Genomic DNA, 144,179 nt, shown 5'->3' with positions numbered 1-144,179 from the left:
CTTTAATCCAAACCATATGATAATCACAGCAAAGATGATGATCACTCAGCCTATCATCTCTGCACCAGTTTCGGAAGAGCTACATTTCTGTTGTTACTTTGTTGTAATGTTCCTGTACTCCTACACGTATTGTTATCTGTGTTGATGTTTAATTCAGAATATCACGTCCAGTTCTGGATAAACTTATCAACCTGTATACCCTGCAACTAAACAGTGCAGATTCAAAATTATTTCCCTAGATCATATTTGAACTTATTCTGTCCTTTTTATATTGTCGATCGATAATCCATCTCCTAAATGTATTTTTCCTTGCTCTACATTATATTTCAATCTGTTCGTCAATGGGAATGTCAAATTCTGGTGATTTAGGATTACGATTGAACTCCGTGTCCACTGACTCTATTCCGTCAATATAATATTCATTCTGTCCCTGGCTCATTAATCCATAGGTTTTAATGAACAATTTCATTGTACATATCTCGTTTCGTTTTAGATTCAAGTAAAGAAAAGTAAATTTACTGTTTCAATCCAATAAAATGCAATGTTTGTCAAATCATTTTTAAAAGTTCGGTGTAGTACTTGGTGCGTTGAAGATTCAAATTTGTCTTTTTAGAGCAATGCCAGGAACGTCCAGAAAAAAACAATGCTTAATCTCGTTGTTCAGGGCAAAAATGCCCAGTGAAAATCAATTGCTTGGCGGTGTTCTAGTTCAGCCGACATCAGCACAGTGACAATATCTTCATCGTGCATTTCTGGGGGGCAGGGGGAAAATGGTTACAGCATTGTACAAGGATAACCCAACAAAATCATCCAGCCTGCGACATTAAATCATCCATCATTCAACTTTAACACTGGCTTCGTTAGAACAATTGGTGTTGGGAAGAAAGACCGATAGACAATGATGACACCATGCAAACAAGTCCAGTTATTATTGGGAATTGAAAGTGTTGTATTGAAAGCCATAAACTAGAGCTGTTTGTTCAGTGACTGTGCTTGATGTCAATGTCCCTGGATTCTAAATATGCCACTGGAGGCTTTCCCTCTCTAATTAATAAGTGGTTCTTTCAATGCATTATCCCATTGTAGCAGCAGATGCATCACCTCCATCAATAACAGGGATCAGAATCTGCAGAGACATGGAGAGGACAGTTCAGTATCTAAGAACAATAGACTTGAAAGTTCAAACTATGATTCAGAATCTAAGAGCAATAGACTGGAATGATCCAGCAATGGACAGGAGTTTATTCTTGAGTCTTTTCTATGCTTCCTGGAATTGGGAATAACTGCCATATCGGATATTAGGTGTACTGATGATAATTCAGGCCAAAACCATTTTGGCTATTGTTGGCCTACCAGGTAAGACTTACTATGTCTGTTCTTTTATCAATTTCATAAACCAAATGTAAAATAAACAATTCTGAAACAAACGTCTTTAGTTTCAAACACAATCTAAATTCATGTTCCACGAATTTCACATCCGAGAACAGAACTGCTCATAACCTCGATGGATTTTGTTTTCTTATTATTCTCTCCATTACAAAAGTTGTTCACTGCCAGTTCCACCATATCCACAGCGTCCAACTCAGTCTTGATTTCAGCAAGTCATTCGACAAGGTTCCCCGGGGAAGACTGGCTAGCATCGTTAGGTCGCGGGGTATACAAGGAGAACAAGATATTTGGAATTAAAACTGGTTAGACGGTCGAAGAAATAGTGGAGTATTGGAGAATTGTTTTTCCAATGGAGGTCTATGACCAGTGGAGTGTCACAAGGATCGGTTCTGGGTCCACTACATCTTGTCATTCATATAAGTGATTTGCATGTTAAGTAAAAGTTTAGTTAGTAAGTTTTCAGATTATATCAAAATTGGAGGTGTGGTGGACAGAAAAAAAAATATGTCAGATTACAACGGGATCTGGATAAGATGAACCAACGGGCTAAGGTGTGGCAGATGGAGTTTAGTTTCAATAATTGCGAGGTGTTGCATTTTGGAAAAGCAAGTCCAGACAGGAACTATTCAATTAATGGTACGTTCCTCGGGAGTGTTGTTGAATAAGGAGACCATGCAGTGCAGGTTCATGGTTCCATGAAAGTAGAGTCGCAGAACGATAGGAAAGAAGGCTTTTGGTATGCTTTCCTTTATTGGTAAGGACATCGAGTATAGGAATTGGTTGGTAATGTTGGAGAGGTACAGGACTTACCTAGGCCACTTTTGAAATATTGCGTGCAATTCTGGTCTCCTTCCTATTGGAAGGGTATTCTGAAACTCGAAAGATTTCAGAAAATACTTTCAAGGATGTTGCAATGATGGAAGGATTTCATTCAAAGGGAGATGTTGAATAGGCTGGATATGTTTTTCAGGGTACTCGGAGCCTCAGTTGTTATCATATAAAGGTTTATAAAACCATGAGTGGCATGGATAAGATAAGTAGACAAAGTATTTTCCTTGGGATGGGGAGTCCAGAACTTGAGAGATTAGGTTTGAGGTGAGGTGGCAAAGGTATAGAACGGTGGTGCATGTATAGAATGAGCTGCCAGAGGAAGTGGTGGAGGCTGGTACAATTGCACATTGAGAAGGCATTTGCTTGGTTATATAATAGTTAGTGTTTCGAGGGAGATGGGCCAACTGCTGGCAAGCGGTACTAGATTAGGTTGGGATATCTGGTCGGCATGGATGAATTGGACTGAAGGGCCTGTTTCATGCTGCACATCTCTATGAATCTCTGTCTCAATGCCTTTTTTCAGTGCTATTGCTGAAGAAACCATTGTGTACGACGTCATAAAGTTCCGACTTTACGATTCCCACTCACTACCAGCCACTGTTATATTGACAAGTATTTCCATCACAATTTTTTTTCTTGCTTCTAAAGTAACTTCGTAAAAGTTACACTATGTCAGAGTAGTACAGTTGCTAAATGGTTAATTCAAAGGTATAGGTTATTATACTAAAGTGACTCTTTAAAATCTTACTACAGCTATTGATAAAACTTAAATTCAAATTATAGGAAATATCATAAATGCAAATTTAACTCATAGCAATCATCAGACCACCAGCAGTTGTCTAAAAACCGATCTGTTTCACTGATGTACTGTCCTGAAAAATCGAACGTATTATCTGGTCTGGACAAAATTTCACTTTAAATCCATAACAATGTGCTTGCCTCTCTCGTGCCTTTTGGATTGGCCTCACAGTCAAGGGCAAAAAGCGTTGGTTATTAAATGATGCCGTTGGTAGAGATGTCATGATCCCATGTAATAACAAAATTAATGTTTACAGCAAACAAAGAATGACACAAGAGACCTGAACCTGAAAGAAATAGTAAGTTCTGGTGCAACCAAGCAGGTTTGGCAGGCTCTCGTGAGAAAAGTACCGTTTGCAGATTAAGTCCATTGAATGTACATCGGAAATTAAAACAGCTGGCAAATAGTGCGAGTGATTATGGTGATAGGGGCGACCATTTTGAACGAGAGGAATGAGTTAAGTCGATGAAGAAAAAAGAGAAAGATAGATAGAAAAAGAAGCAAACCAGGGGATTGTTGATCATCAGCTTGGAGGGAAAAAACATGTGTGGCTAGTCCAATACATTTTTCACCTTTTCTCACATCCCTGAATATCATGCCTGTGTATATTCGAGATCCTGTATGAAATGAGTCGTGTCCCCTCTGTCTCTCTTCCCTGAGTGTGGTCATCTTCTTTTATTCATTAATGGGATGTGGGTGGCCCTGGGTGGACCAGCATTTATTTCCCTTTTCTCGTTGCACTTGAGAAGGTGTTGGTGAGCTGCCTTGTTGAACGACTGCATTCGAAGTGCTATACATTGCCAGGGCCTCGATACATCCATTTATTATGACACATCATAGCGACTGAAATAACTGAGTTGCTTGTCACTTTCAATGGGCAATGGCGAGTCAACTACATTTCTGTCGGTCTTGAGTCATATGTAGTCCAGACCAGGTGATGATGGCACGTGCCCTTCCGTGAAGGACATTAGTGAGCCCAGTCGTACTTTTTATTTAACTGAGAATTCATGATTATTTCATAGTTTCATAACATTCTTAATTCCAAATGTTCCATTGAATTGAAATGCCATCATCTGCCGTGGTGAGGTTTTAATCCAGCGTCCAGATCTTGGATCCGTGGATTAATAGCCTCAAAGCAATATGTACAACATCGTCTCCCCAGCATTTCCAATCTTCTCCATCGACATTAGTGGTGTTACTGTTATCGTGACTGTGTGTCAAAAAAATTGTGGCGTTACACTGTCAACTAGTTATATTGAGAGCGTTACTGTTAATATTTGAGGTCACTAGGACTGTGCAGAGATGAAACGGTTGCTCAGCCAGGAAAAGCAACTGAAGAGAGGAAGACATTTTCAACAGTGACTGTATGTACCATGTATACAGGGATTTGACTTGCTCCTCTCATTGGTAAGCCAGTGATGTTGTGTGGATTTTTTTTTCTCGCGGTTGAGTTGTCAGTTTCTGCATTCCAACAAGGCACCTCAGAGTCTGGTGACCCCACTTTGCATAACGTGTAGGGACTGCATTTACTGTGTATCTGGGTCTGCTACATGGCTCACAAATGTAGCAGAGGCTGCATAGAAGGGGGCTGTGCAAACTGTGAGAAACAGGGATACTGCACTATCTGCTGCAGGATGTTCGGGAATATTTTCCTGGACTAGTGTACTTTTTCTAATTTCAATGTGTGAATCCACTTTGATGCAACAATGAGAATGTCACCGAAGTGTGTCACCTCGTTGAACATAACCTGCACTCTCACACCAGGGACAGGACTGTGATGACACTGGCCATGTCGTTAACTTTTATAAATCTAGAACATTCCGGGCAGGAGTGACTCACTCACCTATCATGATCCTGAGTTCCGTCCCCTGACGTAATCACGAGGTGTCAGAGGCAATCTCTTTCTGACGTGGTGTATACATTGTTTCTGTCTCCATAGAGAAAGGAACAGGAAATCTGCCCGAAATATTAGAGAACAGGACGACCCGTGAAAATGATGGTGGGAGGGCAGGCAATTAGAGTAATTAAACAGAAATTATTTGAAAACCTCCATGTATTGAAGGTTTATACGTTGCTGCACCAGATAAGTGATGAATCTCAAGGATTAGCAGAGAGGGCTGGTGAAATGGGCTGGCTGGAGAACTCTTGTAGGAGCAAGTGCAGACATGATGGGTCAAGAGTCTGTGCAGTCAACCCCATGGTTCTATGAGCCACATTCCTGAGTATTGAGCGAGGGCAAAGTTCTAACAAGTTTTTTCCGTTCTGGACGGGATCCTGCGGACTGGAAAGCAGCTAATGTGACCACACATAATGGGCAGGATGTACAGGGATAACAGAACACGATATAGTGGAAAGCTTCATGTCAGCTCTCAGGAAGTTATTAGTATTTTGGAAGTAAGGTGAGAACAAGACACTTGGAGAATAATGATGTGATTTTTCAAATCAGAAGAGATTCAGGAAAGGGGAATTATCTTTTGTAAATCTGCTGACGGATGTTGGTTGTGACATCAAAAAATGGTAACCAGTTGGAATCGGATTTTCAGAACACATTTCATGTTGTTGCACACAAGTGAGTGAAGAAAGTTAGAGCTCGTGTGTAATGGTTGATGATACTAATGGACTGAGAATTGGATAATGGGGAGAACACAGAGAGAAGGTTCCTGCTTTGTACTAAATAACATTGCTTATAAGGTATCACATGTATCAGTGCTTGGAACACAGCCATTCACAAGGCAACGAAGTCAGTTGAATGTGGCAAATATATGCCATTCTTCTCAAATTTATTTATTAGAAGGTGAGAGGTTAAGAAGTGATATTGGCAGAAAGGAACCCGGATGTCCTGTGTCATGTGTCACAACAGAATTCATACAGGTCATCATTAATTCTTAATTGCGAAATGGTTCAAGTACAGTCGAAAAAAGAAACATCACCTTGACATTGTAGAATGTTGTTGAAGCAGCATTTGCCGCATGTTGTTTTTTTCAGATTTTCTCTCCTTTATGACGAATGATCTCCTTGCCGCAAGACAGTGAAAAGGAGAGTGTGAAGGAAATGAATGTTTAACATGTGGCACCATGAGAGTTTAAGAGGTGATGGCACTGTATCATGAGGATTATGGACTCATAGTTATCACATTCAAGAAAAAAAAGCATTACGTGAAAAAATGCATTTGTTTTGTTGAAGAGATGTGATTCCCAAAACTTCACTTACCTGTATAGGGCCTCCATGTTGTTTGAGGGAGGGGATCAGCTTCTGAATGAACTCTGACCTTCTCAACTTGCAGTTGGTGTGTGATCCTTCACTCTTCGCAAATCTGCCAGCAGCCACAATGCCTTACGCAGAAAGAATTAGCCATTCCCACTGGCTTGCAAATTCCACAGGAATACCAGTCCTTCTTCTTCGAGAGGGAAGATGTCTCCTTCAGACTTGTCACACACCATTGACTTTTCCTGCTCACTGTCAAAAACAATGTTAAAGTAACACGTGTGTACCGTTAACAATGGAGCCAGGAAGAACAACGTGGAGCAGTCTATCTGTACAGACTCTGTTTCGCTGGTGTGTCATGTGGAGCATCCATTACATTCGCCCATTGCTGTGTACGTGGCTTGACGGGCAGAATGGCCACTTCCTGATTCCATGGAAGAGACTCAATAACTTGGTTGGTCGACGCCTGGTTGCTGTTTCGCAGCTGGATGTGCTGACTGAGCTCTTTGCCTCCCTATGTCATGACAGGAGGGACTGAATGGGCTGTCCTTCTTATCGAAACGTTTTGATGGGCTGAATGGCTTCTTCATTGCAGTGAAACGATTTTGAGCTGTTAGGTGAACAATTTTTCTGGTGTTAAGGTGCAGAGTATAACTTTAATGCTGCATGAATGTTACGGATATTCTAATAGCACAATCTTAAACATATAACAAAGATCATAGAAAAGTACAGCACAGAACAGTCTTTTTGGCCCATGATGTTGTGCCGATGTTTAATCCGAATGTAAAATACAATAACTGAACCAACTCACCGGTCAATTCACTGCCGACCATTTGCCTATCCACCAGTCGCTTTAATGTCCCTAATGACTCTGCTTCCACCACCACCGCTAGCAACGCATTCCATACATTCACATCTCTGCATATAGAACCGACTTCTGACGTCTCCTCTCTGCCTGTCTCTTAATATGTATGACTTCTCATGGCAGTCAATCCAGCCTTGGCGAAAAGCCTCTGGCTATTCACTCTATTCATGCTTCTCATTACCTTGAATACCTCGATCAGGTCACCTCTATTCCTCTCACTCTACAGCGAGAGAAGTCCGATCTTAGTCAATCTCTCTTCGTACGACAAGCCCTCTAGTCTCGGCAGCATCCTGGTAAATCTTCCTGGCACCGTCCTCAAAGCCTTCGTATCTTTCCTAAAATAGAGCAACCTGAACTGGACACGATATTAGAAGTGTAGAGTCACCAGGGTCTTGTAGAAGTGCAGCAACACCTCACGTCTCTTTAACTCGATCCCACTGTTAATGGAAGTCAAAGTATCACATTCTTTCTTCACAATCCTGTCCACTTGACTGGCAACTTTAATGGATCTATTCACTTTAACACTAAGATCCCTCTGTTCCTCCGCACTGACAAGAATCCTGCCTTTAATCTGATATTCAGCATTCAGGTTCGACCTTCCAAAATGCATCAATTCGCATTTATCCAGGTTGAACTCCAGTTGCCATTTCTCAGCCCAGCTCTGCATCCTGTCTGTGTTTCGATGCAGCATGCAACAGCCCTCGATACGATCAACGGCACCTCTAACCTTTGTGTCATCGGCAAATTTACTAACACATCCCTCAATCTCCTCATCCAAGTCATGAATAAAAACTGCACAGAGCAGAGGCCCAAAAAAAGAGCCTTCCTTGACATCACTCACTACTAACCTTCAGGCAGAATACTTTCCATCCACAACCACACTTTGCCTTCTGTCAGCCAATCAATTCCGACTCTAGACAGCCTGTATCGCATACCTCCTCACATTATGAACGAGCCCACCATTGAAAACCTTAACAAATGTCTTGCTGAAGTCCATGTACAACGCATCCACTGCTTGAACTTCGTCGATCTGACTCATCACCTCCTCAAAGAACTTAATAAGATTTTTGAGGCATGACCTTCCCCTGCCAAAGCCATGCTGACTGCCTTTAATCACTCTCTATCTTTTCCAAGTATTCATAAATCATATCCCTCAGAGTTCTTTCCAAAATATTGCTGACCGCAGACGTAAGACTTACTGGTCTGCAGTTGCAAGAAATTTCCCTACTTCGGGAACAAGAATGGCCTCCTCTATTCCTCTGGTACGACTCCCGTGCAGAGTAACGAATCAAACATCTTCGCAGCGGCTTTGCAATCTCCTTTCTCGCTTGCCGGAGCAAACTGGGATAAATCTGGCCTGACCCTGTGGACTTATCAATCTTAACGTTTGCCAAATTTCTAGCATATCAACTTCATCAATCTTGATCTGGCCAAGCCTTTTTTCCAGCTCCTCAAAGTTCTCATTCACAACAAAGCCCCTTTTCTTCATGATAACCGAAGCAAAAAGAAATCTCATTTTGGGATTGCCCTATCTGATCAGACTCAAAGCACATGTTCCAAATCTATCCCTTACTGGCCCTACCTTCTCCGTGTCGTGGTCCAGATCTTGCTGCACTTGGACACTGATGGCATCAGGAGCTGAGTGGCAACACATCGTTCTGGACATCATATAATGTTCAGCGACCATCCCCACTTCTAAACAAATGGTATGGGCAAGGCATTAATGAAGCAGCTGAAGATTTCTGTGTTGAGGAAACTATCCTGGCAATCTGCAAAGCGATGTCCCGAGACTGAGAGATTTGAGTTCCTTTAATCACAAAAACTGACTTTCCAGGAACAGAACACTGGAACAGGACCAGTGCGGACTTTCAACTGATTGCATTAAGTACAATTATATTCGGGTTTCTTGATACAATGTTCAGTCAAATATAGCCTTTATAGAAAGGCAATTAAGTCTTAAGTTGTGCTCATAACGTTTGTTCATGTCAACAGTTCATGGTGTATGCGTGGAGAGTGTTCCCTTCTAACAGAGGGGTTGGAGCCTCTCTATTCCAGATAGATAAGTAGATTGATCACTGAGCTGGATGCAAGGGGCTTAAAGGTTTCTTGACTCATCAGAGCGTTCAGGGGTACAAAGAATTGGCCAGGAAAGAGGAGTTGCGGCCTAGAACAGATAAGCTATGATTTATTGATGGGGAAAGCAGAGTTGAGGGGCTCAATGATGTATACTCCTGTTTCTTATGGTCTTTTGTTCTGGAACTGGAAAGTTAGTGGTTGTAATCGTACTGGAATTCTTGTTATAGAATGTTGCTCTTAGGGAGTCCAGAGGATTTTGTGAGGAGAATCTTTGCAGTACGGAGGTATCATTCACAGTTAATCTGGGTTTCCAACATGACCAATAAATTGAGGCACGGCAAATTCTGTAAAAAGAGGGGAGAGGACTGCTTCACATTGGCAACCACATTCCCATCCGAAATGTATTTTGCAAACCAGCTCAAACCATATGAAAAAGCTCTTCAGGGCCTGAATTTTCACCTCTGTTTCTGCACATGAGGTATCCAAATCAAGTGGCCTCTATCTCTGTGGCAGATATGAGTTGCCGAATGGTACATTGGGATACTGGACTGAGTGGGTCACTAGACCCTTTGCCCCTGCTGCATTCGACAATAAGATTTTATTTGATCTGATTGTAATTTGAGCTAACAGCGCCAGAGTCCCGGGTTCAATTAACGCCTCAGGCAACTGTCTGTGTGGAGTTTGCACCTTCTCCCCGTGTCTGCGTGGGTTTCCTCTGGGTGCTCCGGTTTTCCTCCACAGTTCCAAGATATAATGGTTAGATGAGTTGGCCATGCTAAATTGCCTGTATTGTTAGGTGAAGGGGTAAATGTAGGGGAACGGGTCTGGATGTGTTGCTCTTCGGAGGGATGGTGTGGACGTGTTGGGCCGAAGGGCCTGTTTCCACACTTCCAGTCGTCTAATCTAATCTAATCATCGATGGATTTACAATTTATCGAAAATACAATGAGATAGTTGCCTTGTTTGGTAAAAAGAAAATTAAAACTCTGGCACTGAACGTCTTCGGCTCAGGTGATATGGCGTCTGTGTACATGGAGTTGAGGAACCACAAAGGCAAAAAAAATGCAAGTTATGTGCAGGCCTCAGCTCAGTGGTCAGGACCAGGAGGGCAAGATATACAAGGAAACAGATCGAACATGTCAGAACGACAAGGTCACGGTGATCATGGGGGACTTCCATTTGTAGGTGGACTGGATGAATCATGTCTAGATGGGAGTGCTGCTGCAAAAGCACAGCAAGTCAGGCAGCATCCGAGGAACAAGAAAATCGACGTTTCTGGCAAAAGTGTGATTTTCCTGCCCCTCGGATGCTGCCTTACCTGCTGTGCTTTTCCAGCGCCACTCTTATCTGGACTCTGGTCTCCAGTATCTGCAGTCCTCCCTTTCAACTGGGTGAATAATGTTGCAGGCGGATCCAAAGAAAAGAAATTCATGGAGTGTTTACAGCATGACTTTTTGGAACAGATTGTGATGGTGCCCATAAGGGAGCAGGCTATTCTGGACCAAGTGCTATGCAATGAGTCAGACTTCATAAAAGATCAGAAAGTAAGGGAGTACTGCGGAGGCAGCGATCATAATATGGTAGAGTTCAGTCTGCAGTTTGAATGAGAAAAGGCAAAATCGGAAGTAAATGTGTTACAGTTAAACGAGGGCAATTACAGGTGCATGAGAGTGGAACTGACGGAAATCGACTGGGAACAGAGCCTAACGAGGAAGACAGTACAGCAAACATGGCAGAAGATTCTTTGTCTAATTGAGGACACAATACAGGTGTTCATCCCAAAGAAAATAAGGATTATCGAGGGTCGGCGTTGAAGACAGCCATGGCTGAGAAAGGAAGTCAGGAAATGTATCAAAGAAAAATAGAGAGCCTACAAAGTGGACAAGAACACTGGGCAATCAGCAGATTGGGAATACTACAAAAACAAACAAAGGATAACAAAGAGGCAGACAAGGAAGGAGATGATCAAATATGAAGAGAGGCTAGCCGGTAACATTAACAATCATAGTAAAGTTTATTTCAATACAGAAGAAACAAACGAGAGGCAAAAGTAAACATTGGGCCACTCCAAATGGATGCAGGAAGGCTACTGCTGGGACATAAGGAAATAGCTGAAGAACTTAATACGTTGCATCAGCATTCACAGAGGACGTTATGAGTAATGTTCCAACAATTGAAGGGAGTTGTAGGCAGAGCGCAGTATGGTCGCCATTATAAAATAGAAAATACGAGAAAAGCTGAATGGTCTAATAAAAATCTCCTGTACACGATGGCTACATCCTAGAGTTCTGAGGGAAGTGGCTGATGAATTAGTGGAGACTTTTGTTGTGATCGTTCAACAATCACTTGAGGCAGGGAAAGTCCCAGATAATTAGAAAAGCGCTGTTGTGACCCCCTTACTAGGTTGGATGAGGGAAAGTCAGTGGAGGTTATCTATGTAGACTTTGAAAATGCCATTGATAAAATGCCGCACGGGAAAGCGCTGACTAAAGTGAGGGCCGAGGGTGTTCGAGATGAGGTCCTGGCATGGTTTGAGGATGGACTCTCTGGCAGATGCCAGAGAGTTGTGATTAAATAGCTCTTTTTCGTATTGGCAATCGGTAATATATGATGCCCGCAGGGTTCAGTGTTCGGGCTGCAGCTGTTCACCTTAAATATAAATATCTGGATGAAGTGACAGGCGGCATTCTGGCGAAGCTTGACGATGACACGAATTTAGATGGACTGGCAGGTAGTATTGAAGAAGTGGGGAGGCTGCAGAAAGATTTAGAAAGTTCAGGAGAGTCGTCCAGGAAATAGCTGATGAAATTCAATGTGAGTAATTGAGAGGTATTGCACTTTGGCAAAATTAAACACAGGCATGGACTATTTTATAAACGGTGAGAAAATTCATAAAGCCGAAGAACAAAGGGAATTGGGAATGCAAGTCCAGGATTCTCTCAAGGTTCACTTGCACGTTGAGTCTTTAATTAAGAAAGCGAATACCTTGTTGTCATTTACCTCAAGAGGATTGCGATATAAAATAACGATGTGCTTCTGAGACGTTATAAACCTCTAGTGAGTTTCCAGTTGGAATAGTCTGTCCATTCCTATGTCCTACGCCTCAGAAAGGGCATACTGGCAGTGGAGCGTGTCCAGCGGAGATTCACACGGATGATCCCTGGAATGGTTGGCCGAACATGTGATGAACGGTTGAGGATCCTGGGATTGTATTCATTAGAGTTCAGAAGGTTTAGGGGATATTTAATACCAACGGACAAGATAACGCTTGGCTTAAAAAGGATGGACACTAGGAAGTTGTTTCCGTTAGGAGGGTAGCTTTGGACCCGGAGGCACAGCCTCAGAATTAAAGGATGTCACTTTAGAATGGAAAGGAAGAGACAATTCTTCAGCCAGAGAGTGGTGGTCCTATGGTATTCATGGACACCGAGCGCAGTTGAGGCCGGGATGCTAAATATTTTCAAGGCGGAGATAGATAAATTCTTGACCGCATGAGGAATTAAGGGCTGCGGTGAGAGTGCATGTAAGTGGAGTTGAAATGTCCATCAGCAAAGATTAGTTAACGGAGTGGACTCGATGTTCTGAATGCCCTTACTTCCACTCCAATTATTCATGAAATAATTGTTAAACGCATGACACAAAGAAAAGCAGATTGTGCTCAATGCTGTTCTGCCTCTGACGGTATTATGCCCAGATAAACTGCTTGCGATGGGATTGCCTTCTGGTATTTGGCTGAATTCCCGTTGCTTCAGACAGTGGAGAGATTCTAATGAATCCTCAACAGGAATCCTCCAAGGGTGATCAAGATGACTGAGAGGTTTTCAGGTCTTGCATGTTGCATCGTGGAGGACTAATGAAAGAGAAGGAGCAATAGGCTGTTATTTCTCAGACAGATTTCGTTTTCTCAATCCCTAAGCTTTAAGAACCGTTATGTTATCCGATCACCAAACTGGAACTTGTGAGGTCGCTTCGAACATTCTCTGGGCTGTATGACCACATCCACGTTCCCTACTCTACGTAGGAGCGATTTGTACTTTGAAGATACGTTCATATCATTTTTTAGCAATACATATCTTCATAATATTAGTGTTAAAATGAATACATTATTTTCTTAAAGTTAAATCCTTACTGTTAGCCTCCAATAAAAGTGGTAACATCAATCAGCTTCATATCTGACGTACTCTCTTTTATATCTAACATGGTTTAATTATGAACATCTCTGATTTTCAGGCCGGAAGCGTTATGACATTGTAGAGGGTCCTAAAATCACGAACGGCCTGGATACAGTGTGTAGCCATTTTTTTCTAGCGTGAGGCAGTCCAAAGCTAGAGGGCAGTGTGGAAATATTTAAAGGGGTACTGAGGAGTATCTTTATTCACCCAGATGGTGCTGCAGATAAAAAATGAGTTTCCACAGGAAGTGTTGTAGGCTGATAATATTACAACAATTAAAAGGCAGCTGGATGAGCATATGAATAGGAAAGATTTAAAGGGATATGGGCCACATGCTGGTAAATGGGACTGGATCAAAATAGGGTCTCTGTTCATGAAGGACGAGTGGATTGAAGAGTCCGTTTACATATTGTTTGACTCTGTTTTCTGTAAGACCTTCAATTCATAAATAAGTAAAGTGAAGCATATTTGAAATGTTTCCGAAGCAAACGAATATTTTTCAATTTCGCGAATCATAACTATACCCAATACTTCAGATGTGATCTGAGAAATACCATGTACGCATGCAGTAAAACATACTTATGACTATACTTATAACCTTTGCAGGAAACAATATTATTCCAATACATTCAAATCACTTGTTGCAACTGCAGATTAACTTGTATGCGATTCGGGTGCCTGAATACACAAATCCATCTGTTCCACTCATGTCTGTAGTATCTCTCGTTTTATGTAATTCACTGTTATTTTATCCTTCCATCATAGTACAAACCTGCTGTAACCCACATTGTGCCACTTCTGCTGAAGGTTTGTATTCTAAACTCCCCTGTCTATATCTCAATGCAATCTCTCCACATCTTCGTGAATGAAGAAATTGAGCTCCAATCCTATCAGTCCCCTTATCCAAATCATTTATATGCATTGTAAAAGTGATGATCTCACACTGATCGGTGATGCACTCCAACCTGAAAATAACTAACTCTCCCTGATATCCATTTCCTATTAGCTGGTCAGGGCTCTTTTGTTGCTGTCGACGCATATAAATGTTGGATAACCTCCTTCTGTGCTGTGTAATTACACAGAGAGGTGAATACCTCATTCTCTTTCTGCCTAACTCCTGAGGGGGCAGAATGGTCTATTCTCATCTCTTCGTAATGATCCTGAATAGCTGAATGGGATCTTCCTCTAAATCTGTAACTGCTTCGTGCTCAGCGGTTGGAGAACAACTCATGGGATGGGAGCAGTAGTCGCTCATCGAACCTGCTACACCATTCAGAAAGCTTATAGCTTATTCGATTTGGCTGAAGTTCGCTTTCATCTCTGTTCCCAGTAATCGTGGTTCCGGTTGTTCTACGGACAAACCCATCTTTACTGTTGTTTCGGGACAGGAAACGCACAGATCTCACAAACCTAATGAGAAAGGAACATTCCTTCTCAGTATGAAATGGGAAAGCCGTTATTCTCTAAAATGTATTCTCCTCAAATCAAAAACCACTCTTTTGTGGCACAAGGCCATAATAATTAGGAGAAAATACAGACCATTCAGCCTCTCGAACTGTCCACATTTCCATTAACCCACGACAATCAAATACTTATCCAATTCTGCCTCCACTGAACACACAGCAAGACAACTACAGATACGATAACTTCGCAAGGGTCAAAGACATTGTCGTAGAATTAGGATATTAGGCCCATCGAGACTGCAGTGTCGTTTGATAAAGGCTGAAAAGCTTCTGAACGCTATTCGCCTGCCTTCGCCAATTCACCATTGATCGCTTATTAATGAAAAACATATCTACTTCTGCCTTTAATGCATGATTTTGTCTGTTTCTGAGTGTGAGTTTGTGCTTGTGTTTGTGTTTGCATGTAAGTGTCAATTTCTGTGTGTATTCCTCTGTGTTTATGTGTTGTGTGCATTTGTGCGCTTATCTTTATTTCTTTCAATCTCTCTCTGCATCTCTGTTGTTTTGCGCGCAAGATCACTGAAATTGGGGTCATACCTCTTCTCTGTCCCTCTGTCCTTGTTGTCATAAGACGTATACAGTGCCACCCTCTGCTAGTCTCCTCGTATCACTGCCAAAGTGGTAGATTTCTTTTTAAAAGACATCAAATACTGTGACATATTACACGACTGTTTGCCTGTGGAGGCACAGTGCAGTTTTGTCTCATACGGACCGAAGGTGCTCCTGGCACATTCCCACAACCATTGGATCTCTTTCTAGACATTTCAAACTTTTCTCAAATGTGTAAGAGTGCATTAGAAGCGTTGCAAGATAAAGAATGTGACAGAACATTTTCTCATCCTCCTGCAAAATCGTTCACTCGGAGTTGCGCGGATATATCTGCCGTGCAGACACCCTATAATTTGTACACTCAGTATCAGGAATAATGATCAAAGACAAGTCACTTCCACTTTACAAAGGGAGCCCAGAGATTTAACTAGATCAATATTTTGCACTCTGAGGGAACCTCAATACAATTGCAATCGTCTCCAAACCAGCAGTGTGTGTGTGCGTGTGTGTGTGTGTGTTTTGATATGTTGCTGTCAGTTTGGGCGGTGATGTGAGTTGTTGCTCTCCCTCCCCCCCCCCATTCCAGACATAATCCCTCATTATTGTTCCTGCCTGCCACTTTCTCTGCAATAGTCGGTGGTGTCCAGCAGAGGGGGTCATTGTACTCTTTAAACACCACAGAGCCTGCCAGATCCAAGGCACACGCAGGTAGACAGAAAGAATGTAGACATCAGAGACATTCAGATATACTCAGAGACATAGACACATATAGACACAGGTAAATATACACGCACAGATAGACCTAGACAACTATATGCATAAAAACAGAGAAAAGTATTGATGCACAGATGCACACAGAGACAGATACAGGCACCGTGATACAACAGATAAATAGACACACAAGTTCACACATGCACATGTAAATAGATACCAATACAGATACACAGATAAGCGACTGACATTTTGTGCAGACATGATGAAACTTCAATACTTAATTCTATCTATCGTGATGTTCTAAATATTCCCCTTGCTCTGTCTGTTGCCTGTCAGTATATTTTTTCTGTTTCTCTGTGACGAGTGTGTGATTATTTCAGTTGTTCCTATGTACTGTGACTCCATGGCAATTCCAATTCTTTCAGATGGATTCAAAACTGGAAGAAATATGAAGTGCCCAAGAACAGTGTGGAACCCAAACAGAACAGTGATAGGGTGGTGTATCTTTTGTTTATGGCAGATGAGAATCAATCGAGAGAAGTAAGACTTGATGCACTTTGGTAGGATGAACATTGAAACAGAAAAACTGTACAATTATAAAAGGGGTTCAGGAGCAGAGAGCTCTGTTTCTATATGAGCACAGATGAGCAAAGATATCAGCACAAATCTGGAGAGTAGTAAATGTCACAGATTAGCTTCAGTATTCAAAGTTTGGGAGAAGATTTGTAGGTCGGGTGCTCGTTGCTGTGGTCCTGTTCGCCGAGCTGGGAATTTGTCTTGCAAACGTTTCGTCCCCTGCCTAGGTGACATCCTCAGTGTTTGGGAGCCTCCTGTGAAGCGCTTCTGTGCTGTTTCCTCCGGCATTTATAGTGGCCTCTCTCTGCCGCTTCTGATTGTCAGTTCGAGCTGTCCACTGTAGTGTCCGGGATATTGAGTTCAGGTCGATGTGTTTGTTGATAGAGCCTGTGGATGAGTGCCATGCCTCTAGGAATTCCCTGGCTGTTCTCTGTTTGGCTTGCCCTATAATGGTAGTGTTGTCCCAGTTCATGTTGCTTGTCGTCTGTGTGTGTGGCTACTAAGGATAGCTGGTCGTGTCGTTTCGTGGCTAGTTGGTGTTCGTGTATACGGATCGTTAACTGTCTTCCTGTTTGTCCGATGTAGTGTTTTCTGCAGTCCTTGCATGGGATTTTGTACACTACATTAGTTTTGCTCATGTTGGGTATCGGGTCCTTTGTTCTGGTGAGTTGTTATCTCAGCGTGGCTGTTGGTTTGTGTTCTGTTATGAGTCCTAGTGGTCGCAGTAGTCTGGCTGTCAGTTCAGAAATGCTCCTGATGTATGGTAGTGTGGCTAGTCCTTTGGGTTGCGGCATGTCCTCGTTCCGTTGTCTCTCCCTTAGGCATCTATTGATGAAATTGAGAGGGTATCCATTTTTGGCGAATACTTTGTATAGGTGTTCCTGTTCCTCTTTAAGTAGTTCTGGTGTGCTGCAGTTTGTTGTGGCCCTTTTGAATAGTGTCCTAATGCAAGTTCGTTTGTGTGTGTTGGGGTGGTTGCTTTCATAGTTTAGGACGTGGTCTGTGTGTGTCGCTTTCCTGTAAACCTTTGTGGTGAATTCTGCATTCGGTGTTCTCTGTACCATCACGTCTAGGAATGGGAGTTGATTGTCCTTTTCTTCCTCTCCAGTGAATCGGATTCCTGTGAGTGTGGCGTTGATGATCTGGTGTGTGTTCTCTATTTCTGTGTTTTTAATTATTACAAAGGTGTCATCCACGTATCTGACCCAGAGTTTGGGTTGAATTTGTGGTAAGACTGTATGTTCTAACATTTGCATTACTGCTTCTGCTATGTGTCCAGAGATCGGTGAGCCCATGGGTGTTCCGTTGATTTGTTCGTATATTTGGTTGTTGAATGTGAAGTGTGTTGTGAGGCACAAGTCCAGTAGTTTAAGTATGCCGTCTTTGTTGATAAGTTCAACGTCCTGTTGTCTGTTTTGTCTGTCCAGTAGGTCGGCTATTGTTTATTTGGCTAGTGTTTTGTCGATGGAGGTGAACAGTGCCGTTACATCGAATGAGACCATCGTTTCTTCCTTGTTTATGTGTATATTTCTGATGAAGTCCAAGAATTCCTGTGTCGATTGTATAGATTGTCTGGATCCGCTGATCAGGTGTTTCAGTTTCTGCTGTAGTTCTTTGGCTAGTTTGTGTGATGGTGTCCCTGGTAGTGATACTATGGGTCTGAGTGGGATGTCTGGTTTGTGCACTTTGGGTAGTCCATAGAATCTGGGGGTGTTGTTGCTTTCAGGATTCATTCTTTGTAGGTCAGACCTATTATATGTCCGTTTTTTTGTACATTCCTCAGTGTATTGTTTATCCTGTTAATGAGCTTTGGGTTGGCGTCAAACTCCCTCTTTTGGTAGGTGTTGGTATCTGCAAGTAGTTGTTATGCTTTTTGCATGTACTCTGCTTTTTCCAGAATGACCGTCATTCTGCCTTTGTCTGCTGGTCGTATAATTATGTTCTTATCGTTTCTTAGTGATTACAGTGCTTCCCTCTCCTTGGTGTTGAGGTTATGTGTTTGTTTTTTTCTTGTTATCAGTGGTACGATACTTTGTCTCACAGTTTGTTGTGTCTCTTCTGTCAGACCATTGTTCCTGAGAGTGCATTCTAGTGCTGCTAGGCAGTCTGCTGTCTTGGCGTCCTTGTGGTTGTAGTTGAGTCCCTTGGCCAGTATTGTTCTTTCCGTGTCTGAAACCTGAAAGCAACAACGCCCCCAGATTCTATGGACTACCCAAAGTGCACAAACCAGACATCCCACTCAGACCCATAGTATCACTACCAGGGACACCATCACACAAACTGGCCAAAGAACTACAACAGAAACTGAAACATCTGATCAGCGGATCCAGACAATCTCTTCAATCGACACAGGAATTCTTGGACATCATCATAAATATACACATAGACAAGGAAGAAACTTTGGTCTCATTCGATGTAACGGCACTGTTCACCTCCATCGACAAAACACTAGCCAAATAAACAATAGCCGACCTACTGGACAGACATAACAGACAACAGGACGTTGAACTTATCAACAAAGACGGCATACTTAAACTACTGGACTTGTGCCTCACAACACACTTCACATTCAACAACCAAATATACGAACAAATCAACGGAACACACATGGGCTCACCGATCTCTGGACACATAGCAGAAGCAGTAATGCAAAGGTTAGAACATACAGTCTTACCACAAATTCAACCAAAACTCTGGGTCAGATACGTGGATGACACCTTTGTAATAATTAAAAACACAGAAATAGAAAACACACACCAGATCATCAACGCCACACTCACAGGAATCCGATTCACTGGAGAGGAAGAAAAGAACAACCAAATCCCATTCCTAGACGTGATGGTACAGAGAACACCGAACGGAGAATTCACCACAAAGGTTTACAGGAAAGGGACACACACAGACCATGTCCTAAACTATGAAAGCAACCACCCCAACACACACAAACGAAGTTGCATTCGGACACTATTCAAAAGGGCCACAACACACTGCAGCACACCAGAACTACTTAAAGAGGAACAGGAACACCTATACAAAGTATTCGCCAAAAATGGATACCCTCTCAATTTCATCAATAGATGCCTAAGGGAGAGACAACGGAACGAGGACATGCCGCAACCCAAAGGACTAGCCGCACTACCATACATCAGGAGCATTTCTGAACTGACAGCCAGACTACTGCGACCACTAGGACTCATAACAGAACACAAACCAAAAGCCACGCTGAGATAACAACTCACCAGAACAAAGGACCCGATACCCAACATGAGCAAAACTAATGTAGTGTACAAAATCCCATGCAAGGACTGCACAAAACACTATATCGGACAATCAGGAAGACAGTTAACGATCCGTATACACGAACACCAACTAGCCACGAAACGACACGACCAGCTATCCTTAGTAACCACACACACAGACGACAAGCAACATGAATTCGATTGGGACAACACTACCATTATAGGGCAAGCCAAACAGAGAACAGACAGGGAATTCCTAGAGGCATGGCACTCATCCACAGACTCTATCAACAAACACATATACCTGGACCCAATATCCCGGACACTACAGCGGACAGTTCAAACTGACAACCGGAAGCGGCAGAAACAGGCCACTACAAATGCCCGAAGAAACAGCAGAGGAGCGCTTCACAGGAGGCTCCCAAGGACTGAGTATGTCACCTAGACAGGGGCCATAACGTTTGCAAGACAAATTCCCAGTTCGGCGAACAGAACCACAACAAACTAATGCTTCCATATTATACTGACGACTTGGAGAAACGAATGGAATGAACCGTGATCATTTGAGGCGGTATAAAATTAATTGTAAAGATGGTTGACGGAGGAATACATGTCAACAGAAAACATACATGGTCAATGAAATGTCAGCAAATGGAACTTTTGAATTGGTGCATTTTGTAAGGGACAACACAAAAAAGGAAACCACCTGCGGAATACTGCAGAGTAAATCGAATTAATGTACAGATTTCAGGTCACACGGACAGCCAAGACACAGATGCATCAAGTAATTGAAAACCGAAAGGAATTGTTTGCTCTATTTCAACCAGCTTGGCTAACAGGACTACGATGCTGGAATACTGTGAACGGTTCTGAAGCCCTTCAGGGTAATACCGTTTATCTTATCGTTGGCAGCAGTTGAGAGAGTGTTCATTGATCTAATCCCTCGTAAACACAGATTGCCTTCTGAGCAAAGGATACAGCTGCTGGCACTACCCATTGTAATTCACAAAAAATGTGGAATAATTTCACTGAAGCAATCAGTATTATTCAGGTTTGATCGTATAAATGTTGAGAGGATGCTTCCCCACATCTAAGAATCTCGACTCAAAGGACGGAGTCTCAAATAAATTTAGGTCACTTTAGACGTGACAAAGAGGAAAATGTTTTCTCAGAGGATTGGGTACATTTGAAAGACTATGCCATGCAGGGTTCGGGTACTCGCCCCCTGGTGCTAATGTTGGTGTTATGTCAAAAGCTTATTGACCAATAGAGGAACAAATGGTTATTGGTACAAATAAAACTAAAGTCTGGAAGCGAAGAACGTCGGCCAGCCATAATCGTACTGAATGGAGCATGCTGGAGGAAATCAATGACTTAAAGCTTTACTCATTTCTTATGGTAATGTGGCTTTATAGAAATAAAAATTGAGAGAAAGCAGCGGAGGCACCAAAATCTCAACGGTCTCCTTCTGTCCTGGAGAAAACTCAGGAAAGGACCCTCACTGATAATCACGTCACGAAGTAATGCTGCCCCTTAAAATGACAAACACACTGAAAATAATGCAGAGACTAAAATTGGTTATGATAATGAAATTAAGATGAGCCTGAGATGAACACAGAAGTTGAACACTGTAGTTATCTCGAAGTGTGCACAGTTCCGGACATGTTGTGTAGGCCACGTCTGCATCATTGCATACAGAGCTGGAATTCACATTATGAGAAATATGTGTTTTTTTACTGGAGTTTGTACAAAGAATATTTGCCAGAATGTTGCTGGGGGCTGGAGAGTTTCTGTTGTGAAGAGATTTCGACAGACTGGTCTCGTTGTCCTCAATGCAGAAGAAATTGAGACAGGGAAATGAAAGTGATGTATAAAATAAATTCTGTGGGGTTAGAGACAGTAGATAAGAAGAAAGTTTTCCCCTTGATGCAGGGAGCAGTCACAGGGGCTTAAATCTTCGATCGCGGCAGAAGGCTTAGAGGATGCCAGAGGAAAAGGCTTTTCATCAAATGGATTGTTGGAAAATGGGAGTCACTAACTCTACAGGTGACACGACCATTTTTGCCTTATTGTCCGAAAGCAAATTGATATGGTGAAGATTTTTTTTCTCTAATATGTTATATATTTCTATGATCAGTGGCTGCCAGTTATCTGCGTCTTCTGTGTGACATGAATGTTAAAAGGTGTTGTTGAATGTTCTCAATGGAGGTTGGCTGATTTATGTTGCAGAATGGTGCCATGCAGAGCATGCGTTCACTTATCGAAAAACGTTTTTCGTTTACATAAACGATTTGGACGAAACATAAAATGTGTGGTAATATTAGTTCGGCGGACGAGTCAAAAGTCGCTGTTATGTTGACCAGTGAAAAAGGATTTGTCAGTTTTAAAATGGATCTGTACCAAATGTAGAATGATCCGAGGAGTCGCAGATGGAATTCAATTTGGGTCATTGCGAGGAATTGCGTTTTGTAAAACAAACATCGTTAGAACATGTATAATTAATGGTAGATCCAGAACTGAGTTGGTAGAACAGTGAGATTCCGGGTTTCAGTTGCATAATTCATTCAAATTTGCGTCACAGATAAACACGTGGCTAAAAAAAAACATTTAACATGCTTGTCTTCATGGTTCTGTCCACTAAGCAAAGGATTAGGGACAACATGTCGAGGGTGTAATGGACGTTGTGAAGCGTCTTCTGGATGTATTTGTGGTGTTCTGGTCGCACTGCTTCTGGAAGAACATTATTAAATGGAAGAGGATTCAGAAAAGATTCACCATGATGTTGACGGGACTGGAAGTTGTTAGTTATAAAATTTGGTCTGGATTGCATAGGAATTATCTTACTGTATCGTGGAAGAATGATGGGTGACCCTATCGAGGTTTGTAAAATTAGAGGGTCATGGATTAGGTGAACAGCAGGGCTTTGCTTATCCTAATTTTGGAAAAAGCAAAATTGTGGGATACATTTTTAAGGTGAGGCGAGAAAATTTCACAAAGAGAAAGAGGGTAAAATCTTTTGCATGAAGAGTGGCTTGCATGTTGTACAAATTGCGAGAGGAATTTGTGGATCTAAGTGCTGCTGCAGCAGTTAAAGAAAAACGTTTGGAAAATTACATAAACAAGAAATATTTGGAGGGAAATCAAATAAAAGTTACTGTGAAATCTCTGCAGGTCTGGCCGCATCTATGGACACAAATCAGAGTTAATGGTGGCGTCGAGTGACCGTCTTACGAGACAGACAGAAACAGACGAATGACGGGGAGAAATAACGAGAAAGAAGACTGTTTTAATTTGAGACAGGAAAAATCAAAAGTGATCGAGGGGAATCTGCTCAATGTGGGGTAAGGAAGTGAGGAATAGAAGCAAAGGGAGACAAAAGGGTGTTTGTGGAATGTGGTGTGACAGACAGACAACACTCACTCACACAGAGAGAGGCAGGCAGGCAGACAGTAATAGAGACACATGGAGGCATAGACAGAGAGATCGAGAGAGAGAGAAGCGGTCAGAGACTTCATGGGGACAGATGGGGAGAAAGACAGAGAGACAGACAGAGAGAGTGATATATGCAGAGAGAAAACAGAGAGAGATAGGTAGGGAGAGGCACAAACAAATAGAGCGAGACAGTTACAGAGACAGATATACAGTAAAATAGAGGGGCAGGTAGAGACAGATGAACTGTGATAGAGGAAGAAACAGAGAGAGAGAGCCAGAGTAAGTGATGCGCAGAGAGACTTACTCACAGAGAGATACAGAAAGCGACAGATATGACAGCAGATAAAAATAGAAGTAATAGACGGGCAGCAGTGGACTGAGTTTAAGAGACTGAAATACCCCATAACGAGTTAGAAGTTTTTTATTCCCTGCCTATGCTCAAAACAATTCTGTGGTGTGAAACGTCCTTCAGGATTGGATCGTTGAGGTACTGACGTGAATCCTACAGGTTATATAGAGCAGATCAGACAGAAGCAGGGTCTTGTATAAAACTTATCTGTTCTCGTGATGTCGTTTGCTAAAAACAGCTTAGATTATTACCTGTTCAAGATTAAATGTAAGTTCAGATCCACTAGAATGTGCTTGGCTGTATACGTCCTTGGGGAATGTTCAGAGTAAAGGTCAATTGCTGATGGTCAACAAATGCTGTCCTTGTCAACAATGACAATATCCCATTTAATGACAACATTAAATATTAAAACAATCAATGAAAAAATTCTGGAGGTCTGAAAAAATAAAACGGAAAATGCTCGTGAAACTGCACCGTTATGGAAACCTCTATTGAGAGTTAGCATTGCAAATCTCCTGACCATACATCGGTACTGAAAGCAGATGGAAAACAGTATGATTGATTTTGGTCTCAGGAATGTCTGTTTTGAAGGGAAGAAGGAGTGAGTTCAACAGGTCGAGAGAAAGAGAAAACCAGTATTGTCGATGATTATCTGAGGTAGGAATGGAATATGATGTAAATGTCTTTCTTTTTCTTGTCCCCATAATCCTATGCAACATCCCTATGTAGGTTACATCCCGTTCTTTGATTAAATTGAGTTATGACCCTGCTATCTCTCTTCCGTGATTGTCCTAATCATGTCTACTCAATAATACAGTATGCGTGTTGCTACTTGGGGCGGGGGGGATTTATTTTTCTTTCCAAGATTCGTTTGTGAAGTTGTCGTCGCATTGCCTTCTTGAAATACTGCAGTCCATGTGTTGTACATTTCCGGTCTCTGCGTCCATCCAGATCTTTTTTTTATCATTTGAAGGGATTCAAATAGCGGAGAGGCTGGCTTGCCCATTCCTAATGTCAACAGGATTGGGCCTGGGTCTGTAATGCAAAGACCAGACCAGGTGAAGATGACGGAGTTGCTTCCGTGAAGGACACTAGTGAGCCAGACAGGTTCTTGCTAACAATCGACAAGCACTTCATAAAATCCAAAATTCCAGATAATTTATTAACTTCAAATTCCACCATCTGCCGTGGCAGGGTTCGCATCTCGGGTCTGGCCCCTCTGTCACTGGATACAGTTTTAGTCATAAAGTTGCGAGATCATTGTCTTCCCAGCATCTCCAACAATTGTGCACTGCACAAGGATACAGTTGCATTTTTACAAACACGTTGTACATGCCAGGTAATTGGAAAAGCATATGTAGTAATAAAACTAATAGTTTTCAACCCTATTCCTGCATTTGAGGACCGTTTTCCAAGAGTCTTAATTGACTGTTTAGGATTTCGATCTAAACCTAAAAGTTGATAAAAGTTTTTTTTTGAAAATAATGGGAGTGTCTACGAGATTTCCAAAGGGTGTTACACTTCACAATATCACAGCCAAAAAGATTGGCGAAGAGTTACTCAAATTGGTGTTTTAAAAACTTAACTCGAGCGTCAATGACCTCCAATTTTACACGACAGGAACAGCAGGAGCTATGACCAGGTGGCTACCAGTAAGATAAATTACTGCTTTTCAAAACTTACTTTGTGAATCGGTGGAGCGTACACTGAGCAGGAGCAGCCACAGGACTCCTGAGAAAGTGAGGCAATATACTTGTGTGGATGCGTTATCCGAAACACTACTTATTTAGTGACCCCCATGCATTCTGTTCCACACACCAAAAATATGTTCTGTGCGCCAGAATGGTAATGTTCGTAGATGTCGTTTTCCAATAATATCTTCGGGAATTTAGAACAGAGAAAATTGCATTTCGGGCATTTTATTCCTCCTCCAGTAGAATGTGGGAAGTAGGGGTTACCACTAATGTCCCTTCTTTCTTTTTCTGCAGGAAGTGCGCGCAAAACCAGCTCCTCAGCAATTAGGTTAAGGAACTGGAGCTGGAGGGCAATGAATTTCGGATCATTCAGTCGGCTGAAGGGATAATCATGACGTGTTATAGGAAGGTAGTCACACCTCAGTTCCAGGAAAAAAGGAGATGGGTTACAGTAAGGTGACGGAAAGGGGACCAGTAGGCAGTTCAGGGATCTCCTGTGGCCATTCCCCTCAGTAACAAGTACAGCGTTTTAGATACTGTTGGGCAGGGGACGACAGACCATGGGTAAGCCACAGCGTATAGGTTTCTGGCACAGAGTCTATCTCTCTTATTCAGAAGAGAAGGGGAGAGGCAGCTGGTATTAGACATTGGGGATGCCATAGTGTGGGGGAAAGATTGGAGTTTCATGGGAACGAACGAGACTGAGTGTTAATATGTTGACTCCAAGGTGCGAGAGTTTGTGATGTCACGAATCGTGTTTTTGGGAACATTAAGGGGGAGGGGGAGCAGACCAAAGCCGTGATCCACATACGTACCAACAAAATAGTTAGGTAAAAGGATCAAGGTTTCATGCATAATGCAGGGAGCTACAATGGAAACATACAGTTAGAACAAACAGAGTTGTTATCTTTGGTTTGTTACCCATGCCACGTGCAAGCAAAGCAAGGAAAAGGGAGCGAGACGAGTTGAATGCGTGTCTGCAGTGATGGTGCAGGAGGGAGGGATTCGGATATCTGGAAATTTGGGGCTACATCTGGGGGAGGTGGGACCTCTAGAAACAGCACCTGAACCAGAGGTGTACCAATATCATGTGGCGGGAGGGAGCGAGTGGAATTAGCTAATCCACTTCGAGGTGGTCTAACTTTCATTCAGCAGTGGGATGGGAAACCAATGTGCACAGCAGGTTGCGAATAGTGAGATCATAAATTAGGATTCAAGGTCGCAAGAGTATATCAGTTGGCAGGAAGCTGTCTTGAAGTGTGTCAACTTCAAAACCAGGAGCATTTGGAATTTGGTTGGTGAAATTGTGGCATCCTTTGGATTCTGGATATTCGATGTAGTGGCCATTTCGGAGACATGGATAGAGCAAGGACAGAAATGGGTGTTGTGGGATCCAGGGGAGATATTCAGTAGAAAAGGGAAGGTGGTCAAAGAGGGTGAGGTATGGCATTGTTAGTCAAGGATAGTGTTACGGTGGCAGAAAGGATGCTTGATGAGGTGTCGACTACTTAGCTGATGTCATAAACAGGAAAAGAGAGGTTACCCTGTTGGGAATTTGTACAGGCTTCTGGAAAGTTCCAGAGATGTAGAGAAAAGGATTGAAAGGATGATTGTGGATAGGAACAAATATAAAAGGGTAGTTGTTATTGTGGAATATAAGTTCTCAAAATTTGTCCAGAAACGCAATAATTCGAGCCCGGCAGATGGGTCAGTTATTTTTCCAATGAGAACAGGAAGGTTTTTGACACATTATGCAGGTACATTAACAAAAGGAGAGGGCCACATTGGATTTGGTACTAGGTGATGAATCAAGTTCAGCTGATAGATTTGGAGGTAGGTGAGCACTTTCATAACAGTGATCACAAGTCTGTCAGGTTCTGTTTAGCGATGGAAAGAGATAGACTTATAGGGACGGAGGGCAAGAGTTCCAGCTGGGAAAAGGCAATTATGATGCGACTAGGCATGAGTTAGAATGCATAGCGGATGGGAAGGAAACTGCAGGGAAATTGGGTGCAATTGAAATGCAGAGCATATTCAAGGAAAAGCGACTGCGTGTTGTTGGTATGCATGTATCTGTCAGGCAGGGGGAAGTGTTGGAATGAGGGAGCCATGTTTAATCAAGAAGCTGACTCTCTTCTCAAGACGGAAAAGAAAGCCAATGTTGAGATGAGACGAGAAGGTTCAGTTTGGGCGCTTGACATTTACAGGTTTGCAAGGGAGGATCTAAAGGGAAAGCTAAGAAGAGCCAGGAGGTGACATGAAAAGTCTTTGGCAGTTGGGATCAAGGAAAACGCTAAATCTTTTCATAGGAATGCCAAGACCAAGACAATGACTACAGCAAGATTAGGGCTGGTCAGGAGCAGTAGTGGGAAGTTGTGCGTGGAGTGCGAGGAGGTGGGAGAAACGCTAAGTAGATGTTTTCCCACAGTATTCACAATGCAAAATGATAACATTGTCGAGGAGAACATTGAGATACAGGCTATCAGACGAGATGGGATTGTGGAGCATCGGAAGAGGTATTAGCAATTATCAAAACTGGGGAAAAGATTTGGACCACTTGGACGACAGGGATTTATTTTAGGATCGCAATTCGGGCTTACACCAATGGGGACGTTCAGTCTGAAAGAAAAATGTTTATCATTTTACTTCCTGTGATCTCGGATGATTTCATCCTGTAATGGTCAATGTTACTGTAGTTCACACAGTTAACACACAGTTATCGCTGTGGCATTTTGGAGTAACGTTCCGTGCATCTTCATCCCTTTGTGCTGGAATTGCGCTTCATGCTGCAGCTCCTCAGTTGCTGCACAAGCACCGCGATATATACCGTGACCCAGACTAGGTGGGGAGTGAGGCCAAGTGGCGGACAGAGAGAGAATGGATATTGAGGAAGCGATAGAGAGAGAGGAATTGGAAGGTGGGGTGGAGAGAGTAAGTTGGGGTTGGGAGACGGAGATAAATTGGAGGAGGCGAGGCAGAGTGGGGCGCAGGGAGAGAGAGAGGAAAAGGGAGTCGATATAGAAACAGAGTGAGTGGGTGGTGTGAGAGAGAGTGGGGTTCGAGTTAGAAATCGTGTGTGGAGGGAGAGGCAGCAAGGTGGGAAGGGAGAGAGAATGGGGGTGAGGGACAGAGAACCAGTTGGAGGGGTGGAGTGGTGGGAAGAGAGGGAGAGGGAAAGAGAGGAGAGAGTGAGGGAGCACAGATACAAAGGGGTAGGGGTGAGAGTACGAAACAGAGGGAAGAAAGAGTGGGGGAGAGAGGAGCACAGACGGACAGACAGAGTGGATTAGAGAGACAGCGAGAGGGTGGAAAGAGCAGAGAGAGAGAGATAATGAACTATTATTATGGAGAGGGGTGAGAAAGGGAGAGAGAGTGTGGGGGAGAGAGAGAGCATGGGAGGGAGAGAGACTGGGTGGTAGAGAGAGGATCAGAGTTGGAGGGGGCAGAGAGACAGAGAAAGTGGCGAGGGACAGAGACACAGATACAGACAGAAAGAGAGCGAGAGAGGGGTAGAGAGACAGAAGATGACAGTAGAAGACATAACAAGAGAGAGGTGGAGGGGGAGTAGAGAGAATGAGGTGGGGAGGGGTTCGAAGAGTCGGACAAAGAAAATGGGATGAGAGATGGAGATTGAGAGAGAGATTGAGAGAAAGGGGTTGGAAGGTCGGTTAGAGAGAGTAAGAGAGAGCGTTGGGAGACGGAGAGAGAATGGAGGGTAGAGGCAGAATGGGGCGGAGGGAGAGGGAAAAAACGTGTTATGGCAGACAGAGTATCGAGGAAAGAGAGAGGGCGTTGGAAAGAGGGAGAGAGACAGTGAGTGCGACAGAGAGAGCGAGAGGGGGTCATAAAGAGAGAGTTGAACGGGGGAGAGAGAGAAATCGATAGAGATGGTATGGGAGAGATTGCATGGAGAGAGTGCAGGGGAGATAGTGGAAAAGTGGGAAGAGAGAGAACGGAGGATAACTTGAGAGCGAGAGAGAGTGAAACATATGTTTGACAGAATGGGAGGGGGACTGAGAGAGTGTAAGGGTCGGAGAGAGTGCGGGTGGATAGAGAGAGTGAGCAAGGGGTTGGGGAGAGTGTGTGGAGCGTGAGCGAGGGAGGAGAGACAGAATTGAATGGTAGCGGAAGATAGAGAGAGTCAGGGAGGGTAAGGTGTCAGAGAGACAGAGAACCTGTAAGAAGGAGGGATAGAGAGTGAGACAGAGATGGGGAGAGAAAGATCAAGAGAAAAAGAGTAGAAGAGACACAAACAGGCAAGGGGTGAGGCAGCGAGAGAGTGGGAGGTGAGAGAGAGATGGCAGGGAGAGATAAGGAGAGTGGGGAGTGGGGAGAGAGAGTTGGGGAAGAGAGAGGGAGTGGTGGAGAGAGATATTGGGAGGAAGACAGAGGGAGAGAGTGGGCGCGTTTGCGGAGAGACAGAATGGGAGCGGGTACGAGAAAGAGCGAAAGAGTGGGAGGGATTAAACAGAGAGAGTGGATGGGGAGCAGAGAGAGTGGAAGGAGGTTAAAGAGAGAGGGTGGGGGTGTGGAGAGAGAGAGAGAGAGAGAAGGAACTGGAGGGGAGAGAGATGGCGAGAGCGTGTGAGAGAGACACACAGAAAACATGGGAGGGCGAGAGGGCGAGAGAGTGTAGATGGGACAAGGAAGAGGGGTAGGGGGCAAACGGTGTCTGGGAGAGTGGGAGGGGGAGAGCAAGACAGATTAGGAGGACATAGAGGAGGGAATGGGAGTGTGGAAGAGACAGTAAGGTCAGACAGAGCGAGAAAGGGGGGGGAGCGTGTAGAGGGCGTGGCAGTTGAGGAGAGAGAGTGAGCGGGAGAAAATGAGAGAGGATGTGGGGAGAGAGGGGAGCGTACACAGAGTGTGGGAGTGGAGGAGAGAGAGTGGGAGAGGGAGAGCGGGAGAGAGAGGAGGGAGAGAGTGGGAAGAGAAGAGGGTGATAGAGAGACAGAGAGAGAGCAGTTGAGCGTGGAGGTGGAGACAAAGAGAAGTTGGAAAAGGGAGAGGTTTCAAAAGAAGGAGATGGGATGGAGAGAGCGAGAGAGAAGGAAGTGGGAGAGACAGAGAGCGAGTGGGATTGGGAGAGGGAGCGCCAGCGTGTGAGAGGTTTAATGTGAAAGACAGAGCGTGGTGTTAGAGACATAGAGAGAGTGGAAGGGCTGTAGAGGGAGAGAGAGCGGGGGAGATTGGAGGTGGGTAGAAAGAGATAAAGTGGGAAGGGGCAAAGAGAAAAAGAGAGAGTATATGGTGTGGTGGATAGAGGAACAGAGAGTGCCTGGGGGAGAGGGAGAGACTAGTTTGGTATGTGTGAGCGAGAGTAGGAGGTTGGGGAGGAAGACCGCGGTGAGTGGAGAGAAAACGGGAGAGTGGGAGAGGAGAGAGAATGAGGGAGCGACAGGCGGGGGGATTGAGAGTGGGAGTGGAAGGCATAGACAGAGTGAGACAGAGAGGGAGAGGGGAGAGAGGGATTGGGAGCCGGGGAGACGGAGAATGAGGAGGAGGAGAGGTGAGAGAGAGAGGGGGAGGGTAAGAGTAGAGAGACAGAGAGAGTGTGGAAGCGGGGAGAGAGCTAGGGAGAAAGTGTGTAGGGACAGCGTGAAGGAGAGAACTACTGGGGCGAGATAGAGAGAGTGGGAACCGTGGAGATGGAGAGAAATGGAGACAGTGGGAGGACAGAATGGGAACGAGCGAGCGAGAACGAGCTTGGGGGAAGTGAGACGCTGTTGCAGAGACAGATTGAGCGGAGAGATATAGAGAGTGTTGGAGAAGAGAGATTGGAAGGGGAGAGAAAGAAAGTGGACGTAGCAGAGATATTGGGGGTGGAAGATAAGAGTGGATGGGCGGAAATGAGTGAGGGGGAGAGAGTGTGTGTGCGTGGGGAGAGAGGGAGTCGGAGTGGGAGTGTGGGGGTGGAGAAGATGGGATATGGAAGGGAAGATTAAGGGGGAGAGAGAGACAGGGAGCGGAAAGGGGGAGATAGGGAAAGAGAGAGCGAGAGAGGGCACTCGGGGAAACAGAGAGAAAAACAGTGGAACACGTGGAGATGTTGACGGATGGAGAGAGTGGGAAGGCACAAAGGGAGCAAGGGAGGAGAGATGGACTGCGGAAGAATGACAGAGAGAGTCGGAGAGAGAAATAGAGAGATTGGAAGGGAGAGAGATTGGCAGGGTGAGAGAACGAATTGGGCGAGAAATTGTGTGGGAGAGTGGGAAGGGGCAAAGAGAAAGAGAGAGTATATGGTGTGGTGGATAGAGGAACAGAGAGTGCCTGGGGCAGAGGGAGAGACTAGTTTTGTATGTGTGAACGAGAGTAGGAGGTTGGGGAGGGAGACCGCGGTGAGTGGAGAGGAAACGGGAGAGTGGGAGAGGAGAGAGAATGAGGGAGCGACAGGCGGGGGATTGAGAGTGGGAGTGCAAGGCAAAGACAGAGTGAGACAGAGATGGAGAGGGGAGAGCGGGATTGGGAGCCGGAGAGACCGAGAATGAGGAGGAGGAGAGAGAGAGGAAGAGTGTGAGGGGCTACAGAAAGAGAATGTGTCAGCAGGGAAGTTGAGAGAAAGAGTGGGCGTGAAATCGAGAGAGATGTGGGAGGAGTACATGCAGCGAGAAAGAGTAAAGAAGAGAGGGAGAAAGTGGGGCATCAGGGGAGAAAGGCAGACAGTGGGAGGGCGGAGAGAATGTGAGAGAGGGAGAGAGGGTGCAGTGGTGGAAGATAGAGAGTGCGAGGAGAGGGGGGGAAAGATCGCGAGACGCCAGAGAGGAAGACAGATAGAGTTTGGGGAGACAGGGTGAGAGAGAGATGGCAGTGGGTCAGCGACAAGTGATAATAGGAGGGAGAAATGAAAGAGAGTATGAGATAGAGAGATGAGTGGGAGTGGTGAGCGGAAAGATCCAGGCAGAGACTGGAGGGGGGGAGAGAGAATGGGAGAGGGAGAGAGTGGGGGAGAGAATGTGATAGGAAAGAGAGGGGGAGAATGGGCACAGAGAGAGAAGAAGGGGACAAGCTGTGCAGGGGAGATAGATAGTGGGATGGGGTAGAGTGCGATGTGGACTTCGAGAGATGGGGAAGACAGAGGGAGGAGGAGAGTGAGGGGAGCGGGTGGGAGAGAGGGAGAAAGTGGGAGGAGCGAGAGAGAGACGGCACGAGGAGGAGAGAGAAACAGTGTGAGGGGAGGATGGAGAGTGGGATGGGGAGAAAGAGAATGGGAAGGGACGAGAAAGCGACTGGGATGCGGAGATAAAGGAGAGAGTGAGATGCGTGAATGAGGGTTTGAGAGAGAAGCTGAAGTGAGATTAATGTTGAGGGAGAGGCAAGAGAGATGTATGAGCAGAAGAGAAAGAAATTGGGTGGTGATAGAAAATTTAAAAAGCAAAGAGTGGTAGGGAGGGAGAGGGAATATTGGGAGGGTACAGTGAGAGAGTGGGACAGATAAAGAGAGGAATGGGCGGCGGGAGAGAGAGATGTGCAGTAGGATTGTGTGCGAGAGTCTGGGAGGGGGACAGACAGATAGACTGAGGGGAGAGACAGTGTGGGATGGAGAAAGAGAGTGGGATGGGTGAAAGAGAGTGTGACAATGGACAGAGAGAGAGAAAACAGTGGTCGGGAGAAAGAGAGAAAGTTTTGGAGCATGTACAGAGAGAGAGAGTGTGAGTGGAGTAGAGAGCGAGAGACAGTGGGAGCGGTGCACAGAAAAGTGGGAGAAGCATTGAGTGCGAGAGCACTTGAGAGGGTGGAAAAATTGGAAGTGAGAGAGAATGGAAGTGCAGGGGAGAGAGAGTGTGAGGGGATGAGAGAGTGGGAGGCGGGGGTGGCAGAAAGGAGCAGAGGGAAGAGAGATAGGGGAGGAGGGAGCGAGACTGAGTGAGCAGAGAGACGGGTTAGAGTGAGAGAGGGGAGAAAGACAGAGTGGAGAGGGAGGGAGTTGAGGTGAGAGAGAGTTTGGGGGCAGAGAGTGAGAGAGAGGAATGAGGACAGATAGTGTGGGTCATGTGGCTGGAGAAAGAGAGAGCGAGAGGGTAGGATTGGTCAGAGAGATGTGGAGTAGAAAGAGGGAGTGGGTGTCATGCGGGACGAGAGAGTGGTGTGGGCTGAGCATGGATTGGGAGATATAGACAGAGAAAGAAGGGGTGGGAGGGTACCGACAGGGAGAACATGGGATTGGTGGCGGGAGGAAAGTGGGACGGCTGCAGAGAGCAAGAGACAGCGTGGCAATAGAGAATGCGGGAGACAGAGAGTGTGGCATTGGGAGAGAGTTAGATGGGGAGGGAGAGAAATACAGATGGGGAGCGAGACTGGAATGGACCGAGGAAGAGCGTGGATAAGTGAAAGAGAGTGGCCGGACGAAGAGAGAGTGGGATGTGGAGAGACACAGTTAAGTGGAATGAAGAGAGCGAGAGAGATTGAGGGGAAAGGGCGAGTTGGGAGGGAGAGAGAGACAGGTTGGGAGGGCAGGAGAGAAAGTGGGAGAGGGAGGGATGAGAGAACATTGGAGGAGAAAAGGGAAAGGGAATGAAGGAGTGAGAGAGTGAGCGAGGAGAGTGCGTGTGAGGAGGATATTGGTAGAGTGAGATGAAGGAGGGTGTGAGAGTGGAATGAGAGAGGGATTGAGAAATGGGGAGAGAACGAATGCATGGGAGGGTATACAGAGAGAGAGCTTAATTGGGGTTGAGAAGGAGAGACTGTGTGCACGGTGTAGAGAGTACTCGGAGGGATGCAGAGAGGATAAAAAGTAAGCGAGGACCGGAGAGAGTGGGCCAGCAATTGAGCAAGACAGAGTGGGCGAGGGAGCAAAACAGGGAGGGGAAATTGAGAGTGTGGAACAGAGAGAGAGAGTGGGAGGGCGGAATAGAGTGTGGTGAAGAAGAGTTTGAAGGGTGAGAGAGGGGAGGGAAGAGAGAGATCTTGGTGAGACAGAGCGAATGGGGATGAGAGGATGCTGATTCGGAGACACAGCTACAGAAAGAGGGCAATGGGACAGAGACAGAGCGCGTGAGGGAGACAGGGAGAGAGAGAGAGAGACGGGGAAAGTAGATGGAGTATTTGACATTGTGCATCTGTTGCACAAACACAAATGTCAACTACTATGTGAGATCGTGGGCAGAGAGACTGGGAGGCGGTACTGAGAGAGTCCGGAGTGGGATGGGGAGACAGTGCGGGAGGCAGAAATAGAGAGAGGACGTGAGGCAGAGTGAGGAAGAAAGGATTGAGAAAGAGTGGTGGTTTTGAGAGAAAGAGAGAGTGGGAGTGGCGAGAGGAAGAGAGTGGGAGTCAGGGAGAGAAGGAGGGTTGGTGAACAGAGAGTTGCGGGAGGTAACGACAGAGAGAGACTGGGAGTGGGGTAGTGAGGAAAAGTGGGAGTGAGGTTGAACAAGAGAGGTGGTAGGAGAGTAAAGAGCGAGAGATAGCCGGAGGTTAGAGAACGTGTGGTGAGACCAACAGTTGTAGGTTATTCAGAGTGGCTGGAGAGAGAGATTGGGAGGTTGGGAGAGAGATAGAGAGTGGGGGAAGACGGAAGATGAGGGAGAGAAAAGCGGCGGGGGTGAGCGAGCAAGGTGAGAGAGACAGTGGGGTAAAGACAGAATGGGAAGGGTCAGAGGGAGCAAGAGAGAGAAGGGAGTGGGAGAGAGAAAGAGTCATCTGTGAGAGAGAGAGAGACAGAAAAAGTTTGAGTGGAGCGAGAATGGAGAGAGAGTGTAGAGGAGAAACAGTGGGAGAGGGGAGTTGGCGAGAGTGACAGTTAGCTATCGAGCGGGAAGGGGAGAGAGAGGACGTCGTGTGAATAGGATGGTTGACAGGGACGGTGGGGTTAGAGAGACAGAGTGGTGGAGAGTTGGAGAGACTGCTGGTGACGAGATAGTGGGTGTGGAGAGGGAGTGGGAGTTGGGCAAGGAGAGAAGGACAGCGTAGTAATGAGTTGAGAAAGAGGTAGAGACAGAGGAGATGGGTTAGAGAGTAAGTGCTGGAGAGGGAGACAGAGAGTGGGGGTTGAGAGAGAGTGGATGTGAAGGAGAGAGGGTGGGGAGAAAGAGGGCGGCGAGAAAGAGTGGAAGTGGATGGAGAAAGACAGAGATTGAGGGGACAGAGAGTGACGCATTGTGAAGGGGAAAGAGTGTGGGGAAGAGAAAAGGTGAGAGGATGGGGAGAGGGTGTCGTGGTTGGACGAGGGAGAGACATTGAGGCAGTGTTGGAGGGAAGTGAGAGAGGGGACAGGAGAGAGAGGGAGGGAAGAGAGAGAAGAGGGGCGAAGAGAGACTGGGGGACTGATAGACAGACAGAGAGGAGTGAGAGAGAAGGAGGGAGAGAGTGTGGTGCTGCGAGATTGGGGAAGAGACAGAGAGAGTGGGAGCTAGAGATAGATTGAGAGGAGGAGGGCGAGAGTTGGAGGGAGAGAGAGTGGGAGGGCGTAGAGAGAGAGTGTGTGGGAGTGGGGTAGATAGAGAGGGGGAAAGAGAGGCTGTGTTTGGAGATAGAGTCAGAGGGTCGCAGACAGAGATGAAGATAATGGGAAGGGGAGATATAGACAGAGTGGGTGGGGCTAAAGAGAATAAGGGAATGAGAAAGATCGGAACAGAGACAGAGAGAGGATGAGGCAGAAAAGAGAGACAACGTCAGGGGGTGCAGAGAGATTCACGGAGGGTCATAGAGAGTGTGGGGAGCATGGAGAAGGAAAGAGCAATTGACAGAGAGGAAGGGACGGATGTGAGAGAGCGGTGGGTGGAGACAAAGAGCGCAAGAGAGTACTGGTGCGGAGACAGCGAGTGTGAAATGAGGAGAGCGAGAGAGAGGAAGGGGCAGGTGGGAAAGTGCACGACAGTGGCAGGGGCACGGACAGAGAGAGAGAGAGAGACTGGAATTGGCGTAGAGGGGGAGAGAGAGTCATAGTAGAATCAAGAGTGATGGGATGGTTGTAGAGAACGAAAGACAGTGGTTGCAGAGAGTGGGAGGTGGAGAGGCAAGTGTGTGGTGATACAAAGAGTGGCAGGAAAGAGTTGGAAGGCGGGAGAAAGACAGATAATGGGAATTGGAGACAGAGAGGGAGAGGACATAGAGAGTGGAAGGGGACAGAGAGAGAGGGAAGGGAGAAAGGAACCGAGAGTGAGATGGGAGTGGGAGAGACAGAGAGACAGAGAGAGGTTGCAGGTATGGGGAGAGACACGGAGAAACTGCAAGGGTAGAGATAGGTAGCTGGGCGGAGATAGTTGGAGGGGGAGAAAGTGGGTTCGGTGACAGAGAGGACAAGTGGGAGGGGTAGAGAGAAAGATTGCGGGAGTGGTGTAGAGAGAGACAGAGTGGCGGTGGTAAAGAAAAAGAGACAGAGAGATTGGAAATGGGTTATAGAGAGAATGCCAGAGAGGAAAGTGAGAGCGAATTCGAAGGGATTTATCGAGAGAGTGGGAGGGTAAGGATAGGGTGATTGTGGAGAGAGATCGAGAGACATTAGTGAAGTGAGAGAACGTGTGTTTGGGACAAAGATCGTGTTTCTGGGGGGCAGAGAGTGCGAGAGAGAGAGGGAGGAGGAGAAAGAAAATGTGGCGGACGAGAGAAAGAGTGGGAGCATGGGAGTGGAGGCAGTGGTGGTTGGAGGAAACAGAGTGCGAGAGAGGTTACTGGGTGAAAATACAGGGAGAGTGGGAGTGCGGGGAGTGAGATTCTTGGACTGAGAGAGACATCGAGAGAGAGTGGCAGGAGAGAGTGAGTGGGAGGGAGAGAGAGGGGAGGTAGTGGAGACAGATGGATAGTGGGATAGGAGGGAAATAGAGAGAAAGAGGAGGGCGTAGGGAGGGAATGAGGTGGAGAGACAGTGGGGGCATTGAGAGATAGTGCGAGAGAGAGTGAAGTGGCAGAAAGATAGAGTGGAAGAGAGAGAGGGAGATGAGAGGTGGAGACAATCACTGAGAGAGTGTAAGTGTACAGTGAAGAGAGAGGGAGGAGAAGAGGGTGGTAGAGGGGAGAGAGGAAGAGTTGCAGGGGAGAGATAGAGAGAGGGAGGAAGGAAAGAAATAGCGAGAATGACTTTAGGGAGGAGAACGAAAGCGAAAGATGGGTAAGTAAGAGCGCGTGGGAGAGGGGAACTCAAGCGAGAATTGGAGGGATATGAGACAGCGAGAGAGAGCGTGGAAGGGGGAGATCGAGAGAGTGGAAGGGTGAGAGAGCGTGGGTGGGAGAGAGGGAGTAGGTGAGAGAGAGAGGTTTAATGGGAGGTCGTTAGAGAGAAAGTGTGGGTGAGAGAGCGAGTGAGTTTCAGAGAGAGTGTGGATGTGAAGCGAGTGAGGGAGTGTTAGAGAGGGAGGAAGGGTGAGCGTGTGACAGATGTACAGAGAGACAGAATGGGAGGAGGCAAGAGAAAGAGAGTCAGTAGGAGTGTTTGGAGAGACATCGAGAAAAGTGGTGCAGAGAGAGCGCGCAGCGATGCAGAGAGTTGGGGAGTGAAGACAGAGTTGGAGGACAGGAGAAAGAGAGAGTGGGGACAGGGAGTGGCGCGCGAGAGAGAGACTCATGTTGGGAGCAGAGGAGAAAAAGAGTTAGAGGGAGGAGAAAGTGAGTGATGGTGAGAGAGGGAGAGTGGAGGGTGGGGAGAGAGTGGGAGGGAGAAAAGTGCGTGGGGGAAGATTGAGAGAGTGGGGGCTTGAGCGAGTGGGAATAAAGAGAGGGTGAGGGAGAAGAGAGTGTGGGGGAGAGAGACTCGGGGTAGAGGGACAGTGGGAGTATTTAGAAACAGCAAGAAAAGAGAGGGTAGGAGAGGACAGATGGTGGCAGAGCATAGACAGCGAGGAAGAGATGGGGAGGGGCATAGACTGAGACAGAGTGGGAGGTTTAAGTGAAAGAGAGAGTGAGATGGAGCAGGCAGATAGTGAGAGAATGATTTTGCAGATAGAGAGAATGAGACGGGATAGAGAGAGTCACGGAGGGAAAAGTTGGAGAGAAGGGATTTGCAGAAAGAACGAGAGGGCGTGAGACCGAGGAAAGGGTGAGATAAAGTAGTTGGTGTAGAGAGAAAGAACGAAAGAGTGTGTGACTCAGTGAGACAGAGAGAGGAGTTAAGGACAGCGTGAAAGAAAGAGCGGCTTGTGAAGAGAGCATGGCGGGGTAAAGACAGAGAGAGGTGGGATGGTTACAGAGGATGAGTGATAATGGGTGGGTAGGTTGTGTAGGTTGGAGGTAGTTGGACTGGGAGAAAGAGTGTGCCTGGAGACAGAGAGAAAGGGAAGGCGGGAGTGAAACAGAGAATGGTTGGAGAGAGAGGGAATGAGAGACAGAGAGAGTGAGTTGACATTGAGGGAGCTGAGACAGATTTGGAGGGGAGAAATAGAATGATGAGTGAGGAGAGGGTGCAAGAAGAGGGGAGTGTGAGATTCAGAGTGAGAAATAGTCGGGTGAGAGAGATGGAGTGGGAGAAAGTGCGAGGGGATAAAATGGGGAGAGAGTGGGAGTGGGCAAACAAGTGTGGGAGAGCGGAGATAGAGAGAGTGGAAGGAGAGATAGAATTTGGGCGGCAGAGAGAGTGGGAAAGGTAACAGACAGGAATATTTGAGGGGTAGAGAGGCAGTGGGGTGAAGAGAGAGCGGGTGTTGGGAGAATGCGAGGCACGTGGAGAGAGAGGGAGAGAGTGAGAAGGGGTAGGTAGAGTGTAGAATAGAGATAGAGAGTATGAGATGGTAGAGAGAGTGTTCCAGAGAGGGAGAAAAAGAAAGTGGGAAGGAAAGGAGCTCGTGTAAGTGTGTGAGAAAGAGAGGGAGGGTGCGACAAGAGAGTGCGGTGAGCGGACAGAGAGAGTAAGATAGACTTAGGGGGAGATGAGTGTGTGCAAGTGCAAAGAACAAGAGATTGTTTGAGGGGACAGAGAGCGCGACAGTGTGTCAGAGGGAGAGAGACTGTATAGGTGTAGAGAGAGTGGTCGAATGGGAAGAGACAGAGGTGTTTGGAATGAGAGAGCTAGAGCGACAAGACCCTAGTTTAAATCCCATTTTGGCACACTTACACCTTCTCCCTGGCTATCTGGGTTTCCTCTGGGTGCCTCGGTTTCCTTTCGCACAAAAAACACTTGCAGGTTCAGTGAACTGATCATGTTAAATTGTGTACAGGGATGTGTCGCTTAGTTGTATTTATCCGAGGGAAATATAGAGTAGGAGCGGAATGGTTCTGGGTGAGTTCATCATTGGATGGTCTTGTTGGGCTGAAGGCCCTGTCTTCATATTCAACGAAACTTCAACGGATTTTGCTGACTATTCAATATACAATTCTTTTTCCTATAACTTCTTTTATTAAACGATGTGGATGTAAAGAGATTAGTGAATTGAAGAACTTTATAAATATAAATCGAACTCCATTTCACTGCTACACAATTCTATCCTGGCGCTAACTGATGAGCAAAATGCAACCTCAGAATCCACGGCCTGGAAAATGCAAGCAGAGCTACGACAGGAAAGGAATCAGCTCGATAAGCCTGAGAAATGAGCTTGAAAGTGGTAATCTCTTGTACATTTAGAAAGATCCTAATTTCACACTGGACCAAAATTTAGCGATAAATGGAATTCCGTGAAGGCATCATGTGCTCAGTCGGTTTGCACTTTCTCTGAAGAAGCGCATCATGAAAGGTACAATGCTGCAGTCAGTGATTGTAGTATTAAAGTGTTTCATTTACAGAAATGTTTCATTACAATATATAATTTAAAATTGAACGACACTGTGTTAAGGTAACCATTACTTCTGTTTTGATTTTTACCGAGATTTGTGACATTTCGCCCGAGACATGTTTTTCGCATAAGTTTCATTATTTTAATTCCATAGTTTTGTATAACATGGTGTTCCACAGGAACTCAGCTGCCATCTTATAAAAACTAACTGTAATGATGGCTGATCCTCTACCCAAAAGCCATAGCTTGCATTGTTTCCATTACTTTTGTGTCCAGAAATCCTTACATTCGATGCCTTGGTTATTATTGCTTCATCTGTGAGAGAATTCCGAGGTTCGCCAGTGTCTGAGTGCCGACGTTTATTCTCATCTCAATGCCTTTACCTAATACTGTTACTGCTTGTTTTAGAAGTACAAGCCCGGGGAATTATCATCCTTGCTTCCAATGTGTCTCAATCTTTGACAGTTTGTCCCTGAGATCTTCAGTCAATTTCCTAAAGCTTGCAGAATATGACCCCAAACCTGGTCCCACGACAAGCTTGTCAGCCCAGAGATCAGTCTGGTCTTTCTTTGCTGCAATCCATCAATGTCAGGTTTGTGCCTTATTATCAAAGGAAATTAGAACTGCACTCATTCCTCCACAATGTTGGCGATTAGGTCTCACCAAGACCCTGTACAGCTGCACTAAGCGACCCTTACTCCTATACAGAAATTGCCTTGAAATTTTGGTCAACACGCCATTTATCTTCCGAACTGCTTTCTGCTCATTCCATGTTACTTTCAATGACTGATGAAAAATGAGAGCCAATACATTATGAACTCTACCATTATCCACTTGGTGGGGTCGATGCACACTGCGAAGCAGGCCAATGCCATTCCCAATATTGAAAGCTGATATTAGAACTGTTAAGAAATTGTCGGTGCTTTGTAGCTTTAACGAGTTTAAAGACTAGCAACGTTTAGCAAGGACACCGGTATAAGAAAACGTAAAATGTCGCATATGTTGGAACAGCAACCAGTTGGTAAGTTGCTATGAGCCAAAAAAAAATCAAATTCAAATTCAGCCAATCATTTTACATTAAACCCCAGGTACCAACGCGCAATCATGTTTGCTTTTATTATTTTGACAATATTAAAAACAACGAAATAACCCGATGGTTCAGCGTAAAACTATCGCACATTTTGAAAAGTTAGCCAGATTGTCAAAGAGCAGCAAATCTCCAACTAGCCCAGACTGCCAGCATAACTGCTATGAAGAGAGCAATCTTTATCTATCAAAGACCTGTGATGCAGAATCCCTAAGAAGCAGAAAAGAAAACAAACAGATCTACAGAGAAAAGTCGGCAAAGCTCCTGGTTTTGACACATTACATTTTATGTAAATTGAAATTGGGATTTTTTTTATCGGACAAGTAATGTGGAGTCGAGTTAAAAGACAGGCTTAAGAGGAAGGAGTTATAAATAGTTGTTAGTTAAAATTCTGCATTAGACTTGAACATAAAGTTAATAATTTTTACTTTAAGTAGTGACGTTTGGGATACTTCTTTGCCTGTCGAACTTTAACAGATGATATCACTGGATTTCAAAGTTTGGTAGAAGATTTGAAGCTCGGGTGCTCGTTGTTGTGGTTGTGTTCGCCGAGCTGGGAATTTGTCTTGCAAACGTTTCGTCCCCTGTCTAGGTGACATCCTCAGTGCTTGGGAGCCTCCTGTGAAGCGCTTCTGTGCTGTTTCCTCCGGCATTTATAGTGGCCTGTCTCTGCCGCTTCCGGTTGTCAGTTCGAGCTGTCCACTGCAGTGGCCGGGAAATTGGGTCCAGATCGATGTGTTTGTTGATAGAGTCTGTGGATGAGTGCCATGCCTCTAGGAATTCCTTGGCTGTTCTCTGTTTGGCTTGCCCTATAATGGTAGTGTTGTCCCAGTCGAATTCATGTTGCTTGTCGTCTGTGAGTGTGGCTACTAAGGATAGCTGGTCGTGTTGTTTCGTGGCTAGTTCGTGTTCGTGTACGCATAGTTAGCTGTCTTCCTGATTGTCTGATGGAGTGTTTTGTGCAGTCCTTGCATGGGATTTTGTACACTACATTGGTTTTGCTCATGTTGGGTATCGGGTCCTTTGTTCTGGTGAGTTGTTGACTGAGTGTGGCTGTTGGTTTGTGTGCTGTTATGAGTCCTAGTGGTCGCAGTAGCCTGGCTGTCAGTTCAGAAATGCTCGTTCTGTATGGTAGTGTGGCTCGTCTTTTGGGTTGCGGCATGTCCTCTTTCCGTTGTCTCTCATGGGAACACCCATGGTCTCAACGATCTCTGGACTCATAGCAGAAGCAGTAATGCAAAGGTTAGAACAAACAGTCTGACAACAAATTCAACCCAAACTCTGGGTCAGATACGTAGATGTCACCTCTGTAATAATTAAAAACACAGAAATAGAGAACACACACCAGATCATCAACGCCACACTCACAGGAATCCGATTCACTAGAGAGGAAGAAAAGGACAACCAACTCCCATTCCTAGGCGTGACGGTACAGAGAACACCGAACGGAGAATTCACCACAAAGGTTTACAGGAAAGCCACACAGACAGACGAAGACCTAAACTATGAAAGCAACCACCCTAACACACACAAACGAAGTTTCATCAGGACACTATTCAAAAGGGCCACAACACACTGCAGCACAGCAGAACTACAAAAAGAGGAAGAGGAACACCTATACAAGGTATTCGCCAAAAACGGATACCCTCGCAATTTCATCAACAGATGCTTAAGTGAGAGACAACGGAATGAGGACATGCCGCAAACCAAAGGACTAGCCATACTACCATACATCAGGAGCATTTCTGAACTGACAGCCAGACTACTGCGACCACTAGGACTCATAACAGCACACAAACCAACAGCCACGCTCAGGCAACAACTCACCAGAACGAAGGACCCGATAGCCAGCACAAGCAAAACTAATGTAGTGTGCAAAGTCCCATGCAAGGACGACAGAAAACACTCCATCAGACAATCAGGAAGACAGCTCACGATCCGTATACACGAACACCAACTAGCCACGAAAGGACACGACCAGCTATCCTTCGTAGCCACACACACAGACGACCAGCAACATGAATTCGACTGGGACAACACTACTATTATAGGGCAAGCCAAACAGAGAACAGCCAGGGAATGCCTAGAGGCATGGCACTCATCCACAGACTCTAACAAGAAACACATCGACCTGGACCCAATATACCGGCCACTGCAGTGGACAGCTTGAACTGACAACCGGAAGCGGCAGAGACAGGCCACAATAAATGCCGGAGGAAACAGCACAGAAGCGCTTCACAGGAGGCTCCCAAGCACTGAGGATGTCACCTAGACAGGGGACGAAACGTTTGCAAGACAAATTCCCAGTTCGGCGAACAGAACCACAACAATATCACTGGATGAATTTTATCTGTGTTTAATTTAGTTTAATTTAAATCTAGTTTAATTTAGCAAAGGGGTTTACCCTGTGCTGTAACAGTTTAGGGGGTCGTAGACAGAATTTGAACAGTTTAGGTCATGGATTCGTGATTTGAACACGTTTAAAAAATCCAGTCAGCGAATTGGATAGATTTGAATACATTTGTGGTCCTAAAAAGCCCAGTTGATTGAAACATTAACATTTTAGTGTCTTGATCATTAAATAAAACATGGGCGATACAATTGATGTGATTTCAGTGATTAAATGTGGTTAATTAAATGAGAAGTGAGAGGAATGGCTCTAAAATTGCTAAAGAGCTTCTGCGATATTAAGATGATTATGAACTTTGCCAAGTTAGTGTACAACGAAAGAAAAAGGCCGTCCTTTTAAAATTATAAGAAGCAGTTTGATTTGCGTTAAACTAATGACAAATGTAAAGCTAACATTGTAAAGGAATTACTCAACCATTTACATGAGTCAGAGTAACAGATCAGTGCAGTAGATGTAGAGAAAAGATAAATAGCAACTGACGAAAATTGAGGTCGAAGATAAACAAACGGAGAGACAAAGAGAAAGTGAGAGAGAAGAAAGAGGAAGAGGGAGAGAGAAGAAACAGGAAGAAGAGAGAGGAAAAAGAGAGAAAAATTGAGCAAAGAGAGAGAGACGAAAGGGAGACAGAGAGGGAGAGAGAGGATTTGAATTTGAAAAGTTGCGACTCAGTCAGCAAAGACAAGTTAACAGGATGGAGATTAAAAGAGAAGGTATTGATTTTTAAATATATGTCAAAACTTTATCATGATGTAATGCGAAATATGTTGAAGCCTTCTTTATTTCAATATAAAAATTGGCTAGGCAGATGTCGTGGTTCGAGGAATAATGGGTATTCCAGAATAATGTTTTCGGCAGAGTAAGTCAGGCATTTGCCGCATTGTCAGATGAGGGGTCTAGACATTATGAAGAGGTAAAACAGGCTATTTTAAGTGCTTATGCATTGGTATCTGTGGAAGCCGTTCTCTTGGCTATGGCTTCCCTCCTGGTTAAGGAACCCTGTTGTTGAAGGACCCCTCCCCCAACAGATCAAAAGCATTTGGTATGTAGCCTTGGGTGGCTGTCTCGCACATAGCTTAGTTCCTGTCCAACTGTGATAATTTTCTGGTCTGTGCAGCTTATTTGCTCAAAGGCGCCTCCTCTTGTCAATTAGCGTCTCTCTCTCAACGTCACATTAAGGAAATCTGTCCAGCATTTGTCATGGACCATTTGGTAATAGCATGTTAGGTGATAACTTTCACTGCTGTTTACTTGCAGAACGTGCAGCATCTTTTCGGGATGACCTTGACAGCTGACCCCTGATTCGCTACCTCCTCGGACCATCCTGACCCTTTATAGTTAATGGTCAATCTGTGTCTCAGTCTTGTCTTCTTTTCTATATAATCTTGTAACTTTGTGCTGTACTTCAGAATCCAACCGAGCCACATTTAAGGCCGAGGATATATCCATGATGAGTCTTGTAATAAACGGGCTAATGCTCAAGTTCTGCCTCTCAAGATTTTCTTGAACAATTGGTACAGCTGGCATGGGCCCCGTCATTACGGGGTCTTGTGCAGAAATGAATTAGTGCTTTCAACAGTTTAAATTTGCGTAAGTGTAAATGGGAGTGATGCATGGGGCGAATTAAAATTGCAGATATCGGTTAAGTACATTATCCTAACCTGTGCTGAACACTACTAACTTTTGGTGATCTTGAGAATTGGCTATAGCGCCACAGTTTTGTCTTTGTTTGTGCCCTCTTTGTTTGCCTAAAGGTAACGTTTCTGTGCATACGACTAGGCAGGTGACAATTGGATCAAACCATTCTACATGTAAGATCAAAACAGCGGTAACGGGGTCAAGGCAATCTTGTTCTGCTGTGTAGGCCGAACTCCGTACTTTTGTCCCCACGGAAGCGACACTGAAACGCCATGGTAGACAACTAAATGCAACACCTAAGTTAGGCGCTTACATTGGATAACGTGAAGATTACAGATGCTGGAGATTCGAGTCGAAAGTGTGGTAATGGAAAAGCAGATCAGTTCTGGCAGCATCCGATGAGCTGCGGAGTCGCCATTTTGGGCAAATTCTTTTTCCTTGTTGTATTTATGAATGTGGCTGAGGGCCATCAGCCCATACATTTGCAATCAAAATCAGCGTTCAGCGAACACTTTCAAAAACATCCCACGGGACTGGCACCCTGTTCCCCTAAATATCCCAAAATTACCGTCCCAAACTGGATTGTTGCTGTTGTCACTTCCCAAAAGACTAGGAAAGCTGGCCAGAGACAGAATGCTGTTTAAAAAGCTGTTACAGTTCTCGCTACCTCTCCACATTTTATGAGTGCAAGTACTCAACAGGGCTCTAGTGTCTGGACTCCAAGTGTTGGTAAAAGAATCTCACGATTCACAGAGATTGGCAATAAAGAACTTGCTTGTCTAGAATTATGACTGGTGAAAGCCCATTTAACAGTCATTGGACCGACTTTGAGGTTTGTGTCATGCTTCAATACGCCCCGGTAAGCTCTTGTGCCTAACAAGTTTAATTGGCTTGTACAAATATGCATTATTTATAGTTGCTTGCCTCAGAATGTCCAGACTTTCCTGAGTTGAACCAATGGGACACAGAGGGCGACTACTACATTCTCCATTGTATTTTCCTCTTCGTCATCAACTACTGTAGAAGCACGCACACCGAGGCTTGAAAACATTATTAGAATTGGAACTCCCTAATTTTGACTTTTCGGGAATGTGAATTTTTCATGACACGAAGATTCACCAGAATCTAAAAAAATCTGAAATAGAAAAATTGTTGCCAGGAAGAGAGAGAGACCCTCTCAGCCTCGAAACTCTGACGCTGGCAGAACAATGACCTTTTTGTGGTCTTTTATTGATGCACATTTGCTTGTTGTTGATTGAATTTTTCTGTTTTGTTTCCTGGCGTTCGAGGTCCAGTAGTGTTGTTCTCCTAGACTATGATGGCAAGACTATCAATTGTTAACTCGCCTTTTTTAAATTTTCATGAAATTCAAAATGGCGGGAGATGACATTACAATCTTTAAACAAAAAATTCTCATCAGATTTTACAATATTTGACACAAGTGTAAACCAGCTCGCAACTCTCACATAACTTCTGCTTCAGACAAAGATGGATTTCACCCCTGTTATCACCGGGTGTTGGACTTCATGAAAGATTGAGTGAAGTCAGTTAAAGTTGTACCTCTGTAACCCTTTGATTCGCGTGCAGAATGATTCTATACCGGTTTGGAAATAGGTGTCTGTTTATTACTTTTAAAAAGACTATCTAATCATAACATTGAGGGCAATAATCTCAGACTTTAATGTTTGATCATTCAGTAGAGGAATTGCAGTGAACATCACAAAAATAATATTTAAAAAATTGCAAAACTGGAAGTATGAAGATGGATGTCAATATCCCAAACCAGCGGTAGAGTTTTCAGAAAATGATTCGAGCAGAATTAATTTTTAGACTGCTGCATCTCATTTGTGCATACGTAGTGTCAGTCGTAACTTTATTCGATGTCAATTTCCCTTCCTCATTAAAAACTCAAGTATCAGTTCAACATGATTTTCTGAGGAAGAAATCATATGACAAAAGTTAAGATAGTATTGTTGATATCAGTGTCTTTTGATCACGTTTTCATTTGTGAATACGAAGCATTATGATACTGTGTGAGTAGACATGACTTTATTGATGCAGCTACAGTCATTTGACACCCTATGACACACTGACTGAGCAATGACTGATCAGAACCGCTTAAGGAACTAAATCTGGGATTCACATTGAGAGTCTGCAACCGGTTATTTATAATGGATTTCAGAATTGGGAACAGTGCACATTTTATATTATGCAATTGGGTCTGGAATGAGTGAATTTCACTTTCATATTGAAGTCTAAAGGCAAAACTATTACTAAATAGGAACAAAACCTATAATCTAATAAGCTGCGTGTGATATGCACTGAATAGAACAATCCTGATACAATTTCATGACTGCAGTTTTACGCACACTTGAATCATTTTAGCGATTTTAAAATCTGTTTGTTCTTATTAATTAATAGGGAAATGTTTCAGTCACGTGTTCAGTTTCCATCTTGCGTGAACAAGATTGGCAAGATTGAATAGTTTATGCACTATCATGCATTTTCAGTCATCTGTGTTATTGCCTCATAATTAGTTGAAAGCATGACAACATTGACTAATATTTACCTCAACCATCCCATACGAAAAATTGAGTACTGCACATCCAATTGGCAATGGAAGTAAGCGATGTAATAGAAAGTATAAAAAATGGTATTGAAGCAAAAGCGCTGTAAAAGAACCTAAGTACTAATCGGGATCCTGAGCTTATGTCTGACATACTACACTATTTCAGGATGGGGATGACACTGATATGGATGGGGGAAAGGGCTGTTATTCAAGGACAGCCAGTGAGACCCTAATACCTCATGATAGTCTCCAGCACACAACAGACAATAGGCAATATGTGCAGCAGTGGGCTATTCGGCCCTACGAGCCAGCACCACCATTCATTATGATTGTCGTGGAAATTAAATCGACTTGACTCAATTATTAGCAAGAGCCAAGAAATGAGCTTTTTTTTAAATTCTGCGGAATTGATTCCATTACACTAAAGTAGATGCCTCAATGTAAGGAGTACTGAGCATTGTTTTGATGCTATACTTATACCATTTCTTATCACGCTCTCAATAGCAAAGATTGGGAGAATTCAAGTTGCTATTGTCTCATCCCCTGGTCTTAGACACATTAGTTCTTCAGCTTTTTCTGTGTTCAACTGTTGCAAGTTCGTGTTGGATTTGGACAGAATTCAACCAGTGATAAGCTGACTGCAGGCGTTAGAAAAGCAGAAAAGGATTCTCTTTCAAATTTCACAATAATTAAATAATTTTCCATTCCATTTTCCATTTTTTTGTTACTTTATGACATCAAGGACAACTAGAGCAACAACAAACAAAAATACAGAGCCAGAGTAGCTATACCTCAAACAATGTTAAGGAAATACCAGACCTTTCCTCAGACAACACCGAGTTTGTGGTAGTATCGTTACTTGCTCTGGTGTGCCCTGTACACAGCCCATGTTCACACGTCACACTCGTCAACGCTATGGTAGGGTGGGGTCCATGCAATGCCTCAGCCCGTATGAATAGTCCTACCAGGGTGCTTGCTAAAATTTTGAGCTGGGGCAGACCCATATTCGTATGATGCTTCGAATCACTACTTGCACTTAATTGGTTCCGGTGCTGTCTGATGTCTACTCAGGCCCAGCTACACACTTGCAATATCTGGCGTGTGTCCATGTGGCTCTTTCTGCGATCATAACTGCTGTCTGTGTTGCACGGATCACTTAAAATGGTCCAAGCAAACTCTTCACCTTCCAGTTATTCCTCCTGACGTCTTTCACCACTACCCACTCTCCAGGTGCGAGATCAAGCAGCTTCACTCCTGTTGGTTGTTGAAGTGCTGCTTTCACTTGGTTCTATTCCTTGTGGGCTTCTTACATCCATCTTAGCCTTCCCCTGTCAGTCACCCAGTGGATCATGCCCCAGAACCAACTGAGGCTGTCTGTGTTGGCACTGTCTCGCCCATCAGTCCATTGCTCCGCAAACAAAGCATTCACCAGATCTACCCCTGCCCACGCCGCGAACTTCACGTCTGCCTCTCTCTCTTCCTGCAGCCCGTCCCTCCAATGGCTGGGTGACCATCTGCATGATCTTTATGTGTTTGCTGTTCCATCTTTAGCTTCCGTTTATCCTTTACTTGGGTAAGCATGTATCGCGTGTTGTTCTATCAAATTCAGCTTTCCCGTGTCCTAGGTAATACATGTCTCTTTTATATGTTTTTGCTTTTTTGTCTCTCATTCCATTGATGAAGCTGTTACTCAGGTGTGCCTCATAAAATATGGTTTCTGACGCAATTATGTTGTCAGGTGGTCTCAGTCCACTATGGGCATTATGGACTTCAGTGAGGCACGTAAGTTACTGGGACACGGTCTCACCTTCCCGTTGTTTACACATTGTAATTTTGATCATGTCCATTCGCACTGGGAATGCCTGTCTACAGGTGGTTGTCAGTGCTGCAACTAAAAGCATTGAAGTCTCCGTTCTGCTCCGCTTGTGTGTCGGCTACCCTGCCATGAACGTTTGCATTCGGCTGGGTATACTTCATTTTCGTGACATTGGCACCTCCCTTTCGTCCCAGAAGACATCTCATCTCATGTGACGTGGGACGGAACTCAGTACAGAACTTTGTCACTTCTTCGGTGAACTTATTACCTCGAACCTCGTGTGAATCAGGCAACTTTCTTTGCTCTTGCAAATAATTGAGTCAGGTCAATTTAATTTCCACCGCAATGATCATGGCTGATCATCCACAATCAGTATCCTGCTTTAGTCTTATCCACACGACCTTTGATTCCACACCTCCGTTTCTGTGAAGATGAAGGGTTCAGCATTGGTAACCGTCTTCATAGCCGACGTCATAAAAGTAAGTGGCCTGAGTAATCCATAACCGGGGCTGTCTCCAAAAGCAGATCAATGTTAATGAAACAAGCCCCTGACTGCAAGGAGAACAAGTCCAATTGCTCAATATATTCAAAAGACAATACAGATTATAATGCCACTCCTCGGGCCCGTCTGTAGTTATGACAATATGAAGGCTTGATTCTCTGGCAATGACAACCAGGCGTACCACTCAATGCCATCATTAGAACGAGTTTTACAACAACCTGCAAATATTCGTGATGAACTGAAATGCAGTCTCAAACCTTTGGTGTCAGGACGTCAATACTGCAATATGTTGCCTGGTAAGGAATTTTTATCAGGCAATCAACTTTTCAATTTCCAAGCTGACTCACCTTCGTTTAATGTGATGCTTTTGCGATGTATTCCTTCTGGTGTCACCGACATGTTCCAGACAAATGAGATGAACTAGTCTAACAATTCCATACACAATTCCAGTAAACAGTGATTTTCTACTGGGATGTCCAGAATGAGACCAAACCACGATCGAGGTTGCAAGCAAAACCGAAGAGGTCCAACAACCTAGCGATCCCTATGGCCATTAGCCAACCCCGAAAAAGTTGATTGAAACCAACATACCAACTGGGGGCGCAAATTATCTCAGATGCTCACACAACAACCACTACTGAGCAGCCCATTCCCGAGGGGACACTGGAAAATTTAACAGGCAGACCCTTACTTTAACTAGAAATGTAGCTACTAAGGAGAGAAGTGTCTTTGCAGCTGCCTTGGAGGTAATGTTAGGTTTGACATGTTGCATTCGAGCAAAAGGATGACTCTCGTTGTGCTTTTGGTGGAGGCACGATTACGAAGAATATTTAATCCTCACAGGGACAGGGTAAGGACGGAAATGCCTGATCTGGGTAAGGCACAGCAATCAGAGCGGTAAGACTAGGCTGAAGAACACAAGCTATGGACTCCAATCGGGTACTCCCTCGGTACTCAAACCAAGATATGGATGCCCAAAGCGGGAAAAGTTTGTGTTCCTTCGTTGCTTCTGCCTGTTTTAGCTGATTATGTGCAAAGTTGTACACACTTGGGCAAATCCACTCCCTTGCCTGGTGGTCCTTTTTACTTTTCTCTAACTTGTTTTCTCTACATTGGTACAAATATCGTCTAATTATAGTAGTTGAACTGAGTCAATGAATCCTCCCAACGACTGACACGACTACCACAACACTGGTAGAAAAGTGGGAAATATCTGCATACGTAAACTAATAGTCTTTAATGTTTATAGTCACAGGCACACTAAGTCTAAGAATGGGGACCGCCGAAAATCGGACCCTATGTGGGAATGCCAGGATCTTGTTCGAAAAATCACCCGCACAGCAGTCAAAATTCAAGGAAGACTCGAGTGGACGCAAAAACATCGATGCAAGAGAGCACTGCCTCAGTTGGAACCCAGCTCCCGGTGGGACTTGTGGAGTTGCTTGGGCTCGTCGCTCAGATCTTTGGCCAGTGCCCTTCGACAAGTGCTCATTGTCCTTGTTTTCTGTGTTCTTCGTGCGATCCTTGTTAGTTTCATTAAGCAGTGTTGTGCGTGCTTTGTCTCACTTCTTGTCTCCATCTCATAATTAGCCCAACTGGTCACGGTTCCCCTTCACTGGAATAGGCCCTGAGCCCCAGATCCCAGCCTTAACAGCGCTGACACCTCAGATTCGTGGGACTACCTGTCTGATTTAGAACCTCCACGTCTAGACAAGTCCCTTGGCTCTCGCTACTTTCACGCTTTTGCTGAAGATCCTGACCTGCTTTTTAGATGGTAAAAAGAAAATGGACGATTGTGGAAGCCATTTTCTTGGATGTTATTTCCGTCCTGTTTCAGAAACCATTTGGCTTAAGTGCCCCTCACGTCAGCAGAAGAAAACCCTTGGTATATGAGCTGTGCCTGTCTCAAAACTCCCGCACGTTGCTCTCATTATGATGCAACGCCAGTTTATAGTTTATCTGTTCAAGACGCCATTGTTTGCCTGCTCCTTGTTTCCTCACTCTGATGTATTGCGAGAACATATAGCTTAGTTGCTGAAACATACTTAGCTCTGTCATTTCGTTTACGATATATTGCTCATATATGTTTCTGCTCTACTTAAGACTTCTGTCCTACATTTGTTGCAAGTCCCTGCAACAAACATGACGTGATAAAGTTCACTCCAGTCCACTTGTGGAATGTGTCATATCAATTACGGCTGACTCTGAGAGATGTCATCTGACTCAGTACCAAACTGATATCATGTAATTAACCGTCAGCCTATGTCTGAGCTCATGCCTGGTTTTCTATCTATTCCTGCAACGTTCTGTTGTAATTCGGAGTTCTGCTGAGCCGTACTTTGGACAGTGCTCTCCCCATTTCGTAATAAACTCTTAATGCTCAAGGGCTGTCTCTGAAGGATTTGTTCAACAAGTACATAATTCAAATCACATTTTCTTGCTGTGCGTACTGGCGAATCGATTTGATCAAACTGTGACGTGCCCTACCAAATGGAAAATGCCGAAGTTGTGACCACATTTTCCCTTTCTTGAAACGCTTAACATGTGTATTCGAAGTGACAGGTGGCTTACGTTATCAACAGAGTGAAACTTCATTACATGTCTTGGAATTAAGATAAAAAAAATCCAAATTCCAATCCATAACTGAGACTTTCATTGGCTCACCAAAGGTTATACCTGTCTAATTTGTTGCAGTCAATGCGTTCAGTCCATCAGTGATCACTCCTCCCTGTCTTTGATAAATCGCACTATTTTGATGCTAAACTGTCCTCAGTGTCTTCTTCTTTGATTCTGCATCTGCTTAGCATGTACTTGTGTTGCGGCTGTCTATGTGTGGACATTTGCTACGATGATGACTAATGCTGCATTTGCATTTGCTGAATGTGTCGGTCTCTGCTTTTCTAAGTGGTTCTGTGTGTATGAGCTGAAAATATGTTGCTGGAAAAGCGCAGCAGGTCAGGCAGCATCCAAGGAGCAGGGAAATCGACGGTTCGGCCATAAGCCCTTCTTCAGAACTCTTTGTGTATGTTTTGTTGCATATTGATATCTGAATTTATAGATGGGTCACTGTTTGTACGTCTGTGCTATTGTAACCTTGCTTGTGAGAGTACGTATGTGTTTTACATTTGTAGATGTTGCATTCTTCGCATGTATTAGTGCTCAGTGTGTGACTGTGTGATATTCTTTCTGTATTTATATATGTCGGTGAGTGTGCCAATTATTGCATTGAGAAAAAGTTGATACATACGTCTGTCCTTATCTTCATTTCCACCTATTCATATCCATGTATGTTTGTTCACACACGCCTGTGTATATACTTGAAAGTCCGCATTTATTAATTTGCCAATATTTGTGTTTAATTCTTTTCATTTTTTTTTCTGTGTGAGAGAACTTGTTTCTACCAATTTCATCGGTATCACAATCGCGATGGGTTGGCCAGGACTCCTTCCCTCTGTTTTTCTCTGCTTCTGCACGTGTATTTGTTATTGTACATGTGTCTTTATGTCTGTGTCGATGTGCACAACGACATCTGCGTCCTTTTGGATGTTTTCGTACCTATGTGCCTTTTGTTCCGTACATGTATGTATATCACTGTAAGACTGTGAGGCTTTGCAATGTTTGTAGTCAGTGCTGGATTGACTGTGTGATTGTCTGCTGGTGCCTGAGTATCTGCAGGTCACTATCGATGCTTATCTGTGGAATGAAAAGAATATGTGCATTTATCTGTACGCTAAGATGCACGAAAGCACGCATGCAAAAATGTCTGCATTTTAGTGCATTTTTCCTTGTGTTTGTGGGTTCCAATGAGAGAGAAGTAGACACCCGAAATAAGTGACCATGTCTCCCTCTGTATTTGCAACACCGTCAAATTTCAACATTTCGCTATCCTCAAATGTATGGCAACGTATCCGAACTGGACTTTAAAATCTCCAACCTCAGTCTCTGCGAATAGTCAATTCAAGGCAATTGTGTAAACTGTAAGCAAAATACTTCGAAAATTAAGTCAAAACAAACAGCAAATTCAGCTGCGCAAAGCTCAAAACAATGTCAATGTAATGAACCAAAAAGGCTTTATTTTCAGCATAATACGTGCAAGGCTGGAGGATACACAATCACAGTGAAGGGATAAGTCAAATAAAGATAAACACGAATCAGACCCTATTACTTGGCAGATTTCCATGATGCGTCATTCTGCAGGCATAGATAATTACTTCCAGATTGTTTTTATGATGGTATGTATTATAATTCACCTAGTAAAGAGGACATAACTCAGATATCGTCATTTTCTATTCTTTGAAACTGTAAGAGCCTTCCGGGGGATATTAGGCAGAAAGCTTTCAAAGCTGCATGCTGTAATGACAACAAAGAATTGTTCTTCTGAAAAGCAGCTGTCCAAAGTCCATTGAGCAGTCTGTCGACAGACTAAGAGAACAATGATCGTCGCTATGAGATTCCTCGTACCATTCATCGTGTGCCATCTCCTTTAATATGAGGTTTTGTCCGGACTTTACTCGAACCAATTCCTGTGTAGGATCGTTCGATCAGTTGAACCTCAAACATGAACTCTCGAATATACAAAAGCCTGTTTGTTATCACTTGTGTTTTCATTGTAACACTTGCACGTGGTTTAAAACTCAACTTTAGCTTATAGTTTAGAGTTATTAGCTGCAAACATAAACCGATTTTGCAAAATCAGATTAACGAAAAAAAAATCGACTAGGTCTCCGTAAACATAGTTCATCACATGCTTCATTCTGCATGGCTCTCCTGGCCTGTGAGAGGATGTATGTGCTTGTGTATGTGTTTTTGGGTGCTGCGAGTTTCCGTTTTCTGTCTACAAATTTTAGGGTGATTGTTTGTGTATGTTGATGTTTGGGTTTACATGGATCTTCATGTTGTTCTCTTTATACGTATGAATCTGGTCTGTCTCAGTGCGTGATGCATGGTGTGTAAGTTTGTGCATGAACCAGTGTCTCCGTATCTGCCACTGTCTGCCCCCATGGTGGACAAGCAGGATGATGGATGAAAGACAGACAGCATTAGGAGGTGGACAGTTTATCTTCTCGGGTGTAGCCCGCTTTCTGGACTGGCGGTCGGTGTAACGGGCGCTGGGTTTAAAGGGGGTGGGCGGACAGGGTGGCGAGGTGGGGGTGGGTGAGCACAGGTAGATGGTACAGCCTGTTTGGTAGATAGGAGAAATGATCAATTTGATGGCGAGAAGAAAGGACCGATGAGACGAATGGAAGGGGAAGGGGAGAGTCTATGATTGGTGTTGGGTTATGGGAAAGGACGTTATTTGAAATTAAAGCACTCAGCTTTGAGAACTCTGAGCTGCATGCTGCCTCAGTGGAAGATGAGGTGTTGTTCCACCAATTTACAATGCCATTCGCTGTGGCAATAGACCACGCCAAAGCTGGCCATGTTGGAAAAGGAGTCGGAAGAAGAACTAAAAAGAGCGAAGACTGGCTGATCAGGTCGGCCCCTGCAGGTCTGGCTGAGACATTTGATGAAACTGTCCTTTGGTTTATATTTGGTCTGCCCGACAAAGAGAAGACCACATCGGGAGGACTTGATGAAGTAAATTAGGTTAGGTAAGAGGCAGGTGAACCTCTGTCTCATCTGGAAGGATTTTATGAGGCCCTCGATGAAGGTAATGGGCGTGATGTGCCTGTCTGTCGATGCCATACTATCTGTGGTAGAGGATGTGATGGTTCATACACACGTTCCTGGTAAAATATGACAACTCGGAAGCAATCTGGATGGTGGAAAAGACATGCAATTGGACTGTACATGCGGGGCAAATGGTGGATGATAAATGAGATTCGAGGTTTACAAAGCAACTTAAAGCGTCAGAGGAATTGTGCATTTATTGTGGAAAAACTCCTTCTACCAAAGCATAATGAATCTGTTTAATTCGATAGACCAAACAACAGTGGACGCAGTGACAATTAGCAAATTTAAGGATGAGTTACACGGCTTTTTACTCGGTAACGGGTTGAAGTAATATAGAGAGAAGGCAGGAAAATAAGGGTGATGAGCAAATCCGCCATCACGGAATGGATCCTTTCTGCTCCTATTGCTTATGAAGTTATGAACTTATGATAGAAGACATGAAAGAAGAGAAAAAAATATCGAATGAAGGCATCTTCAAATTAACTTTTCTTTTCTATAAGGGAGAATAAACAAGGAAAACGCATACATATTAACATTTCCTCTCGTTGGAGACCAATCTCGCTAAGACTACAAAATTAAATGTTGGCAGTTAGAAATCTACGACTTTCATAACCATTTTGCTTTTACACTTGCCTCAGATTTGTGTACAGATCTGTTCTTTGGTTTCTCCCGAGTTGCTATCGAATTCTGTAATACATTCCGTGCAATGTGGTAGCTTTTTCTAGATTTTTTGGCATTTACCCACATGACATCATTTGTGGATATTTCTCAGATCCATCCCTTTGTTTCGCAGTCATAAATTCTCTGATTAGCTTGACATCACCTCATCAGTTATTTTATGACAAATTCTCACGGCCTTTATTCTAACTGAAAGTCTAAGCAAACAGTTTGAAATAATTGAGTCGAAATTTTGCAACTCGTGTTTTAAAGGTAAGTGGAATATTCAAAGGCAGGTGGGGAGCATCTGAAAGCAGTTCTGCCAAGTATCAAGCAGACAAAAGTTATTTACACAAATTAAAATTGTGCAGACAATTCTGAATCGTAGATTAACGATAAAGTGGAAGCAAGCTATTCGGCCCAACAAGGCCACATTCACCTTCCAAATAGCATCACGTTCACTCTCAACTCCATACCACATTCCTGAAAACCTGCATTTCAGTGACTATTGAACCTCACCTACAAACCCCTGAAACCTATCGGCAATTTAGCATAGCTAATTCAACTAGTTTGCAGCTATTTAGACTGTAGGAGGGAACTGGAACATCCATTCAATCGATTTAACTCTCTACCTGGTGAACGCATAGTGCAACTGCAAATTGCAAATTCAAAACTGGCTATTGAGGAGCCCAAAATCATTAGCGAATGTCGACATTCCGGAAGTAAACAGGGATAAATCTTGAAAGACTTTATTACAGGATCACATAGAATACTGAAAGCCGAGATTTCTCACCAGCTATCGTGAAAATGTTGATCCCATATGCCAGAAGTAGCAAGCCCATCTATAGCCTAACTAATTTGACGTAGATTTCCCAAAGTATTTCATGGAATGTCAGTTAACTGGGATTTTGAATTGAGAACGCGCATCCTGCCAAATTCGCCCCCTGCAAAAACGACCTAGCACCAATTCGGTATTGATTACCGCATTTGCTTTCTTCCTGGCCAGTTTATCAAAGGGGAAATGGTTATTCTTTGTGTTGTGTATTTCCTGCTGCCAGACAGCTGCCTTCCGTGTATAGTTAAGTTGCAAGCAAAGAACAACAGTCGAGGCTCTGTCCTGAGAGCCTGCTCCACCACTCAATATGATTGGATTAGATTACTTACAGTGTGGAAACAGGCCCTTCGGCCCAACAAGTCCACACCGCCCAGCCGAATCGCAACCCACCCATACCCCTACATCTACCCCTTACCTACACTACAGGCAATTTAGGACGGCCAATTCACATGACCTGCACATCTTTGGACTGTGGGAGGAAACCGGAACACCCGGAGGAAACCCACGCAGACAAGGGGAGAACGTGCAAACTCCACACAGTCAGTCGCCTGAGGTGGGAATTGAAACCGGGTCTCTGGCGCTGCGAAGCAACAGTGCAAACCACTGTGCCACCATGCCGCCCATTGAGGCTGGTTTACCTATAAGTGACATATTCAAAGCATATAAGGTCTAATTTACTGGGTGGAGCCGGACATAATTTTCCCTCTTGTGTGAGCAATGGGATCCATCAAGGTTTTTATTTTAAATGGGGCATCCATTTAAGACAGAAATGGGAAATATTGTTCTGTTATACTTCGGTGAGTTTTCGGGGTCTCCCCTCATCAAAATTCAGCGAATGCAGGCAATAGAAATCTTTTGTTGAATGATCAGTGAATTCTGAGTGGATGTGGAAGCCATTTTCTTGGATGTTATTTCCGTCCTGTTTCAGAAACCATTTGGCTTAAGTGCCCCTCACGTCAGCAGAAGAAAATCCTTGGTATATGAGCTGTGCCTGTCTCAAAACCCCCGCACGTTGCTCTCATTATGATGCAACGCCAGTTTATAGTTTATCTGTTCAAGACGCCATTGTTTGCTTGCTCCTTGTTTCCTCACTCTGATGTATTGCGAGAACATATAGCTTAGTTGCTGAAACATACTTAGCTCTGTCATTTCGTTTACGATATATTGCTCATATATGTTTCTGCTCTACTTAAGACTTCTGTCCTACATTTGTTGCAAGTCCCTGCAACAAACATGACGTGATAAAGTTCACTCCAGTCCACTTGTGGAATGTGTCATATCAATTACGGCTGACTCTGAGAGATGTCATCTGACTCAGTACCAAACTGATATCATGTAATTAACCGTCAGCCGATGTCTGAGCTCATGCCTGGTTTTCTATCTAATCCTGCAACGTTCTGTTGTACTTCGGAGTTCTGCTGAGCCGTACTTTGGACAGTGCTCTCCCCATTTCGTAATAAACTCTTAATGCTCAAGGGCTGTCTCTGAAGGTTTTGTTTCTATGAGGAAAGGCTGAGGCACTTGGGGTTGTTTTCATTGGAGAAAAGAAGGTTTAGGGGTGATTTGATAGAGGTGTACAAGATGATTAGGAGGTTAGATAGGGTTGACAGTGAGAACCTTTTTCCACGTATGGAGTCAGCTATTACAAGGGGGCATAGCTTTAAATTAAGGGGGGGTAGATATAGGACTGATGTGAGGGGTAGGTTCTTCACTCAGCGAGTCGTAAGTTCATGGAATGCCCTGCCAGTAGCAGTAGTGGACTCTCCCTCTTTATGGGTATTTAAGCGGGCATTGGATAGGTATATGGAGGATAGTGGGTTAGTGTAGGTTAGGTGGGCTTTGATCGGCGCAACATCGAGGGCTGAAGGGCCTGTACTGCGCTGTATTCTTCTATGTTCTATGTTCTATGTTCAACAAGTACATAATTCAAATCACGTTTTCTTGCAGTGCGTACTGGCGAATCGATTTGATCAAACTGTGACGTGCCCTACCAAATGAAAAATGCCGAAGTTGTAACCAGATTTTCCCTTTCTTGAAACCCTTAACATGTGTCTTCGAAGTGACAGGTGGCTTACGTTATCAACAGAGTGAAACTTCATTACATGTCTTGGAATTAAGATAAAAAAATTCCAAATTCCAATCCATAACTGAGAATTTCATTGGCTCACCAAAGGTTATACCTGTCTAATTTGTTGCAGTCAATGCGTTCAGTCCATCAGTGATCACTCTTCCGTGTCTTTGATAAATCGCACTATTTTGATGCTAAACTGTCCTCAGTGTGTTCTTCTTTGATTCTGCATCTGCTTAGCATGTACTTGTGTTGCGGCTGTCTATGTGTTGACATTTGCGACTATAATGACTAATGCTGCATTTGCATTTGCTGAATGTGTCGGTCACTGCATTTCTAAGTGGTTCTGTGTGTATGAGCTGAAAATATGTTGCTGGAAAAGCGCAGCATGTCAGGCAGCATCCAAGGAGCAGGAGAATCGACGGTTCAGCCATAAGCCCTTCTTCAGAACTCTTTGTGTATGTTTTGTTGCATATTTATATCTGAATTTATTGATGGGTCACTGTTTGTACGTCTGCGCTATTGTAACCTTCCTTGTGAGAGTACATATGTGTTTTATATTTGTAGATGTTGCATTCTTCGCATATATTAGTGCTCAGTGTGTGACTGTGTGATATTCTCTCTGTATTTATATATGTCGATGAGTGTGCCAATTTTTGCATGGAGAAAAAGTTGATACATACATCTGTCCAGACCTTCATTTCCACCTATTCATTTCCATGTATGTTTGTTCACACACGCCTGTGTATATACTTTAAAGTATGCATTTATTAATTTGCCAATATGTGTGTTTCATTTTTTTCATTTTTTTTTCTGTGTGAGAGAACTTGTTTCTACCAATTTCGTTGGTATCACAATCACGATGGGTTGGCCAGGACTCCTTCCCTCTCTCTTTCTCTGCTTCTGCACGTGTATTTGTTTCTGCACGTGTGTGTTTATATCTGTGTCGATATGCATAACGACATCCGCGTCCTTTTGGATGTTTTCATACTTATGTGACTTTTGTTCCGTGCATTTATGTATATCACTGTAAGATTGTGAAGCTTTGTACTGTTTGTAGTCAGTGCTGGATTGACTGTGTGATTGTCTGCTGGTGCCTGAGTATCTGCAGGTCACTATTGATGCTTATGTGTGAAATGAAAAGAATATGTGCATTTATCTGTACGCTAAGATGCACGAAAGCACGCATGCTAAACTGTCTGCATTTTAGCGCATTTTTCCTCGTGTTTGTGGGTTCCAATGAGAGAGAAGTAGACACCCGACACAAGTGACCCTTTCTCCCTCTGTATTCGCAACACCGTCAAATTACAACATTTTGCTATCTTCAAATGTATGGCAAAGTATCCGAACTGGACTTTAAAATCTCTAACCTCAGTCTCTGCGAATACTCAATTCAAGGCACTTGTGTAAACTGTAAGCAAGAAATACTTAGAAGTTTTTGTCAAAACAAACAGCAAATTAAGCTGCGCAAAGCTCAAAAACAATGTCAATGTAATGAACCGAAAAGGCTTTATTTTCAGCATAATACGTGCAAGACTGGAGGATACACAATCACAGTGAAGGGATAAGTCAAATAAAGATACACACGAATCAGACCCTATTACTTGGCAGATTTCCATGATGCGTCGTTCTGCCGGCATAGATAATTACTTCCAGATTGTTTTTATGATGGTATGTATTATAATTCACCGAGTAAAGAGGACATAACTCATATATCGTCATTTTCTATTCTCTGAAACTGTAAGAGCCTTCCGGGGGATATTACGCAGAAGGGTTTCAAAGCTGCATGCTGTAATGACAACAAAGAATTGTTCTTCTTACAAGCATTTGTCCAAAGTCCATTGAGCAGTCTGCCGACATACTGAGAGAACAATGGTCGTCGCTATGAGATTCCTCCTACCATTCATCGTGTGCCATCTCCTTTAATATGAGGTTTTGTCCGGACTTTGCTTTAACCAATTCCTATGTAGGATCTTTCGATCAGGTAACAACCCGCGTTGAACCTCAAACATGAACTCCCGAATATACAAAAGCCTGTTTGTTATCACTTGTGTTTTCATTGTAACACTTGCACGTGGTTTAAAACTCAACTTTAGCTTATAGTTTAGAGTTATTAGCTGCAAACCAAAACCGATTTTGCAAAATCAGATAACGAAAAAAAAATCGACTCGGTCTCCATAAACATAGTTCATCACATACTTCATTCTGCATGGCTCTCCTTGCCTGTGAGAGGATCTATGTGCTTGTGTACGTGTTTTTGGGTGCTGCGAGTTTCCGTTTTCTGTCTACAAATTTTAGGGTGATTGTTTGTGTATGTTGATGTTTGGGTTTACATGGATCTTCATGTTGTTCTCTTTATACGTATGAATCTGGTCTGTCTCAGTGCGTGATGCATGGTGTGTAAGTTTGTGAATGAATCAGTGTCTCCGTATCTGCCACTGTCTGCCCACATGGTGGACAAGCAGGATGATGGATGAAAGACAGACAGCATTAGGAGGTGGACAATTTATCTTCTCGGGTGTAGCCCGCTTTCTGGACTGGCGGTCGGTGTAACGGGCGCTGGGTATAAACGGGGTGGGCGGACAGGGTGGCGAGGTGGGGGTGGGTGAGCACAGGTAGATGGTACAGCCTGTTTGGTAGATGGGAGAAATGATCAATTTGATGGCGAGAAGAAAGGACCGATGAGACGAATGGAAGGGGAAAGGGACAGGCTGTGATTGGTGTTGGGTTATGGGAAAGGACGTTATTTGAAATTAAAGCACTCAGCTTTGAGAGCTCTGAGCTGCACGCTTTTTCAGTGGAAGATGAGGTGTTGTACCACCAATTTACAATGCCATTCGCTGTGGCAATAGACCACGCCAAAGCTGGCCATGTTGGAAAAGGAGTCGGAAGAAGAACTCAAAAGAGCGGAGACTGGCTGACCCTGCAGGTCTGGCTGAGATATTTGATGAAACTGTCCTTTGGTTTATATTTGGTCTGCCCGACAAAGAGAAGACCACATCGGGAGGACTTGATGAAGTAAATTAGTTTAGATAAGAGGAAGGTGAACCTCTGTCTCACCTGGAAGGATTTTCTGAGGCCCTCGATGAAGGTAATGGGCGTGATGTGCCTGTCTGTCCATGCCATACTATCTGTGGTAGAGGATTGCGATGGTTCATACACACTTTCCTGGTAAAATATGAAAACTCGGAAACAATCTGGATGGTGGAAAAGTCATGCAATTGGACTGTACATGCGGGGCAAATGGTGGATGATAAATGAGATTCGAGGTGTACAAAGCAACTTAAAGCGTCAGAGGAATTGTGCATTTATTGTGGAAAAACTCCTTCTACCAAATTATAATGAATCTGATTAATTCGATAGACCAAACTACAATGGACGCTTTGACAATTAGCAAATTTAAGAATGAGTTACACGGCTTTTTACTCGGTAACGGGTTGAAGAAATATAAAGAGAAGGCAGGAAAATAAGGGTGATGAGCATATCCGCCATCACGGAATGGATCCTTTCTGCTCCTATCGCTTATGAAGTTATGAACTTATGAGAGAAGACATGAAAGAAGAGAAAAAATATCGAATGAAGGCATCTTGAAATGAACTTTTCTTTTCTATAAGGGAGAATAAAAAAGGAAAAAGCATACATCTTAACATTTCCTCTCGTTGGAGACCAATCTCGCTAAGACTACCAAATTAAATGTTGGCAGTTAGAAATCCACGACTTTCATAACCATTTTGCTTTTACAATTGCCTCAAATTTGTGTACAATGTGTTCTTTGGTTTCTCCCGAGTTGCTATCGAATTTTGTAATACTTTCCGTGCAATGTGGTAGCTTTTTCTAGATTTTTTGGCATTTACCCACATGACATCATTTGTGGATATTTCTCAGATCCATCCCTTTGTTTTGCAGTCATAAATTCTCTGATTAGCTTGACATCACCTCATCAGTTATTTTATGACAAATTCTCACGGCCTTTATTCTAACTGAAAGTCTAAGCAAACATTTCGAAGTAATTGAGTCGAAATGTTGCAACTCGTATTTTAAAGGTAAGTGGAATATTCAAAGGCAGGTGGGGAGCATCTGAAAGCACTTCTGCAAAGTATCAAGCAGACAAAAGTTATTTACACAAATTAAAGTTGTGCAGACTATTCTGAATAGTAGATTAACGACAAAGTTAAGGCTATTCGGCCCGACAAGGCCACACTCCCCTTCCAAACAGAATCACGTTCACTCTCAACTCCATATCACATTCCTGTAGACCTGCATTTCAGTGACTATTGCACCTAACCTACAAACCCCTGAAACCTATCGGCAATTTAGCATGGCTAATTCAACTAGTTTGCAGCTATTTTGACTGTAGGAGGGAACTGGAACATCCATTCAATCGATTTAACTCTCTACCTGGTGAACGCATTGTGCAACTGCAAATTGCAAATTCAAAACTGGCTATTGAGGAGCCCAAAATCATTAGCGAATATCGACATTCCGGATGTAAACAGGGATAAATCTTGAAAGACTTTATTAAGGGATCACATAGAATACTCAAAGCCGAAATTTCTCACCAGCTATCCTGAAAATGTTGATCCCATGTGCCAGAAGTAGCAAGCCCATCCAGAGCCTAACGAATTTGACGTAGATTTCCCAAAGTATTTCATGGAAGGTCAGTTAACTGGGATTTTGAATTGAGAACGCACATACTGCCAAATTCGCCCCCTGCAAAAACCACCTAGCACATATTCGGTATTGATAACCGCATTTTCTTTCTGGCCAGTTTAGATTAGATTACTTACAGTGTGGAAACAGGCCCTTCGGCCCAACAAGTCCACACCGCACCCGCCGAAGCGCAACCCACCCATACCCCTACATCACCCTTACCTAACACTACTGGCTATTTAGCATGGCCAATTCACCTGACCTGCACATCTTTGGAGTGTGGGAGGAAACCGGAGCACCCGAAGGAAACCCACGCAGACACGGGGAGAACGTGCAAACTCCACACAGTCAGTCGCCTGAGGCGGGAATTGAACCCAGATCTCTGGCGCTGTGAGGCAGCAGTGCTAACCACTGTGCCACTGTGCCACCGTGCCGCCCATAATCCCGTTTATCAAACGGGAAATGGTTATTCTTTCTGTTGTGAATTTCCTGCTGCCAGACAGCTGCCTTCCGTGTATAGTTAAGTTGCAAGCAAAGAACAAGAGTAGAGGCTCTGTCCTGAGAGCCTGCTCCACCACTCAATATGATTGTGGCTGGTTTAACTACAAGTGACATATTCAAAGCATATAAGATCTAATTTAATGGGTGGAGCCGGACATAATTTTCCCTCTTGTGTGACCAATGGGATCCATCAAGGTTTTTATTTAAAATGGGGCATCCATTTAAGACAGAAATGAGAAATGTTCCAGTTGTTCTGTTATACTTCGGTGAGTTTTCGGGGTCTCCCTTTCTCAAAATTCAGCGAATGCAGGCAATAGAAATCTTTTGTTGAATGATCACTGAATACTGAGTGGATGGAAGACTATCTTTGAATTTGGAGCTGAGGTTAAAATCAGATCTTGGATCACATTGGATCGTTTGAGCAGGCTGGAAGGGTCGAGGGGCCTGCACTTGTTGTTCGCCGTTTGTTAAAAGGGCCATCCATGTTTAAATGTAGCATACGATGGTGGAAAGTGCAATATAAAGCATATTCGTTCCCAGTATAAATGAAGCACGTTTCTATTCAAAAGCAGAACTCACTGCTAATTGTTTGCTTTGGTTATGTCTGAAGTGTGAAGGCCAATCCGATTGTAGTAATGCTGTGATTATCATGGCAATGCGATGCCTGGGTGTTTGGGCCTCATGACCATGCTCAGTTTCCTTCAGGTCCTGAAGCGACCACAGCCACGCAGTGTCCCTCCTCCTGGACTAATTCCACATTCCTCCGGGCTTGCTTATTGACCATTTCCTGAAGCTTTAGTGCACAATGGAAAACAAAATGTGTACACTGAGATTAGGAGACGAAGCAGAGTCAAATGGATTGTCAAGCGGAGACAGGAGCAGGGAGGGGAATGGCGCAGATTGAGAAACACACAAAGTGGGCTGGAATCAGAGACAGGGACAGGAGGGGAGAAAAAAAGAGAGGCAATGGCTTCATTTCGGTAACACCAGTGAAATGGGAGAGACGTGCGTTAGAAACATGTGGGTCGAGAGTGATGTATAATAGGACAAAAATAGAAGACAAAATTTGATGGAGAAATCAAAACATGAAAGGAAGCAAAGAAGCAAAAATCATAAGAATGTCATTCTGCTTTCCTCTCGATTTTTTGTACGAGTGACGCAAGTAGAAAATATGAAAGGCTTATCATTGCTGAGCTTCTCCCCAAAACAGTTATTATATGCAGTTGCGGGGGCGAGGGTGATGGTCGAACTCGTGGGGTGGCATTGGATGTGGGTAATTTGCGTCTGCCCTCTTTGTATATTGGAATCTCTTACCGTCTTTAGCGTGATTTTCTTCGCCTCTTTGTTGTCAATCGCTGCATCCGAAATGATCATCACATGAACCCATTGATACGGAGAATCTAAATTTAATATTTACGACATCAAACAAATTACACACACATATAGTTCTGGACAGGATATAGAATTGATTTTTAAAATGTCCCTATCAGATTGGATTCACTTTTGTCCTGGTAGTAATTGTTTGTTCTATCTGCACATCTGTATATTGTTATTCTGCCTTCAGTTCACGATTCTTATCTCCTCTCTCTCGTCTCTCTATTCGCATGCTTCACTCTATGCTTCTAATGGTCTGCTGCTCATTGATTCCATTTCACAAGCAATTTATTGCCATCCTTACTCAATTCCAGACTTCCAGTTTCACCCTCGCCTCGTGATTAGAGTGATCAATAAATGACACATGGAGTTAAGGAGACACAGGTTGAGGGAAACAGATGTAGATAGGAAGACCCAAATGCAGAGGATTTCAAAAGGAAGGACTGAAGGTGGTGTTTGACATTAAACACGAAGCTTCATGAACCAGTTGGAAGGTTCTACAATAACCGGTCCACCCTGCCGTGTATGCCCCACTTAATATTCTTGATCGTCAATGGTGATAAAGGAACTGTATACATAGCATTGAGGTTCCAGGAGTCATCACACGAATACAGATAATACAAGTGAGTCAATGATTTCCAGGACGCAACCTCAATCGCTAGACCCTGGTAAGTTTGGTGGATGTTCAAGAAACCAATTAAGGAGCAAATAATCGACATGAGAAAACAAATGTGAACAACTTTCTGGTTAATCCAAAGATATTCGGCAATTATATCAAGATGAAGTGCATAAACAGGGAACGATCAGTCCAAACAAACGATCAGTTTGTGTCTAGTGGGCCAACACCGGAAGAATATTAAATGAGACACAATATTTGAGCAGCTAAATCCGCATTGCATTATTCCCTGCAGTTCATGGCTCAGAAGGCTTGCTAATTGTTTTGAAGAGGTGTCCAAGTGTTTGGCAGAATATCAATTAATCAGTATTTCGGAAATAAATTTGACACAAATCCAAGCCAAAACGCATGAAGTTAAAATTGCAAAGGATGCAGCGGAATTTGGCAATTCTGATTTAAATAAAAATGCCCAGAGACAGAGCAGTTGGTTATGCTAAAGGCCAGTGTGTGGAACCAGTATCAGTGGGTACCACTGTTACCATTGTTGGGTCACTTAATCGTTGAGATGTTCACAAATAACTTTGATCTGCAGATACGGATTTCAGAGTGTAGTCACACGGGCATGCTAAATAAGCTTGCAGGTTATACAAAATTTAGCCAAGTAGGTGACATTAAATATTTTAAAATATATATTAGATGAATGGATTTTGTCAGGTGACATTTTTAACCTGATACATGTGACGAAGCAACAACCAATGCTTGGTTTCAGATAGGAGAAAAGTCATGTTCGTGCCCTTGTTCACAGATACATGAATCTCGCAGGAGAATTCAACCGGGTAGTTGACAAGGCGCATTGGATTCTTGTCATTTTGAGGCGTCCCATTGTGAAAACATCATGGTGGACAATTTGGATCTGCAGAAAGTTTTACTCAGTTCATTGCTGAACTACTGTGTGCGTTTTTGGTCATCACACAGTCGAAAGGTGTGGTTGTACTGGAAAGGGTCAAAAGAATATTTGTCAGGTGGTTGCCTTGGATGAAGCTATGAAGAGGTTATGCATATCGTTTTTTGGTTTGAGTGTGTCAGTTTGAATGGGGATCCCAGACTGGTTGACAAGATAAGCACATGCATGAACAGGGTGAAATGAAAGGCGCTGTTTCTCATGGTAGAAATATCCATATCAAGGGAAAAATGTTGAAGTGAAAGGCATAAAGCTTCCAGGATGTTGAAAGAATATCATTTTCGCTAGATGTGTTTGGGTTTTGATTGCACTGTCAGCAATGATAGTACTGGTGGGAACCGTCACAAAACTTTGAAAGTACTTGGATGAGCATTCAAAGTAACATACGATTAAAGACTATCGGCCGAGTGCGGCAAAGTTGGACTTGCGAAGTTGGTATTATTGCCATTGTCAGTATAAACTTAATCGGTCAATCAGGCTCTCCAGTAATTTATCATTCTCGTGGTAACTACTGTGAAACATTACATTCTATGCACCTCAGGCAACACATTACAAACTCCTCAGTCATTCCATCTAACTCCAATCAGCCACTGCATCCCACTTCCCTCAGCCGCTGCACAACACCCTGACTCACTACTTCTTAGTTCGGTCAGCTATCCAAGCTATCAGTCAGTTAAAGTTACTGACTCTGCCTTTATCGCAAGTACATTCTTGATCAGGTAAGTAGACAGAAACTGCGTACAATATTCAGTCGTGTTCTCATTTAAGGCATGTGCAATTATCACAAGACATGCCAGATCCTATATTCAAAACGTTTTGCTTTGTAAAGCGACATTTCATTTACTTCTTAACCTACTCGCATGATTTCCTTTTGCAGCTGGGACAGTCAAATCTTTTTCCACATTACACTGTCTCATTATGCAGCCATTTTGATTTTAAACTCTCTTCTCATTTTTGCTGCTACAATTGACTTCATCCTGCATTGTTTTCCACACTCATTCAACTTGACAAAACGACACAGATGTTATCTGCATTTTCTCGCAAGTCATCACGCCACGCAGCTTGGTGTTCATATACTTTCCCTGATTTGTTCCATAACCTACAAATCCCTCACCTTGCTCAGCATCAGTCTGAAGGTTATAAAATTCCGTAGGGTTGGATGGAAGTGTAAACGAATTCAAAGTAGAAGTCTCAGACCCTGAAGAGTCAGGCGAGGCAATGCCAATCGAAAATGTTGTCGATAGATCCTTGTGTCTTTGATTTGGTATTCTTTCTGCAATAGGAAGAAAGGATGGTGGCATATGAGCTTACTGTTTTGAAAGGTTAGATAATCATTAGATAATGCATCTACTTCGCAAAAAAAAACACTCCATACTTGCACTGCGTGTCTCAATAAAATACTCTTAGTGGGGTCGGACGATAGAATCAGAGTAGTGCCAAACCCGAAGTCATCACAAGAGCACAGGTGTCATAAAATTGACAAGAAATTGCCAGAACCACGTCAATGCCGACACAGAGAAATGTTTGATGGATGAGAAAGAAGAGAGTTAATCGGGCTAAACAAGTGCATAAGATAACTCTGGCGGGTAACATTAAGGGGAATATACACAGATTCGATGAATATATCAAAAGGAAGTGAATTCTGGGAAAGGAGTTGGTCCTATTGTGGACCAAGGCGGCAATTGTTGCTTTAACTGAAGCACATTGGCAAAACGCTGAAACATTACTTTACAGATTTTTTTTCACGAGGAGGACAATACAATCACAAAATGTCGGAACTGACGTTAAGAGGCGAGGAGGTATGGGAGGACCTTTTAACAATTTAACAGTGGAGAAATATTCAGTTTTTAACCATAGGTCTCCAGGGTTGCTCAGGAAGGTAATTCGAATTGCCTGAGCCAAGTTTTCCAGTTGAGCTCATGTCGTAGAGAGGATGAAAGAAGATACGAAAACGACTAACGCCAACATCTCCATTCGACAATAATCTCGTAAACAAATACTAGGGAGCTATTGACCAGAAACCCTCATGTAATTATTAGGAAGGCTTTTGAAGAAAGAACAAGTGAAGCATAAAATGAGTTTTCATTTGGCGAAGCAAACATTGAAAGGGTATTCACTGCCTCTTTGCAAAAGGGAGATGTTATAAAAAAGCCTTCTGGAATATTTCTGCGAGGTAACAAAATGTTTGACACTTTATATCATTTATAGTAATTTCTACAATAACTTTCACAAGATTCAACATGGGAAACTTCGGTAAAAATGTAAAAACCCGGCAAATTTAACAAGTAGGTTCCAGGATTTTCAGAATGATCGGAGAAAGGTGGTCTGTTGTTGAATTGACAGCAGTGTGTAACACAGTGTTCATCGCTGGTTCACTTATTTTTCATATTCTTCAGTAAAATAGATGTGTAGCTTCAAATTTGAGTGTATGAGCACTGAGGACCTTTATGAAATTATGATGTTACAAAGATTGGCCAATTAAGTACATTGACGAACAAGTTATTCGGTGACAGGTGGATACACATACTTTGCCAGGTAGACGGTTGTGTGCCAGGTGAAATGTAAAGCTGACATATGTGTGATGGTACACTTTACAAGAGGGAAGACGACGCATCACAACTTAATGAATGATTGGACATTCGGAATCAAAGAAGAACAGAAGTGTCTTGCAGTATGCGGACACAGATTCCTGAATGTGTCAAGACAGGTTGACGAGATAATTAAAGAAGCACATTGGTTAATTCCATTTCCCAGGTGCTCTTTTCGCTCATAAATGCAGGGAGATAAGATTTCAGATGCAAATGACTGTGTTTCAGTTACTGTTGGAGTACTGTGAGCAGGCTGCACGATAGAAAGATTTAAATGCTCTGGAGTCGGTGCACAGAATATTTTCCACAAAGGTGCCTTGAATAAAGCTATATACAGAGATTGGAAAAGCTCGAGTTGTTCCCTTTGGAGAGGAAGATGCTGGATGTGGTCGTGACAGCGTGGTTGAGATAAGGGAGGGCATCGATAGGCTGAAAAAAATACAACCTCTTTCCCTTCATAAAACTAAAGTAACAAATGATGCAAATGTCAAGTGTAAGGTAAAAGGCTGAGGAGATTTTTGGAGTTGAAGCATATGGACAAAAGCAATATTGGGGATTGGAATACATTGGCTGGGTGTTTTTCTGGTCATCAACATCTCAACTGGTAAAATGTAGTGAACCAGCATTTGAAGTGTCATAATAGTCAAGACTACAGGTTTATTTGGAGGAATGGAGAAACATGAAGGTGGTGATATACCATTATTCAAATTACCTCTGCGGTTGGACTGGAATCTCTAACTCTGTGTGTTTTTTTTATCCTGCATCGTTGCATTCAACTCACTCTTTCACTTCATCCCGATCACCTCAGTCATTAAATTATACACGAAATCCCATTTTTGTCAAATGTGAGTTCTCTGTTCCCAGTTCACGATTTCGACTCAGCTAAGACACTGAGTCCCACTTCCAGCAGTCATGAGGTCGTACCCGCTCAGTCACGACATCCTGCTATCTGATTTACTGAATTCCATTCACCTTAATCACGGTCTTCTAACCTTGTCTGTCAACACATCAAATTCCCCTCCAAAACTCCATCTCACTTCCTTAAGTCACTCACTTTATCACTCCTCCCATGACAGTCACAACATCCCACCATCTTCAGACACTGTGTTATATTCCCATCAGTAACACATTGCCAGTCCAATCAGGCACAGTATTCTGTTACCGTCACTAAAAGCATTAATCTCCTTTCGGGGACCATATTCTATTCCTTTCATTGACAACATCCCACTCCCGTCACGCACTTTATTCTACTCCATTCTTTCACAACTTCACACTGGGATGGAGCATTTTACCGCTCTATCAGCACACACTTTTTCACACTTGGATGAGTTAGAACATCCTACTCCTAGCAGTCTGCCAATTCAATTTTCCTCACTTCAGCATCCGCCAAATTCTACTCTATCTCAGATGTTCATCTGAACTGCTCAGAATGACACTTGAAGTTTGCAATTTTTGGGACTTTTTGTATATCAGGTTGAAGTTCAGGTTGTCAGTTTGCGCCCTGCGCTGGTAGGTTTGTTCCCAGCTGGTTCGTTACCACACGACTTAACATAATCAGTGAGCCTCTGCTGATGCGTTGTCTTCTGTCCTGCTTTTTCTTTATGTGACTTGATCTGTTAAAGTGGGTGATATCATTTCCGGTTCTTTTCGAAGTGGTTGGTAAATAGGATTACTACAGATATGTTTATTGATGGAGTTTCGGTTTGAATGCCAGGGATCGCAGAATTCCCGTGGGTGTCTCCATTTGGCTGTCCGAGGATGGATGTGATATTGATGTCGTGTATTTCTTTATCCGTGTGTTAAAATGCTAGTTATCGATGATCATGTCTTTTAGTGACGAGTAGTTGGTTGTGTATCCAGCAGGCGAGATTTCTTCCTGGCTGTAGGGCGTAGTGTTTGATATAACCCTTGTAGGGTATCTTGTCAATGAAATTCGAATTAGGGGTTGGTCGTAAAGTTTCCTTTAGCTTCATCTGTAGCAGTTTCATTCCATTGGTAGATTTGTGGGCTACCAACACTTTTTCGGACAAACAAGCAGGAAAATAGCCATCAGGATAAAAGAACGCCAACTATATATCAACATTCATGACCAGCTATCACAATGATCCTTGCACACAGACGAAGAAGGACACCACTTTGATTGCGACAGCACATCTATTTTCGGACAGACGAAACAAAGACAGGCACTGGAATTCCTAAAGGCCTGGCATTCAAACAGGAACTCCACCAATAAACACATCGATTTCGACCCCATTTACCAAACTCTGAGAAAAAAGAAACAATATTTGTTTCACCCACTCTAACAGACCAAGAAAATAAACAGAAAGTGGGACAAGACACCATTGGTTGAACGGAGGCTCAGATTTGACGAAACGTCTGAGACAAAATAATATAACACAGAACATCGATCAATGGAGTGCAGAACAGGCCATTCGACCCTCGATGTTGCGCCAAACTATGAACTAGTGTCAGCCCATCCCGACATTACCCCATCATCATCCATGTACTTATAGTTATGTTCGAAGCTCACTAATGTTGGTGAGTTACCTACATTGGCAGGCAGGGCATTCTCTGCCCTTAACACTCTGTGAGTGCCTCTGACTTCTGTCTTAAATTATCACGCATCAATTTGTAGCTATGACCCCTCGTATAAGTTGAAGGCATCATCACCAGAATAAAAGACTTTCATGTCAACCCATTCTAATCCTCTGATCGCCTTGTATGTCTCTGTCAAATCCCCTCTTGGCCTTTTCCTTTCCAATGGGAATACAATTAAAGTCTCCCAGCCTTTCCTCATAAGACCTTCCCTCCAGACTACGCAACATCCTGGTAAATCTTCTCTGTATCTTTTCCAATGTTTCCACATCCTTCCTGTAATGGGGCGACCAGAACTCTACACAATATTCCAAGTGCGGCCACACTTGCGTTTTGCATAATTGCAGCTTGATATTACGGCTCGGGAACTCAATACCTCGACCAATGAATCCTATCATAACGCATGCCTTCTTAACAGCACAACCTGGTTGGCAATTTTCAGTGAACTATGTACATGGACTCCAAGATACATCTGCACATTCACACTGCCAAGAATCTTTCCATTGACCCCGTATTAGGTCTTCCTTTTATTCTTCTCAAAGAGAATCTCCTCACATTTATCAACATTGTACTCCATTATTCACCTCTTAGCCCAATTCTGCAGTTCATGCAAATCGTCCTGAAACCTGCAACATTATTCCAACTATCCATTACTCCAACGACTTTAAAGTCATCTGCAAATTTACGAACACATTCACCTACCCCTGCATCCAAGTCTATTATGAAAACGACAAACAACAGTGGTCCGAAAACAGATTCGTGTGGCACACCACGGGGAAGCTGACGCCAGTCTGAATATTTTCCAACAACCACCAATTGCTGCTTTCTTGCAGAAAGCCAATTTCCAATCCAAACTGCTAAATCAATCTCAATTCCATACTCTGCATTGTCTCCAACTGCCTAGCATGTGGAAAATTATCAAAGTCTTTCCTCAGGTCCATATATGCCATGTCAACTGTCCTGCCCTCATCGACATGCTTGGTTAACTTCTCAAAATCTCAATGAGTTCGGTGAGACTTGACCTGTCTTTGATGAAACCATGTTGACTACCTGCAATCCGATCTCGACAGAGCCTACACACAACTTCCCACGTCTATCTTTGAATGGCGTGATCCCGATTCTAGTCATCCTTTTATTCCTCACACAATTATTGAATTCATGGTTCTCCTTTATTTTGCCTGCTAAAGACTGCTCATGTCTTCTCTTTGATCTTCTGAACTCGCTCTTTAAATCCTACCTCCCAAATCTACAATTCTCCGTTGTCTCATCTGAACTATGTCGCCTCATGGTCACATAAGCCTTCTTCTTTCGCTTAACAAGTGATGCAATTCCTTTATTAAACGACAGTTCCCTTATGTTATCACTTAGCCCCTGCCTGGCAGCGATATATGTATCAAGTAAACGCAATATCTGTTCATTAAACCCGCTCTACGTTTCGAATATCTCTCCCTGTATTTTGCTACCTCTTTCTTTGCATCCGATGTCTTGCCTAATCGTATTATAATTGCCCTTCCACCATCTATATCTCTTGCCTGTGGCATGTTCTGTCCATCTTCGTCGCTGAACTAATCGAAACCGAATTATGGTCACTTTCCAAAGTGCTCACCTGATACTAAATCAAACACCTGGCTTGGACCATTACCAAGTATTAGATCCACTGTTTACGTCACTCTTATCGGCCCTGCGACATACTGTGCCAGGAAACCTGCCTGCACATATTGTACGAAAACTAATCCATCCCACATACTCGAAATATAGCATTTCTCGTCAATGCTGTGGAATTTAACGTCCCCCATAATGACCACGCTGTAGATTTCACTTCTACCCAGAATCGTTTTGCCGAAACTCTTTTCCACATTTGGTGTGGCACGGTGGCTCAGTGGTTAGCACTGCTGCCTCCTAGCACCAGGATCCCAGGTTTAATTACAGCCTCGGGTCACTGTTTGAGTGGAGTTTGCACATTTTCTATGTGTCTGCGTGGGTTTCCTCCGGGTGCTCAAGTTTCCTCCCACGGTACAAAGATGTGTTGGTCAGGTGAATTTGCAATGCTAAATTGCCCCAAAGTGTTAGGTCAATTATCAGAGAGATATGGGTATGTCTGGGTAACTCTTCTGAGGGTCGGTGTGGACTAGTTCGGCCGATGAGCCTGTTTCCACACTGTAGGGAATCGAATCTAATCCCTGGAAATCTGCGGAGGCCTATAAAAAACCTCCCAGCAGTGTGAGCTCTCCTCTCTTTCTTCTCACCACAGGCCATGCTATCTCAATAGACGAGTCCTCGTTAGAAGTTCTTTCAACCACCATTGTACTTGTCTTGACGAACAAGGCCACACTTCCCACATACTCTATTTTACTTCCTTCCCTGTTCTGAATGGAAGATCTAAACCCTGGAACCTACACCATCCATTCGTCCCCCTGTTCTATCCACAAATAGCCACAGCATTGAAGTCCCAGGTACCTATCCATGCTGCAAGCTCACCTACCTTATTTCGGATACTTCTTGCTTTGAAGAAGACCCACTTCCAACCAGTTTGCTACCTGCCAGCCCATTTCTGTGACCATGAAATCCTGTCCATGTCCTCCCTACTCTCATCCTTCTGTGCATTGGAACTACACCTGAGGTTCCCATTCTCCAGGTGAGTTAGTTTAACCCCAACGAATAGCACCAGCAGATGTTCCACCCAGTATAGATATAGCCCTCTGGTTCAAGTGGCTGTAGACCCACCAGCTCCGCGAGCAAACTCACAACTGGAGACTTGGTCTCTTCTGTATTCTGTACGCTCCCATGGAGGTAGAGAGTGAGCGGCATGGAGAGCACATTATGTTTTCCAGAAATTAGGAACAGTACCACATAGTATCTCATCTCATTTTTGCTTTATCATTACCGAATAAGGGGATCTTGTAACATTCTAAAGGAATCGCGTGAAATCTCAGAACCACACTGTGGGTGGTAAATTACTTATGACGTACCTGCACAATATCCAGCATTACAGAATTGTGTCGGCTTCAACTCATACACAAAGAAAGTGGAACATTTCTTGATGATAATGTCTTGGCTGGAGGAGCAGTTATTATTGTTCCAATTAAAACAAATAGTCCTGGTTACCTCCCCTTCACTCACGGAGGGATGGCGACCTGCAATTCATTTTGTTTCAATGGGAAATGATTAAAAGATGAAATGAACAGTGCATAATGGAGAATTAAATATGGTAGATGAATAGTTGGTTATACCATTTAACCAGCCTGTACTCCTTGTGCAGCAGTGATCAATTGGGATAGCATTCTCTGGAATCATCCATTCACCAGAACTGAAATAAAAATTACAGAGTCAGCTCCTGATCTGATCACATGTATTACCTGACTGGTAAAATGCCCGAGTTTCCAAAAACCGTGCCCCTTTCGAAAACATACACTCTGAATGAAATATTTCCCTCCAGCCCGAATATATACTGTTAGCCCTTGGCTCAGGTTCAGGTATTTGCAAGATTGTACAGAGGATTTACTGCATAGAAAGTGGACATTCTTTCTACTGTTTTTTTTTCAATTATTTACACATACACGAACTTTCAAGCACGATCTATCGATATCCTCTCATCAACATTAATCTATCCTGGTTTATCCTCAAGTGTTTTACGAGCTTTATTCCATTAAACACGTAACCAAAGTTGAAGTCAATACCCGTCCTTGTGGTCGTGAGCTGAACATTCAAATCATTCCCTTGATAGAGGAGACTGTTCAGAATTCTCCATTAGATTCATGATTAACCCTCACAGCGATTGTCTCATTCATGATTGGTTGAATCACTTTGAAAGAGAACACAGTTCTCTTCGTGTAAATTAATGGAAGAACATGAATACCAGAGTAGGTGCCCCTCGTTTGCACAAGTAGAATAACATCAAGACCAAAACAAAATGTTGTGTTCCTAATGCGGAGCACCAAACTGTGTACAGTGCTCTTTCTGTAAAGGAACTGATGGCTATGGAGACAGGAAATGTGTGCTGCATTTCGATTGTGGTGTGATAAATGTTTAAAACAGAGTTACACATGATTATGAACGAGTTTGCTTTTAATTTTATTTAAAAAAATCACAGGTCCTTCCCTAAAATACATTTATGTTTCTCTCTTTGCGAAACATGATGTTTTCAGTTTCAACAATGAGGGAGATAAGTTTAGTATTCCGGAATAACAGATGTTTTTGTTTAACTCCCACTAATTCTCTCATGGTTTTACACTGGTCCCGAGGACAATGAAACCATTGACAGTGCAAATACTGAGCCATCACCCCGCCTTTTACAATCATACTAACTTTCCAAGAAAGTTCACTCCTTACCTACTAAACCTGTACCATCCCTGTTGGAGATTTTTACCACATTCATCTCGGTGTAAGCATTCTTTTACACCCAATTCAATGTTCCTCTTGGTCGGGTCCAAGACTGTGTGGTTCACACATGGATCGGCGATTTTGCTGTCTGGGACTAAGGGTCACAAAAAAAAACTGTTTAGTATTATGTTGTAAAGAACAGTGAATTTAACATAGCGATATGAGCTGCAAGAAGCATCAAAACTATCATTGATATTAGCAAGGACGAGTGACACAGTAATTTGGAACGACTGAAATTTCAATTGTAGTCATTTCCGAAGTAGTGGTTGAGTGAAGTGTTGAACAAAAAAACATTAAAAGTCACGAGTGGTTTTTACAGTGTCGATTACGAGACAAAGTGATCGTATTGACAAAAATATTGAAAACAAGAAAGCAGTTGCTTCAGTCATTGAGTCATAGAGATTACAGCACGGAAACAGACCCTTTAGTCCAACCCGTCGATGTCGACCAGTTACCCCAACCCAATCTAGTCCCATTTCCCAGCACATATCCCCCCAAATCATTCCTATTCATATACACATCCAAATGCCCTTTAAATTTTGCAATTGTACCAGCCTCCGCTACTTCCTCTGGCTGCTATTTACGTACACGTACCACCACGTAGGTCGCTTTTATAACTTCCCCTTCTCACCCTAAACCTCTGCTCTCTCGTTGTGGACTCCCCCAACCCAGGAAAAAAGACTTTGTCAATTTATCCTCTCCATGCCCCTCTGAATTTTCTAAACCTTTATAAGATCAATTAATGATATTCTGAAATGCAGATACATTGTTCTCCGCACCTATTGTTATCAGGAACTTTTGCCTAAGAGTCTAATGGAGACAGCGGCCATCCGCTCTATGAGATGGAATTGGATGCGTATCAGAACAGGTGAGGTGAAGGGTGGAGGTGAAGGGTTATGAACTGATTGCAGAAAATTGATTCGTGGCAAAGGACACCTTCTGAAACACAGCAGAGTCACGACGTGCCTGTTGGCTTCCTCTTCTTCTTAAGCATTTTGTTGGAGTCTAGTGTAGTGTAATGGATACTATAGTGCTCTTCCCGAATTAATCATAAATTTTATGCTAATAGTTAATAACAAGGGAGGCAATTTGACAGAGTAGTGCCCATTCAGTATATTACATAATAGTTTTTGTTTCCGTAAGATTATCTCCTATAAGCACTGTGAATACAACAGCTATTTTTAAAAATTCACAAATGCACCATGGGTAATGTTTATGCATGATTAAAACAATTAAACAGGGTGAAGTTTGAATGAGTATTCAGAAACTTACACATCAAACCGAGAATCAGCAGTAGAGTCCTCATGCCACTGTGTGATAATCTGTAAATAGGAACAGAGAATTACCATTAGAAAGTGTCAATAAGGAGCGACATCATGGGAGAAAAAATAAAGATTGGTCGTCGTTGAATACGAATTACTATGACTGTGTGGCTTCAAACCATGTTCCATTCACTGGGGCAACTGCAGTAAAAATGAGATGTACGTCTGTGTTCCACCGGAACCACCACAGACAGGGTGCGATCGAACTCTCTTCATCATTATTATCATCAAGAGAATTAGAAGCACCTCTCTCACATGAGAGCATCTATCTGTGCACGTCCTTACAACTTCCAACTCATGTGTACCAGTAACAGTTACTGCAAGGTAATTGTAGTCCGAACATCACAATTACCAGAACCTCAACTGACTTGAATGCTATGTTCTAAACAATGAACCAGCTCCTTTTACTGTATCATTACTTGGTAATCTTTGAGAACAACTCCAATTGCAAAGACTTCAATCGGTAGAGGATAAGCAGTTCTCCCATCACTGAAACAAGTGAGTATAAGTGACAGCTTTATGAGCTTGTTAGCGTCTTCCTTTAGTTCATTCCACTTACCTGTCTCTTTTGAAGTCAGTTTCCCTGCGGGGTATTCCAGTTTAGCTGCTACCTTTTTGGTCCCATCAAACCTCTGCTATGCATTGTGCCAGTTGCACAACACCTCACACCACATCGTCACAAGACTCTGAGCAAAGTGCTGGTTGGCTGCAAAATCAATGATTTAAAGTGTGGCAACTTCAATGCAAATTAAATATTTTCCATGAAATAGCATACAGAAAGAGAACAATGACACATCTTTCCAGGCGTTGGAATGTGTTGTTTGGTTGTACTTGGTCCTTATGTTCCCTTCATTTGACTACAGCCACACATCCACACCCTCACACAAATGATGCAGGAATATTAGAATTGGCAGAGTACATGACCATGCTGTTGCTGGCACCGTCCAGACTTCCTGAATTTGCATGGCCGCTAATCTGGCACTTGCAACGTCCAGTACATAGGGCAGCAGACTTGAGGACTTGCTGCGTTTGGGATACTTGGGGCCCGACAAGGCTGACAAACACTGCAAGCTGAATCTAAGACGTCGTACAAGACAATATGACTTTTAGTTCCATGTTCACCAGTAAACTCTGACATGTTCTTCATCAATATCGGATGCTCTAATACGATTAGGTTCTCAAAAAGTGAAAACGTCTGCATAAGCTTAACACCACTAATGGTGTCAAGATGTAAAATAGTGACAGAGAGCCTGTCCACTTCAAGACCGTTCAAATGTTCAGAAAATACATTACTACCCGGATATATATTAATTTCAGGATGGTATAAATTTCAGGCTTTGTCCTCGACTCAGACTCCGTAAGTTTTAGCGCCTTCTGTAGTAGGGTCGTTATCATTTTTGCAGTTTATATTAAGTGCAAGTTGTGCTTTCGTTGAAAAGACTGCATTGTCTTTAGGCTTTGTATCAATTTTCAGAGCAGGAATTAATTCTGAGTCTGTGTCAGGTTTAGGGACTGTAATATTTTTAAAGGGTCGACATTAGTGTCTGAACATGTATTAGATTCAGAGACGTATTACTTTCTGGTCTGTATGTGTTTCAGTGTCTGTATTTGGATGTGTAATTGATTAAAATGTGCATCAGCGAAAGGGGTTGTTTTATCGTTTAAAGTCTAAGTTTGATTCAAGTACCATAGCAGTTTCACCGTCTGTTTTCCATACAAGGCTTTCAGAGTGTTTATTGTTTTCAACGTATGTATCAGTTTCAGTTATATGGTCTGCATTACTTTCATGGACCGAATTATTGCAGGGTTTACATCACCTTCAATTTTTGAATAAGTTTCTGTTTTAGGATGTGTATTAGTTTCGAGACCCGCGTCACTTACGTTGCAATTTCCAGTCGCTATTCGATTCAATAGAAGTATCACGTTTAGTTTTTTTTAAAAAATAGTGTCAATCCGTAATAATTCCAAGGTCGATATCAGTTTCAGATTTTGTTTTCGATTAAGGCTATTCATTAATTTCAGGCACCGTATGTGATTCAGGTTTAGCATTCGTTTAAGGATCTGCATTACTTTCAGGGTATATGTCAATTTCATAGTCTATATCAATTTCACTGTCTGTTTTCGTCTCATCTGCATTGCTTCCTGACGAGTGATGAGTATTACTTTAGAATACGCTCATGTAATGTGCTGTCAGTTTAGCCTCACTCCTCGAACCACTCCACGTCTAAAGTACAATTTGGAATTACAAAATCTCTTCGTTTAGTACACAGTAAGTCTGCATTTAAATAAAATCAGAACTAAACGAAGCTTTGTGTTTCCATTGGTACACAATGCAGAGCAGTCCGTCTATTGGAATTTGCCTACTTTTCTGGAGTTTCACTCCCTTACATGTTCTGAAATAGCAGCTTCTCCAGCAGCTCATTCACTCTCTGCATTTATTTGCATTTTATTTGCATTTCTGGCCGCATGTGTTTTATGCAGTCCTTTGTTTCTGAATAACATATCAAATCACAATTTCTCTCAATATTATGCAATCAAAAATACACCAAATCCCAGTATTTATGGAACATGACAATCATTAAATTCTGATCTCCCTGATCAATAGACATCTACCTTCTTTCGTTTACCTGCTTTCAGAGTGTTTATTGTTTTCAGTGTTTCAATTTTAGCGTCTGTATCACATTCATGAAGTGCAACTTTACAAGATTTTCATTACTTTCAGCTTCTGTCTTATTTTCTGTTTTGGGACCTGCGTTAGTTTCAAGAAATGTGTCACTGACTCTGTCGGTTTAACAGTATTTATTAAATGTAGGAGATTTGTTAGTTTCAACAACAGTTTCATTAACAATATCAGGCAGATTCTTTTTCAAATTTCTTATTAGATTAAGAACGAACATTAGTTTAAGTGAATCTATTCATTTCAGGATGTACATCAATTTCACTGTCTGATCCCGGTCTGTATACTTTCACAGTCTCTATTAGATTTCGCGACAGTTTTAGTTTAAGAATATGGGTCAGTATTCGGGTCACCCCAAGTTCAGTAAATGCGCTTTCAATGTAGCCTGGGTCCTCTACACTCCACCCCTGAAGTGCAATTTAACCTTCCAATAATTCTTTGTTGGTGACATAATGAATTTTGATTGAAATAAAATGACCGTTCACAGCGCATTGCATTCACAGTGTTACTCAGTGCCAAGACATCAGTGTGTTCATTTTTGCCTTCTGTTCAGGAGTTCCACAATTTTAGACGTTCTGAACAAATAGACAATCTACGAGATCTTTCACTTTCCTGTATTTTACTCGAATGTGTTCTTGAATGTGTTTTGTAAAATCCCTTGGTTCTGAATTCCATATCAATAGGCAATTGTTCTCGTTCTCTTAATATTCTGCCAAGATAAGAAAAGTAAATCCAATATTTACAGAGCAAGTATGTAGGAAAATCCTGAGCTCCTCCATCAACGAAGATCGACTTTCTTCCTTTTGCCATTCCACATAAATCTACTTCTGCCAGTTTTGACAACTGAAAAAAAGAAGAATTAGTAAACCTGCTACAGTTGTCGCATAATCTCTGACTATTTCATTATTTTCTTATAAAGACTGTGCTCAGCGACCTTTTCACACTACGAAACAACGGCAGTCCATCAGTTAGGTAACTTTAGATTTGCATAAAAATAACTACACGTCATTTGTTTCACAACGGTCCAGAGTATCTATTTATTTCCTTGTTTCTCAAAGCTCGTTCATTCTGCAGTTTCTAATTTGCATGAATGTATCCAATTAGTACATTCTGGATAATGTTACAGCACACAGGCCCTGGTGCAAGTCAGAAATTTAATTATGTCGTTTGTTATGGAAACATTGTACCTGATCTTGACTGTGATAGGTACCCAGTCATGGGTACCTGAATACATCCCAGCTATGCCTGTCTATTTTCCGGTCATATCGAATATTCCCGCTTCAGCATTTTCACAGGTATTGTACCCGAACTTTTTCATGGTTACATCGATGGCTGCATCGATACAGCCTCTTACACTCAGGGTGACCTGGACCCGAACATCGACTTCACCCACAACTTCCACACCGCTATGAAATTCACTTGATCATTCTCACAGCCCTCCTACTACTTCCTCGACCACCCCATTTCCATCTCCAGTGACAGAATTCAAACGGACGTCTACTATAGACACCCATAACTACCTGAACTGTACCTCATTCCACCCCGTATCCTGCAATAATTCCATCCCAATCTCACAATTGCTCCAAATCCTTTGCATCTGCTTGGATGCAGACATATCCCAATCGCAAGCATCCCAGGTGTCGACCTGTTTTGAATATCCATATAGCCCTCCACCGCACCACCTCCTTTCCGTTACCACCAGTCTTAAAACACTCATTCTATCCACGATAAGAAAAGAGTGTCCTATGTCGTCCTACCACCCCACCAGTCTCCGCCTGCAATGCATTATCCTCAAACACAACCACAAACCCAAAACAAACATCACAGCCAGGAACACCTTCCTGTCCCCACCCCCATCAGGTTTCTGCAAGGCCCGTTCCCTCCATCATTCCTTCTTTCACTGCACCTTCTCTTCTCCGCTGAACCCTCAGGTAACGTGCCCTGCAACCAGGAAAATGAAAACAAATACAAATATGCCACCTACATCACCTCCCTCTAGGGCTCCAAACACACCTTCCAGATGAGACAAAAAATATTCTGCTTCTCTTCCAACTAAGGGTAATGCATCAGAAGCTCACAATGAGGTCCCTTCGACATCGGGGAGACAGAGTCTAAACTTATGGAACAGCTTACTGAATTTCACAGGATGGTCCGAAGCAGACGTCCCAACTGCCCAGTCTCTGCCCATTTCAATTCCCCAGCCTTTGACTTTCCAACATGCCCATCTTTGACCTATTCCATGCCAAAACAAACCGCAGCGTCAATTGGAGAATCAACACTTTATCTTAAGTTTAAGCACTCTCCAGATCGGAATATTCAACACTGAGTTTGACAATTCCAAGTAACCTCACTCCCAATCTCCCGAATCCCTTCCCAACCACTACTCCTGACTGCCACTTTTCCATGTCAAAAACTGGATTCATTCATCCCATTGACTAAACAGGTCATACACGTTACCTTCCATCATGTATCCTCACTTCACCACTCTGAACCTTTCTACCCCTTCAGCTGCAGCAACCCCATACCACACCCAGTCATGAACAATGCTGAACTCGAAATGTCGACTTCTCCCCCTCCTGATGCTGCCTGGCTTGCTGTGTTCGTCCAGCATCCTGACTGTCTAATTTGAATTCCTGCATTGGCAGTTCATTCGTCTCTTGACTGGAATGACCAGACATTTGATCTGGAAATGAGGAGGGAGAAATTTAATGGAACACACTGAATCTCAGACTTTATAAGTCGGAGGAAGTTCACTGAAATATACGTTCAAAATCATGTCTTTGGTACTGAATTTAAATTTCTAGCAATTTCACATTCACGTGACCGACCCACCAGAAAGCACCGAAAGTTACACTCAAAATAGAGGTGTCTGTGCTCTTAGACATGGATTCTATACTGTCAAAAGCCTGAGGTCATCAGGTCAATGGAGAAGAATCCAAACTATTTGATTCCCATCAATTTCTGACTCCTTCATTCATCTGTCTCCATGGTAGTCCTGTCGAGATCAATGTCAGTGTTCCTGTTCTGTCTGCTATATGTAATCAACTTCTACTTAGATGTCTAAAAGTTGTTAAGTAATGTTTCGGATGATGGAACTTTTTATGCGGTGGTAAGTAATGAGGAGAATAACTTGAGATCACAATGGGACATAGAGATTTGTCAGAAGGGCTTTATCATTACATATAAAATTCAAACAGAATAAGTGTGACTTGTTGTACCTGGGCAGACAAACATACTACATAATGATTGGTAGACCTCCGAAAAGCATGCCACCCATCCAAGACCTTCGTGGGCAGGCACTAAAGTGGGGAAGTTGGCGCATAGGGCAGTTGCAAATAAGATGTTTAAAATTAGAAAGTGCAAAGATAGATTTCACACCAACGAAGTTTTGTTTTGAAAGAGAGATCAATAACGAAATGGTCAAAAGTTTACGACTGGGGTCGAACGCTACAAGGCGATCTGAGAACCATAAATCTTTTTATTTGTTAAGCCAGACGCTAATCGGAATCTAGAACAGTCTGCCTGTAATGCAGGATGAGACAGGCGACCTCAGAACACCGAAAACAATTTAAATGTGTACTTACAATCCCCAACTATACAAAACAATCGGCCAAATGCTGTGCATTTGCCCAGAATAATATGTGATTGCGGTTGAGCAACTTAGATTCAAAAAGCCAAAAAGCAAGCACCTACATTCTACACCTCCTTGGATCCCAAATACTGGTTGACCAATCAATCCTTCTCCAGGTTTACCCTTACAGGAAAGACTGACCAGCAATGGAGCCTCAGTGAGAGAAATCAGTCTCTATCAATCGAGTGTTACATGCACGGAGACTACCTGAGTCTTGTCAGAGTTCGAACAGCGATGTAAGGAGAAGATATATTCAAATGGTCTGTGCAGAATGAGATTGCTGATTGGAAGGCATGTACAACTTCATTTGTTGAGACGTTGAAAATGCCAATGCAACAGTTAGTTGTTGACTGCTACATATTTTGCATAATTAATTTAAAATTTAAACAAGGAGCTTAACTCAGACTGTTGCTACCTGTGTAAAAATTTCTATTAACGTTAGGCTATTAGTTACAGTCAGAATATGCATTACTGTCAGTATTTCTGTAAATATTAGAATATCTAACAGTTTTAGATAATTCCATAATGCCAAGACATTTGCAAGTTTCCAGGCCTCTCTTTGAATCAGTGCCTTTGTGAGCTCTGAGCCTGTTTGGGCATCAGTATCTATATTAGTGGGACGTTTACTGTTGTGATTATCCCTCTGACAGTGTCAGCATTTTGTTGCAATGAATCATATCATTTTTCAGCAAAGTCCTGAGCCTTACCAGTGACTACAGAACAGAGGGTGAGTTAGTTTTCTAACTCCATTTTCTCAAAGAATTAACTGTAATTTGTGTTTGAGCCGAAGGTTCCAAATCGCTTCTGCCATCCTCCCAATCTTCCCATGCACTGTTTATGGCCCAATCATCAGAAAACTGGGATACATGCGAAGGACAGCATCAATCGTCGTATCTCTGTTTCTCATATTGTAGTCCAAGTCCCCAAGAGGGCTGTCATTTGGAAGTTAATTGGTGTATGTAGTCAGGAGCGATTTTGAAAAAGGAAAACCTGACACTTGGCTTCTCTCGAATAAAACTGAATTTCTTTGTGGACCATCTCGCTGAAAGGAGTGGCGTCAACGTTTCAGAGAACTGGCAGTGCTGTCCAGACAACCAGAGCACCAGATGGTGCCAGCTTATCTAAATATATCACCTTTTGTCAGTTTAATCTCGAGGGTGAGGAGCACTGGGCAGCAATGCGTAGAAATGTCGAACTGTAGATGACAAACTACAATCACCCGATATTATCCATTATAATATTCTGTGAAATTTGTAATTCTCTTTGAAAAATAAATAAGTGCAAAAACCTTTCGCGTATTCAAGTCTTCTGACACGTCGCTGCTCAGAGATTCTTGCAGTGGCTGTCTCTCTTCCTACAGGCACCAGCATATAGGAATGGCATGTATCATTGAGATAGGTATTCTTGCAATTTGGGAGAGGGCAAAATGCCACATATTATATTCAGTCATAACGGCTGCTTCCAGCGCTCAAAACAATAACGAAAATGAGAAACAAGGGCAATATGTGCCAATGAAAGGAAAGAAGGTGTTTTAGATTTGGCTACTGCAGCCACGAGAGAAATCAACAGCAACACAGAGCACGCATCAGAAATGCATCGAGCCATAGCAGAAGCATCTCGAGCGTACTTTCGCGAGACGTATGGAAAATCCACCACATATAAGAAAAAAATATGTCTTTTATCAGAGATAAATCAAGCTTTCAATGGATGCGAATCGATCCATACCAGAAATAACATTTACACAAAGCAGAGCATAGCCACCTGTTAGAAGGGACAATAGAACATATAAAACAGAACAAAGAACAATACAGCACAAAACAGTCCCTTCAGCCATCGATGATCCGCGGACCTGTGAACTATTCTCAGCTCGTCCCCCTACACTATCCCATCATTATCCATGTGCTTATCCAAGGATTATTTCAATCTCCCGAATCTGGCTGAGTTGCCTACATTGGCAGGTAGGACATTCCCCGCCCTTAATTCTCCCTGAGTAAAGAACCTGCCTTTGACATCTTTCTTACCCCTTAATTTGTACTTATGCCGCTCTTCTACAAGCTGATGTCATCATCCTCTGATGAAGACTTCCACTGTTTACACTATCGAATCCTCTGATCATCTTGTATGTCTATCTCAAATCCCCTCTTTGCCTTATTCTTTCCAATGAGCACAGACCAAATTCTCTCAGCCTTTGCTCATAAGAACTTCCCTCCAGAAAAGACAACATCCTGGTAAATGCCCTCTGCACCATTTCAAATGCTTCCACATCCTTCCCGAAATGTAGTGACCAGAACAGTACACAATATTCCAAGTATGGCCGCACCAGCGTTTTGTTGAGTTGCAGCATGCTATTCCGGCTTCAGAACTCAACCCCTCTACCAATGAAACCTAACACACCTTGTGCCTTCTTAAATGCACTCTCAACCCAGTTGGCAACTTTCAGGGATCTATGTATATGGACTCCAAGATCCCTCTGCACATCCACACTAACACTAATCTTTCCATTGACCCCGTACTCTGTCTTCCTGTTATTCTTTCCAAAGTGCATCACTTCACTTTTAGCTGCATTGACGTCCATTTGCCACCCCTCTGCCCAATTGTGCAGTTTATCGACGTCCTGCTGCAACTTGTAACATTCTTCCAAACTGTCCACTGCTCGACCGCCTTTTGTATTATCTGCAGTTTTAATAATCCTTCGAACCTATGTCTGCGACCAAGTCATTAAAAAAAAACAAACAGCAGTGGTCCCAAAACATATCCTTGTGGCCACACCAGTAGTAACTGGACACCAGGCAAAGTATTTGCCATCAACCGTCACTCACTGCCTTCTTTCAGAAACGCAGTTTCTAATCCAACATGCTGAATCACCCTCAATTTCATGCCTCTACATTTTCTCCAACAGCCTACCATGTGGAACCTTATCACAGGCTTTATTGAAGTCCATGTATACCACGTCAACTGCCCTACCCTCATCTACATGCTTGGTCACCTTCTCAAAAAAACTCAATGAGGTTTGTGAGACTCGACCTGTCCTTGATGAAACCATGTTAACTAATTGAAATCAAATTGTTGCTTGCGAGATGATTATAATTTATATCTGTTATAATCCTTTCGAAAACCATTCCTCGTACAGAAGTAAGGTTCACTGGTCTATAATTACCTGGGTCATCTCCAATGCCCTTCTTGAACAAGGGCACAGAATTTGCAATCCTACAGTCCACTGGTACTAAACCTGTGAACAATGACGACTCAAATCTCAAAGCCAAAGGCTCTGCCATCTCCTCCCTAGCTTCACCGAGAATCGTCGTAAATGTCCCAATCGGCCCAGGGAACTTGACTACTTTCACTCCTTCTAGACTTGATACCAACTACGTGTAACTAACGTCAGTCATTTCCAATCTAATATCTCGAACGTCATTCTTCTCTTCTGCAATATTCTACTTTTCCTGAGTAAAAATCGATGAGAAATGTTCGTTTACGACCTCTCCGATTTCCATCGGGTCCACTTTCAACTTCCCATTTCTTCTTTGACATTCCCTATTACTACCCAAGTCATCCTTTTATTCCTCACATACCTACAGAAAGCTTTAAGGTTCTTCTGTATTCTATTTGCTAAATACTGCTCGTGACCTCTCGTTTCTCTTCTTAAGTCTCTCTTTAAATTCTTCCTGTCTGATCTGTCATTCTCCATCACCTCATCTAAACCATCTTGCCTCATGAACACATAAGCGTCCTTCTCCTGCTTAACAAAAGATGCAATTTCTGTAGTAAACCACGGTTCCCTTACCTTATCACTGCCTCCCTGCCTCACATGGACATACCGATCAAGGACATGCAACATCTATGCCTTAAACCAGCTCCACAATTCCATTGTCTGAATTCCCTGCATTTTGCTACCGATTCTATGCATTCTAATTCTTGCCTAATCGCATCATAATTGCCCTTGCCCCATCGATAACTCTTGACCTGTGGCATGTTCCAATCACTTTCCATCGCTAAACAAAACGTAACTGAATTATAGTCACTCTCTCCTAAGTGATCATCTACAACCAAATCAAACACCTGCCATGCTTCATTTACTAAGAACAAATCCAATGTGGTCTCCCTTTTTGTCGCTCCTTCAACAAGCGTCAGGAAAACTTCCTGTCCACATTGCATAAAAACTGATCTATCTGACAAACTAGATTATAGCATTTGCAGTCAATATTGAGGAAGTTAAAATCTTCCATAATGACTATCCTGTTCCTTTCTCTCCTGGACAGCATAATGTTGCCATGGAACTCTGTGGAGGCCTATAAAAATCTCCAGGCAGTGTGACCTCTCCTCTAACCTTAGCCCACACTACATCAGTAGACGAGTCCTCTTCAAAAGTTCTTTCAGCCACCTGACCTTGGCTAACAAGGCCACACCTCCCCTTCTTTTATCTAAGACTACTTCATCGTTAGTATTATTGATCCTGATTAAAATTGAATGCTGGCAATTTGGTAGTAAATGACTAAAGTAAAAATAATTGAGAAGAACCACGTTTTCCCAAGAGAACTGGAATGAACCACGATGCAAAGTAAAAGTAAACAGCAATTATGTCGTGAGACCTCCTGAACACTATACCATATGTGTCAACCTGGAAGAGGTCGGTTAGTACCAGCATGCCCACTCGGGGCAGAACCTACCTCAGATGTCCGCTCAGCGATTAATGCTGAGCAACACATTCCTGACAGGACCCTGGAAGTGGGGACAGGCAGGACGCAGTGCTACCACATTCGGACTAAGAATAAGACAGCGGATTACATCCTTTCACAATGTGAGGTATGCGCTCAGAATAATGTTAAAAACGGGATCTCAACCACGAAAGGTCACATACCTGTGTTTCGAAGGACCATTTAAACATGTGGTGATTGACTATGTGGACATGACAAAGACGTTGAGAGGAAAAAGATATATGTTTGTTGCAATCGACAGGTTTAATAGATGGGTAGAGGCAACTCCATCTAAAGACTCAGGGACAGCCACATTAGTGAGTTTTTTAACGAATGAAGTTATTCTAAAGTTTCTCATAGCGTCAGAGATCAACTCAGACAATGGGTCTGCCTTTATACAAAGAGTGGTTAAATGGGTGCTGCAGACTTTGTGGATCAAGCCGAAATTTAGATGTGTATATCATTCCCAGACATGTGGCATGGTGGAAAGGATTAACGGAACTTTTAAATATAAGTTCAATAAAATTTGCGCAAGTACAATGGTTCAATCGACTGCCGCTCACACTAATTCGCTGCCGCATGTCGACGAATTGCATGAAAAACGTGCCATTGCAATAAATACTTACCAGCTAGAGGTTAAGTAGTACATGCAACAACTAACTGTGATATATGAATTTATCTGACAAAGAGGACAGACATATTAGACCCGGAGACCAGGTATATGCAGGTTTCCCGGAGAAAGTGGAACGAGCCCAGAAGAGAGGGGCCTTTCCCGGTGAGCACCGACTTGCCCACAGCCGTTCAAGTGGAGGAACGTTACACTAGATCTATCCCGCAGATGCTGACTGACAACAGAGCTGAGGTAGGTGAGATTGAGGAAGGAGCTACAGAGCCTGAAGGGAACGTGCTGAAAATCAATACCCCTTTACGAGACTATGAGCAGTTGGTGAGTGAGATTTTCTCAGTTAATTACGCCTCCAAGACCATCAGAAATTAGTCTGTGAAAGGTGTTCTTTCTCCTGATTGTATGGCTGGGGATGGTCCAGATGTGGTTAATGATGAGACATTCCCCAGTCGTGAACCTTTCTACGAGTGTACAGACTTGTAGACCATCGACTTGCCAGACATGGTGGATCTCGCTTGATAATGCCAATTTCCTGCAAATCCTAGCGAAACGGTATAGAGGAATGAGGAGTGTGGAGCCCACTCCTCAAGCATGGTGCTGACTGTGGTAACCAGTGGAACCAATGGGCAAATTACACGGCAGCATTGCTGACGAGATAGAACTGATTCCTGTGCACTGAGGCGAAACCATTATACTTTTTTGCTTTTCTGCCCAATAACTCTTCCACTTGCTTTCAAAGGCAACAACGACAAACCCATCGGCTAATTGACTGAATGACGCGTCATCACCGTTGCAACACAAGTGCCTTCTCTGGTGCCTCCTCATGCAGGCGTCCACGTATATGCCACGGAACGAAAACGTCAGCCAACAACTTCGACAGTTGTGTAATTGCGGTACCACTTAGACTACAGGTAAAAGTCACCAGACGTTCCCCATGGCTACTTTCACGGTGCATAAAGGCTTACAATTTGACATTTTCAGATGGAATGTCTCTGTACCGGTAGGCCACTTTGAACGCCATTGTGGGGACACAGTTCACCTTCGGACTGACACAACTTCTGAAGCCATGACCCACATCTTTGGTGGGAGTTCATTCTGAATTGGCTGCACATCACATTAGCAGACACCTGGTGGCGTGTGGCTTTGAAGAGGGGCAGGGTCCGACGCTTCCTTCTGGCTGAGATTTGACCTGCACCAGTGTTATGGTCCTCCTTGTGGTTTATGTGTCACCACGGGGCCACATTGACGCTCTATCACGACCAAATTACACAGGCGGCGCTGGGAGTGTGCCCCTGACTTTACAATGCAAATTGATAGCATCAGTCAGCCAAGTGGCATCACCATTCAAATTCAAGGCTCGAAACGAAATCGTCACAGGGTGGGAGTCACTTCATCCTCCTACAGGACTTCACAAAAATGCCGAATGGATTAAGTACATTTATAAAACCAGCAGTGATTTATAAATTCCACTGATCATGCCCTCTTAGCCTTGGGGGAGCAATTGGATGCAACTACCAAAATGACATGAAATAGCCTTTGGACAGGTTGTTGGCCGAAAAAGGAGGGGTTCGTGTGATGTTTGGGAAACATTGGTGCACCGTCATATCCAAAAATAGTAACATGGGGGGAGCATTTATTAAGGCGATGGATAAGGTGAAGCATCTCAGACAAGAGCTTAAGGAAAATGCAGGGCCCGGCCATCAGTTTCTTCACTGGCTGGATAGCGTTTAATATGGATGGGAAGCTTGACTCACTAAGATTAGAATTGTTGCAGGTATCGTGATGAATATTGTTGCAGTTGTCTCTTGCTGTGCTATAACTCTTCTGAGACTTGTTTTAGTACGTCTCACTGCACGGCAGTTTCCTGTAGTTCTGCTGAACATCTCCCCCTTCAAATAATACTCCAACGCTGAATTATTATGATCTCATAACTACTGACGTGCTGAAGCCTTTTCCAGACAAATATGCCTGAATTAATTTGTGTCATATGCGAGCATAGATTGTGAGGGTGTTTGGGTTATTTTTCCTATTCTGGATATTGAGTGACGTGTTTTTGGCCCATTGACCCCAGGCATGGAGTAGAATCCTTTGAGAATTGGATCCTGGAATTATTCCTTCCCGCTTTTGGGACTGTAACTACAAGTTTGGCCTTTGCCCCTCTCGCTCATTGTATTCTTTCTCTACGTCAGACTAATAGGTCTCAAAAGGGTGAACATATGGAAATCAGTTTGCAAGTTGTATGTTTAGATTAATAGAGCAATGCATAGAATCATCTAATATGAAAATTACTTTGGCAGTTGTATGTTTAAATTGACGAAGCAATGCATAGAATCATGGAACAGACGAGCAATAGATGAGCTGATGCTGAGAGTAATGGACCCATAATATGAGAGGCCCTGTCAAATCACGTGACAGATGAGCTAAAGCTTAAAATAATCATAGTGAAATGTGATAGGTTAAGTGCAAAGTAGATGGCAATTGTGGCAGAAAATGATTAGTCTGAAAGACAATGTAAGCTAATACGATTAGTTATGATAATGAAACCAGGTAAGGGCGGCAACTAGACATGTATAAATAGTAGCGAGCCCAAATATCAGGGCAGGGGAGCAGTTGGGAAGCCATTTTCTGATTTTCACTTCAGTTTGCAAATACAAGTTTTAACTTCGTGAAGAATGTTCTGTGTCTCCATATGATTCTCACAGAGCATTGTGCACTAACGCCCCACAACATTCACTAATCCAGTCATCCTTTCCCCGTCAATGTTTGAAAGATTCCTTTATCTGCTCGTCATTTTATCTTTACGATCATCAACCCTGAGTACATCGCGCCCTTTGAAGCGGTCACAAGCCCCAAGTCAGCTGGTCACGGATTAATGCCAGAATGAATTATTAAAAAGAAAGCTTTCTAACAAACTCAGTGACGTTGACTTTTGTTCGACAGAGAAAAATTGCATTCGTCAATTCGATACAAAGTCCGTAATTTTCACAATTATTGCATTATATTCCAAAGTTGCAGCCTTTTCTGACCGGTTCATACGTCAGATCTACTTCTGAACAACAGGTACTGTGCTGTCCTATTCTGTGCTCTATGGTCATTTTCACTGGTCATGACGCGAACAAAGGACGTCAAAAAAAAACTTGCAACATGTCAGATGTTTATTTATCCTCAAACAGTCGTCACCAGTTATTTCCTAGAATTTGCAAATGACAAAATAGGGTAACCACGTATTGTGTAATAGGAATTATGCAGTTTTCGTTTGGAATCTTGAAGTCAGATATTTAATAGTTCGCATCCACTCCAAGATGTGACTTGAAGCCTCTCAGCAATAAATTGAGCAATTACATCCTCCGTTCTAATTGCGAAAGGACTGGATCATGAATATGGGTTATGCTGTTTTCCAATTTGTTAATCAATATCAACAACCGTTCTGCCACGAGACGATACTCCAACGAGACGACCACACAATGGAAGAATGATGAAGAGAGTCAGGATGCAGACAAGATTTAATGTCGCATGACAAGGGCTTGAATATGTGAATAAGCAGGTATTGTTCCTTTTGTCAAAGGCTGCAATGCCCATTTGAAGCATGTTGCTCGATCGCCGTAAGACGTAGGACAAGATGGACGCTGGATGTAGAGGGGATTTGCTTGTTACTAAGTGTTGCACATGGACCGTGAAAAAAGTAAACACAAACGTTAATCATGAGAATATGTAATAAGTCACTGAAGTGAATTTGGGGAATGTATTATCTTTGTGCATAATTTGCAGTCGCCGTGTAGAAGGGGTGTTCTGCTCTGAGAAAAATGAAGAAACGCACCTAATATGAGAAAACATCCCAGCAAAGGACGTGCCATTGAGATGGTACGCATTTCTCAATTTCCCATCCAACTAACCGTTGTTAAAAATCCAGAAAAAGCAGCAAATTCTTAAACAGACCAACAGCCGACAAGCGCACATGCCATCATAAAGGAATGCGAAGTAGCGAGAATTATTCACTTGAATTGGTTTGTGTATCACGGTGACAGTATGCAAGAGGTCAATATACATTTCTACACCAGTTTCTTTGTGTATGAGAGGAATCACATTTTGCCTGCATCTTTGCACATTCCACAGGTCAATGCAATAATTTAATGATTCGGAATATGCGATGTCATGCATCAACAACAAAACTCACAAGGTGACACATGCCTTCCAATTTGTAAAGAGTGTGGGAGCTTCAGAACGAGGGAGTCAGATGGAAATTGATGAGTACTGCAATACATCGTAAATAGAGTTCGGTCTGGAAGTTCAGAGAAACCTGTGCAGCATAAATCATGTGTGAGGTGGATTATGGGAAATGGAATATCGTGGCTGATGGTAGTAAGGCGGATTTAGTGGGGGCACATGAATGCAATGACTGACTGGTTTGCAGATAGGAGTGAAATGTGGTGATTGAAGGGAGTTCAGCGCTCTGGCTGTTAATTTGTATTAGTCATTGAGCTGAGAGCATTCAGTGACAGAGATGAGTGGGAGGAGTGGCACAGGGGAGAAGGACGTATTTCTTGTAGGAAGTGGCATACAGCACCTGCACGCAATGGTTGCAGTTACAGAACAGCGTGTCAGTTCGTGCATAAGGGAAGTGGGTGATCATAATGCCAGCGGTAGAAGTATTGAATTCAGGAACGAGGATGAAGTGTGAGAAATGAATATAATTATTTGTATAAAATATCTTGAATGAAGAGAGTGGAATGTTGTGACAAGGGTTCGCAGGACGCAGTTACTGAAAAAGTGGGTATCAGTGCCGGAAAGTAATGCGTTTCAGTGAGTTATGGAAGTGGGATGCAATGACTGACGATATTTATTTGGAGTGACCAATTATCTTATGACCACCCACCAATCGCGTGTATTATGCCAATGGTGTGTGTTTGATGTGGTTCTAAGCATTAGGATAATTTCGTCGGTCGTGGGTAGGATAGTGTGTTCTGGTGAGAAGGTCAATATGTTGGTGACGGATTGTGTTGTAAGGCATTGGAATGTTGTGTTCTGTTTTTAGTAAAGTATCTGACATTTCGTGGCCTGTGTATTCTTGTGACAGTGACATGATATGGGTTATGGTATACTTTCTTGGTGATGTTTTGTGAGATATTCTGTGACATATCGTGGTGGCTATAGGAAGTATGGTACTATTCCGGCACGGTGTAAATCCCCCTGCCATTTTAAACAAGCCATACAAATAATGTACACCTCGTTCCATAATCTGTTAAATTTCGAGAAGCAAAGAACTGTCCCAGAGGTCACAATTAAAAATAACAAAAACAAACAATTTTATTCATTAATCCGAACAGAGAATATTCAAACCAACATTTATTTCCAAAAGCTTTCCATTAGAACTATCTTTTCCCTCCCACTCTACAATATTAGTCATATAAGGAAACAAAATACAAAATAAAACCGCGTTCAAAACTAGTCAGCTGTATCGATTCCATTTCGTGGCTTTTCTTCAGTCGATATTTCTCAAGGTCATCTTCGACATTCTGTCGCACAAACTTCATACAGGTGTGCACTTTTCGGAGAGCTCTTCAGCTCGTAGTCGAGTTGTTCGTGTCCTATGCAGTTCGCCAACTCACTCTTGAAAATGTCCGTCTTTGTCTCCCAAAACATCGAATCATTTCATTCACTTGATTTCATCACCAACAGTAAAATTCAAAATCAATTGGAAATTGTTTTATGGGGCATAATTCCAACGGATTGGCCGAATTTGAATTGTATTTGTTCCATATCAACACGAATATAGATGTTTGCTTCAAGCAAGTGTGTCATTTTAAATAATTTCTGTAAGCCAGTGCAAACTTCCACACTGTCTTCAATATACAGTACACTCTTGAACCTTCATAGAATCTCCACCTGTGGAAAAAAAACAGATATCACAATGAAAAGATGGCTTCATTTGCTTCCACTATTCCTCAGCCACATTATTATGACTTGCATACGACTTTAATCGAAGTTCATAATAGCTTATTCCTGTGGGTGTGTATACATATATATATATATATATATATATATATGTATACACACACATGTATAACATATATATGTATACATAATAACATTGAATGTATACCAATCTTGTATACGTTTTGTCAGTTAAATCCACGACAACGCATTTGCAGTTACATTCTTCCGACCGAAAACAACTACGAGGCATAAAGGAGAGATCTGCAACGTTTAACACCAACAAATAATCTCACATTCCTGTCTTTCAAGCTTTTCACTAATGTAAGATGATTGTCATCCGTGTGCACAACCGTCTCGGACTCATTGTCCATGACATACACATTCAATGTTGTTCAGCAAGTACCAAACTTAATAGTTGCTTTTTTGATCCTGGAGTCTTTCCTCGACTAGATGTTAAGTCTCTACGAATAATAAGCAAGTGGCAGTTCAATACTATCCTCATTTCCTGCTGCAGTACAGCTCCAACTCCTATGCCACAAGCATCGATGCCAACTTGAAAGAGTGTCGAGAAGTTTACTGTAGCTAAAACTGGAGCGGTGGTTAAGGATGTTTTCAAATGCTCAAATGCCTCCTGGCATTGTTCTGTCCACCCAAAGTGTGTGTTCTTCCTCAGGAAAGCGGTTAACAGCACCACTACACCGCTGAAACTTGGAACAAACTTCCGATATAATTCACTTCTTACCTAAAATTAAAGCATCTCTATCTTCAAGATTGGTCTTCGAAATTTTTTGATGGCTTTAAAATTTGTGTTCGATGTCGTCAACCTTCCATGACCGATGTTATGTCGCAAGCACGTCACCTCTGCTTTCGTGAATTCAGTTTTCTTTCCGTTCATTAACAGGTTTGCTTCCAATACTCGTTAGAATAGCTCTGCCAAATTTGCTATGTGCAGGAATTACGAAAGATCACTACATCGTCCAGATAGATTCAACAGTTTGTTAACGCAGTCACAACTCTGGTCACTGGCCTTTGAAATGTGGCGGGTGCGTTCCCCATTTCAAAGGGCATCACTTTGAAGTTATATAATCCATTTGCGGTTTAGAACTCAGAAATTTCTTCTGTCCTCTCTGATAAATGCATCTGCCATTAACCAGGCAGCAAGTCCAACTTCGTACTTTGACGGGCTTGTCGTCCTTTCTCGATGCAGTCCTCCAATCTCGGTATTTCATATCAGTCCGATTTTGTTTCAGCGTTGGCCTTCTGACAATCCATGCAACATCATTGAGTCTCAGCAAGTTTGGGAACTAAGACGATCAGCGAACACTAAAAGATCTGCCTCAGTTCGAAGATATCTTCATTGAGCATGGCCTCCACCACGTTTTGGAACAGCCTGGCTTTGAAAACATTCAGCGAATTGGGGCTGTTGCTTTGTTGGAACAGTATTCGCATTGACTGCCTCATGCACAATAGCATTAGTCCTCCACAACGTATTCCAACATATGTCGTCATACTGCAGTAACAAACATTTCAACTGCGTTCTTTCCTCCTGATACAGGGAGTTTATTAACTTACACATGCCTCAACGACTTCGTCATTGTTAAATATATGTTGAGGTACATCAAATTCCACAATATCAGAGTCCTCACTCTGCATAGCAGTAACTAACAGCTGCTTCCTCAGTTCTTTCAGACAATAACCCTCAGGTATATTCTCGGACTCCTTTTGGGTGCATGCCTCAAAATACAAGTCTTTACTTGACTCGTCATTCTTTTGCAAATCCATTAGCCTTTCAGAACAAATATTTCTGACTGACTCTCTGCCTGTTCAGGTCTGTCCTATTCCATTCAGTCCAACAGTATGCCTCCAACTGAACAACAGTTCCTTTACCTTTCTCTTTAGTTGTTGATTCATGCTGTAACTTTGGGTAGTATAAGTTCTTACCACTCAGTCTGGATAAAATACACGTATATTTTTCTTTTATCTCTTCTGTTTCCTGGTGTTCATGGGCAGCTCCAAAAAAGGGCGTTAATATAACATTGGACCCTGCAAAACCATTCTCAAGAACAAATGTATTCCTGGACCTGATACTCTATTCATCACTCAAATAATTCTTCCCCAGTCATCATTTGGCATCCCCCTGATCTTTCCTCGCGAATTGCGAACTTTCTGTCCATCTGTCCCACGAATTACCAATCTCTCGGATAACAGGTCAGAAAGAATTAAACATCGCTCATTTCTTACTGTTAGAGACTGTTTAGATCCTGCGTCTCTCAACAGAATAACCTCTGGAACCTTCTTGCGCAGTTCTTTCGATTAAACGTTGTCCACAAAGGCGAATTGTTTATTGAGATCATTTTCTATTTCCATACTCAGCCATTGCCTAACATGTACACTCTTCTGCAGTTCCTTGAAATGTTTTAGGTTTTCCTTTCCGACTTTCACTGTGCGACTGGCATATCTTCTTTTATGACAGCTGTACCTACAGTGCCCTTCTGTAACGACCAGCACTGTGAGATTCCATGTCCCATGTTATCACAGTGGAAGTACCTGAGGCCTTTCTCCTACTTTATAAAGTCATGAGCTTCTTCTGTGAGAAAACTTATGAGTGTTCTCAACTCTTTGTTTCATAGTGTCAGATCTCACCTGCTCGTTACTTCTATCTCTCACGGTGTGACCTACTTTTCCTGAATCTTGTCATGTGCACCAACTTGTATTCATCTGCTGACTGTAATGCTCATCCGACTTCCTGAAAATTCCGTTGCTCCACATGAATTCTTGTCACATCTGGAAGGGACTTTTTAAAAATCCTCCAGCAGAATTATCTCTCTTCGCCCTTTATTGGTCTTATCTCGTTTAAAGGCCTACCCCAACTCTCAAAATAACTATGTTTAGTTATTTCGATGTTAACGTAAGTCTGACCTGGTTCCTTCTTTCTGTTTCTGAACCACAGAATCAAACGCATATGGTACCAGTTCATAACAACTTAAGTTAACATGTTTGACCTCCTCATAGCGTCTGGGTACTGCATCTGAAAGCGCTGCAAATGCGTCACTAGATCTGCCCACAAGTTTAGTCTGAACTAACATTACCCAGAATACATTGAATCCCTACATCTGCGTCGCCAATTTTCAAATGTAAGGAAGAACTCTTCAAATTCTTTCACATCATAACATAGTAAAGTTTGACATTAAGAGATGCATGCTATTTTAAACTCCATCCTGCTAACTTGACTTTTCAGACTAACTGAATTCTTTTCAAGTTCAAAATTCTCTCTAATTTCTCTCCCCCTTTCTTCTCTCCTTCTTTCTTTGGTCAGATAAGAACTCTCCCTCTCTCTCATTATCCTGCATTTCTTCACTCTTATTCACTTTTTGTTTGTTTATATTGTAACTGCATTTTTCTCAACTGCAATGTAATACCTTTCGAACGCTGCTGCACATGTCTGTTTCTCTGGTAGACCGAAGTGTTTTAATTACACTTTCAGCTTCACTTTTGTCCTTGGTTTAACCCAATTCTGCATTGTTTACTAATTCTAAAGGTAACGTCTTTCTTTACCTTTCCTTCTAAACTTTCCTGAGAAATTAGGTAGTCATCTTCAGACCCCAGAACGTCTTTATCAATCTTCAGAGTCATTTCTCTCATTTTTAATTTAACCAACCACTTTTAAACAAAATTAAACAAATTGTCTAGTCTACGTTATATATTTTTTTTAAAAAAAGAAGACACTATCCTGCAAGTGTTTAAACCAACTGGGCTTTTCTTTTCCTACCGCAAATCTATTCATATCTGTCCAAATCTTAGACTGGATCTGACTGACCGGTTCAAATCAAGGACTTGAGCTTCCAGGCTGGTTCATCACGTTGTTAAACGTTCTGCTAATTTAAACCAGACTCACAAAAGCGCACCTCACCTCGTAATTCTTTAAAATATGATTGGAAAATAACTACCATGTCCTACTATACAAAAAGAGAAGTTTAACAATTTATTTTTCAAATCCAATGAAAAAGAAAATCGAAACTATCTATCCCTGTAAACCTCACTAGTCTGATCAACTTGTCTCGGTCCCACTCCACAGGAATATACTGAACCGATAAAAAAAATCTCTGATTAAGTTGAATCAAGCATATCAATTCCAATACCATTCTCCTTTCGATTTTCCTGTACATTTTGGTCTTCTTCTCTTCGGTCTAATGCTTCACAGATTTCATATGAAAAGATACTTTTCAGAGACCGATTCTGCAGGCACAATATGTTGGTGTTCTTTGCTGCTCACGCTAACTGTTCAAAATGTCCGATTTTATATAACTGAATGCATCAGATCTTCTTAATCGAATGTTTTCACCAAAATATTAAAATTCAAATTTGATTGGATTTTGATATCTTTGAGCATCATTTAAACGGATTGGCCAAATTGAAATTTGTGATGTCCCATGGCAACTCAGAACAAGCTATTTGTTTCACAGCCAAATGTTACATCTTAAAACTTGTCAGCTTGTTAGTGTACAAGATGATTAGGGTTGACAGTGAGAACCTTTTTCCGCGTATGGAATCAGCTATTACGAGGGGACACAGCTTTAAATTAAGGGGAGGTTGGTATAGGACAGATGTTAGGCGAAGATTCTTTACTCAGCGGGTTGTGAGTTCATGGAATGCCCTGCCAGTATCCTTGGTGGGCTCTCCCTCTTTATGGTCATTCAAGCGGGCATTGTATAAGCATATGGAGGTTATTGGGCTAGTTTAGGTTAGGTAGGCTTCGGTCAGCGCAGCATCGAGGGCCGAAGGGCCTGTACTGCGCTGTATTTTTCTATGTTCTATTTTCTAGCACATTCTGTGCTTGCCAGCTTAACATTCTCTCTTAAAGGGACACGACATACTTTAAACTTCATAACAACCTTGAGCAAAGAAACAAAATCAATGAAATCCATCTATGTCTCTCACGATACCTTACACCAAAAGTAACACTGTTTTCGTCATCATTCTGTAACAGGAATCGAAATGGAGAAAACGAATTGGAAGAGGAAAAAACATAAGTGCTGGAATGAAAGTTCAAATTTTAAAAAAGAAACAGCCAAACAAGTCAATGGTGCATTGCCTACACTGCACTGAGTTAGCTACATATGATTCAGCTTCACACATTGCCACTTGTGATTGGTCGTATTAAAGTTGGTGGCTTGGTGGCTTAGTGGTTAGCAATGCTTCCTGACAACACCAGGGTCTCAGGTCCGCTCCCAGCCATGTCTTACTACCAACGTGGAGTTTGTACATCCCCTGCGTGGGTGCTCTGGCTTCCTCCCACAATGATGTGCTACTCACGTGAATTTGCCACTCTAAATTGCCTGTTGTGTCAATGGGTCTTGGTGCGCTACTCTTCAGAGGGTCAGTGTAGATTGGTTGGGTCGAAGTGCCTGTTTCCACATTGTAAGGAATATAATCGAAAACTAGGCAGCATAAGATTGGGTTGCCTGGGAAGTGTAAACCTTTTAGACTGAAGGATCTATTTCACTGGAGTATGACTGCATTGTTGCACATCTGCTGAAAATACGTAAAACTGACAATATTGATTTTCCACAATACAACTTAACAATCTAATGTCAAATCTGGCATTTAAAAATACGCACTCAGTAATCCCAGCATAATTCGAACGGTCTGTTTTGCAATTTATTCATTTTTTTGGAATGTTGTGTGTGACCTTGTTCTCTGTCCAATTGAAAGTATGTTGTCAAACTTGAAACGTTTCAGTAAAATTTAAAATGATGTTATGAGCATTTGAGGGATTGAGTTTCAGGTAAATTTTGAATAGGCTGGGTGTGTTTTCCTTGGAGTGTAAGAGACTGTGGGGTGACAAAGTGAAAGACTAGAACTAGAGTGCATAGGTTTAGAGCGAGAGTCCGAAGTCTTAAAACTGACACATGAGCAAATGTTTCCACGTAGAGGGAATTGTAAGCTTGAAATGTACTGCAGGACGACGTTTTGGAGGCTGATATAATTACAATATTTAAACGGCATAAGGGTGCACATATGAATCGGAAGGGTTTTGAGGGACTTGGGCCAAATTCTGGCAAAGGGAGCTAGGCTAACTTAGATATCTGGTCGACATGGATGAGTAGTATCGAATGGTCTGTTTCCATGTTGTACCATCTCTAAGGAAAAATGAGTTTCATCATTATAATACTTAACAAATTATTAAAACAAAGTTAGACTCTCTAATCCGGAAACTAATTCTGACCAACGGAAAACAAAGCTAAATCAAGAACGCAAAGCGAAACATCCTTCTCCAAATTTTATCAGGAGTGTATTGCATTACAAACAAAACTAAATGAAAATGCAATGTCGTGAATATGAGGACAGATAGAAAGAGATAAAGAATAATAAAACAAAACAACATCATTCTGTAATCACGTACAATCAAAATGATCATAAAAGCCCTGCCACAAACAAACAATAACTGAAATAAATTTCCTTCTATCAAAGGAATGCATTGTATTCACTGTTTTCAAACATGGATTGCTGTATCTTGGAAGGAACATGGCAAATTTCGTTCAAAAATAGGAAACAGTTTAATTGTGTTTGTAAGGTTATCTCTTAATTTCCGAGAAAGGCCTTTTAAATTCTGCACTTTGATATTAGACAGAGGTTGAAGTCTTTGTTCGAATGATCTGCTCAGTCGGCCGTCGGGAAGGTTAAAATATTTTAAAGTTCATCTACCTTGTTGCTATTTCCCCATAACTTTTCAATTCCCCCATAAAATCATGTTATCTCAGTCTTGAATACACTTCAGAACCCAACATCCACAGATGTGTGTGGTAAATTAATTCAGAAATTCGAGACCCTCCAAGTGTTACGACAAGGGGTAATCCCCTCTTCTAATTTAAACCAGTCACAGAGAAGACATGCGGACAGTGCTGTAACCTGTTTAAATTCAACAGGCAAAGAACTATCCCAGAGGTCACTATTTAGTTAATAATTAACAACTTTCTTTTTTAAGACCAACAGACAATATGCAAACCAACAACTATATTGAACTGCTTTCTGCTAAACCTATCTTTCTCCTCCCACTCTACAATACTCGTCTGAGAAAAAAAGAGATTAAGACTGACAAAAGAAAATTACATTTCAAAACCAGTCAGCTTTGCCGATTCTCGTTTGTAAATTTTCTGCTGTAGATTCTCTCAGGCCAGCCTCGATATTCTGCTGTGCGAAATCCCCCACAGGAAGGTAACTTGATGAGAGCTCTTCAGCTAACACTCTAGATTTGTTGGTCTTTCGCGGTTCTGCCGCAAACTGTTCAATATGTCCGATTTTGTACCTAAAACATCAAATTGTTTTAATATTATCAAAATACTAAACACGAATTTGATTGGATTTTGGTATGTTGGGGTATAATTTAAACTGATTGGCCGAATGTGAGTGTGTAGCAACCCAACTGCTGCTCTTTGTTGTGATCAAGTGTTACATTGTTACCTTGATCAGGACAAGCTGCACTTTGGGTCAGTCCTTGCTAGCCTTTCAACTCTCGTCAAGGTACAGTACATTTCTAGCCTTTCATAACATAGGGGAGGGAAGTCCTCCACCAGGTTTTCTTAAACTGACATTCTTTATTCTGAAGTAAGAGATTCTAATGCTACACTCTCTATCCAGGTGTACAACCTGTCCATATCACATACCCCCTCATTCCTTAAAGAATCATGAATATTAAAATACACAGAATTTCATTAATCGAATCTTTGATGAATACAGGCAACATGCACACCTCCTCATGAACAACTTTTCTCATAACTGGTATCTACCCACTGAACCATCTCTGGGTAAACCTTATTGCCAAGGGCTGATTTCCAATCGCACTGGAGAAGAACTGATAGTAGTTGCAAACGAGTCTGCCACCTGAAGAATGTCAGCATGGGGGATCATAATGAGAGGCAATCATAAAGTACTTAATATTCAATATTAAGTTGGTAAAGCAGAAATATCTTACAACGTTTTTGAAAAAAGATTGACAAAGTGCAGAATTTCCGTGTTTAAAGATGAAATGGGGAAAGTTGTTTGGAAAAGTGTTTTGTATAATAAAAGAGTTAAGAAACAAAAGGAAAATTTGAAAAGAGAATACAGCATTCAAAGTAGCTATATAGTATGAGAAATGGAAAGACAGGATATTCCAGGGTAAAATATCCTGATGTACTTTTATGCTTAGAAGTGATACATTCAAACCAGGGAGTTAAGGTTCAATTGTTAGTTTTTGGTTGAACAAGAACAATAGAAGGAAATTGGGTGAATAAAACACTGAGGATTAATAAAGAAAAGTCAATTCAGTCTCGGTGGCAACTTCCATGACCGCAGATAGCTTGGGAACAAACAATTGAGGAAAAACAGGGAGAGACACCGGGATCAGTTTATACCCGAACTCATGCTTGGGAGAGTCACCAGAGAGGGCAGTGCAGTACGTCAGAATAGGACTGATGTCGGTAACTTCTCCAAGCCAGGGAGAACTTTTCATCTCAGACTCAGGTTCAGGAGGCTGAGACAGAACTGTAAATTGCTAGCCTTGACGCAACTTCTCCAATGCAAGAATGGAAGTGAGGCTCCCTTGTTGAATATGTCTGACATCATGTAAGAAAACAGGCTAAAGCTGATTCTCCAAAAAATTGCATGTTGGGTGGAATGACAGTGCTAAATTGTCCATTGTGTTCATAGATGTGCAGGCTGTGTAGATTACATTACACGGACACAATAGAAATGATGGATCTAATTTGAAAGCGCTTCGAAGAAAGAGTGTGGAAAAAATGGGCTAAATTGCCGTTTCCACAGAGCAGATATTCCTTACTTCTATCATTTACTCATCAGTTTGGTTGTTACTGAAATCGCCTAACTAAAAAAATGACTTTGAATGATAACTCACGTCTTCCTTTACTCATTTTGATCAAAATTTCTGTTATCCATTAGGCACTTTAAGCCTAACAATATACCGGATTTACTAAGGAAATCATGGAGGAAATCAGGAAGGAAAAGAGGCAAATGATGCTCACTGAAAGAATGCTAGAAATACCAATGAGCCAGAGCATTTCAAGTGTGGAGAGCCATAGTGAGAAAAATAAAGTGGGCTAACATGAAGCATAAGGAAAGAGTCCCAGGTGCACTACATCAAAGAGAAAAGGCAAGTCTTCAATATGTTAACAATGAAAGATTAATGGAGGATAAAGTGGGGTCTATCAGGTACAAATATGTTTAGCTACTCCCTGAATAATTTATAACCGAGATAATAAATGAGAAATTTGATGTGGACTTTGCAAAGTTAGAAAAATGAAAGCGGCAGCTTAGTTTAAAATGTCGATTTTGCACAACTGAGCTGCATGTTAATGGAGATAGGAAAGGTGTTCAATCGCCTGGCAGCACTACTGGTCGAAAAGTCTTCAGGACCAGACAGATGTATCCTGCCTTGCTGACAGAGGTAAGCAATCAAATTGTGGTGTCGTTCGTGCTGGCTGGAAGGCTGAGCAGCGAGGAGGATGTGCAGATGTGTCTGTGTTATTTACACAGAATCAATACAAGGTAAATTCGTGATATTTGTTAAAAGTAGCTCAGGTTTATGATATGTTTGTAAGTTAGCTCGCTCAGCTGGAAGGCTTGTTCTAAACGTTTCTTCACCACGCAGAGGTTAGACCATCAGTGTGAGCCTCCAACCACGTATGTAAATGTACGTCATGTGTGGAAGAATGTGACATAATGGTATTTATTCGTCAAGATAGGCAGGCAGACTACTATTTGAAATATCACAAAATTATTTGTCAAGATTTGAGTCATGCTGGAAAATCACAGCATGTCGGGCAGCATACCAGAGCAGGTAAATCGGCGTTCTGGGCAAAAGCTAATCATCAAGCCACTTGCCCACTTTCCAACGACCCCTTCGCCCACCTCCAACCCACCACATCCACCTGGACACTCCGTCTTCATTACCCGACCTCGACATCTTTATTTCCAACTGTCACCAAGACATTAACAACTTCAGTCTATTCTACATCTTCCCCTACTCCAACCTCTCGCCCTCACAACCTGCAGCCCTCCACTCCCTCTGCTCCATCCCTTAACTCACCATTAAACCAGTGCACAAAGAGGGGAGGAGGTGGGTGCGTGCAGTGTTAGTTTGACGCACTGATCTCTACACAACTTGAAGCCATCTCCTCATACCACCCGCTTGACGATAAACCCATCACTAAATCATCACCTCCCATACTATGTGCAACCTCAGCACCTCAATGGAACTTCCAACAGCTTCCAACCTCATTTTTCGGGGACACCGCACAGCCTGATTCTATATCCTACCCAAGATCCACAAGCCTGACGACCCCAACTGACCCATCATCTCAGCCTGCTCCTTCCCCACCGAATTCATCCTCACTTACTACGATATTGTCTCATTCCCCCACTCCAAGAACTCCAAGCGTACCTTCCGAACACCATCATTGCCCTCCACCTCCTCCAAGACTTCCGTGTCCCAGGTTCCCAAGATGTCATCTTCACCATAGACATCTAGTTCCTCTCCATAGGCACCAATAAGCACGACACCTGGCCCCAGCTATGTCTTCTTATTTGTCGGCTGCATGTAATTTATTTTTCTGATGAAGGGATTTTGACCGAAACATCGATGTTCCAGCTCCTCGGATGCTGCCTAACCTGCTGTGCTTTTACAGCAAGAGTCTGAACTTGACTCTAATCTCCAGCATCTGCAGTACTCAATTTCGCTATATACGCATTTAATTGAGTACAGTTTGAGAGAAAGCACTGATCAGAGTGGCCTGTGTTCATTAGTCTCTGAGTAAATAACAGTATGGGTGCAGCACATGTTAAAGAAGGCAAGCTGTAGTTTGGCTTTTGATCGGGCGAAGGCTCTGAGTGCCGGAAAAAAAAAGCCTTGCATCCATTTTCCAACATATTAATGTTCCATAAATGGAATATTCTGAGCTGTTTTAGAAAACTAAAATATAAAGGAGGTTTTTGCTCGACAGTGAAAGTAGCGAATGTTTATCGAAATGCTTCCTGGGATGACACGCTCGACATATATGGAGAGATCGGATTGTTTAAGAAAGTATTCCCTGGAGTTTAGAAGATTGAACGGGAGAAATAATAGAAACAGCTTAATTTCAAAATGACTAGACAGGCTAGATGCAGGAACGATGTTAACTATGGTGGAAGAGTCCAAAATAAACTTGAGCGTTTAATTATAAGCCAAAGGAAGAACAAACAAAAGACCAAAAAAAAAATGGAAACAGGCCCTTCGCCACTTCAAACCTGCGCCGATCCAGACACTGCATCTACACTTGCCGCCTATTATCATAAGATCTATATTACTTTGCTCCCTGCCCATTCTTGTATCTATCTTGATACATGTAATAGAAAATTATCCACTTACTTTGAAATTTAAACAGACTACTTTTCTTAAATTGAGTGCTCTACTGAGGTTTGTAAATGATGCTTTGATAAAGGTTTGCAGTTAGCTTCCCTCTGTTTGACTTCTGTAAACAGTCAACTTGACATTGCGATAGTCAAACTCCGCGAAAGCTGAAGGACTGTTATGTCTAGAACCGGGGATGAGAGGATAACAACTTGAGCTTCCCCCAGTCTTTGCCCTTGAGAGTGTGATAATGAACACTAAAAGGCAGGCGTCTGCAAATGTTTCAGTACTGTTTGCATTGAGGCATCTGACATAGTGTACTGAGTCAACATCTTGCAGAATTTTTATTAAAGATCCTTTCTTTGCTCTGGCTAATAATTGAGTTAAGTCGATTTAATTTCCACGACAATGCGTTATAAATTATGGTATGCTTTCCACTTCTACCACTTCTGTTGGCAATGCGGTCAGCCTCCTCCCTCACCTTTTGTGTGAAGAACGTTCTATGAAAGAAATGCGTTCTTTAAAATCACACTTAGAACTCGTGAAACCCAGTAATTGAATTACACACGCTGAGAAAGAAGTCTTCTTGCTTTCCACCCTGTCTACACATGTCACGATTTTGCTGACCTTAATTACGTCCACCCGAAAACTCTCTTCTTATTGAAAATATTCTTAATCTGTTCAACCTCCCTTTATAGCTAGCACCGTCTAATCCAGGCAACACTCTGATGAACCTACTCTGCAAACTCTCCAAAACATTCTCATCCTTTTATTGATGTGGTGACCAGAACTCTATGCTGCATTCCAAATGCAGGCGAACAAAAATCCTGTACGACCGTAACATGACCCGCCAACTCTTGTACTCAATACACAGTCCAATGAAGAAAGAATGGCCGTATGCCTTCTTGATCATATTACTGAAAAGCGTTGCCATCCACAGGGGAAAATGGACCTGAACTCCCAGATTTCGCTGTATGAAATTTTTTTCCAAGGTCGTTTCCATCTCCTGTAAAGTTCGCTCTTGAACTGGATTTTCCAAAATATATTATCTCACAATTGCCAGGATTGAACTCCTTTTCCCATTTTTTTGTCCATCTCTCCAATCTATCTATATTGTGCTGTATTCGCTGACATTCCCCTTCACTATCTGCAACTCCAAAAATCTTAGTGTCATCTGCAATCTTGCTACTCAGGCACGATAACTTCCTCCAAACCATGTATATACATCACAAACAACATTGTTCCAAACACTGATCCCTGTGGTCGCAAGTCCCTTCCAATACTACACTTTGTCTCCTGTTGTCCAGCCAGTTCTCCATCCATCTAGCTGGAACACGACGGATCACATGCGATTTCACGTTCCCCCTCAGCCGACAATGTGGAACTTTATTAAGTGCCTTAGTAAAGTCCAAATTTCTGGCCCTTGCAGCCCTTCCTCTTTCGATATAATTTTCCACCTCAACAAATAATTTTATTAGGTGTGTAAGACTTGACCTTCCCCGCAAACATCTATGCTGCCCATTACTGAATAGCACATTTTCTTCCAAATTCAATAGTTTTGCCCCTCACTTTCGCTAAAATTGACGTCAGGCTCTGAATACCTCGAGCATCACTGCTTCTCTCTTAAACAAGGGGACAATATTAGCAATTTTCCATCCATCTGGTCCGCATCCGTGTTCAAGGATGCTGCAAGGATATATGTTAAAGCACAGCTATTTCCTCTCTCTCTTGCCTCACTGACCTGTGGTAGATCCCATCCAGACCTGGGAATTGTATACTATACACCCATACCTCCTCCCTCCTTATGCCTACATGACCTAGAGCACTCACAGATCGATCCCTAACCTCAAATTCCGTAATGTGCCTCTTCTCAGTGAATACTGATACAAAGTTCTCGTTAAGGATCTCACCCATTTTCACTGAATCCATGCATATGTTTCCTCGTTTGGCCTTGAGTGGGTTAACCTTTTCTCTATTTACTCTCTTGCTCCTTATAGATGAAAAAAATGCTTTGGAATTATCTTTAACCCTGTTTCATGAACATATCTCATGACTCTTTCTTGCTCTCTTAATTCCTCATTTCGCAATGGCCCTACATTCCCAATGTTCTTCCAAAGCTTTGTTTGTCTTCTGTAGCCTCGACGTTATGTACAAATTCGTTTCCTCTTAGTTAGAGTCACAATTTATCCTGTCATCCAAGGTTCCTCAACCTTGCCATTTCGATCGCTTATTTCACAGGCACATACTTCTTCGAAACTCTAAGCAAGCTCTTTTATAAAGCCTTCCACGTGTATGAAAAAGCAATGTATTCACCAAATCACTCGATAAGTAATAGAAAAAAGAAATAGTAAGTCGTTACCTGATCAGCTCAAGAGTTTTTTTTCACGAGAGGAGGAGGGCGGGTGGGAGACACGATAGATGACGTACCTTGGGTTCAGCCGCTACCTAACAACACAATTTCACTTAGCTATCCAAGAGACCTCTGGTCCTCGCTCTCAACTCTAGACAAATGTAGGTTCTGAGGCCCGCGAAAAACATTTAAAACAGCTTAATTCACCTTCTCATGAGCGCTCTCATCCTCGCTCTCACCTCTCGATAAATGGAGGCCCCGAAGTCACAGGTCTGTTTGTTAAACGGTTTCACTCAACTTCCAACCAGCCCTCTGGTCCCGGCAATCACCGCTCGACAAATGCAGTCTTCAATGCCCGAAGTAAGATTTTAACCATGTTTCACAAGCTTACCGAGCAGACCTCTGGCCCTCCTTCTCTCCCCTTGACAAATGTAGGCTCCAAGGCCCGAGGAAAGCTTTTAAACGGTTTCAGTCACCTTCCCAGCAACCCTCTGGTCCTCCGTCTCACCTCCCAACAAATGGGGGAACCGACGCTCGAGGTCATTTTTTTAAAACGGTTTAACTCACCTTCCCAGCAGCCCTCTGGTCTTTACTGTCACCTCTAGGGGAATGGAGTCTCCAATGCCCCCGGTAAGTTTTTAAACAGTTTCATTCACATTCCTAACATTCCTCCAGTCCTCACTTTCACCTCTTGACAAATGCCGTGTCAGACGTCCGAGGTAAGCTTTTAATTTAGTATCACTCACCTTCCCAGCAGCCCTCTAATTGTTGCTCTCACCTCTCAACAAAATCATTCAAACAATTAATTTTGGAATGAGGAGAAGTTTGATCACGCACAGAATGGGGAACCGAAGGAATTTACGATCACAAGTGTTTGAGACCAAATTAAGATGTATTTGCAATAAGGCAATCAAATTCTATCTGTGGGCAAAAGTTCTCGTTGATATCAGGAATGTGGCATTATGGCACTGAGGGCAATGATCTATCAGGAGCATAATAAAAGGCGGAGCAGGTCAGATCAGTTGAGTGGCCAACTCCTCCTCCTATCTTCTAAGTTTGTTTCTTTCACCAATGTACTGCCTCCATGAATGACAGGAGCACGTTAAAAGGAAGAACAACATGGGCATCATAGTGTCTTTACTGGAGTCACAATGAGGAAGTGCTGGTTTTGAACTGGGGTGGAGGGAGTTAAAAATTACACATACCAGGTTACTGTCCAACAGCTGTAATTGAATTTTCAAGTTTTCAGAATATATGGTAAAAGACTAAAGGGTCATACGGGTGTTGCAACACATTGCACAAACCTATATTGCTGTTAGGTTTTTAATCACTTGGAACGGGAATTCTGTTTTACATATGTAAATTCAAAACACTTCTTTCACGATGCAGTCCCAATATAAATTAGGGTCATTTTTAAAGTCGCCATCCCAGCTCAGACAAGATATTGAAATTGTTGCATTGAGAGTCTGTCTGAGTTCCAAACTTGACTCAGACCGGTTGTACTTTCAAAGTAGAAATTTATAAAATTTGACATTGACTGACTGCCGACAGATGGTGCTTGTTTGAACAGAATTTCCGCTCTCCAAATGTATACGTGCAAGTGCAATTTTACCTTATGGACTTATATATGCATGTGATTGAGTGTGAGTAAATGCGAAACATTGAGTGTGGGGAGTGAGTGTGTTTGTAAGTGAGAGAGTCTGCTCATTAGAAAGCGTTCTGACCATCCAGCTAAATGACGAAGGAGCAGCAGTACTTCCAAATCAACCTTTTGGAATACAACCTGGTGTTGTCTGTTTATAACTTTTCCCCTCACATTCCGAAAGTTGTATTACTTCCCACCACTTGGGCAGGGAATGGTTGAATATGGCCTCCAACATATCTCATCCACTTCCCACATCTCAGCCCTCAAACCCCAAAACTCCAACAGCAACAAGAACAGAACCCCCTCGTCATCACTTTCCACACTCCCAACCGTTGCATAAACCACATTATCCACCAACATTACAGCCGCCTACGAACGGACCCAACACCAGGAATATATTAGCCTCCCCACCCTTATCCGCTTTCTGCAAAGAACGTTCTCTCCGTGACTACCTGGTCAGGTCCACCGCCCTCAACAACCTATCATACACTCCTGTCATCTTCCCAACAACCGCAGGAATTGAAAATCCTGCGCTCACTCCACCTCCATCGCCTCCATCCAAGGCCGCTAAGGAGACTTCCACATCCATCAGCACTTCACTTATATACCTCCCAATTTCATTTCTTGCATCTGTTGCACTTGATGCGATCTTCTTTACATTGGTGAGAGTGGACGCCTTCTCGCACAGTGCTTTACGGAACATCTCCGCAACACCCTGTGGCAAAACATTTCAACTCCCCCTCCCAATCTGCTGAGGACATGGAGCTCCTGGGCCTCCTCCACCGCCACTCCCTCATCTCCCGACACCTGGAAGAAGAGCGCCTCCTCTCTTTCTGAGCTCTTCAACCACAGGGCGTAAGTTTGGATTTCACCAATTTCCTCATTTCCCATCCTCCCACTTTACTCCAGTTCGAAACTGCCAGCTCAGCACCATCTTCTTCACCTGTTCTACCTTCCAATATCCTTTCCACCTATTCACTCCACCCTCATCGCTGACCTATCACTTTCAACTCCACCTCCACCCACATATTATACCATTTGCTACGTTCCCCCCAGTACCACTTCCCTCCCATTTTCTCTCCACCACGGAGGCTCCCTGCTTCATTCCTGACAAAAGGCTTTTACCCGAAACGTCGATTGTTCTGCTCCTCGGATTCTGCCTGATCTGCTGCGGTTTTTCAGCACCACTCTCATCTTGACTCTGATCTCCAGCATCCGCAGACCCCACATTCGCCTTAGAAAAAAGATCAGGCAAACCATAGATGATGTCTTTTCGGTAAAAGTAACATCTGACATCAGAAGATGTTCTCCGGCATTTTTTTGAAACCGTTGAGGGAATTGTCTGAAACAGAGAAAACAACAGCTGTTCGAAATATCCCAAAATAATTTCCAGGATCAGAGCAGAGTAATCAGAGCAGAAAGTGCTTTGGTAAACCAACAAAGATGAGACCAATACCGTGGTGAAATAAAGATATGGAGGGCAAGGGAAGCGAATGCAAATGTGTTCTAAACATATGCACAGGGGGTGGCAGAAGTTGGAAAGCAGACTTCATGCTTGACTTACTTTATGAAGGCCAAATCAAATCCAATCTGGCGCATCTGAATATGAACCAAAACTATGGTCATCTCGAGGTGGAGGAGGTTAATTTTTTCGGTCAGGGATACTGGAATAGTTCTCTGCCATACAGATGGAAGATAGAGCAGGAGGAGAGGAGGGAGATAGAGGGAAATGTTCGCTATCTCCTCAGGTGGACAACAGGATACCATTCCCACTAATTTAACGAGACGTAAAAGAATACGTACCAAGAGCATGATCGTCCTTTGGTGTCAATATAATAATCCCAATTGTCAATCTTTTATCATTTCGTTATGTGCATAGTTCCTGTAAACCGCCTGAACATTTTTTGTGGAACAAACCTAATAAACTGGCAAAACATTCCCGACAGGCGATTAATAGTGCTGGTAATCACAAACCCTTTCATGCAACAACATCTGACATGTGATTTCCTTTCAGCTCATGGAATACAGGAGTTCAGTTTGGAAACAAGTTTCGCCTTTCCCCTGGAAGGCTGCTCGGACGATGAAGAGCATCGCAACATTGTCAGAAAGATTTAACGTGAAACCACGAGTGTTAGATTGGGAAATCTGTAGGTCCAGAATAAAGAGAATTGGAGCTCCCATTCTTCTTCGACGTGAATTTCAGCAAAATCTCTACTTGAATTCCCTCCATTATTGATGGGAAATAACCTCAAAGGTGTCCATAAGGTTGAACAGTTAGGAGTGCAAATAAAGTGTGCAATTCCTTTGACTTCATTTCTCTGATGCATGGTCTCTGAAACGGGGTTAAAAATTGCTTGAATCGAACCGTTGACATTATCCCAAGTTTTAGCTGAGTTTTATTGTCCATCACTTAAATATGCCCTTTTGCTGTCTGGATTTATTGCGCTGTACAGCATGGATACACACTCTTATGTCCAACTCATGCATGCTGAAGAAATATCTTAAATTAATCTATTTCCATTGGTCAACATTTAACTCATATCCCTCTGACCATATCCTCTTCATATACTCTTTTAAATTCCTTACAAATGTTGCAAGTTTGCAGCCTTCATCATTTCTTCTGGCAGCTCATTCAATATACGCAGCACCCTCTATAGGAAACGTTGCCCCTTTGGTGCCTATTAAATCTTTCCCAACTCCCTTTAAATCTTAGCTTTCTGGTATTGGACTGCCCTAACACTAGAGAAAAGGCCTTGGGTATTCATGCTGTCCATGCCTGTCATCAGTTTACAGCCATGGATCAAGTGACCCTGCTGGCTGAAAATAGATGCAACTTTAGGAGTTTCTACAAAAACCCTAAACTCATTCTCTCTGGCAAAGCCCATATTAATCTTTAGTTTTAAAGTTTGCAAATACTTTCATTTAACAGGGAGACAAGAATTGCACGCATTTTTCTACAAGTGGCCTATCTAATGTCCTGTACATTATTTAAACGTGACCTGCTCCACTGAATGACCTGATCAGTAAAGGCAACCATACCAAAGGACTTCATCACAATCCTATCGAATTGCGACTACAACTTCAAGGAAATCTGAAACTGCACTCTATTCTCTTTTTGTTTGGCAATACGAATTAGTACATTCACCTTATCTGTATAAGTCTTGCCCTGATTTGCCTTTTCAAAGTGCAGCATCAAACGTTTATCTAAATTATAATCCACCTGTCAATATTAATGCACTGGCAGAATCCCGTTGTATTCTGAGGTAAACTTCCTCCCTGTCCGCTACAAATCCAGTTTTGGTGTCAGCTGCAAGCTTAGTAACCATGTCTCGTATGTTCACACCCAAATTATTTATACACGTGATGTAAAGCATTGGGGTCGGCACTGATCCTTCTGACATACCACTGTACCGAAATTCCGGTTGTTCAGATTTCCTTCCAACAATTGTCCACAACTGATGTTCGGCTCATCGGTCTATATTACCCCGAATTCTTCTTAGGTTTAATAACACATTCGGACAGAACATTTTCTGATACACATTTTGCTGTGAAGAGTGACCTGGGTGTCCTTTTCCACGAGGCATAGAATGTTGGTCTGCAGGTTCAATAGGAGAAAGTGTTGGACTGCAGAATCTCGAGATCAGAGTCGAGAACGTAGTACTATGAAAGCGCAGCATGTCAGTAAGCAACCTTGGAGAAACACAATCGACCATTCATTCCTGATGAAGTGCTTATCCTCAAAGCGTCGATTCTCCTGATTCTCGGATGCGGCATTACCTGCTGTGCTTTTCCAGCACCACTGGAATACTGACTCTAATCACTAGCATCTACTTTACCCACTTCTGCCTAGATTGGGATTATGTTCATTGGAGTTTAGAACGGTGAGTTGGGCTCCTTCACAAACATTTAAAATTGTGAAGCCACTGGATAGTATGGAAACAGAGAATATGTTTTTAATGGTGCATAAAAAAATGGACAAGATGGCACAACCGCAAAATAAGGGAACTAGATTTCGGACCGTATTGAGAAGGAACTTCGTCACCCAGAGGATTGCGAATCTGTGGAAATGCATGCACTTCCTCATTGAAAGTTCTTTTTTTTAAATGATAGGTTTGAATTTTAACGTCAAGGAATTAAGGGTTATGGTGAGAGGGTGGTAAGTGGTTCTGACACCCGATAAGAGCAGCCATGATCTTGTTGAACTGCAGAATGGCTCGAATGGCCAGATGGTCGACGCCTACTCCTATTTCTTATGTTCTTATTTTCTTACGTTCTGAACGATTTCCTCTCCGTTCAAGGCTGTTAACACTCCAGCAGCCCAGTCTATTTTTGCAAAGTTAAAATCCCCTAACATAACAAAGAACACATTTTACAGATAACTGAGAAGTATTTGAAGAAAATTTGCGGAACTGCTGAATATTGTTCAGTGAATAACCACGATAGTAAACAGATAAACACTCACAAAAAACGTGCAGTCAATCAAGTAACGCCTCACGTTCGTATCGAAGTTGTTAATAGCAATAAAACCAAATATTTGGAAATCATCAGTGGCTGAAGACACCCGTGTGGCCTTCATTGTCTGTGACTAAGAGATATCATGCATCCTACAATATCATGGAATCCCTAAACTGTGGAAACAGGACATTTGGGGCGAAATGTCGTCACCGACTCTCTGAAGAGTAACCCATCCAGACACATTCTCCTCTACTGTTACTCGACATTTATCCCTGACTAATGCACCTAACCTACGCATCCCTTGAACAATATGGATAATTTTGCAATGCAATTCACCCAAACCGCCTACGTGTGGCTTCTGGGGAAAGCAATCAGAGGAAATCCACGCAAACACGTTGAGAATGTGCCATCTCCACACCGTCAGTTGGCCGAGGCTGGAATCGAAGCCAGGTCACTGGCACTGTGAGGCAGCAGTTTGGGAAGAAGGTGGGAAAGCCAATATTTTGTCCTTATTCATCTCAAGAGAATTTGAGCACAAGGTCAAAGAAGTCTTGATGTTTCATTGGCAGAGAACAATAGTGAGACTGTGCCTTGAGTATGTTGCACAGTTACCGTAACCTTGGCAGGAAAGTATATACTTTCACCGAGGTTAACAGGACTGTTTCCTACGGTTTTCTAGAATAGCAGAGAATATTCGTCATGTGTGGGATGGGGTGATCTGCACAGGATGAAACATCTGATATATCCATATTCATTTAAGTACTGATCACAACTTGTTTTCATCATGCCTGGCTGTGGCGATTTAGGGCCTGCCTTTCAGCTTGTGGACTACCGTGTCATTTCAAGATATCTTCTGTCTATTTCTTGCACAGAACTAAACACATACGTTGCTTTAGCCTCCGGTTCCATACTCCTCTTACAGCCAGAATGTCCCCTAATTATATTATTCAGTTCTCAGTATACTGGTAAGTGAATCCCTTCATTCTGGGTGAGAGAATTATGGAGGGAAATGTGTTAAATGAATCGTTTCATGTAATCGCTGTCTTGAATGTCAGTCTCCACGGACCGTAATTGTGCAACTGGAGTGTGCCCCTCTGCTTTAATAAGGCCATCCTTCGATATGTTTGCGACACTGTCAGTGAGAGCAGCACACACAACACGAACAGAGATAAGCAACACAAGTGCCTAGATTGCTATTTGAGAACAATATATCACAGCGATGAAAAAGTGAATTGAAATCTAACTATAGTCAAATACCTAGATCCAGCAATGGACTGCAATCCAAGGACACTGAGTTGGAATAGTACAACAACAGCTTGGAATGTGGAAACAACGACGTGGTACGGTGATGCAAAGACACGGAATGTGAGAAACGTAGACTGTAACGGCACAAAAATAGCGAGGTTTTTCTTTGGGATGAGTCACTCGTCTGTACAATTTGACCGATTGAGTCTAATACATCGCATTGAAAGAGCCCTTCAATACATTCAACTTGTTTATTATCCCATTCTCGCTATTGTTGGTCTCCTTGGTAAGGCTTTCCAATTTGTATCCACCCTGGCATTACTTTGCAAACATTGCTGCATCTGATGACTCTGTGGTTCACATTGACAAACTCTGAGCAAACATATTACCGTGCTTGACATTCAATTGTTGCCTCTGGTCAGCCTGAAGGGTCTCTGATTCCCGCTGTCAGTAATTTAAATGTCTCTATCTCAGTGCTCTTATTGAGTAAATACTGACACACTACTGTAATTGGCATGTATTTAAATCAGTTGTCAAAGGGAATCTACACTCTTTCGTTCTGGTCATAGATATCGATGCTTTCCCTTTGGCGCCATTGCATAATCCAGGTCGTGGTCATTGATTTGAATGGAATTATCGAAGTCGTGATTTGGAGATGCAGCAGTGCATATTGTTGATAGTGGGATTGATTTTTAAAGTTGTCAGCTGGGTTTTTGTTGAGTGCACTACATTGGCATGATGCTGTCAGGTCGTAGAATGATGACAGAGCAGCACTGTTCCAAGCAAGTAGAGAGTATTCTATGAGTAAACAGAAGTGAGCAATTGCCCATTTCGAGCCTTCACGCAGTTGCTACCATCTCTCCATGAGGGCATTTCAGAAAACCCACTCTGACATCATTCTACGACCTGACAGCATCTTGCCGATGTCAGAGTGGCACTGTTCCAAGAAAGTAGAGAGTATTCTATGAGTAAACAGAAGTGAGCTATTGCCCATTTCGAGCCTGCACGCAGTCGCTACCATCTCTGCATGAGGACAGTTCAGAAAAAGTGACTTTGTCCGTTTCCATCACTCCAATACTGGGTCGTTGATTGCTATTCAGTCTTCAGAATGCAGGATGGATTATTCACAATTACACATGGGTACTCAGGAATTCTAAGGGAAAGGACACCACTGGCAACATCAAACTAACCCAAGAAAAACCATCATGATCAAAGTGCGGACATTATATCCGACTGACGTGACTTCAAGTGACTTTAACAACATCACACCTATTTCCTGTGGGATTTACCAATTTCAGCAACATGCATTATAACATACACTCATAGAGTCATACATGACGAAAACCACTCGATTTACCTTATCCCACATTTTCATTGGTAATCAAATTATGTAAGGTCAACTACGAGCTGCAGCATAAAACCCTAATACTGTGATAAACATTTGGTAGAACAATATAACAGTATCCTATTTGTTTGTCACATTAAGTTGTATGGAAATCTGATCTCTTTGATCCGAGCAGAAACAATAACTTCACTGTTTATGTTCCTCAGCGAACGTAATGACCATCATAATTCTCTCCCGGAAAAAGTGTGGTCTCTCCCAATGCGTCACTCACTACCTGATGGCTATGGCAATGGCTGATTTACTCGTCGTCATTACTAATCTAATCCTGCGACGCATTCCATTCCTCTATTAGGTAGAGCACCATTTCTTAGAAAACATTCCTGTTTGTAACATCCACGCTGTCCTGCTCCGTGCCGCCACTGACTGTTCTGTCTGGTTCACAGTTACTTTCACCTTTGATCGATTCGTGAATATTTGTTACCCAAAATTGAAAAATGAATTCTGCCGTGTGAAAACACTGTCAGTGGTTCTGGGAACTGTGACTGTAATCAGTTGTTTGAAGAACATTTCTTGGTATTTTATGTTTACAGGTCAGTATAATCAGAGGGATGGACCCTGGTTCTGCTGGCTGCCACGACGGATCAGGCATTCTTCCCTTTGGGGCGCAATTGAGTTATTTCATTACCTACTCACCCCAGGAGTTGCTTTTATTCTCATTCTGCTTCTCAATGGTTTAACGGTCAGGCATATTATAGTGGCCAGCAGATCCCGAAGGAGGCTCCATCACCAAAGAAACAAAAAGACCACCAGCGACACAGAGATGAACAATCGAAGGAATTCAATAATTTTGTTGTTCCTTCTGTCAATCGATATTATTCTGTTATGGTTAGTATCAATGGTGTTTTCCATAAATAGACGACTGTTTTTTCTGAGATATCTGGCTAAGAAGCTGCCAGTTTTTGTATTGGAACTGGGCTACATGCTCCAGCTACTCAGTTGTTGTACAAACACTGCGATATATGTCTTGACACAAACTAAGTTCAGAGAACATTTCAAGAATATTGTCAATTATCCCTTTGCTGCAATATTGAAATGTATCAAGTTTTGAAAACGATTAAAGCATTGCACTATATGAAATCCATCCTGCAACCACATTCGCTGGTGACTTCCAACCAGGCATATTTGAAATTACAATGTTGCCTCTTTATTTTGCTGCGGCTGTTTCTGTTTCTGTTCTCGTTTATCTGTACACTTGCTCATGATGTGTGCATTTGTGTGTATGAATATAAGTATAAAAAAGATAAATAGAGAAACAGGCTTGCATCCATATTTTCTATTCAATAGTGATCGTGACATGATGTAATATCATCAGTTGTTTATATGTGGGACACTTTGATTTGAATCTTGTTCTGGCAATTTACATAGAACACACATGAACTCATGAAAGCATGGTTCAGTCCTGTCGACGGAGGGAATTAAAAACGAAATGAAAACTCAGGTCGGTAAAGAAGCAGTACTAGACGTTTAAGGAGGCATTTCGGTCTCTGAAACGGCATATATTTCTCCGAGAGATTCTCGAATGAAAAGGATGCATCATCCAGAGCCCTTTTCCTCGAAGAGTGATTGCTCACACTAAGGGACATAGGTTTAAGTTGAGGGGTGTTAGATATAGGATCGATGACAGACGTACTTTACTCAGAGAGGATTAGGAGAGTGGAATGCACTGCCTTCAACAGTAGTAGGCTCCCAAAATTTAAGGGCATTTATATGGTCATAGGATTGGCATATGGATGAGGATCGAATTGTGCCGGTGAGATGGGCTTTAGATTGGTTTCACTGCTCGGTGCCACATCGAAAGCCAAAGGCCTGCACTGTGCTGTAATGTTCTATGTTCTACCATCTATGACTAAACATGAAATTTAAGGATTGTATCAAAGGCAACAACGTTGTGACCAATATGATAAAATATATTGGCATGAATAAGTTTTAAAAATCAGCAATGAATGATCTTTTAAAAAATGGGGAAAAGGAGTGCAAAAGTAAATTATCAAGAAGTGTTTGCAAAGCACATGATTTCACCTTCCACGTGGGTAGAGAAAAGGAAGAAAGTACACGGAAAGTATTCATCTCTGAGTGGTGAACGTGCGGAATTAGCAATGAGAATGGAGAAATTAACATGGGCATTGAACACACATTTTTAATCTATGTTTAAGTGTGAAGACATTCAAAAGTAAGCAAAATTAAAGAAATTCACACACCGAGTCAAAAACAATCATCAACACAGTGAAGAATATGTATGTACACTACTGTTGTAAAGAACAGATAATGCATGCCTGTCGGGAGGAACAGGAGATTGGTACGAAAAACAGTATGTTCTTTTGAAAACCTGTTGCAGGCACGGTGATCGAAATGGCCTCCGCCTGCGCTACAGTGAACACAGTGATTCCATTGCAAAAACTGACCGGTGTAAATGTCGACAAACTCTCGCATTTCATAACTTGCATGGTAACGTAATGAAAAGTGACAGTGAAGATCACGGAATATTATGTGTAATTCTGCCAAATTCCCTTGATTATAGACCAAACAGCCAGAGAATCCAATAGTTAGTATCTTCGAAAACGTCCAAGATATTGGGGGCAGACAGGCAGAAGAGCAACAATCAGTGGTGTGCTCCTGCAGGAACACGGACTAAACCGGGAATATTTCCACTGCCTCGGGCAAGGCTGTGAGCAGGAAATGTCTCCAATTGTAACTGCTGGAAGGACAGATCTTGGAACTGGAGCAACGTCTGATGTCACTGGAGAACAACTGCGAAGCTGGGAGAAATGCAGAAAGCAAGGCAGCGAGATGGCCACATCGCAGGTTAAGACTCCACGAGCAGAAAAGGTATTGTTGGTGGAGAAAGACGATTAAAAAGGCCATGCGACACTCCCCGGTGGACATTTTCTTGAGAAAAGATATACATCTTCAGATAGTGTTTACCATAAGACCATAAGTCATAGGAGTGGATGTAAGGCCATTCGGCCCATCGAGTCCACTCCGCCATTCAATCATGGCCGGTGCGCATTTCAGCTCCACTTACCAGCGTTCTCCCCGTAGCCCTTAATTCCTCTAGACAACAAGAATCTATCAATCTCGGCCTTGAAGACATTTAGAGTCCCCGCTTCCACTGCACTCCATGGCAATGAATTCTACAGGCCCACCACTCTCTGGTTGAAGAAATGTCTCCGCATTTCTGTTCTGAAATGACCCCCTCTAATTCTAAGGCTGTGTCCACGGGTCCTAGTCTCCTCGTCTAACGGAAACAATTTCCTAGCATCCACCTTTTCCAAGCCATGTATTATTTTGTACGTCTCTATTAAGTCTCCCCTTAATCTTCTAAACTCCAACGAATACAATCCCAGTATCCTCAGCCGTTCCTCATATGCTAGACCTGTCATTCCAGGGATCATCCGTGTGAATCTCCGCTGGACACGTTCCAGTGCCAGTATGTCCTTCCTGAGGTGTGGGGACCAAAACTGGACACAGTACTCCAAATGGGGCCTAACCAGAGCTTTATAAAGTCTTAGTAGTACATCTCTGCTTTTATATTCTAACCCTCTTGAGATAAGAGACAACATTGCATTCGCTTTCTTAATCACGGACTCAACCTGCATGTTTACCTTTAGAGAATCCTCGACTAGCACTCCCAGATCCCTTTGTGCTTTGGCTTTATTGATTTTCTCACCATTTAGAAAGTAGTCCATGCTTTTATTCTTTTTGCCAAAGTGCAAGACCTCGCACTTGCTCACGTTAAATTCCATCAGCCATTTCCTGGACCACTTTCCCAACCTGTCCAGATCCTTCTGTAGCCTCCCCACTTCCTCAGTACTATCTGCCTGTCCACCTAACTTCGTATCATCGGCAAACTTCGCTAGAATGCCCCCGGTTCCCTCATCCAAATCATTAATATATAATGCGAACAGCTGTGGCCCCAGCACCGAACCCTGTGGGACACCGCTCGTCACCAGCTGCCATTCTGAAAAAGAACCTTTTATCCCAACTCTCTGCCTTCTGTTAGACAGCCAATCCTTAATCCATCCCAGCAGCTCACCTCGAACACCATGGGCCCTCACCTTGCTCAGCAGCCTCCCGTGAGGCACCTTCTCAAAGGCCTTTTGAAAGTCTAGATAGACCACATCCACTGGGTTTCCCTGTTCTAACCTACTTGTCACCTCTTCAAAAAATTCCAACAGGTTTGTCAGGCATGACCTCCCTTTACTAAATCCATGTTGACTTGTTCTAATCAGACTCTGCTCTTCCAAGAATTTAGAAACCTCATCCTTAATGATGGATTCTAGAATTTTACCAACAACCGAGGTTAAGCTGATTGGCCTATAATTTTCCATCTTTTCCCTTGATCCTTTCTTGAACAAGGGGGTTACGACAGCCATCTTCCAATCATCCGGGACCTTTCCTGACTCCAGTGACTCTTGAAAGATCTCAACCAATGCCTCTGCTATTTCCTCAGCAACCTCTCTCAGAACTCTAGGGTGTATCCCATCGGGGCCAGGAGATTTATCAATTTTAAGACTTTTTAACTTTTCTAGCACTATCTCTTTCGTAATGGCAACCATACTCAACTCAGCCCTGTGACACCCTTTAATTTTTGGGATATTACTCATGTCTTCCACTGTGAAAACTGACGCAAAGTACTTGTTAAGTTCTCCTGCTATTTCCTTATCTCCCATGACTAGGCTCCCTGCATCAGTTTGAAGTGGCCCAATGTCTACTTTTGCCTGTCGTTTGTTTCTTATGTAGTGAAAGAAACTTTTACTATTATTTCTAATATTACTGGCTAGCCTACCTTCATATTTGATCCTCTCATTTCTTATTACACTCTTTGTTATCCTCTGTTTGCTTTTGTATCCTTCCCAATCTTCTGATTTCCCACTGTTCTTAGCCACTTTATACGATCTCTCTTTTTCTTTAATACATTTCCTGACTTCCTTTGTCAGCCAAGGTTGTCTAATCCCTCCCTGGTTAATCTTTCTTTTCTTGGGAATGAATCTCTGTACAGTGTCCTCAATTATACCTACAAACTCCTGCCATTTTTGCTCTAGTGTCTTCCCGGTTAGCCTCTGCTTCCAGTCTATTTTAGTCAGTTCCTCTCTCATGCCTTCATAATTACCTTTATTCAACGGTAACACCATTACATCAGATTTTGCCTTCTCCCTTTCAAACTCCAGACTGAACTCGACCATATTATGGTCGCTACTTCCTAAGGGTTCCCTTACTTTAAGATCTTTTATAGAGTCTGGTTCATTGCAAAGCACTAGGTCCAGAATAGCCTGCTCTCTTGTGGGCTCCATAAACACACAGCCACTCTCTGTGGTTTTGCAAAACCACAGCAAACACAGATACACGCCCAAAGACAAGGGACCACTAAAAAGGCACCATATACAGATTGACGCAAAACTGCCCACACATAGAGTTAAAAATCACACAGCACCAGGTAATAGTCCAACAGGTAAAATTGGAAGAATTAGATATCGAAACGCACCTACTTCATCGTGTGTTTGAAATGAAGAAACAGAGCGTTAAAAGCTCGTGCATCCAAATAAGTCTGTTTGATGATGGCCTGGTGTTAATTATTAACTTTGTCCACCCCAGATCAACGCTGGCTCCTACAAATACTGACACACTTAGACAGAGAAACGTTTCCACACCAACACAGTCTCACACACACAACGAAACATACAAATGAAAATACATATACCAACACACAGGTATGCATGAAGACATGCGCAACTGAAAGCAGAAACCAACAGTGCTGGACGTGTTCTAACACACAGAGTCTTGGCTTGACAAAAAAATCTTCAATCATATACAGACTGGAAGAAACACAAACACATACTCGAGCACATGCACATACAAAGAACGAAATGGCGTTGTACTTGCACGGATATCAAAGTGCAAGAATACGATTTATCAATTAGCTAAATGGGCTGCCTGTAACAATGTAGGAAGGGATAAACGTCCTTGAGCTCCATGAAACACTCAGTGGCGGATAACAATTCGAATGGGTGTTATATTATAGCAGATATAAAACGACAGCTCTCTGTCATAAAACGCATACTCCCCACAGTGAAGGAATTAAATAGGAATGATTCTGACATAAAAACAAAATCGCAACATTGCATTGATTACACTACATTTATTTACAGGTTGACCGAATCCAGTTAGCAGTAGACATAGTTAAAAACAGCTATGAGTTCTGAAGAAAGATCACTGGGCTCGAAATCCCTCCTGTGCTCTTTCTTCACAGATGCTGTCAGACAGGGTGAGTCTCTTCAGCAATTACTGTTCTTCACAATTAAAGGGTTGACGTGTTTGTCAACCAGTAGAACGAGAAGCCCCTTTGGGGGACGCAGCAGTGAAATCACTTGGAAGAATGCGCAGTTAGTTTGCCATTGATCAGGCTTCAGTACGTGTATTTCCTTATTAGATGAATAATGGATGTGACAGGAACTTTCACCACGCCACTAAGTTGTTCTCTGAATTTAGACTGCGTCACCACATAAATAAACGTATTTGTACAGCAACTTAAATTTTGCAGCAAGCTTCCAACTTGTTGAAAATTAATTTCAGACACTGTATAATACCCAGGATCTTTTTGTGTCACGGTATAGTATATGACTTCAATTACATACACTGACCAAAGAAGGATAAAAACACCTGATAGACTAAAAAGTAAAATCACAGACTTCCTTCTGCTTTCCATCTCTCGGTCACTGTGATTCCCTCCTTTTCCCTGACCTCTCAGTCCTTTACGGACCCTATTGGCCTGTAAAATGTGCCGAACTGTCAAATTGTTAATGAATAGAATTAAAGTGAATGGCAGCAAAGGAGTTAAAACCTTATCACACCAATCAAAAACCATCCATCCAGAATCAGAGTAATAACTGGGTTTTGCAGAACAGAACTAGGATATATTGCTGACTATAAGCCAAGGTTCATATACAAAATATAAAGGTATATTTTTGAAACAGAATAAAATGCAGATTATTGATATCACTATGGCAGCCGTTTTCCTGGTGCAGTATTTTATTTTCATCTGTTGGCAACAAATGGCAACAAATCGATCAAAGGAGAATGCAATAGTGAGCCAAACAGAGCAGTCTGTCGTTGCAGATACCAGGACAGAAATAAAACTACATACAGGGGTGATGCTCAGGAAAGTCCATTGGAAATAATAATTACTGATTTGTCTCAATATGACTTCTGTAATAATGACCAGTAGATCCGCCGTTGCCATTGCCACGAGATAATCAGAGGTGCAAGTCGAAAGGCCACAATTCCCGCGAGAAATGATCACAATTCCTACCAAGTTCACTGTAAAGGAGAGAAGGGGAAAATGACAGAAAATAACTAGCATAGATTTGTTCTCTTCTCTTGTTGGCTGTAAGTCCAAGATGCTTTCAGTGAGATTAATGTTTGCATCGTTTGGAGGGAGGACAGAGTCAAAGCGGTAGAGATTTATTTTTCACAGATCTCTTAACTCCAGATCCAACAGATCTACAATGCATTCAATTCTCAGTTTGGCAGAGTCTGTACATATCGTTCAACATCGAAAAGTCAAAAAGGGAATGGGGGTTAAAGGGTTTTACATAACTTGGTCAAAGTTATGAAGTGCAAGCAGTAATCACCGACATTAAAATCATGGTGAATTCCTTTGCAGAAAACAAGAGCAGAGTTTAATCAACATGGCTAACGAATTTTCAAAACTATGTCGGTTGATTTCAATTGCCAGCACAGCAAATATCTGCAGAACAAAAATAGATTCAGACAGTCATTTAGATGTAGACCATCGGAAAAGACCATTTGGTAAAATCTGCCTGTGGTCAACAACACCCTCTTCAATATTCTAAACCGATTTACCAGCATCGCAAGAACACTTCAAGAAAAAAAACAATCAAAGAGTTATTACGGTTACTGTCTTTATCACACTTACAGGCAGTAAATTCTGGTTTCTCACCACCCTCGTGGAAAAAAAAATATTTTCCTCACATCCTTTCTAAATATTTTGCCTTTTACTTTGAATCGATGGACACTGGTCATTGGTCTCGCCCACACAACAGAAAATTGCTTCTTGTGTACTATGTATGCCCTTCATAAAGTTGTACATCTTACTAATGTCAAGGTGAGAGTGGTACTGAAGAAGCACAGCTGGTCAGGCATCATCAGATGAGCAGGAAAAATCGACATCTTGGGAAAAAGCTCTTCATAAGGAATGAGGGATGTCTCATTCCTGATGAAGGACTTTTGTCCGAAATGCGATTTTTTCTGCTCCTCGGATACTAGCTGATGTGCTGTGCTTCTCAAGCACCATTCTCATCTTGACTCTGATTTCCAGCATCTGCTCTACCCACTTCCATCTTCCTGATGTGTCGTCCCAATCTCCTCTACTCTAATGAAAACAAGCCCAGTCAGTGCACTGTCTCTCCGTAACTAAAACTCTCCCACCGAGTCAGAAAATATTTCATGAAAAGTGCAATTTTGTTGGAAAGAGAGAAACGTATTTGTCATCAACACGCAATAAAAAGTGTCACATTTACGATAGTTCAGCCTGCTTTTTCTGCTGAAGAGACTGTCATGTGTTTAATGTCAAAAAGTGTCGCTCAGAAAAAAGCACAGCAGGTCAGGTAGCGTCTGAAAACCAGGAGAGCCGAAGTTTCGGGCAGACGTCCGTCATCGGAATGAGATGACTTTAACCTGACGGTTACCAAACCTCAGACGAAGGGCAAAGGTCAAAAAGGAAAAACGTCCACGGTAGCCTCACCCTGCAGAATTAAAGCGGTAGTGTCGCCATCAATTTGCACTTCAACACAGCCAAACCTGCCAAGTGAACAAACTGATTCACATTAACTAGATTAGATTACTTACAGTGTGGAAACAGGCCCTTCGGCACAACAAGCCCACACTGACGTGCAACCCATCCAGACCCATTCGCCTACATTTATCCCTGCACCTAACACTACGAGCAATTTAGCATTGCCAATCACCTGATCTGCACATTTTTTTGGACTGTGGGAGGAAACCAGAGCACCCGGAAGAAACCCACGCAGACAAGGGGAACAATGTGCAAACTCTACACAGTCAGTCGCCTGAGGCAGGAATTGAAGCCGGGTCTCTGGCTCTGTGAGGCAACAGTGCTAACCACTGTGCCATCGTGCCGCCCTAATATCTAGTTAAGATTTGTTTTTCTATTCAACATGAGTGAGAGCAATCTCGAGAAATTAAATAACATTTGAATCCAACAATGATTTTTCGCTCTACTGCACGGGAAAGAAAATCAGGGAGTAAAGCAAAATAGAAAAAAAAAATAATTGACAAGAAAATGAGTATTGCTGAAGAAAATTTTTAAAAAAAATGTATTTCTCTTGTTCTCATCATTCCAAATACAAGAGCAATCAATACAGGGGAAAACCAACAGTATGAAACGAACGTTGTCAGAGCCATAAGGTCATCCAGATGTTCAGCACAGAATCAAACACTTCAGTCCAACCCGTCTGTGCCGACCAGAAGACCTAACCCAATCCACTTCCACCTGGCAGCTCCCTGCCCATATCCCTCCAACCCCTTCCTATTCATATACCCATACAGACGACAGAGTGACACGGTGATTCAGTGATTACCACTGCTGTGCGTCACAGCGCCAGGCACCCGGGTTTGATTCCCACCTTGGGCGACTGTTTATGTGAAGCTTGCACATTCTCCTCGTGTCTACATGGGTTTCCTCCCACAAAACAAAAATGTGCAGGACAGGTAAATGGGCTGTGCTAAACCTTTCATCAACAAGGCTGCATTTTTCAATGCTTACAGTCACTTACCAGGAACACCAATGACAGCGAGAATCACGTAATATATTTTCAACACCTGCTGAATTGGGAGATGCATTTTCAAAATTAATTCATTAGCCTTTTCCTCTTGTCCTCAATCTTTCTCTATCACAGCTCAAAGCGATACTTTACTGAAGAGATTCATTTATATCCTGCGAGATTTCTTTGGGGAAACGGAGATCAACTAAATTTAACTTTTTGAAAACGTAGTCAACAAGTCACCGTCGCAAATTATGACAAGAATTTAATTCCCTGCTGTGATAAATTAACTTCAGCCCTGATGCTAAATTGTTCAATTCGAATCACAACAATTAAAGTATTGAAAAAAAAACAGATGTTGCAGTTTCCCAGCAATGGTGCTGTCTTCGGAAAGACGTAGGAAGCCATTACGAAATTTTGAACAGGAATTCAATCTTTCGAGTCTTTTTTGCTATTCAATGAGGTTACATCCCATTCTGTTCAGAAAGAGTCAAATTCGTCTATCAAGTCTGCATCCCTTCCAGACTCATAATCCCTCACCATTCCCACTATATTGCAAGTGTAAATAAACTGAACCTGCACAACACAGACAATTTAGCTTGGCCAACTCACTTAACCTACTCAGATTTGCAATGTGAAGGGGAACCGGAATGCTTAGGGAAAACTCGCACAAACATGGAGAGATCTCGCACACTCCACACCAACAATCATGCAACGCTCGAAGCGACCCCATACCATTAGCATTGCGAGATAGTAATAGTAACCAGTGGATTAACATGCGACCCACAGAGTTGACCTTTGACCTAAAACATGTCTGCCTTTGGAACATATCACTGAAAGCCTATTTAAATAAATCAAATTCACGTTGAAAGCTAAAAGTGACGATTAACAACTGGACTCTCTCCTTTTTAAATTATTGTTCATCACGCAAATGCACGCATTTGGATATTTAAATGCTTTGGGTGACACGCTCTGTCATATGTGTTTGGATGAACTTTGAAAACATAAATAATCATTATAAAAATTTGTAGACAAGGGCGATTACTGAGTTGAGGTAAATTATGACTTCATCACATTCATACCAAACCATCTGACTGCTTTCGCAAGAGACAGAGGCGAGTGATTTTGGTTGAACGTGACGTCCACCACCCTCCAGGAGAGGGAAGAGGAAGAGTGCAGAGGAGACCGATGGTAGAGATGACTGAGAACTGCGCAGTGATGAGAGGGATAGATGTTTGAGACAGGAGGGACTTTACATTTGGTGCACAGATAAATAGATCATGATGTCGAGAGAAACGAAGTTTCAGTAAGTTCAGATGCGAAGAAATGGCAAAAAAAAGAGCGAATGATAGGAATGTGGAATTCATGGCCTGGAAAATTGCTTGAATCTGAAACCCTCAGAAGACGATATGTTTAGGTTGATGTGCGTTCACAATGTCAAGATATATTGGTTTTGGGTGAATAGCTCAAAAATTGGATTATCTTTGTTGGTAAATAAGACAGCTAAAACTGAAAAAGGTCGTGTGGTTGGGCGGGAAGAGATGGGGTCAGGTAAACGTGGAAGGGGATATTAATATGAAGGGAAAGACTGCTTACTTCCTGATTTGGTAAAGAACGCATTAATTACATGTAATTAAACATGGAGCCACCTCCTCCTTCAGTAGATGAACAAGTCACCACATAAACCTAACCATCGAACATGCAGATTATTAGGCTTATGTATATGTATATGTGTGTGTGTGTGTGTGTGTGTGTGTGTGTGTGTGTGTGTGTGTGTGTGTGTGTGTGTGTGTGTGTGTGTGTGTGTGTGTGTGTGTGTAAACATTATCTAATGTCTCTCAAGTGGATATGGTTTGAGAAATACCGGTTACATCCGAGCATCAACATCTGCAAACCTCAATAAATATCCCCACAGTCCGGCCAGTTGTGTGTTTGGTGGCAGATTTAGAGGCAGAGAATCTTCGAGGCTACTGAGGGATCAATGGTTAATGCTTTGAAACTGCACTGATATACTTTATAAAATTTAAAAAGGCTTCAAAAGCTTAAAAGGAAACGAGGAATGATCAAGCTTTCCTGTGCTAGAATTAACATGACAATGTTCAGGGAGATCCAACAAAGTTCAAGTACTGACATTAACATCTCAATCGTTCAGAGACAGTTTGGCACGTCGAATTTAAATTTCACCTTTAGAAAGTTCTGGCTCTCAGACACTCGCTGCGGGTGGGGACGTGGGGTTTAACAAGTTTGTGTCAAATTCAAAGACCTTGCTTATTTTAACCCCAGACGATAAACCTGTTTTAAAATGACAGGGCCACAATCTGATAGGACCCAGTAGACCAGAGGCCTGCTAAGTAAAGTGTCAAACACAGGAATCCAGTCTTTGAGGAAATAAAGAGACACAACTGAGGTGGGGCCCCACAGAGTGCGGCCTGTGGAATGGGTCTCAGGACTGTGTTGCCTCTTGGAGGACGCTCTTGTTCAACGTTTAACTTGTCCCAAACTCTCTCCCTGTTTGGATCTTCCAATTGAATAATAATTTCACTGGAATGAAATACACGGGATCAATTAAAATACAGAGCAAGAAAACGCTTAGAGAGATGGCACAGCAAGATCCCAGGGATTTCCTCTCTCAGTAACATCCAAACATTAAGCTGAAAGTTGAATTTTCATTCCACAACCTTTTGAAACCTTTGCAAAATGAGGAGTTAGCTGATGAGATGACTCACTGTCTCCAAAGGTAGCATGGTGGCAATTGATGCACAACAAGATCCCATATAGAACCATGTTGCATCAGCCAGATCATCCTGTTTCTCGGATGTTGCCTGACCTGCTGTGTTTTTCCAGTGCAACACTTTTCCACTCTGAGAGCTAGCATATGCAGCCCTCATTTTCTCCTTCATTTCCTTTTAGCTGAGGCATTTGTGGGGGCCTTCCTTTATCTTATAACTTTTTCATTGTGCTGCCCCTGGGCTTGCATTTTGCCTTGTCTGTCTCAGCCAGATAGCACAGTGACTCTTAGTTTAACTTTGAATTCCATAAACTCATGTCCCAAGTACAGAGCATTTTAGTCCAGGGTGTGTAATGGGAATTTATACCCCACTTAACACCGACCAGCCCTGTATTTCACCTTGGTTCTGGACTCTGATTATCTCATTTTTAAAGGCTTCCCAGTTTTTGTTGTTCCTTTACCTGGAAGTATCCGCTACCAATCAATATTGAATGTTCTTGCCAAATACTATCAAAATTTGCCTCCCTCCAAGTTAGTACAACTTGCGAAACAATCTCTTGGCCAAACAAGTCACAGCACATTTATCCATCTCTTAAGTCAACAGAGATAGAATGAAAAATGCAATTACAATTAGACCCTATTTGCATGTTCCTTTGCTTCGGACCCATTGATGACTACATTCTCGTGGCTCATTCCAGTCTCTCCTCGAGGCGAGGCATTTATTCAGTGTCCAACAATTCAATGTGTGTGTTTAAATAAATAAACGCTACTCTGTTTTTTTTTTAAAAATCGGCGATATAGGGTTTTTTGTCCAATGTTGCTGTCAGAAGTGAGCACTTTATCTGAAGAAATACTTTTATACTGATCTCCCCACTGTAAACACAACTTTCCCTCAGAAAATCAGCGATAATGTGCACTTCACTCAAAGGCACAAACCAGGTGACATCTGTCAAGTGGATAAAAATGACAGTGAAGCATTGCCTCCCCCTGCTCCTGATAATATGACAGTCTGTAGTTTGGGTCAAATGCATTTAAATCAAAGATTTTAACAGTTTCATCATTTGTAAAAAATCTAAGTTTCAATCATCAGCAAAAGCTCAACAAGAGCTGATCGTGGAATCCAGGGGTAGGTAAAGTTTTTTGTTAAATAAAGGAAGACGTGTATCAAGCTGATGTTGGGTGGGAGGGGTATTTTGTGTTACAGTGATCGTGTCCCTACCATGCTCCAGAGCTGTGCATTAACATCTCAGAACAGGTTGATTTTAAAAAAAAAGTTAAATTTTGAAAACAATCTATATATAAAGCAGACGTTAAGTCAGAACACTTTTGAATTCAGTATAGCAAGGTTAACAAAGTAATGCAGTACGAGAAAACAACATGAAATTAAACTGGTGTGAGACCTAAACAGGTGTTTGAAACAGGTTTCTCGAGATAAAGCAAAATGTAATCAGAAAAGACAAATATGCACCGACAACTGACAGAAGCACAAAAACCTGCAATTGGGACGGTCTGAATAACAGAGAAATAAAGATGATATTTTGTGTCTGTCTTCAGAGAGGAACATTTTCAGTAATACAAGACAAGCAATGTCCTAGTGAAAATGAGCAGATCGATGAATTGGTCATTCGTGAACAGAAGTAGTACTGGGAAGTTAATATAATCACAGAATCTGAAGATCAACATTCGAAATCCGCAGAATATTGGTTGCAGTGATCATGACCTTTCGCTGCCACTCTGGTACATAGTTGTCTTTTCAGCCACCTTTTGCTTAATCTGTAGAAATCTTCTTCAAACTCTTTCATTTCTCTCACTGGTTTAATTTCATGCATTTTTTTAGTCCTATGTCCTGACTTCACACAAGGTGTTCTGAATCCTCAGGCCTGGGGTTTAACATCAGCATTTTTAAAGCAACCTGTTCATTCCCACTGTACGACAAGACGCCCCCTCCACACTACCTAAGCTTTACACACCACTTACTTTAATTAACAATAATCGTTACTTTCCCCTGGATTGAATGATTATAGCTTGTTGAGCTTTTGCTTATGATTGGAACTTAAATTTGTTGCAAATAATGAAGCAGTTAAAATCTTTGATTTAAATGCAAGCAAACCAAACAACAGAGTGTACAGACTGTCACATTATCAGGAGCAGTGGGGAGGCAATCACTGTCAGGTTGGCCACTTGCCAGATGTCAGCTTGTTTTTGACTTTGAGTAAAATGCACATTCCCACTGATCTTATGAGGGAAGGTTAGGTTTCAGTGGAGAGATCAACATAAAAGTATTTCTACAGATGAAGTACTTGCTTGTGAGAGTAATTATTGCATGCAAAAATTTAGTGAAGTTAATTTTTAATTAAACACCCACATGGAATTGTTGTTTGCTGAAAAGATATCTCACCTTGAGGAGAGTTTTGAACCAGCCACTAGATTATTGGCATTAAATTCGTTTGAAGCAAAGGAACATGCAAATGGGATTAAATTGTTTTTAAACTTTACATTCAATCCCTGTTAACCTGGATGGACGTCCTGTGGTTCGCTGGCCAAGAGATTGTTTTGCAAGATGTAAATGTCTGAATGAAAAGAAGGAGTGGCCCAACAGGGGCAGTGGCATAAATTGAGGGCTGAAGGGCAGAGTCATTAACTGGTTCAGAAAAAGAGGTGGTTCAGGTTGGTGAATCTTTTTTATGCCTCTCTCTGTTTGTCTTCATTTGGTTCAATTGCTCTTTCTCTCTCTCCCTCTTCCTCTCTTGCACTCTCACTCACTGTCTCCCACTCTCTCATCTCAGTGCCTCTCTCCGTCTGTGTCTTTCTCTCTCACTGATTCTCCCTCTGTCGCAGTCTGTCTCTCTCTCTCTCTTCCACTGTCTGTGTCATTATTCTTTTCTTTCTCACTGTCTTGTCTCCCTCAACAACTCTCTCGCTCACTGACTTTCTCTGTTCCTTTTCTTGCTCATTCCCCTTCTCTCTCATATCTCCCCCATCCTTCCTTGTGTCTCTGTGTATTTACTCTTTGTTTCTGAATTCCTGTCTCTCTGACTTTTTCTCTCTCTGTCCTTCACAGTACCTTTGTATCTCACCTCACTCTCTCAAACGTTCGCTCTCACACTCCCTCTTCTTCTATCGATCTCTCTGTATCCATCTTTCTCAATCTCTCCCGATGTCTCTCTTATATTCTTTCCCTCTCTCTCTCTTTCGTTCATTCTGTCTCGATCTCTCTCTCTGTCACTGTCTCTCCCTCTCTCTCCTTCTGTTCACAGTATATCTCCTTATCTCCGTCTAACTGATTCACACTCTCATTCTGTCCGTCCCTGTTTCTCTCCCCCCACTGGAGCTCTCTCCCCCACTATCTATCTCTGTTGCCCACTTTCTCTCTTTCTGTGCATCTCACTGTATCTGTCAACCCCCCTCTATCACACTATCTTGCTTTCTCCCTCACAGTATCTCTCTTTCACACACATGCTGTCTCTCTTTCTCTCACTGACACTTTCTGTTTCTCTTTCTTGCTCCCCCCATGTCTCTCTCCCTCTCTCCCCTTGTGTATCACTCTGTTTCTTTTCTATCTCTGACTTGCTCGTTCTCTCACTCGCTATCTCTCTCGATCACTGTCCTTCATGGTCTCTCTCTCTCTCGCTCAAGCACACACACACACGCACACTGTCACTCTGCCTTTCTGTCCCTGTAACTCTCCCTTTCTCTCTCAATGACTCTCCCTCTATTCCTATTTCCCATTTCTTCCCTATATCGGTCTCACTCTCTCTCTATCCCAGTCTCCTTTCTTTATGAATCACCCTAGCTCTCTCACTGTCTATCCCTCTCACTCTTTCTGTCTCAGTTCCTCTGTCTCTCCGAGCCTCACGCCCTCACTCCTCTGTCTCCCACTCTTTCTCTTTCAATGTATCTCACTGTCTTGCTCTCTCCCTCACAGTATCTCTTGTTCACACGCATTTGGTAACTTTCTTTCTCACTGACTCTTTCTACTCCACTTTTTGCTCCTCGCCCCTCCATGTCTCTGTCTACATGTATCTCTCTCTTTGTGTGTCTCTCTGTTTCTACTGACTGTGACTCTCACTGTCTGTCTGTGTCCTTCACAGTATCATTCTCTCGCACCATCTCTCTGTCACTTTTGATCTCTCACTGTCACTCTCTCTGTCCTTCTTTCTTGTTCTTCGCCTATCTATGTCTCACTGTCTTTCTCTTGCACTCTCAATCTCTGCATCTTGGTTGCTCACTGACTCCGTCTCTCTCTGTCTGACTCCTGTCTGCCTCACTCTCTCTGTCTCTTTCTTGCTCTTTCCCACTCTACCTCTCACTCTCTGTCTTTTTCTCTCTGTCGCTGTCACTGTCACTGCCTCTCTCTCTGTCCTCCTTTCTCACTCTGTCCCATTCTGCATGTCTGATTCTCTCTCTCTGTCTCTTACTCTTTCTCTCTCTGTTACTCCTTGCTTCTGTCTCTCCATCTCTCTCTATCACAAACTGCCTCTCTGTCTCTCACTTTCTCTGTGTCTCTTTCTCTCAGTGTTTCTCTATGCGTCCGTTTGTTTTTTCTCTCTCACTCTGTTTCTCTGTCAGCTTCTCTCTCTATCTGAAACAGGTAGTTGAAGTCATAACATTATATTTGAAAGTACCATATTTCAGAAGTAATGATTCGATTAGATTCCCTACAGTGTGGAAACAGGACCTTCGGCCAAAAAAGTCCACACCGACCCTCCGAAGTGTAGCCCATCCACACCCATTCCCCTCATTTACCCTTGACTCATATAACTAACACTATGGGCAATTTAGTATAGCCAATTCACCTGACCTGCACAGCTTTGGACTGTGGGAGGAAACCAAAGCACTCGGAGGAACGTGCAAACTCCACACAGACAGTCGCCCGAGGCTGGAATCGAAACTGGATTCCCAGTGCTGAGGCAGCAGTGCAAACCACTGATCCACCGTGCCGCTCCCTGGTGCTGTTTAATCCGTTGAATTTAATTCTTAAAGCACAATATTATTTGGATGGATGGTAAATGATAGTTTGCGGTTGTACTGTGTGTAGGTTGGTGCACACCTGTGTGATCGAGACCAAAAACACTCAGAGCAAAAGCCTGTAGGCCAAGGAACAGCAGCTCAGTGCTAATGTAATGGAGTCTGAACTTTGTTCATTCCGATGCCTCATGGAGGGGGTGATTATCTCGACATGGTGTTCCAGTAGGCAGATGCATATGCTTGGATTTACATTTTGGAAATATCTGTGCTCACAGACAGTTCGGTGGCTAGGGGGGAGTGCAGTATTCGAACCTTTGAGGTAGCAGATGGAAAAACCTCAGCTTTCGCACTTGGGTGTATTCACTGGCTAAATCAACCCCCATTATCCATCCCTAACTGTCATTGTAATGATTACGGTCAACCGCGAATCACTGGCAACATCTGTGGGAAGAAGCCAAAGTTAATGCTTTGACTCTGTTGACCCTTCATCCTAACTAATAGCATCAGGGAATAAGGGGTATTTATATTGAAGACTGGGTTAGGTGTGGTGTGGGGGTAAGGGGAGATCTGAGTGCATAGGTGGAGATGGAGCCCAGAGAGAGAGAGAGAGAGGTGCGATAACATGCGCCTTAAAGAGGGATTGGTTCTGTATTGCTTAACTTCAAGGGTTGTGTTCTAAGCAAGAAACAGTGTACGTAGCTTTTGTTTTGTTATGGACTGAGCCAGAACGCCTCAAGACATTTTATGTAAGTAGCCAGGACGCTAATTCCATTCAATTTTCAACGCAGATGTGAGGTGGATCTTCCCGGTGTAATGCAATTTTCAAACCACTTGGCTTTCAGCAAAACAAAATTTATTTAAACACGACAGTTGAAACACGAACGAAGGAAAGCAGAATTTAAAATGACCTTACTATGCAGCACATTAACCGACCCGATACAGCAACCACGACTTAATAACTGTTCCAATACAGCCTTTATCGTTTTGCGTGTTTTCTAACTATGGGATACGAATAGAGTATCTTTTGCTTAAATCCGAATAGATTGACCCATAAAATCACATTTAGAATACAGCACGTTACAGCAAACTCCAAATAAGATAAAGGTTAGGGTTGCGACTATGTCCTTGATAGTTTATCGAGAGTTTGTTTGGTTCCATTACTTGGGAAAGGGGCGGGTTAACAAGAATATAATGGAGAGCAGTTCAGGACAGATCAGAAGCTGAATATGTGACAATAAATGTTAAGAATAGGAGAGAAAGGTCAATGGGAGAAAAGGGGACTTTCCCATCAGCCCTGCGCCATCTTCCAATATGATCCTGACTGATCCTTTATCACACAGTCACAAACCTGTTTTTTCTTTCCCAGGCCCATTGACACTTTCAGCTTCTGGAAATCTATATCTTAGTTTCTTTAAAAAATGTCACAATGACTTTGCCTCCAGAGCCTTTTCCGGTCGAGTTCTCCTGATGGCCACCATTTTCTGAGTGAAGACATTTCTCAGCATCTCAGTCGGAAATGGTGTCTCGACAGTGGCCCCTTTCTCTCGAATCCCAGGCTATGGGGAAATATTGTCATTACATCCTGAGCTCTTTCACAATTCTATACACGTCCGTGAGGCTCTTCATCTTCATACATAATCCAGAGAATGGAGGCTCACCCAACCCCAACTTTCCTCATAGGACGAACATGGCACAGCAGACATTATTCTGGTAAACTCTTACTGCTGTCTCCTCACAGCAAGTATCAATTTCCATAGGTACCTGGCTCAAGAATGTGCAGAATACTCCAGCTGTGGCCTGACCAACTGGACAAGCTTTCAAGCCGTAGTGAAATCCTCAGGCAATGAAGGACAACACACTGTTTGTGTTTCTAACATGTTGCTACCCTTCTGCACCTTTATTTTGGATTTCAGTGAGCTCTGGACAAGGACATCTAAAGAGCCATCAATTCGTACAGCACAGAAGCAGACCCTTCCGTGCAACCATCCACACCCATCAGGTTTCCCAGACTAAACTAATTCCATTTCGCTGCATTTGGCCAATTTCCCTCTGAACCTCTCCTATTCATGTATCTGTCCAAAGGGCATTTACATGTTGTGACTGTGTGACAGTTCAATACACACACAAACCACCATCTGTGCAACGATGAAGCCCCTCATACAGTCATAGAGATGTACAGCATGTAAAAAGATCCTTCAGTCCAACCTTCAGTCCACTCAATGGGTGCATCAGTAGTCATGCTATGAGTGAGATTTACCACATCCATGCAGAGCAAAATACCCGTTAAAATCTGAGGTTATAAAAGGAATTACTCTCGTCTTTGAATCGATCCTGGAGTGATAATCCATTGTGAGAAATCACCGGTGAGAAACCCCATGTTTCCGGTCAAAGGACAAACATTCCAGGAAAACCGTCGGAATGGAGGTTTGTTCAACACATGCAGGCAGTCAACAGCGCTGTTGTTCCGCGCGCCAAGAATGTTCCGAACCCCTATACTATATTGGCTCAAATTCCACCGCACAGCAAATGGTTCTCTGTTGTGGATTTAGCAATTGATTTCTTTAGTGTACTGGTGCCCCCAGACAGTCAATTCTGGTTCGCTTTCACATTAAAAGGTAAATTATACACCTTCACACGATTTTGTCAATTTTATTGTGAGTCACCCACCATATATAATGAGGCTCAACGCAGGAGTCCGGAGATTCTTGTTTTAATCCCGGGATCAGCGTTTCTGCAATATCCTTACTGCTTCCCGAGTAAAAGACAGCACACAAATCGGCAGCAGGTTGGCTGAGATGCAATACTGTGCTATTGGAGATGCCTAACATTACAATAAAGCGATATAACGTCCTTAGCAGTGCGAGCCTTATCCTCACAGATGACCCATATGATTGTATCGCTATAATTAATGACATTTGCAGCCCTCGACCAGATTTGCAGATTCACCACTTCAGAATCCAGATATGGATATTTGTTTTTGGACGGGACAGTATTCAGGAGCAAGGAGACAGGCCAGAATTGTGTTGGCTACGCTGGAGCAACTACCTAAGAGACAGTCAAAGCGAGATCTCCCCCTTCTCTTCGGAGCTGATTGCCTTGACTGAGACATGGAAATTGGCTGAGGGAAAGACAATGAATACATATACCAAGAGCAGATACGCATTCGGGATTGTACATTATTTTGGAATCCTGTGGAAACACTGGGGTTCTTGACTTCCACCAGAAAGCCCATCACACACCGTGGCCTGATTTCTGACCTCCTGGAAGCGGTCCAATTGCCGAAGTCAATCGCTGTTTGTAAATGTGAAGCCCACACAAAACACAATGATTTTATTTCCCAAGGCAATGCAAGGGCAGACTGAGCAGCAAGAACGGCAGCTCAGCAGACGCAAAGTGAGCAGATTGACATGTGTATGACAAACATTTTTACCCCAACAGTAGACTTAGATGACTTACAGTCACAGGCCACACCGGAAGAAAAGTGTATGTGGAAGAAAACAGGATGCAGTGTGAGGGAAGGAGTATGGTGTGGTCCCAATGGTAAACCCTGTCTACCACAATCATTACTTCCATTCTACGCCAAGCTGACTCACGGTAAGGACTATGTGCCAAAAGGGCGAATGTACGACAGTCTTTCCGCACACTGGTACTCGAAGGGATTTACTGATTCCTCCCAGAAATATTGCCAACGTTGTGTTATCTGCGCCAAGAATAATGTGGGGAGGAGAATACAGATGACTCAGGCAGCATACCTCCAACCCCAAAAATCCTTTGACCATTTACAGATGGATTTTATTGTACTAACGCCCAGCGAAGGGAAAAGGAGCTGTCTGGTAACAGTTGATATGTTGTCTAAATGGGAGGAAGCGTTTCCCACATCTAAACAGGATGCCAGTGCAGTAGCCAAAGCTTTACTAACTGGGATTATTCCGACATGGGGCATCCCTGAAAGGTTTAGTCGTGACAATAGGACAACATTTGTAAATAATGCCTTACAGCAGATCAGTGATTATTTGGAAATAACATGAGACGACACTGTAACTATCACTGAGCGATCGGTGGGGCAGTGGAAAGAGCAAATGCTACTCTATAAAGTACATTGAAAAAATGTTGTGAGAAATTGGGGGTGACATGGACAAAGGCACTGCCGATTGTACTAATTTATATGAGATCTAGGAGGAGAGGAAGATCTAATCTTAGGCCCTTTGCGATTTTGTTTGGTAGACAACTTAATACAGGAATTGGCCCAAGACCTGAGGTAAGACAGGTAACAGATCACTGTGAGGATGAGATCTTGTGTTACTATATAAAACGCTCTACCCTTTTATCTCAAATACAGAATCAAGGGTAAGCAGCACCACCCCAACTGGCAGGAGAGAAGCTGCATGATCTCGAACCTGGAGACTGGATAGTGGTAAAGATATCAGGAGGAAAACCTGGAAGGCGAAGAGGTGGCTGGGATCGTTTCAAATGCACCTTACAACACAGCCAGCTGTTTAGATCGCAGATTTTTAATTATCTGTCCCTGTATTTTATTTAAATCTGGATCTTTTATTTAGTTGTCATCCTTGTCATAAAATGACAAAAAGGGGGACAATGTAATGGACAATTAAGTAATTTTACATTTATAAGAAATCTTGCATTTACTGTGAAATTTGAAAGAGAATGTATTTTTAAAATTTAATGCTGTGCTGAGCTTTGTAAACAATACTTTGATAAGGTTTGCAGCCAATTTATCCCTGTTTGAACTTTGCAAACATTCACCTCGATCTTGCAATAGTTGAACTCAGCGAAAGCTGAAGAACTGTTATATCCAAGACCAAGAAATGTGAGAAAAGCAACTTGAGTTTTCCCAGTCTTTGTTCTTGAGAGCGTGATAAGTATATGGCAAGTATCGGAACAATGCTATGCTAACCCTTTATGTTGAGGAATCCAGCTGAATGTATGGGGTCAATTCTGCAGAATTTAAATAAAGCTCCGTTGTTTGCTCTTGCTAAAACAAAGTCGATTTAATTTCCACGACAGTTCACTTGGCCACACATTAGTCTCATGTTTCAGCTTTTCTTCCTCTCGTTGTACAGCTTCAAGTTGCTCCTGACTGTCCCTTTTCCCTCTTTCACTTCTTTCCCTCGGTTCATTTGTGTCTTCCGCACTTCTGACCCATTCTAACTGTCCCTCTACTTCTGCTGTTCCCTTTATTACTGGACGATGCTTCAATGCCTCTTCATTCGAGTCGGAAGGAGGTCTATTTGACTCCTCCGAATCCTCCCCCGCAGGTAGTGGGAGCTTATTCCTGCTTTTCTGTTTCCAGAAAATGCTCAGCTTGTTCTTTTGCAGATTTCCTTGTCATCACAGGTTCCTACTAAGCTATCTTCTGCTCATCACCCTCTGTCGTAAAAGGTTTCAGTATTTCTAGCTCCGGATCCCACTTTTAGCTCCGAGTTTTAGATTTATCTTTTGGCGTATAGTCCTTCAATGTCATTGCACATGTGTATATCAACGGTACCTTCTTCTGGTCATTTAGTCAATAAATACTTCGATTTTTTTTTCCCATTTCTCAGAAATGTTCACAATATCTTTTCTTGCCACTGGAAATTTCTTACTCAGTATCTCAACTGCAGTCCGTTTATTCATTCTGTCATATATTTCAGTCCAGCTGATGTATTACCTCTGCTCTCCCAAATCCGATCCACATGCCATTGAGGTCTTCATCAACAATATAACCAATCCCTAACTCTACAACTTTCAATTGTCCCTTACTAATCTATCAATGCCTACACGTCCTCAATTGCAGCTAGATAATACAACAACCTATTCTCCTTCGTCCAGCCTAACCCAGCCTCACACTGCATCTGCGAAATGTACTAACCACTAATAGTTTCTTGAAAAATTTAACTCTCAAAAAACTCTTCAATTCTAATAGTGCAAAATAAGATCAAAATACACCTGGATCTCGAGCTCCAGGGAATCAAAACACAAGCATTTCACTACCAACAAACACTTATGCTTAAAAAGCAGTTTAAAATTTTTGTGATGTAGAGCCTCTGTATCTGTCACACAGAAACTCACAATTAGAACCTTACTGGACATATTCAGGAGCTCAGTATTAAATCTCTCTCTCTCTCTCAGTCAGAGCATTGCTGAAGTAGACCCTTTGATCATTTCCAAAATTAGAGTCTAATTATCACACAGGCCTTGTCTAAAACAGTCTACAGTCTAGTTACACTTTCATACATGACTGTTCTCGGCAATTTTATGTTTATTCATCCATTAGCAATCTGCTGGCTTTCTAAATACGACAATTCGCGCTTTTAGTAAATCTATTCCCCCTTATATATTTTTCCCTATCTATTCAGACCATCGTTACCCATGAGGTGGTATCTATAGGGTCTCATATTCACACGTGGAATGTCATTATCACCACGTGGAATTTTTACTGCACCACGTGAAATTTTTGCTCAGGCATTTGCTACGTTCTAGTCGTACTCATCCCCTACGCCACTGCGCAGATTTCTTGACAAATTGTCCAGGTCTCCAACAGCCGCAATTTACCCCTGGCCTTTGAATCTTTGATTGGAGAGAACCTCCAGTAGGTTCCCTCATCTCCGAGTTCCCAAGGGCAACTCCAATCCAACAGAATATATTCCGAATTCACAGCAAAAATGCAAACCCCTTTTTGTTGGGTATCCTTATTCTCAGTCTCCGGAGTGCCCCCACTGGACGAAAACTGCCCCGGTATTGCTGCCCTTTTTCCAGGTGGGTTTCTTCACGCCCCCTCTATCAGCGCCCAATATGTCGTGGAGAAAATGTACGGAATCACTGGGCGGTGCGTCGACTTTGTACAGTCTTTTCTTCACAAACAAAGAACCGTGACACACAGAAAGCAGATTCATGAATGCCTCCGAACCTCAGGGTCTGTTGATATCTGTTTTACCATGTTTTTGTTAGCTTGTCAGCACGTCCAACTATGTTAATCAAAATTACCTCTCTCCAGCAACACAATAAACCAGTAATGTAAGTTTCTGTTACTTCTTTAGTTATGCCACTATGACTTCTCCTACATTCTATTTAATATTATTCTACTGTCACGATTAGATATTTCGTGACAACTCTGCAATAATGGTCTTTCATCCCAGACAACGCTGAATGTTTTTTTTCTAATGCCATGATTACATATTTTGCTGTCAAATGTCGCAGGCAGGCTCTACAAACTATGACTTATACATTTATTTAGTGCCCCAAAGATTTATTGTTACAATCTGTTCCAATCCTGCCATGATGATATTCAGCAGACCAGGCTGACTTTACTGTGTTATTTCATCGTGCCGTTGTGACATTTCAGTCTCAGCCTTACTCTGCTAATTGGTGTAAGAACATGACACTATTCTTATCCTGTCCTGCCACAGTGACCTTTTGAATAGTGTCGCATTCCACAGACTCCTTGCAACAGATCGCCCGTGTCCTTCATGCTTTAAACCTTCCCATGTTTTCATACTCTTTATTTTCCATATAAGCATACTCTGTACCAGCCTGAAGTTTCCCTTAAAAGTAGAGTACACATCGGCAACTACAGGACAACTCATCCCTTAAGAAAAAACTGAACCATCATGATGAAAGGAGGTTTTCGTTTTTTCTATTCCTTAACCACATGCACATCATGACATCCATATAAGATAATGTACATTCACCATCTTTACATATATATACATATATGCACACACACATATTCGACAGAAACCTATCTCATCTAAAGTAACATAAGATTACAATGAAACATTTAAACGGTTCTTGAAAGCGTTCCCATAATATCAGTGTATTGTGATCCATGAACAGAACCGTCTCTGACACATTTTTCAGAACGTGCACACTAAATGTTTCAAGGCCAGTACCAATCTCAGTCATTGTTTTTCGATCGTTGAGTATTTTCTCTGTTGGATGTTGAGTTTCTTTGATAAGTAGCAAACTGACAGTTCAATTCCATGAGAAACTTCCTGCAGTAATATAGCTCCACCTCCTATGAGACGAGCATCGATTACAAAATTGAACTGTTCCAAACGTTTTGTGTAGCTAAAACTGTTGCGGTGGGTACTTTTGCTTTGATATGTGCAAATGACTCCGAGCATTGTTCTGTACACCAACATTTTCTGTTCTTCTTCATCATATCTATTAATGGTGCCACTACAGTGATAAACATCTGATAGAATCTGCTTAGTCGAAAACATCGAAGCACCTCTTTCCTCGAGATTGGTCGAAGAAATTCGTCGATGATATTGGTCTTTGCTTTCCGTGGGGTCAACCTTCCATTACCGATGTTATGTCCCAAGAACATGACACTATTCCTTACCTTTCACGAATTTTTTTTTAAGTTTATTACCCGTTTTGCCACTCTTAGTTATTCAAGGAGTTCTGACA

The sequence above is a fragment of the Chiloscyllium punctatum genome, chromosome 43 (genome assembly GCF_047496795.1).
Source record: "Chiloscyllium punctatum isolate Juve2018m chromosome 43, sChiPun1.3, whole genome shotgun sequence".
NCBI classification, from domain to species: domain Eukaryota; kingdom Metazoa; phylum Chordata; class Chondrichthyes; order Orectolobiformes; family Hemiscylliidae; genus Chiloscyllium; species Chiloscyllium punctatum.
This window is presented reverse-complemented; position numbering follows the sequence as displayed.